Below are 144,179 nucleotides of genomic sequence, written 5' to 3'. Positions count from 1 at the left end.
TTCCAACTGATGAAAGCACCAGCTGGGGTGACAAATGACTTTTCTATGCTCTGTTATTTGAATCATTAATCTCAAATATGTTTTGATTGAATGAATCAAATGATTGAAACCATATCGTATCATATATATCAGAGCTAGCTATAGTGATGCATCTACTTTGTGTATTAACTGTGATCAAATATGAATTTGATCTTTCAGGCTACATAATTTGCTGATAAGTTTGTGTTTTAAGTTAAGACTGCAAATGGAATTTCTATAAATATAATCACAACAAAATACAGGTCACTGCTTGAACTACCAGAAGTGAATACACACACACACACAAAAAGATTCATTTACTTGCTTTAATCTTCCAGATGCAGCAGGTGTCCAAAACACAGAAAAAAATTAGCCCAAGGGAAATCCTTAGTACCATAGTCAGACTTCTTCCTATGTCCGAGCCAGCTGGTTTAAAACAAGCTCAGCTCTTTCTGCATTTTACTTTTAATCAACAGTGATGTCTAGAAGTAACCTGTCTCGAGGTACATAAAAATCAGCTACAAAGAAGAGAAGAGATGAAGAAAGGATGTTTTACTCTGTTCTAGTCTTCCTCCTTTCTGATGCTCTCCATTGCTGTTATTTCTAAATGATGGATTGGAGTATCCAGGAGATGACACTGGGGTTGTGAGCTGTTACCAGGAGCACTAGCAACCACCACACCTTTCAATTCAGCAGAGCAGCAGCAGAACAGGTTGTGTAAGAGGGGCATCAGGAAAAGGGAAGATAGGAGAAAATGATTGCTATTTCCAAAGTGAGTATGATGAAGCTAGGCAGCTCACAGGAGAAGAACCATAATCTGTGATCTGTAAGGTTGTCTGGGAAAAATGTTTCTGTTTGACTGTTTAAGAATTTATTGGATAAGATCCTCTGGGAAATTGTCCTTAGGAACATATGAATGAAACAGATCTGGCAGTTCTTAAAGGACATCTTCCTGAGAGCACAAGAGCCCCCCATCACCCAGAATAAAAAATCAAGCAGAGGAGAAAGGAAACCAAAATGGCTGAACAAGGACCTGTTGGTTAAACTGAGGGAAAGAAAGCCATGTATAAGCATTGGAAGTAGAAATGTGTGGCCCAGGAAGAATACAAGGATGCTGTCCAGACATGCAGAGATGGGATCAGGAAAGCCAAGGCTCAAATGGAACTGAACTTGACATGGGATTTGGAAAATAGCAAGAAAGGATTCTACGTGTATATCGGTCAGAAGAGACAGGCCAAAGAAAGTGTAGCCCCTCTAAAGGGAAAACTGGCTGCAACAGACATGGAGAAAGCTGACGTACTCAATGGATTCTTTGCCTCAGTCTTCACTGGCAGTCAGGCTTCCCATGCCACTAACACATCCCTGTACCTCTTGGCAAGGGTTGGAGGAGTGAAATCTCTCCCACTCAGAGGGAGAAAACAAGTCCAAGACCACTTCATGAGGCTGAATATGTACAAGCCTTCGGTTCCAATGACAGGCATGCCAGGGTCATGAATGAATGGAATAATGTGGTTGCCAAGACACGCTCCATCATATTTGAAAAGTTATGGCTGTCAGATAAAGTCCTCCCTGACTGAAAAATGGAAGCATCACTCCCATTTTTAAGAAAGGAAGAAAGGAAGATCCAGGGAACTGCAGACCAGTGAGCACCACCTTTGCCTGGGCAGATCATGGAGCAAATCCTCCTGGAAGAAGTGTTAAGGTATATGAGGGATGGTGTTAAGGTATATGAGGGATGGTGTTAAGGTATATGAGGGATGAGCAGGTGATCTGAGGCAGCCAACACTGCTTCAGCAAGTTAAGATAATGCCTGGCCAATCCAATAGCCTTCTGTGGCTGAATGATGGCATTACTGGCCAAAAAGGAGTCAATTAATACAGTCTCCTTGGACTTGTGCATGGTCCTACATTATATCTTTATTTCTAAATTGGAGAGATATGGACTTGAAGGGTATCCTATCTGGTGGATAATGAGTTGGATGGTTGCAGCTAATTGTTGCAGTCAACAGATCTGCATCCAAGTGGAGGCAGATGATGAGCTGTATCATCTTGAAGAAGTGCCTGAGAAACTGTGAGCCATTTCATGATGGACTTATTACCTAAAAAAAATGTGCATCTGTCATGATGGAAATGTTTATCTAGATATTTTGGAAGTTTGCTACTCTTTGTCTCATTGCTGGTGAATGGACACAAGCTCAAATCATGCTCATTGCAACTTCATTCTTGTTTTCAATTTACATACAATCTATTGCTCCTTGTAATCATACATGCATATATTGTAAAACACAGATTTATACAGAAACTAAGGTTATATGATAGTCAGCTGTTTTTTGCAGCCATCTTAACATCAAATTAGCATGTATTTTATAGGAAGAACACTTTAAGATGAAGTAAAGGAGAGAATCTGTTTCCTGTCAAGGTCAAATACTGACCTGTCAGAAGTAAAAAGATCTTTACGGGAGTCTCCTTAGATCCCAGAACTTAGCTTCCTTACATTCCTTTCCTTCACTGGGTGCACATCCCAGGTATTTCCAGTGTAGCACTGAGGCACTTCTAACCTTGTTGCCACAACTACTCATGCCATACCTTTCCAGTTTCCTTTTTTTAACTTACTGATCTCTGATCACGATTTGATTTGGGATCTCTGAGCAGCAAAGAGGATAAAACTGCAGTGTCTACGACTATAGATGGGAAGCTCAAAGGTAGTCCTCTGCTTTGAAACATGCCTTTTCCTGCCTCATGTGGCTGCCATGAAGCAATCAAATGTTTCAACAAGAGACCTCTCTTCCAAACCATCACAGTTATATTGGTTCTAAACCTGAGATTTCTCCTAGCAAATATCCTCCTGAGACAAAAGAAACACTTTGTCCTCTCTCCATCATATTTACAAGGTGATGTGATCACAAGTAACAAGAAGCGATAGCACTGTAAATTCATCACTAGTTATTCCCCAAAATGTCATATGTTTAACTGCTCTCTATATCTTTATGATAGACTCATAATAGAATTTATTGATATGGCAAGTTTCCAGACCCTGCCCCTCACAGGTATTCTCTTTAAGACTCTGCTTGATACCTGCCTTGCTGAAAGCCCTTCAAAATATAAGAGCTGTCTACCTGCAGGCAAATATCTTTATCTTTCAAATAATGGGTGTTTTATATTGAAAATTAATGTAGATTTCAGCAAAAACTTACCTCAACTTAAAAGTGGACCACTACTTTTCCCCACAGTAACACAGATCTGTCAGTCTACAACTTCCTACACAATCTCATTTTGATTTGCTAATATTGATCACTAAAATGAAACCATTTTATAAACACTTAAGCTTACAATTTATCACAATGCACTGCCAGGATCTTTTTGGTCCTCTGTCTGTCTTTTTCTAATAATCCATTCCTAAATGTTCTCTCTTGAGATGGAAGAAGGATTGCTAGTTTTCAGGTACTTACCATGTGGTTTCAATGGGTAACTAAAAATAGGTCATACTGGTAAGAGCCTTTGACAAATGTCAGGCTCTTCTAATACTTCCCTTTGTGAGAGAAAGGGCAAGCCAACATTTTCATGGCTGTCAAATAACACTGAGCTGAAACACAGAAGAGCAAAATCTGACAATGAGACATTTCTGCATCTAAGTCCTGTTACATAAGGTAGTATAGGAAAATGAATGTTTTTCAGATTAGCTTTAATGTCAAGACTTGTAGTATGAATGTAATTGTGGCTGATATTTTTATGCTGCTCTCTGACAGACAGTTAGGAATAGACACATCACTTTGTGCAGAAAATGAACAAACTTTCAATAAAGGGAAAAGGAGAGTGCCAAGTACTTGCACAACTTTCATGCAGTTGATTTATCTTAATTTTTATTATCCCCTTCAAAATGCTCCAGAGCACTATTCAGATTCTCAGCATCTTCATCTCTCCTTTCAGATCTGCTTTCCTTTACAGGGAGACTCTTTTGGCGTCTGTCTTTCAGCTGAGAAAGCAAGACGTAATCTTTAGGACAAAAAGCATTCACGAATCATGAAAAAGGAGGTGAGACTAAGTGATGTGTCTACTCCCCACACTGCTAAACAGCAAAGTCAGTTGGACTTCACTGAAGAATTGGCACAAATAATTAATCTCGTGAGGCAAACCACAGGATATGGATACCAGTTGTACAAACTGGAGGTTAGAGGCAGAACTGAATGGCAGTAACCCAGACCACAGGATGAGCATGGAGAATCACCCCTCTTTTGTTGTCTCTTATCAGTCGTGCTGATAGAGGGAAAATACACAAAATACAATTCTAACCAATTGCTGCCATTTTTGCAGCATTCTGTATAATTTCATACAATCTCTTCAAAAACTTTTTCCCCTATAATCATCCATCTTTGTCTTAAACAGAAAAGGCAGAATTTAAGTCTTACATTCTTTGAACTTCAGTGGCTTCTTCAATCAAGCTATTTCACATGAATGCAAAATATCTGTTGTTACAGGGAGATTGCTTCCATGTGGCGATTTAAAAATTTCTCCACTTGGTGACTGTGTAAACTTCATCCTCCATTCCTTTAGGAAATGAAATTTTAATACCATATTAAAGAATCTGTTTTCATTCTCTGTTTCAATAGCAATCTATCCTAGATTAATACTTATCAATAACATTGCCGGATGCTTGCAGACAGTAATTCCCAAAGAAATGATTGGTCATTCTTTTCTGGAGAAAATCATTCAGTTAAAAGAAATTATAGTCACTTTTCGAAGGACGTGGACAGTCAAAAAATATTAGTGTATATTGCAATTGTATAAAATTTATTTATTTATATGAGCTACTGCCTCTTAAATACTTGTAAGTGTTCAAGTTTCAACAAGAAATAACAACAATCATGTAACATGTTCACCAAGTTTCAGAACTGCTGACACTACATTTCAGGGTTGCATATTTAAAAAGCACAGGACAGTGGTTCTCACTTCTGCATGAACAGAGGCTTAGAAATGAGGAATAATAAAATATTATTGTGGTACTATATCACTAGTGATTACTATAAGGTAGGAGAAATAAAATATTTTAAGGATCTAGTCTGCAGTGCCATCTTCTGAGCTTTAATGCAACACAACCTTTGATTTCCATTTCCCTCCTTTAATGAATTATTACTATTTGGGATAAGTCACATTCTCTGAGTGTTAATACTAGTTTGGGGTCTTTGTTTCAGACTATATCTTTCAATCTCTCTGTTGCAAGTAGCAACAAGTATGTTGCAAGCACATTACAACTCTAAAATTCAATGTAGTACATAATGTATTCTAAGAAAGTCATACTGATACATATCTGCACTCTGATTTAAGAAACATTCAACAAGCTCCTCTTACAATTGACAAAAGTGTTTTACTGATTTCAGAGTAAATAGTACAGCATCCCACTCTGCATCTGCAGTTCATCCTATCAGAGGTCCTAAAGATCTAGTTGAAGTGCTCCTAATTTCCATTCTAAAATGCGAAACTTAAGTGTGCAATATTACATAGCAGTATTCATCAACAAGACAAGTCAGAGACTATACAGACTAGAACTATAACAATGCATTCCAAATCTCTCTGCATAGGCCTAATTTTATATCTTAGTCACTCCAATAAAAGTGAAAATGCACTGAAAATGCGCAAAAAAACTTGTTCTGAAATAGAATGAGTGAAGGACTCAGAGAAGAAACAAGGAAATACAGAGCATGTGAAATAGATCCTTGTTTTGAAGGTAAATTCTTAAGTTCTGAAGAAATAAAAGATACAGAAATTTATTTAAACTTAGTTCCAAATGCAATTTAAAATATAAGAGATGGGGAAACTCCTCCTTTCTTGTTCATGTTTTGGATGCTTTTGGCACTGAGACAAGCAGGATGGTCAAAATGAGGAACAGAGTATATGACAAAAATGCTTAATTTTCAGCACTGTGCAGCATGAAAATAAATATGTATAAGACTGCTCTGTTTGGAAGACATTAGGATAGGCTGTATTTAAGAAAAGGGTACATAAAAGGGGAAGACACAGCAAAGTGTGCAGGAATTGTAGAATAAAAATCATAGAATCACCAAGGTTGGAAAAAAACTTCAAGATCATCCAGGGAGAGAAGGAGTGGGAGGGAGGGAGGGAGGGAAAGGAAGGAAGGAAAGGAAGGGAGGGAAGGGAGGGAAGGGAGGGAAGAGAGGAAGGGAGGAAGGGAGGAAGGGAGGAAGGGAGGAAGGGAGGAAGGGAGGAAGGGAGGAAGGGAGGAAGGGAGGAAGGGAGGAAGGGAGGAAGGAAGGAAGGAAGGAAGGAAGGAAGGAAGGAAGGAAGGAAGGAAGGAAGGAAGGAAGGAAGGAAGGAAGGAAGGAAGGAAGGAAGGATGGAAGGAAGGGAGGAAGGGAGGAAGGGAGGAAGGGAGGAAGGGAGGAAGGGAGGAAGGGAGGAAGGGAGGAAGGGAGGAAGGGAGGAAGGGAGGAAGGGAGGAAGGGAGGAAGGGAGGAAGGGAGGAAGGGAGGAAGGGAGGAAGGGAGGAAGGGAGGAAGGGAGGAAGGAAGGAAGGAAGGAAGGAAGGAAGGAAGGAAGGAAGGAAGGAAGGAAGGAAGGAAGGAAGGAAGGAAGGAAGGAAGGAAGGAAGGAAGGAAGGAAGGAAGGAAGGAAGAAGACAGAATGAGTCATTGCTTGTAACATTCCTCTAAATTATGAGAATGATTTTATTCCTAAATATCTGTTGATTATGTGTAAGAAGAAAAATCATGCTTTTAAATGGACTTGAATTTGAGCAACGCATATTGGCAATCTTATGTACCTAGTAGTGGAACTTCTTCAGAATTCCTAGAATTATAGATTTTATAATGTAAAAGGAATTATAGCAAGTAAAGGTGACTCTGTTTTGGACATCATTGTGCCAGATAAAGCTTAATAACATAGCATTAGAAGTCAGTGGTTGCCTAGAAACTGGGGATCTTGACCTTATATTAAGAACAGACACGACCACAAACACTAATATAGAAAAGAACATGCTTAATGCTTCAAACCAATTTATAGTACTAATTTGAAAACATGTAGGAAGAAAAATCTTAGGAAAAATATTGACAAGTAAAAGACAAACAAAAAAAAAAACTCCAGATGAATTTAAGTGTCCAGCTAGTTCCGTTATGTATAGTTATGACTCGGACAACTCCTATCTGAAAATTTGTTTTGGTTCAGTGACAAAGGAATGAGTAAAAAGTTGTAAGGGAAGTGTAACTGGTAGGGAAAAGAGTGAAGTGCTAACTGTAAAGAAGAGTTATGTATTACCAAAATTTGCACGGGACTACAATGGAACATGCAGGATAGCAAAGCTAAAAATATTTTAAATACTTTTTGAAAGTGAATAAAGAACTAAATAAATTCTATAAAGGCCCTTTACCAAATGAAGATTGTAAAATTGTCAATGATGATGAGCAAAGAAGTTTTTAATAAATATTGTGTCTCTATATATGGGAAGAAACAGTATTGCATTCATACCATATGAGGGCTGGGAAGCAATCTGTAAGCTATTAATAAGCTTTAGGAAGAAATTAGACAACATCTACTTAGGATAAACATTTTTAAATCATGAGGCTTAAAAATAACAAATAAGAATTTATAATAAAGATTGCATGTACATATGAAATGTACTTGCATTCATAAAATGCTAGAAGATTGAAAAAAGACTGAAGAAAGTGTCCTTGGAGGAATAAAGTTATGAATGTTCTATCGGATTCTGCAGTGTGAGAGAAGAAGTCATAAAAGTACGGTGTTACAAAGTTGAAGCAAGGCAAATTTAAATTTGAAGCGCAGATGTTAGAACTGGAGATGGTTCACTTTAAGAACAAGCTGGCCATTGTAATGGACTTTCTAATATGTTCTAATAATATCCTCAAAATAATATCAGATGCCATTCTAAAAGAATGTTATTTGGGGAAAATCATCAATAGCAGCCCAATTGATTAGCCATCAGATATTTTCTCTATCTGATGGCTCAATCTGACCTTAAATATATGAAACCACGTAAAACTATTAACTGGTGCTCAGAACTTATATAACAGCAACCCCCAATGAAGTTTTCTTTCCAGATAGCTAAAAGACTGTTTCCTGGAAGGCAATTACCTGGCTTCAGTTATTCATGCATGTGTCATTTCTCATTTAGACTGCAGTGATTCATCATTCAATATAAATGGTCATAGTGTTTCAGCGCTTACAGAAATTCATTTACTAATGAATGTTATATCTCATTTCAACAGTGCAGGCCTTGGACATATATCAGATACATTCCGCAGACTTTTCCTTACCATTCCATGTACTACATAAAGAAGTTTAAGGTCTTGATTCCTTTCTTTAGAATACACCACAGCTGGAGGTCAGGAATAAAATGATCTGCATGTTTCATGATGAAAATTAAATTTTATAAGTTGTTAGCAGTTTGCTCTGATATAATTGACTCCATACTCCTTTCCCATAAGTATATCTCAGTGATATTTTATAGGCTGGATGAAGCTTGTTCTGCACATGCTCTGACCCTGCAAAGACTTCAGCCAAAACCCCTGTAATTACAATTGGGTACTGCTGTATTTAGAATCATAGAATGGTTTAAACTGAAGGGGACCTCAGGAAGTGATCTAGCCCAACAACAAGCCAAAGATGATCCAGTTCCAATGCCAGGTCTGTTGTTCAGCCCTTGTCTAGCTGAGTTTTCTACATCTCTAAAAGATTTTAAAATCTTTCTGAGAGACAGAAATAACTGACAACCTTCACAGAGTGTTTTGTTTTTCTTATGAAAGATATTTTCCTTGATCCATTTTGTTTTGTTTTGTTTAATTTTGAGTCTCTTTCTCTCTGTAACAGCATCTTTAACTGCTCATTTAATTTCTAAACACACCAATTGCCTTGCCATTTTTAGATGGGACAAACACAGGTTCCTCAGCCATTTGCTTCTTCAGTGTCTTTCTTGCAATAGGTGGCCCACAAAATTTCTCTGATTTAGTGTACCTTCACAAGAGATACATAAACAACCTAGAATAATAAGTTCCTGGACTGGCTTGCTATGCACTTTCTAATGCTTAGCGTTCAGCTCAAGGGCACACTGATGACTCATTTTCAGTTTCTTGTCCACAGGTTGCTTACAGCAAAGGTTTTTTGATCTAATATATTCCACCTGACTTAGTGATTCTTTCTCATACCTATTTACAATTTATTATACAGGCAATCATTTTGCAGAGTCAAATTTTCTTGGGAAGGGAGTAATAAAAGATGGTGGAATTTACACCTCAAAACTAGGCATTTATAAATATAATTATTCTCTTTAGCAAATGCAACGTAAGCCTTAGACTAAGCAAATGAATGCTAAAACAGAATAAAAAAAGACCTATCCGCTAAGAAATTTCCTCTTCTCCCCCTTTCCAATAAGAAAGAAAAAGAAAAAGAAAAGGAAAAGGAAAAGGAAAAGGAAAAGGAAAAGGAAAAGGAAAAGGAAAAGGAAAAGGAAAAGGAAAAGGAAAAGGAAAAGGAAAAGGAAAAGGAAAAAGGAAAAGGAAAAGGAAAAGGAAAAGGAAAAGGAAAAGGAAAAGGAAAAGAAAAATAAAAGGAAAAGGAAAAGGAAAAGGAAAAGGAAAAGGAAAAGGAAAAGGAAAAGGAAAAGGAAAAGGAAAAGGAAAAGGAAAGGAAAAGAAAGGAAGGGAAGGGAAGGGAAGGGAAGGGAAGGGAAGGGAAGGGAAGGGAAGGGAAGGGAAGGGAAGGGAAGGGAAGGGAAGGGAAGGGAAGGGAAGGGAAGGGAAGGGAAGGGAAGGGAAGGGAAGGGAAGGGAAGGGAAGGGAAGGGAAGGGAAGGGAAGGGAAGGGAAGGGAAGGGAAGGGAAGGGAAGGGAAGGGAAGGGAAGGGAAGGGAAGGGAAGGGAAGGGAAGGGAAGGGAAGGGAAGGGAAGGGAAGGAAAGGAAAGGAAAGGAAAGGAAAGGAAAGGAAAGGAAAGGAAAGGAAAGGAAAGGAAAGGAAAGGAAAGGAAAGGAAAGGAAAGGAAAGGAAAGGAAAGGAAAGGAAAGGAAAGGAAAGGAAAGTGCAACAACAATAACGACAAAAACGCAAGGCACTGAATATACTTATCCAACTGGGAAGAGAAAATAAAAATAAACTGCTCCAAACAGATGTTCAAAGGCTGAGAACCAAACTTTGCACTATACTGGAAAACATGGAAATGCATTGGTGGTGAGCCCAATGTAATGAATAACAAGAGAAAGGGAAAGAAAATTCTTGCTATTTACCATTTTGTTTAGCAAATGGAATTACATCATTATGAAACTATAGAAGTATGACAATCTTTATGTCAAGTAGTCTAAATATGACTGAAGCAAAAAGCACAACAGGATCTGTCATTCTGCATGTAACAACCCATAACAAATCCTTCAGTAATTCCCATGTCCAGTGCCAGTTATTTACAGCTGGAATTAACATGCATGTTTGGACATGTTCCATTTTACTTGACAACAAGAAAGAAGAAAAAAATCTACATGTCTATTGGCAATGTACTCTGATGGTTAAGCACATTTTTATTTAAAAATACGCACACAATTTTCATTCAAAATTGTTCTACCTCTAATCTGTTGAGAGCAAATTTTATGGACTCCACAAAGTCAGAGTCTTCTAATAAGAGTGATCATGTCTTTGTGCAAGCACTTACTATTTGTAATTAAGTTACCTTTTAAATACCTCTGAGCAAGCTAAACATATGGAGCTTTTTAAAGACTAGCAGTGTAAGATACAATTTCCTGGTACTCAAACCATTTTTGCAAGTCAGTATTTTTCTTTTCCAACTTATTTTCAGCAACAAAAGGAAAACAGAATATACTAGCAAGGTATTAGACTAATCAGTACTTCGCACAGCTCCTGACACTTAACCATGTCTTGATACTTACTTAAAATCTTCCACTTAATTTATCTAAGAACAATGGTATTCTTGTAGTGAAAAACAGACTAGCTGCTAGAAGTTGCCACCTTCTCCAAGCCCACAGAAAAGCATTAACAAACACCACTGCTTTGGGGACCTACAACGTACTTTCACTCATAAGCTGTAGCTGAAATTCATGATGATTTAGATGTGGCCAAGACTAATGTCCTGTCTGTAGACTTTTTAATTTTTGAATCAATTGAGAAATTGAGATATTCTTCTGATCTTGGTTACATTGTCTGTAGCACTTGGATTAAGATCCTTCCTGACAATGACAAACAATTTCAACATATTTTTCATTTTGCTTAAGCTTCGATACCCATGAATAAGGTAAGTAAGTCTAGGAATGGTGCCATGTCACATATCAGCTACTAAAAACATCATAAAGTTAAGCAGTAACCCAGCAGACATAAAAACAACTATGGAGCCACATTCAGCTGGATCCAATAGATACGGTATCTCTTGATATTACTGGGACCCTTTCCATTGGCTTCACTGAATGAAGAATTGCCAAAAAAGAATAGATTTTTGTGGTTGTTCTTGCATTTCAACAAGCTGGATTTAAATTCATTAACATTCCAAATGAGATCAATAATGAATAGTTCAGTAATAATTACCAGGACTCTACAGAAAACTCTATAAATTATGTTGTAAGCTACAGACTGTATGTGCCAATTTTCCATAAACAAGAGATTCATTCACTCTCTGTTTTCTAACAATGAGCACGTTTGCTAATAGTGACTAGAGCTATACATTCATTCTAATTTTAAACTGTTCTTATTTATTCCTTTGCTAAATTTGTCCTTTCTTTACAATACCAGGTCTGTAAGAAACAGATTCAACTTTCCTCCAAGGCAAAGAGGTCTCTTGAATCTTGTGACCTAAATCTGAATTTGAGCTGAAAATTCATCTGTTTTAATAAAATTACCAGTCAACCAATAGCTAATTCAGATGATTGCATGACAACTGTGCTGCCTGCCATAACAATTCTGTTGCATATCTCATAGCAGTAGCATTTATCCTAAGGTTCAAGTCCTTAGACCAATGAGAGTAAAACTATACTAATGTAAACATAAATAAATTACTGTACTTCCTTGTCATGGAAAGCATTTCAAAACCTGAGGGTAGAGAATATGATAGAAAAGATATCTAATTTCAAAATTACTTCTAATCCAAATTCATTGAATTCCTCTTGCAGAAGAAATTCCACCCACTGGCATTCATCAACACCTGTCAAATGTTTATGGAGACCAAACAGTGGATGTGAGCATGGTGAGGAGGTGGGTGGTGCATTTCAGCAGCACCAACAAAAGCTGTAGGTCAGCTCTGTTGGTGCAGGTTTTATTGAGTGAGGCATGAAGACTCATGTTCATCATTTGTAAAAATGCTTAAATGATGGTGGATATGTTGAAAAATATTGTAGAATGTTGAAAAGTTTGTAGATGAGAATTTGCTCTGTCAAGTAGTGTTATTGTGCTCTTTGCATATGTTGTAGTTTCCACAATAATAAATTGGAGGCAACACTTGCAGAGCAACCTACGTGTTTTTAGTCAAATTTTCTATGAATTTAGGCAAGTCAAAGTTTTCTAATCTCCTTTTGTAAACTAAATTCTCAAATTTCTTTGTCATCATAGTATCTATCTTTTTTTTCTGAGGGTTGCCTCAATGCGTATTTCCTGACTGTGGATGACTGGAAACATTTAATTAAAATTAAAGAATTAATTAATTAAGATGGCCACACCAGTATTGCTGAATACATTATATGCAAAGAAGGTCTGCTGACCTGGCAGATCAGACCTACACAAGGTGAAAGCACTTATTTCTCTGTTTTTTAGCACTTTTTTGATTATGATTCCCAGCCCACCTTAGCCCTTAAACTATACTCAGGCATTACCTGGGAAGGTGTTTATTGGCCAAAATCCAAACCCAGCAATTTATAGTAGAGATGATCACACGTCAGTAACTGGTCCATGTTTTGACTGTGTTTATTTCATTCATTTAATTCACAATAACTCACATAATTCACATTAATTTATTTGCACGTAGTCCATGATGAATCTTATGGTGCTACAAGTACTTCTCCAGTTTCCCCTGGAAATACATTTCACAATGTATTCATGTGAATTTGCCTTCCTTTTGAGTGCATCGTGTTCATAGCTTGTAGCGATCCTAGAGGTAGCTGCAGCACTTCCATAATCTCCCAGTTTTTAACTGAGACAAGCCATTTTGTGTTCTCTTACTGTGACATTTAGAATCTTGTTCAGTTCTATAAGAACTCTACAGAGTTTTCAAGATAAAAATAATTACATCTCTACAGTGTAAGCTAGTAAATCAGACTTGCAAAACGTAACAAATTCATGTTCTATATGGAGCACGTAAAGAAATGGGTAGTAACACAGTGGTCAAAGGGTTTTCTGTATACAGAAATGATCATGTAACTTGGCACATTTGCTTGCTACAGGACTTACCAGACTTCATATGAAAGTTGTTCTTTTTTTTTTTTTTTAGGTACTGGTTCACCTCTAGTCACAGACCAGTAACTTTGTACATTTCCTTCATTTCATTCCAAGGTTACATCTGTAAATAAAAAGCTCTGCAAAATCTCATGTGAATCTGTTAAAGTAATACTCAAAGAAATTTTGTGTGCACTAAAATCTCAGTCTCTGTGTGTTTGTCAAGCTTTCATTCAGATACCACATCTGAACCTTCATATTTTTAATCATCAGGAAGTATACAGCCAAATCAGCTTTAGTGCTCCATTCACTTCAGTCTTTGATTAAAAACCCCAAAGCATTCTGGACAAATTTGAATGCAAAATAAATAAAAGCATCTGTGATGTTGACTCTTTATTCCTTAAATGTCTTATCTCTTAGCCACCAGAGTAAGCTTACTGAGGCTGACTAGTTGAAATAAGTGATTGATAATGAAGAGGCAGAAAAAGTTAATTAAAGATTTCAAATGAGGATTTTGATACCCTATGTGTTCAAACAAAGTGCCTTTCTTAGATCGTACAAAGCCTTACACATATGCTAATTTCATGGAAATGAGGTTTATTATACTGTCTGTTTTTTTATTAAACAAACAAAGACATAACCATATAAACTCTTCTCTCCCTACCCTGAGCTCTCACACATCCTGTGAAAGGTGTGATAGCCACTTGCTTTTTATCCACTTTCGTTCCTTTTTAACTGATCTTTCTGGAATCAATATAAAAGAGTGTGCAGTACTAAGCTGATCACCAGTCCGAGTGAACTGAGCATTTTTTACCTATTCCAGCAATGTCTTTTCTGTTGGTGTCTAGAATGCAAACTCTCTAGATGCAAATGAATTAATGGTAATGGCCACTGGCTCACCTTAACTACCAAACCATGCCAGGGACTGGGCTAATATATCTACATTGTACTCAGAATTCAGTTACATTTCTTGGAAATATTCCCCACTACTTCAAAATTTGTTATTTTGCACACATCTTCAGCCTGTCAGCTCTTTGGACAATTTCTCTGGAACTATTACCTCCTCATCCCACCCTCAGAGGGCTACACCTGACTCAGAGTACAGTTGCTGGGACAGGAATATGCAGGCTCTTTGTGCTCCTGACTGACAACTCTTTTAATGGAATATATCATATGTTTTTATACATGTAATCCTTTTGCTAAGGAGAAAAGCAAGCCTGCTTAGTTTTTAGAGTTCAGCATCAAATGCTACCTTAAATCCATTGAGAGAACTAAGAAAATTAGACTAAATTCCACAGAAAATTATTTCAGATTTTATGATGAAACAACTGTTTAGAGAATACCTACATCCTATTTTCTGTAGCAGACTTCTGTTCATAGTTATTCATAATATCATCTCTCTGCACACACTTCACAACTAAGTGGAAGTAAAAGTCACTTGAATTCATTAGTCTTCTTAAGCCACTGCATTTACTCTCTCTGCTCTTTGCCCGAAAGATTCAGAGCTGAGTTGTTTTTTCTATATATTCTTGGTCATACAACATACAACAATCGCACCACAATGCAAGCTGAATGCTAAATATCAAGTATCAACCTTAACCTATGAGAAGGAGAAGGATGAGGATGAGGAAGGGGAAGGGGAAAGAGGAAAGGGGAAGGGGAAGGGGAAGGGGAAGGAGAAGGGGAAGGGGAAGGGGAAGGGGAAGGGGAAGGGGAAGGGGAACTTAATGGTAAGGAATATTGAATTAGTGAAAGAACAAGATGGTACAATTTCATTTTAATTTTATACAGAGAGAACTGTGGAAATCTAATTCTGATCTGGATATTGTGTGTGGCTTGAGGATGCTAGCAAATCAGATATGTTACTAGTTATTATTTCAACTGTGTTAGAGCTTGGTTCATTTCCTACTGAAATACAAGGAATTTATTCCACTTGTTCCAGCAAGAGGCCTATAAGGGTATACACACACACATATATATATATTCTTGTTTTAATTATTATACGAAGTACATAAGAACATAAAGGACTGAATTAAATCTCTCAGTTATATCTAGTATCATAGACATATAGTTCATATACATCCTAGGTATAGTTTAGTATCTATTAAGAGCTGTTTAAGTTGTCCCACATAACCTCTAACAGCCAGTTCAGAAAGGTTCGTGTTCATCTTCTAGCATATTTACAGCATCCATAGAAAATCCTGAGGTTTCTCAAGAAGCCTAGACATTTATTTTTAGGAATCTTCGTCGAGGCTGAAGTGTTGTAATGTGTGAATAAAACCCTTCTGGAAAAAGTTTGTCTAAAACTAATCACTAAACAACAGCATGCCTATTTTTTATGTTTTTTTTTTTTTCCATCAACTTCAGATTCTCCATAAAAATTGGACGAAAGATGTAAAATTCAGGAATTAAATAACTATCTCTCTTGATTTTAGAGATTTCCCTCCTATCTTTTGTCCTTTTTTTCTCAAATGTGTTACCGTTATTTTGGTCTTTCCATTCAGGTAATGAGTTAAAAGTTTTGTAGTCTCAACATCTCCTAGACATCCTGTTCAACTGCTTCCAGTTGATGTCTTGTAGATTTTTCTAACCAAGATATTTTGTATGCTACTATTCCTGCATGCTTGGTGAGGTATGTGGTTCTTTCCAGGGCTATTCTTGTCATAAAGATTTTGTTCTTTCACTAAAAAGTCTTCGCTAGCTTTTTTTCTTTTCATAAGAATCAAAGATTTAAAAACTAATGTTGTTCAGTTTTGATTGCTTTAAAGCTTAAAAGATTGTCTCTGCATTCATCGTGAGGTATGGAAGCCGTAAGCTGTACCACTGCAAGCAAAGATGAAATGTCAACAGTAAGAATTAAACCTGGGACCTCTGGATCCAAACACATATTTCTACTGACAGAGCAAAGGGGCCCTACTGCACAGTAAGGGGCTTTGGCAAGGTCATCAGCTTTGCTTTGCACAAAAGAGGGATACAATACTGCCTTCAAAGGGTGAAAAAAAGGTTCACTGTTTTCTGCTAAGTGCATTTATTTTGATCTCATTTCATATAAATGAACAAATTATGTGACTATTTTAAGAGTGTTACAGTGAATGCTTTATGTGACTGAGCAGTGAAGTTGTACTGAGTTCAGGAATTTTCTTTGTAAGTGTATTGATTTAAATTACAGTGGGATGCATAGAAAACTAATTAGGAAGCAATACTTGGCTTCCCAGAACAAATACGTAGGCAAACTCTTCAAAGATAATGGGCAAAATTATTAACCTCAAGGACATGGCATCCTGTCTGCTAGTAAGATGTATGTTTATTTTTCCAAGCCCATAGCTTGGAAATGTAAGGGCTAATGAGTAGATAAAAGTCTCCTGAGAAGAAAGGATAGGATGCTTGTCAGAAAATGGCTAGGGAAACAGATTGAATGGCTAAGAAGGAGAGGCAGAAACAGATTCTGCAGAAAGCCAGAGATACTGTTGCCTTTCCAGAACAAGCTGTAGGGAAAAGCTTCATATGAATATATGCTGCTTTTATTTAAAACACGCTCTCTTTGATTCCTTCCTTCTAAGTAATACATTTAAAAGTCTATCAATTATATATTACCTTCGCTTGGCTGCAGGGAAATGGAAACTGCTCAGTCTGACCCTATTTCAGACACAGCCTTCAAGTGAGAGAACTGAACGTCAGGGGGCAGCCAAAGACTCCAAAGGATCTGCATTCATTTGGACTACAGGGGCCAGAGAATACTAGGATCATATTTTGATAAATCATCACACTTTATCAAAATAGGAAAAAAGAACAAAGTGGTCAATTTCATCATAGTTAATACTTAACATTCTAAGATCTCACACCCTTACTTTTCCTCATCTCTCTCACTCAGACTGAGCTACCAAGAGAGGATATTTTTCATTTCATTGAGAAAACTCTTTCTTTTTGTAGTACCTCTCAGCTATTCCTCCTCTTGTGGACCACCTTAAGCCTACGTTTTGACCTATGTTTGTCTGAGGGGAAATTGCGTTACTGTTATAAGATGCAATGTGTGGTGAGTCAGGAAGTGACAGCTTTGTAACTTGGGTGATAGTACAGTGAACATGCACATTGCAAAAAAAGGCAATTACTGTAGGTTTTGTGATGTTATTTACAGTACTTACTTTGTTAACATGCACAGCACTGTAAAAATGCTAGTTGTTAATGCTAAAGCTAAAACATTATGCCAGAGTTTTCTACAGGACAAGTGGCTGGTGTGCTGATAAATAGCATTGCATGAAATGGTGGCCATGAAAAGCAAATTCACAGTGAATCACCCTCAACACCAGATTGGAATAAGAGCACCACAAATCTGATTTGTAGGCTGATATTGCCATTTAATGTGGTTTCCATCAAACTGTTCATAAAATTCATAGCTACAGCTAACCTCCATTACTGTGTCCTTGTACATTCTTCTAGAAAATAACTTGCTTATGAAGCTTCAGCAGCAAAGGATACTGTATGATCTAAAGGAAATGAAAGAGCTGCATGTAAACATCACCTCCAAGCAGTGATCAAAAGGCTCAATTCCTCTACAGGCTTTAATTTCTTGCATGTTGGGATTATGCACAACAGTCTTTGTGATCATCTCTGCCCTAAGTACAGAGACTTGCCTACAGGTAGATGCAGGTCCATAGTCCATAGATATAATTGCAGAGAATCAAAACGATTTTTTACATGGGTGGACAGGGGAAATGGTTTTAAAGTCATACAGGTTTAGGTTAGATGTTAGGAGGAAGTTTTTCACTCAGAGGGTGGTGACACACCGGAACAGGTTGCCCAAGGAGGTTGTGGATGCCCCATTCCTGGAGGCATTCAAGGCCAGGCTGGATGTGGCTCTGGGCAGCCTGGTCTGCTGGTTGGTGAATCTGCGCATAGCAGGGGGGTGAAACTGGATGATCATTGTGGTCCTTTTCAACCCAGGCCATTTTATAATTTGATGATTCTATGATCCAAATTAGGAATCTTAATCTGGATTGAACTCCCTGTGATTTCTTGGTTATTTCTCCAGTATCCTTGCAGACTGATGGCATGATCCTGAGAAAATAGAAACAATATTCCATGGAGGGGTCTGGCACATTATAGCCTTCAGTCTGCTTGGAGAATATCTTATTTTGACATCAGTACCAATTTACTCTGTAAAAGAGTGAACAGCAAAAACATTCTGATGAAGCACTATTTATTTTCAAAGTGATTATTTCATGTAACGTTTACCATTCTCATTGCCAACATCATGTAATTAAAATGTTCCACACCTCCAGTCCTTTTAAATGGCTTAAATTCACAATGAAAAAATATCAGTGTTGTATCTATAGAAAGTATGACAATAACACAGAAAAACACAATAAGTTCGGAGAGGAAATTTTTGTATTTTTTCTATACAGTAATCCCTTTCCTCTTTCCTAAAGTTCTTTTACTTCATCTTCTCTCTGTCTCTCTTTTATTTTTACTTTGGAACATACATAATTTATATAGAAATACTGCTTTTTCTTACACTGAGGAAAAAAAAAGGAAGATTCAGATTTATTTTTAAAATAACACTGTAGAAAAGTTAAGGCGTATGTTCTTGAATGCTAGAATCAAGAAAATGTTTGTAAAAGAATATATTGCTGAGGTGTGCATTTCACACGGTTTTTAACTCATGTTCCAAGCACACACATAAACCATAAATTCAGAACTGTGAAGGAAAAGTTTTAAACTGTCCAGTAGTAGCTTAACTCTTCCTCTAATTTTTCATAAAAAAAGGACTTCAAAACTTTTTCAGATAAGACTGCACAAGTTGTCTCAAAGAGAATCAGCTGAGAAGCTTAATTACCTCTAAGGTGAGTAGGATTTTAATGAAGCAAGAAGCCCTTGAAAAACAGTGTGTCCACTGTATCTTTGACCATACATTGTGGAGTCAATAGAGCATGAAGCAAATGTCACTTTTAGCTCCATAAAAGGTGAAATCTGATAATTTCAGTGCTTTTTTCCAGATTAGGTAAAAGCAAAAACTGAATACTATTATTTAGAAATATATTGTTCAATACCTAAAATAATACTGGAACTAACAGATATGTTTATATATATTCCAGACTCAATAGGAAATTAAAGTAATTGAAATGTTTTAATGAAATCCTAGCTTGCATTTCCCTGGATAAGCTGCTCAATCTACTAGCTCGAAAAGGGAAAATACAAAGGGCAAGATTTTCACAACTGATTATGGAACTGAGCGACTCACTTTGCATTTCCTTACAAGGGGTCTGATTTTCATGAAATAGAGGGAAGCCTTGAACTGTTGCATGCTGAGCACACCAAGCTAAAGCAGCTCAATTTACAAGCTTTTTTTTTCTTTTTTTTTTTTCTCCCCCCCTTTTCCACTCTCCCACCCCCCCCTCCCCCCCCCCCCCCCACACACACACTGTGGTATATTTAAATCCAGTTCCATGAAAAAGAAAATAAAAATCAAAGAGACAAATCCAATTTAATCATGAAAATCAGGTTCTACCACCTTTAATTATTGATAAAATAGATCAAACCCATGAAGGATGCAACTGCTGCTGCTGACATTTTTTTTTTCATTCCTTGTTTGGGCTACCAAGGAAACAGTCTAAACTAGCTTGCAGCATCATGTTGGTTGAAAACAAACAACAGCCTCTGCTCTGCAAAGTCCTCACCCACAGCCAGAATGACAATAGCTAATTGGATTAAGAAATGGATTATGACACCCAGCATAGTCTGAATCAGTTAATTGGATTAAAATAGATTGAACTGGCCATTTGGATTAAGGCATAATCAAGCTTCTCTGTAGACAAAAGATCTGAATAGAGTGTTAAGAAATTAAAAAAGAAAAAAGGGGGGGGGGGGGGGAGAGGGGGAAGAGTAAGAAAAAAAGATAAGAGAAAAGAGATGTCTGTTAAGGGTAGGGTAGGGGAAAGGCTATGTTACTCTCTTCTTCCTAGCTATTTTTAATGAAGGGCATATTACCTCTTTGCCTAGCAGCTGGAATAATACTGTGTAATGGAAATGAGCTCACCAAAAAGGCTGTAATTGTTACAAAAGATAAAAATCCCTAGAAATTTATTTAATGCTAATAAATAAATAAAGATAAAAGAAGAAACCAAACATTGCTGTACAGTGTTACCCACTACACAAAACTTCCCAGCCTGCATTCCCCCCCTCCACGTTATTGATTTTTAAATTACATTGTCTTTTTATTACTTTTCTCTAAATCTGTCACTGTAAGAACTGACACAAAATCTAATCAAACCATAAGGAAACAATCAATTTTATCTAGTTATTCAAATGGTTGGTGAATAACATCACAGCCCCTGGTCCTGTTCACAGTGATGAAATCAAGCCCTGGCCTGTGCTTTCTGATTTTAAAGGTTTTCCTTTGGAAGAGCTCCATATCTAAAGATAACTCCAGTTTTGAGATAGTGAGGAGGAGATAAGAATACAGACTGTCACAAACTGTTGACCAAAACCAATCTATATTTTTCATTGAAAGGTCTACAGAGAGAACTGCTTTTGAATACTCTTTTTTTTCCAGCAAACAACCTTGCAAATGTGTTACATTTCAGAGGTTTATAGACGAATAGATGTTGTTCCTATCAGTGTAATTTCACTGAGCATCATAGTAGCATGCATAAACTATTTATCCTTAGGCCCTTGTCATCACTACGGTCCTAAAACCAAGTGTTGCTATCGATTCCCACTCAGAGACTGCAGAAAGCCAACAGTGCAGGGACTTTCTGTGGAACTTCTGGGCTCTCTAGGAGGGCCAGGGACTCACAGCAGCTCCTGCAGTGGTTGAAGATCTGCTTTATCAACCAGCTTCCTATTTCAGAGCAGGTAGTAGATTGGGTTGGTGGGGTGAGGAGCTAGGGAAAGATGAAGAGGAGATGAACAAAGAAGGCCTGAATGTTGGCCATAATGGTAGCTGAGCTCCTCTGTGTGTGCTCTATCCTTGTAGTTCTGTGGCCCATGTTTAGTGACCCAGCTTGAGAGGACAGTTGTTTCTTTTCCCAGGTCTCAATCATTCTGTATTTGCCCAGGAGCATTGAGTACAACCCTCTATAAAAATGTAGTGACAGTCTTGAAAGCAGATGACAACTGAAGTCAGAGTTTTATTGTCATAGAAGCTCAGGACTAATTGAGCAATATTTTCAGAAGCAGAATTTGCCAAAAAAAAAATGTCTGTATTTTAATAACAATGTGTTGTGTTTTTATTTAGTGTTAAAATCCTACCTCCAACCACAACCTTCACAGAAGATCCATCATAGCCCAGGTGACTGCTGCATCATATCTGATCTAAATGAGCAGAATTAATGAAGACAGGAAATAATCATAGACCATAGCCAGAAGTCAGTGTCTTCTGTGCTTTCCAATTGTGATATCTAAATCAGCTTTGTTCTGACTAATTTTTTTTTTAAATAAATGAATAAATGGGGCTGTTCAACAGGAAATTATAAAATCCCAGTTAGTTATTAACATAAGAATAAATGTTGAGGAAGGGATGATATACACTCATATTCTCATTTCCTTCTGCAGTTCAGAAATTATGCTTGTTGTGTTTGGTTTCCTTTAGTTTGGTTTCAAGCAGAAACTATGCTACAGATATCTGCAAAATTATATCAAGAATTCCACTTTCATTTCAAATAGAAGACACCTGCTCTAATCTTTAAAGAATAATGGGATATATATTTTTCCTAGTGTTACAAAAGTATAAACAGAGCCATGCTACATTCTGCATACTGGAGGAGTTCAGAGGTTGCCTTTGGATGCTATTTTTGTATGCAACCATCTTCCTTGTATTTGTTTGACCATCCAGTCTGGCTCTTCCGTAGTAACACAAGCATCGTGTAGAGGAACACAGACTCTTTTCAGAGAGTGGTGAAAGATCTCTTTTCCAAAATAAACCAAAATCAAGAGGTTTCAGGGCTTTAGGATTATCCATTAGTCTCATATGCTGCTTAGCATCACCTACAGGATTCTTCATTTCCAGATAGAAATCCCAGTGATTCATCTACACTACATCTTGCAGTATGCTTGAGCGTTCAGCTGTTTTTCTGGCACTCTCTGGGGCTGACCATCAAACAATGGAATCTAAACCTCTCCCCTAACTGTGCTCTGCTGTGCTAGTGCAACTGAACACAAACAGCACAGCAGGTAAACTGGGAAACAGAGGATTCTGATTCAGGATTCTGAAACTAGGAAACAGAATCCATTCTGTGATTCATCTAGAATGGGGCTGATTACCAGGCCAGAACTATCAGAAGTAATTCACAAAGCAATATTGGCTTTGACCCACCCTCTCTTCCCTTCTCTCCCCCTGAGTGAACCCGCCTGTCAATCTGCAGCTTCAAGGTGTCAGAAATAAGCTTCTCCGTGCTGAAGTAACCAATTAAGTTTTATTGCTTTATTGATGCTGAAGATATAAAATGACTATGTAGAGCATCTGTCATAAAATGCTTGCTCAAGAATCCGTTGTTGGAGACATCAGTACTCCAGTAGAAAGATGAAAGGAAGATTTAAAACGCATGATGTGGATATGTGTTAGAAGCTAATTACATGCAGTGGGAACAGATACAAGGATGGCTTGCCATCAGCTGTGGATTGAATCTAAGATGTGGTTATCAGTGCTAAAACGTTTTCATAAAACAATCTTATGTGCTGTTGAGCTAGTCATTTTTCTATCATGAATTGTTCCTTCTAGTGATTTTTTATTTCTTTCTTTTTTTTAAAAAAAGAAAACTCTGTATTGGTTTGAGCTCTTCTATTGTATAGAGTGGAGTTACTTTATGGGGAATTCACCAGTACACACAAAACATTAAGTGCTGCTCCTGAACAGGGAAGCCTATTGTCAGGAGCCATCTCTGATAGGAACAGCATTAATTTATATAAATATAAAGAATAAATTCAGTGAGAAGTATCTATGACCATATAAATCTCTCAAGGATCAGTTCAAACACACAGTGTTGAAAGGAACTGGACTGACAGTATATTCATGTAACTGCCTGTGGCAGAGAAAGTTTACAAAGGAAAAAAGAAATGCTAGCAATAAAAATGGAAAGGTGCCTTTTTCGACCATATCCTTTCATCTTGATGTATGCCCTGCTTCTGCATTTTTCATACGAAAGCTTAAGAGAGTATTGAAATTCTTTTAAAAAAAGAGAGCCAAAGGAGAGGAAGTGTGCATTGCCTATCAGATACAGTCACAGAGGCAGTAGGTTCAGATATACAGATTAGGAAATCTTTTATGCTTGGCCTGTACTGGCCCTTGCATTGTTTTGCATAGCCTGGAGCAGTATTATCTTCTTAATTTGTTATTGTATAAACACTTTGAGTGCTGAAACCCCTAAAAAAGCCCCAAAATAAAATAAACTAAACAGCACCACCATTGTCAGTTTTAAAATAACAAACTCAGATTCCTAGCAGGTTCTTTAGAAAAAGAAATTGTGTATGAGGATCATGTGCATAGGGACATGTTATCAATTCTGAATGATTTTCAAGATGTAGTCTTGCTGGTTGTGAATACATTATACAGTACTGCAAATCGGATGTACCCTTAAGAAAGGTCAGAAGAAAGATATTTTAAATACCATGGGATTCTTCTTCTTTTCATACAAAAGGCCATGCTTTATTGAAGAGGTTAGAAAATCTAGTACTGTAAAATTCACAGAGCAGAAAAAATTTATAGCACTGAAATAGGAGGTAGGTTATTTACTACATGTGTAAATATTAAAGAACCGAAAACCTGTTCCAACATTAAAACAGATTTTTCAGAGACCCAGGCATGTATCTAATAAATTCATCCTTTTGTTCAGGAAAACAAGGAGCTGGAACTAAGTATTAAAACTCTCTACCAGACCTGCCCAGAGAAATATATATTGATGTTTTTCATTTTTTACTCCTTTCTCTTTCCTCATTTCCTTTCTGCCCCATCTCACTTTTTGTACCTATAAAATATGTTCAGGAAGGATGTTTAGTGACAAGAGGAAGAAAGACTCATCTCTTTTGTTTCATTATTTTACCATTTGTTTTGTTCATATACCGAGGCAGAAAGAATTAGTTTTAAAATACTCCCCAAGTATTGAAATTCCAAAGGATTAGAAAATTGCAATCTTTTTGCCCTTATTTATTATGATTTGATCAGACTTCTCTTCAGCCCTTCTAAAGCATTCAGAACTTCATTCTATCAGGATCATAGCTAGAAAATTGATGAGAAAATATTTGTTTTGCTGTCTTATTTTATTATTTTAATACAAAAATCTTCTATTTTATGTTATGTCTGATCCTAGAGCATTTCCAGAGATCAACAAAGCTGGTGAGGGATCTGGAGCACAAGTCTTATGAGGAGTGGATAAGAAAACTGGGATTGTTTAATCTGGAGAAGAGATCATAGAATCATAGAATCACAAGGTTGGAAACAACCTATAAGATCATCTAGTCCAACTGTCTTCTCATCACCATTGCCACCACTAGCACTAAACCATATCACGCAGAAGGCACAGGGGAGACCTTATCACTCTCTACAGTTACCTGAATGGAGATTCTGGCATGGTGGGGAGGGTCAGCCTCTTCTCCCACAGAACTAGTGATAAGACTAGAGGGGATGGCCTTAAGTTGCACCAGGAGAGGGCCAAGTTGGATATTAAGAAAAAATTCTTCTCCAAAAGAGTGATCAGCACTGGAATGGGCTGCCCAGGTAGGTGGTAGTGTCACCATCGCTGGAGGTGTTAAAGAAATGTTTGTATATTTTATGAAGGGACATTGTTTAGCCAGGAAATACTGCTGGTAGGTGGATGGTTGGAGTAGACGATCTTGGAGATCTTTTCCAACCTGAGTGATTCTGTGATTCTGATTCAGATAAGATCAGAAAGGATCTGGAGATCTTAATGTCCTGGGACTGGTCCTTGCAGTACCATTGAGAAAAAAATAACTGTTTTGAAAGTATACACAAAGAGTGCAATGAACATACTTCTATAGCCTTTCCCAACAAGATATCTCCAGTCACAGCTCACAGACTAGAATCTGTATTTACTCTCTCCCTGATTTAATTTATTTGGTGAGCAAAATCTAATTATATATGCTTCTGGTTGAAAACTCCTCTGTATTGAAATATCCAATTGTCTTGAAAGTTATTAAACAAACTGCAATTATGAACTCATGAATAGTTGCAGCTATAGCAGTGTGTTTGTAATCTGGATATTATTTGAATTAAAACAGAGTCTTCAAATACAGAGTCTTCTTTCAATAGAACTTTGCACTCTGTAAATCATAAAATTAGATTCACAGCAAAGCACTAGGTTGTGTAATATAAACACTACCACTATAAAATCTGAAGTCCTGCAATAACTTCTGTCTAGGCAGGACCAAATATGGACTTATTGTGCCATCAAAGCACTGTGGGCAGGTTACATGTAGATAGGCTGAATTCCAGACTCAGTCAAAGAAGTCACTAGAAAAATAAATTATTATGCCTTGTGCCATAGCACCTTATCTCAAAAACATGAAAAATGATTGCCTCTTCAAAAAAGGTATTGGAAATGTAAATATATTAATGGTTGTGTAAATTTTGATAGTACAGCAGTGAGGTCCATAGCAAGAGCTCTTTCTATCTTAATATTTTCTCAGTATCCTTCCATTATTTTTTAAAATAATTCTTAGTGCCAGCACACTCTTGGAATTTCTGCAAAACTGTTACACCTATCTTGCCACTTTGCTTGCATGAGTACACTGGTTCATTGTACCTTACTGGGCAGGAGTATAATTCAGCCACTGCATGTACTGGGGCCAGGATGTAAAACTGCAAAACTAGGAGCATGATCAAATAGCTTTAATGAGAATCAACCTCCCTAACACTTTCTGTAATGGCAATTTATCTTAAGATATGCATAAAGAGTATTAATATGTTTTGTGGAAACTCAGAATTCTCCACTGGGCAAACTGGAAGTCACAAGTGCAATAACCAAACTCCTTTGGTATCTCTCTTCAGTAGATTAGATCTATCCTTCTCTTTCTGTTCTTTCTCTCCTTAAATGACATGTCTTAGACTACACCTGAGTAGGAAATCCTGTGCAGAATATTTTAAGAATCGAAGCCAACTACTGCAGCATAATTAAGCACAAAGGCTCAGGCAAATTTTCATTTAATTATAGTTAAGCTACATAGCATCTTTCTCAAATCATTAAAGACTGGTTTTGCACTAGTTTGAAGGCTTTGCTTTCTGTTTGAAGGCTCTTTTTAACATTACGGTGTCTAGTGGGACTAAGACCTCGAGTAGGAAGAATCTTGAGATCATGCAGTTGCCATTAGCTCATATTACAAAATCAGCAATAAGTGTCTTGCACGGCTCTGCACAGGAAATGGACATAAATGGTCTGGACTAAATTTCCCCATTTCCCTCAGAAGGACTTGCGAGGTCACAGTTGAGGTCATTAACAGGACAGTGTGGGGAAACTCACACTGCAGCTATCTCTCGTGTTTGCAGCTCGTGGGTAAACAGTAGGCTTCACTCTAAAATGTTTCAGTCCATTAATCTTCATAAACACAAATATTTATAGTGCAGGAAGAATGCATTAGCCCTGCACACACTGCCTGCTTGATTTACTTCTCTTTGTGCAGTTCATTAACTGTTTTAATTCAAGCTCAAGTTGCAAGGTGCATCGTGTCCACTCTTCATCCATCTCTTCCTGTAAATCTACACACAGTACCTGAGAATATAGGGGTCATCTTCCTGTTTGTGGATTTTGCCATGGCATTCAGGAGAACTTAATTCTTCCAAGTATATCCTCTCCCTCTGAGGCTGACAAGGCCATGAAACAGAAGACACTTTCTCCAATTGCTTTGCAAACCCTGGGAACATCTCCACTGAGTACAAAAAAAGACAATTAAATTGTGCCAAGATCTCTTCAAAACCAGATGCTGGTTCAGGAGAACTGTATTTTCAGAATGGGCTTTCCTCTGGTTATTTTCATTTGAATAATAATTAAAAAAATATTTTATTATGCTCTACCAATACTAATGTATGTCAATATAACAATATACTCACCACTCCCTAACTGAGATACACATTTCATCCACTGTGCTTACCTTTCAGGTATATGTTAAGCACTCACAGCTGCAAGGAATGATTTTTCATAACACAGAGCAGTAATAACGATGCTGTTTTCCTTGTAGAGCTACTATAGCCAACATAATATCATACCTAATGGGCCGCTGTCAACAATGAACTGTCCATGAGAGAGCATATTCAGTGCTGTCACTTTCTAGGCAATTAGTTTCACCATTTAAATTAATACATTTCCAGTAACATTACGGCAGTGACGTACGCACATCAAGGAAAAACTCTATTCTAGCAATTCTTCACCCATGCTAATTGCTTGCAGACCTGTGGCAAAGGTGAAAGAAGGAAAAAGAAAAGAGATGGGGGGAAGGCAAAACAATCCTGTCAAGTTATGAGTCCCTGGTGGAAATGACTTAGCAACATTAGTAGTGCGTTATACATTTAGTAGTTTGCAGATACATTGATGTTGCTTTTTATTTCAAATATTTCCTTAGATTACTGGTTTCATATCATTAGCTAATGGATCAAAATAATTGATTATACCTTTTCTTCTTTTGAAAGACAGAAAAATCTTCCTACCTCCTTGTTCAACCTCTCCTCTATGCATAACTAAGCTTTTGCCTTTCACAGTGTGCAGTCAGCAGTGCAGATCAGCAGCACCACGCAGCTTATCCTTTAGTGCAGAATTTTCTAATAAAAGGCAAGGTTTTTGCTCCAACCACATGAGAAGTGGGCGAATCAGAAATGTACTCTGGCACCATCTAGTAAATGTACAGAGCAACGCTTCTTCCCCTCATATTAGGGGTACAAGAATAATACAGGGACACAGAATAACCAAGATGGAGGAGAATTCAAAATATTGGCATGCATTTGAACACATTGGACCTCTTTTTTTTTTTTTTTTTTTTTTTTTTTTTTACACAGGTGCAAAAGTGCTTCAAGATTTATTTGCATATCACTGCTCAGACACAGTTTTGTACTGTAATGGCAGAAAGTGACTGTTTCTATTTCAACACCAGTGGAAGAGAATATATATGTACAGCAGTGATTTATGCCTTTGCAGAAAGAGATTAAAAAGCAAAATCTAATTCCATAACTGTTGCTTTCTGCTTTCATCCTACCTGAAGCCACTAAGCAAGGCAAACACGGATTGTCTCCTGAGGACAGTGGTTTGTTTGCTGGCCATGGGCCACTCACCCAACTCAGGTTTGCAGTGTCTCCACTACATACAGTGGGAAAATAAGATTTATTTTACATGACTGCAGTGAAAACAAATTCTTGTACATTTGCTAGTTGTTCTGAAAGCATAAATGACATTACCAAATTTCAAGCAACTATTTTCCTTCCTATTAATGCTCTAATTGAACAGCTTTCACTCAGAAGCTTAAACTTTTAAAAGGGAAATGTGTAGCCAAAGCCTACAGATGAAAAATAAAAGCATGCTTCTGTACTGGAAAAAGCACCACTGCTGTTCTTGCTTTGCATCAGACACAGAGGGTGCGGTTCTCAGCTGGTATAAATTGCACTCCTCCAGCTGGCCTAAAATGATACCAGTTTACATCCACTGAAGGTCTGGCCTGTGTTTTCTAGCAACTCTGACCCTAGAAATCCCTTTGTTTGAAGACAATTTATAGAAAACTTGCTTTAAAAGCATTTCTTTTTGAAAGACAGAGACAGTCAGAGAAGGCTTTTTTTCATCAAATAACATCAAATCATTGCTAACTTTTCTAAATAGGGCTTTGTGAAAGTTAAACACAATTAGTTTGGCTTTATAAACCCTATTGTTTTGACTGACGTTTTAATTTCTTCTCATCAGATGCTTTGTTCCATAAATATTTCATTTTCTTTCATCTCTGCACTGCAATTTTCTTGCCATTTTGAATAGTTTTTTGGGACAGTTTATACAGAGCTGGAGTTCCTTAGCACTGACAACTAATCAAGACATGATCAAGTATGCGTAAAGTTTTGCAAAAACTGGGGAAAAGTTGCTTTGAGAGAGGTTTGAATTTGAAAGTGGGAAACAGTGTAAGTCATTTTGGACACAAATCAGTGAAATGCTCAGGTATTTATAAGCATGAAGTTTGTTTTACTTAGATTTATTCTCGTCTTTCTCCATTTACCTTAGAGACTATTTAAAACTTTAAGTCTCATCCCGTTCCATTTTTTTCCACCTATTGTTTGATTCCATCAAATCCTCTGTAAAAAAATCTGATATTCAGAAGCTCTACCCTGAAACTTGAATGCATTCAAATTCATGACAAAAAAATCATTCATTCACACGTTATTATTTAAAATATAAGAAAAATGGACAAGAAAGAGGACGTTTCTGATTTTCCTTCTTTTTGAAAGGGATGCAAGTAGTTTCCAGGTCTGAGAGATTTTCTCTTCCTGGCTTCTCTTAGTCCCTGTGGTGCACATTCAGGCTACAAAGAGCTAACTGCTTCCATATGCGGGGTGTAACCTCAAGTTATGTTATATACCTCTCAGCTGCTTTCTGGGCCAACGCAGAGCTTGATAGAGACATATGTGAGCATGCTGGGTTATCGGAGAGAAATACACTTTGGTACACTGGCTCCCACAGAACACATACCTGTATCGGCCTATGACGAACAGACTCTTAACAGGGCTTCTTTCAACATGAGACTGTTCTCATGGATGGGATGTCCCCATGGTCCCTGCCTCTCCCAGTGCTATGAGTATTAGTTTCTGGTCACATTGCAGCACTGGAAGTGCCATATGAAGACGATGGCTAATGAGCACACTAATAAATTGCAGTGGAAGGGGACTGGAACATTGCATAGGCCTGGCTGTGCTTCTGCCACCATTTCATGGACAGACGGAAGGATTCAGCCTAAGATCTGAAGAGAGGCCCAGTCCACAAAATCAGCTGATTATAGGTGTGAAACCTTTACCCAAAATCATTTTTCAGAACAGCATTTGGAAACATTTTTAAATCTGATCATGCATACTATTTAGCCACCTGCATTGGCTACTCTGTATGAAAAGGCAAATTTTTGTTGGCTTCTTGACATGAGTTTAAAATATGTTTGAGAATGTAGCTGTGTGGGAAATGATTTGAAGCTGGACCTTCCTCCTTTCTGCTGGAACGATCCCTATAGCTTCAGGATAAGCCAAATGAAAGGCATTTTATTTAAGTTTTGGCATGTCTCCACGCTCCAGTTTTTCACAAAGTCATGATATACACATGCTGAAAAAGTTGACATATCTGAAATCTTTAAGGAGCACAAATATCATACTTATAACAAAATAAATGTTCTGGCTTAGGCCTGGGGATTTTTACCATGCCAAATTCCCCTGTGGGATGAACATCTGAGAAATTATCTCTGGACAAACAGCCTGATTACACTTACTTGCATTAATAAGCTGTTGGTGTCTCCCTCTAAAACATCCACATATGCAAATAGTGGCCTTCATAGATTTAGATTTTTTTCTATCATCTCAGAACTGCCCTAGATCGCTGCAGCTGTGTCCTTCCAAGCTGTCAGACTTACATATTAACTGATATTTCATCAATTTGGCCTGAGCCACATTTGTAACTGAGCCCCAGGGGGGAAAACTAATGCATTAAACACAGAACATTAGCCTCCTGGAAGTCATATTTCCTTCAGAGTGAACGAAACCTTTCTCAGTCAAGCCATACAAACCAGAAGTACCAAGATGGCACAGAGAAACTCATATCATTCCTCGTTAATTTTTCATGAGTGTTTCTGCTTATGCATCTCTAACATCCAGCTATGCTTTACTGACCTTTAGTTATCCTTATCCCCACGGTAGGAATGGGAAAGATAAAAATGATCTGGTCCTCCACATTTTGGAGGGTATTTGATATACAAGGAAAACAAAGACACTTGTTTTGTCTTTTAAAGGAGCAGAGAATATCACAAAGAGGATTTAGAGCTGGGAGTGGAAATCGGAATGGATGGATGGATGTTAGTTTGCTAGTCCACAGCCTATGTCTACAGAATCATGCTGTCCCGGAGGTAGTTAGTTTGTAGTTGCACAGATGGTCATGGATGATAAGATTTGCCCCAGGCAGGAGAGCTGTTCTTGCTTATTCTACTGAAATGCAGCCTTAGATATCTGTAGCTAAATTGCTTTGATATTTTTTTTTAATTGTAAGCTCCTCAAGTTAAAAGGGTAAAGCTCAATTTATGAACAAGATGTCACAAGGCAAAGTATAAAATGCAAGCATCCCTTAACCTAGCTTAAATACAAATTTCAGAAACAATTTCATTTGAAATACATTTAACTTGCAAGCTTACCAATCGCATCATTTCCCATACAGTTCAAATCAAAACTCAGCAGAACTTTCTCATTAATGCATCAAATAATGCAGATGTCCTTTTTTTGCCCCCTTTGAAGTGACATATGCTTCAATTTATTTTTAATCTTCTAAGTGATGTTGTAAGTAAAGCCGCCCTGTGTGACATATGAAGTTACTATTTTCTTCATTGCTATGAATCTGGAGAACCCAGGCAGTAGTGGCTAAATCTAGATTGAATCAGGCTGTTTAACCTAAACGCTAAGGAATGAAAGCCAGCATTTAATTGTGAGTACATACACAAAGGCAAATGCAACGAATTTGCCCCTTGCACTAAGACACAGAATACACTAAACACTTAAAGCCTCACATCTGCACTTCTCTTTTACAAGGCACATTTTCACTATCAGATGAAGCCTTCCAGCTATAGCTGTATGGAACAACAGTGTCATCCAGTGGTTAGTTGGCTAACCACATTACTTTTATTCCCTCTAGATTTTCCAGTGTACATCCCAAGTTTGCTGCATTGCTTGAGAGATGACAGCCTGAAAATTAGCTGACATGAAGAACTTGCTCTCTTCATTACATCTTTAAGCAATATTTCACATAGGAGAATTGCATTCTGCAGATTCAGCATTGGGGGATTGAGAACAGATTCCACAGGGACCTTGGTTGTTTGCCTTCTGGGAATGATGTACACCAAGCAACAATTTTGCTTCTGTCTAACACAAACAAGAAGTTTCAGGTCTTAAAAATTGTTTCTGAAAGATGTTGAGGCAATTTCATAGATAGATTCAGGATTTGACTCTGGAAAACCTTTTAAAAAGATTGCACAGAGTGATCCAAAGGTATCCAACACAAACTTTGGTCCCTGCTGTCCTTAACTCAGCTGGGAGACCCTGTGTCTTCTGCTAGGGGAAGAAATAGGAAAGGAGAGCTGGGCTGGAGAAGCATCAAAAATGTAGGCTGCTCTGGTCTTTGCTGTGCATGTGGCAAGGGCAGCATAAGGCAGAGCTGATAACACCCACAGGCAGGTCCTACCTCTGACCTCTGGACAACTGATGTGCTGCTGAACCAGGAGCTATACAAGAAAAGCTTGTGTGAGGTAATGTAAATATATGCAGCAGCTGTGCTGAATCATAGCAGATGTCCAGATAGCAAAAAGGAGGACCAGGAAAGAAGGTTGTCATGGTGCTACCCATGGACACTTTGTTAATCTATCACCAACCTCCACTATTTGCAGTTCATGGACTTCCTTAACCATAGGCAACATGCTCAGCAGACTGACTGTTGATCTTCACCTTGAAGTTCATCCACTATTCAGAAAGTTAAGATTAAAGGAGCAATATTTTAAGCTGAAAGAGGATTGATTTAGATTGGATATAAGAAATAAATCTTTCATGGTGCAGATTGTGAGGTACTGGAACTGTTCCCCAAAGAACTTATGGATAACCTTCCATTGGAAGTGTTTAAGGCCAGGCTGATGAGGCTTTGGGCAGCTGGGTTTAGTAGATGTCCCTGCCCATGGCACTGTGAGTTTGTACTGCTTGATCTTTAAGTTCCTTTCCAACCCAAGTCATTCTGTGATTCTATGATAAAACTTTGATCCACATGCCTTTTGCTTCATGGCTTGTATGTGCCTGTGTAGAATACCAGCTCTTTCATTTGTTTTGACTCCATCACTGGTCCTTCCTTATCTTGCTGAAAAAGAAAATGAATAATCTGTCCCAGCGTGCTTTTTACAGCCTATCATGGTGCTAGATCTGCCCTCATCCACCTCTTCCCAGCCAACACATTTGCTTTTGATCCCAGCAGGCTCTCCACTCATTTGAGCTCCTTTGACCTTCTCTACCAGTTGTACAATACCCTTCTGGAGACAGACAGACATAAGTGCAGATGATATTCAAGATAAAAGATGGCATTTTTGGCAAAGCTAGAACTTTCACATTCAATAAAAGCAAGTCAAAATTAATAATAGAACTTTGTTTTCTTTAAACAACACAAAGATGTTTACTAGTATTAAAATAAATTGATTTGGCTTTATGGTTTTCATGCATTTTCCTCTGACCTAAAGATTAAATATTAATGTTACTCTCTATATAATACATCCAGTGTATTTAATATTTTATACTGTGATTTGCCATGGTGTAAAAGAAATCCTTCAATATTACTGAACATAAACCTTCTGGCATTCTCAAAATAAATGTTCTGACATTTCCAAATTTAGGGACATACTAAAAAAAAAATAAAATAACAATAATTAAAAAAAGGATCCAGTCTTTCATAAAATCCAAAATTTCCATTTTAACTTGCAATAAGATGGCTTAAGAAAAAAAAATCATGGGAAAACAGTTCTATCTTCTCAGGACTAGTTACAAGAGTTTTCCAGATGGGAAATGATGCAGCTTCTCCTGGGAATATAATGCTTTCCATATATTTTGTGAAAGGAGTGCATATGATTACTTTGGAAAAGATGTATTAATCTTAAGATTTATGCTTCATTTGCAAGAAAAGGATGCTGCCAGGGTAAAATAAAACCTAAAGGACAACCTATGAGAGGACATATATTTTCCCTGATCTCTACACCCTGCTCAGGACAATTCAATGACTAAAAAATTTTTCTTTTTTCTTTGTGAGAGATAGAATCATTTTTTCAAAGCTTGATTACTCTTTCCCTTGAATGGAGTCCTTAAAAGAAATTCAACAGTCTCAGGGTCCAGGACTCCACTCTCTCTTGCATTTTACTGCAGGAGAGCATTGGAGATAAGGAATTTTATAAAAGAACATAAGTGATTTAGGCACAATTAGATATGCACTCTTAAATCAGCTAGGTGCATTTAAAAGTCTCCCCAGACTGGTTATGACCATTTATGTCCTCATTTATATGGCCTGCCAGGACTGTTTCTTTAAATTAGCTTGAGGCAGCCCAGATAAAACTATAAGGAAGTCAGTTGTTTTTTTCTTTTGGCGTATAGATAGCCATTGCTTCTGCTTTCAAGGCTAACAACAAACAAGATGAGGGTAGAGATAAAGAGGACAAAGACTAAACTATCTCTTTCCTTAAGAGCTCACCATGCAAGCAGCAAAATGTCAAGATGAATTGGATGAAATAGTAGAGTAAACTCCAATAGGAACAATGCATCTTTTGAAAAGAAAGGCTACCAGATAGGCTGAAAATGTTCCCTGGCTAGATTACCTCTTCCCCAGCAAAACTCATAAAATCATCACACTAAGCAATCACAGATAAAATGATGGGGGTAATTATGAAGGTTTGAGCCATAATACTTGAACTTGGCAAAAAAGCAAGATAAAAGCTCTCTGTTCATTAGCGTTATTAGGTTTCAGTTTGTGCTGGAAATCCACAATATTTAAGTAGCCTGGAAGCATAACTCAGAGTAATTTCTGAAGGAGCATACAGTGACCTAAGAGGAGAGTGTGTGCGATAGCAACTCTGCCAGTCTAACTGGAACAGGGTGCTGGGAGTGGGAGGAGGCCAGAAGAGGTATTGAAATGCTCCTCAACATTGATAAGAAAATTTTGGGTAGTGTGTGCTGAGAATCTGGAGAAAGAAGGCAACTAGGCAACTTTCATATCACAACAGCCTTCAGAAATACATAAACAGAGTATTCTCTGTGACCTCTGCCTACAGCAGCAAGGGAGAGCCATGTTCCTGGGGGAAGAGAGTGGGGTCAGCTACAGGCCCAGGTGCTGCCCATATGTCTTTGTATTTTGGTTTTAGTGAAACTGTATAACACTGATGTCTTTTTTTAACCTGCTGCATTTTTTTATTTTTTTATTTTTTTCACCTTGTTAAAGTTTTTTTGTTGTGGTTTGGTTTGTTACATTTTTGCAGGAGCTTGCACAGGTGTGCACAGCTGCAGCTGTCACCCAGCAGAGCGTATGAACACACACATATGTTATGGCTTCATGTGAAATAAGTTTTCCAGCCTCCAAGGGAATAGAAGCAGGAGCAGGGTGATTTCGTGTAGTAAAATCTTTAGTCATCTGAACAGTAGTGTGCCAAAAGCTTAATGTTACAACAAGGGGAAAGGAAAAGGAGAGTCTGAAACAGGCAACAAGCAGCCTCAGCTATGACATACCTTTAAATACATTGGTAATACATGAGTAATATTAGTGCGGGCACATGTAGGGTTAAACCTAACACTCAGGACAATATAATAAGCATAACCTTTTGTTCCTAAAGCAAAGGGCCTCCAAGTAACCCTCCCTCTGTGGTTTTGGGAATCCAGCCCTTTACAGCAGAGCAACTTGCTGGTGGAGTGGGTTTACAAAACCCTTGAAGACATCTCCACTGATGCCCAGCGGTAACAGACACATCTTCCCACTAATCTCTCCACACTGCTCAGGACAATTCAATAAAACTATGCCTCAGAGAGACCGCAGGATGATAATATTCCAGCACCATACTGCAGCAAGTGAAATATTCCAGACCCTCCCAATTGAGGCTGTAATTCCATTGAGGGTTTCTGGTGACATTAGCCAACCCCTCAAGTCTTTCCCTTGATGGAATTAGAGACCTGCTATGGTCTGTGAGATAGACATCAATGCTGATGTCATTAGCATCAGCTCTGGTTCTGTCAGAAAAGGTTGAAGCATTGAAAAGCAGCCTTTAAAACTAAAAGCTAATTGAAATATTTAATGGCAAGCCAAAGAGCTTGCATAAGTGTATGTGAAAAGCAGTTTTCAAAGCAGCATTAGCAGAAAGATACAACAGCATACCAAGAAAACTGTTGTATCATTTATCTTGTATATTACAATATGCAGCCTTCTTGCTTTTCACCTTGAATTACAGAATCACAGAATGGCTAGGGTTGGAAGGGACCTAAAGGATCACAAATCTCCAACCCCCCTGCCACATGCAGTTCCACCAACATTCTTTGCTTGCACCAATAACTAAAATAACCTCACCGAAGGTTGTAGAGCCATGTTGTGTAAGACCATATGATCAATATTAAGCTTTACATACAAACGTACCATTAATTGCAGGGCAGCTATTGGACAGTGGTGGAACGAGTTCCTACATGGCAGTCCAGTGCTGGGAGTTACACTCACACAAACCTTGCCCTCCCCAGAAGGCTGCCTGCTTGGTTTCTGCATTTTGTCATCCAAACTGGCCTAAAAATATGCTGTCAATAAAAGCCTTTTTTTAATTGTATTTTATTTTATTTTGACGGTTGTGTAGAGGACTCTAGTATGGAGATAAGCAGCGAGTGGAGGCTGTCCCCCCCCCTGCTCCTTCACCCACTGAACGCTCCACCCTGGCCAGCACAGCCAAAAATGTGTCCACTGCAGAAGCTTTCCCTTATTTTTGAAAGTTAAGCTCTGCCAGAACTGCATTACCACTGGCTAATCCCTTTAACCACAAGCACATAGTGTTGGAAATGGATAACTTGCTTAGAAACCTACTCTGAGCACACACTCTGAAGACCTATCCATAACCTTTTGGCTGCTGAGCGTCATGCCTGTTGGAGCCAGTGTTGCCTGCTGCTGTTTGCTAGCTCCTGCCTCACTTAGCAGACCTCTCACACACTTCCTATGTGAATTACAGAGGCCTTTTAACTGAGCTGTTGTACCCTACCCTCCACATTATACCAGAGCTGTGCTATTCCACCTCCTGCCTCCTTGGAATATGCTTGATATTTTAGTTAGAGGGCTGTGGGAAAGGCTATAAATGTGTGGTTTCTGCTCATTACACAGGCCTGTGCCCTATTAAACAGATAGATGTCACATTTCTCATTGCACCGGGGTCTTCTGCAACGGTTTGTGTTCTGTGTCCCACACTACACTGCCTTTCATTTACATTTCAAAACACCTGTCTGGTGCTGCGTTTGCTGCACGGAAATTAGAATTACAGCCCAACACCTGAATATTTCTGCCTCATTGATGCTTCGTTGGAGTGGAGGTGAAGGAGAGAGGGAAGAAAAACCTTTATTATTTCATTTAGGGAGAATACAGAGAATCAGAGCTTTGTGATTAGCACTATGAAGCACAAAGGTGAGTAATGGGACAGCAGTAAGAGTGCATCTCAGCTGCTGAGTCGGCACCAAGCAGGGGGACACCTGCACTGTTTCTTATTCTGAGCATCACTGACAGTCAGACAGCAGCTGGGGTACAGATAAAGTATAGGCAGCAATACCAGTCATAACCTAATCATGGAGCTGGAAGACAGTGTCAGAACATATAATTGCTTACACAGAAAATCATCCATGGGGTCTAATGAATTATCATATAAGAAGGAGTATTATTAATATTCTGTAACAGCACAGAGGCCAGGGTGATGATGAAATAGTATATCCCCAGCCTCACATTAAATCCTAATCCCATGCTGTACTGCGATTCAGGGAAAGAAGTCAGAGGCAGTCAGATACATACCTACCCACCTCATAAGTGTGGAAACTGAAAACTGCTTGATGGAGGAAGCCCTTTAATCTTTCAGCATGTTAACCTCAAATTTACAGATTCTTCTTTTGGAACAGCTGTTGCACATGTCTGCACAGTACTAGTTTCTCTATGGATGTGTATTTTCAGTATGTATAATGCCTAGACAGTCATTCTGTATTTCCTACTATGACTGTAATGTTTGGAGCTTGTACGCAGAGCTTTACTGTCATAACAGGAGATCAGGCCCAGCTTAAAAATCACTACTAATGTAGAGCAAAGGCCTATTTCTTTTTGTCAGTTTAATATTGACCAGAGCTGGCTTAATCAATTAGGAAGAACTGTTATATTCACAGCTTTCTGCAACGATGGAAATACAGCAGTGACAGTATGCCAGTATGCCATATGTGCATCTCTTCTGTCTCGAAGGCATAACAGGGAAACAATTTATCACTGTAGTGCACCCAACATGTCCCCATCTATCAGCCAGCCTCTTTATCATATGTTTGTGCCTCCGTTTCAACAGCAGGTACCAAATGTCACACTTGTATTTATTACTATTATTTATTATTACTATTACAATGAGAGTGATGAGGCACTGGAACAGAGGTGGTAGAAGCTCTGTGCCGGGAGACACTTAAGATCAGGCTGGACAGAGCTTTGAGCACCCTGGTCGAGCTGTAAGCATCCCTGTTCATTGCAGGGGAGTTGGACTAGTTGGCCTTTAAGGATCCCTTCCAACTATAACAAGTCCATAATTCTATTGCTCCTCAAAAACCTTTGTATTACAAAACCCAATCTTTCACCAGAGAGGACTTAGAGAAAGCACAAAGGCTGCACCAAAGCTGCTGTTGGCAGAAAGCCAAGCTCTAGGTAAACTGTTTTGGAAGCTGTTCAGGTGCCTGAACAATGTCTAGCTTGCAAACAGCATGTGAGCTTCACCTGCTGCCACCAGCTTTCCTAGAAGACAGCTGGAGAGGGAGGGAGACCACAGCCCAAAGAGGCTTGGAGGTGTTAGCACTGTCCCCAGCACCCCCAGGCTGGTTCTCATCTCGGGCCAGCCACCTGCATGTAACATGCTTCAGTCCTGTCAAACAGAGAGCTATTCTCCATGCTGAAGATGTGCTATTTTATTTATGTTACTGCAATGGCTGACTGTCATGAAATTGGTTGCAGTCATACTGAAGCAGAGAGCAGAAGTTATATTCACCTACTAACATAAAGGCCTGAAGTATTGCTAATTTCTTTAATAGTTCTAACAGTAGGAAACTGCCTCTATTTGAGACATTTACTTCCAGTCTGTGGAACGGGGCTCACTCTCAGAGTTGTAATGAGTGAAAGGTAGTCTGACATCTCTGATGGAGGAGAGCACAAATGTGTTTCAGTTTATTCATGTAGGGAATTTTTTACAAGTTTCAGCTCTGCTCCCTTTTTATTTCCCATGTAATTCAAGTGTGCATTCATTAAGTGAAAGACTTGACATGAAGTGAGCTGTATAAATTAGACCATTAACCTAGGCAATTTACCTTACCTAGGATAACCTAAAGCGCATTCTGTGTCTGCTTGGCACAGATGGTGTGAACACCCACCCTTTGTGGCTTAAAATGCTGAATTCAGATCTGTTATGTGGACCTCTCAGGAAAACACCTTGGGACAGAGTGCAGCCAGAACGTGCTACAGATCTCAGCTATTCCTGCATGTTCAGCTGGGTGTGGTTATGAGTTTCCTGAATTACTAGCATATTCATGGCAGTGGTTAATTAACTAATACTGAAGTCTCCAAGTTCAGTTGTGTTCTTGGTTTCCACAAGATGACTCAATAAGCTGTAGATATGCCACCTTCCAGTTGTTGTTAGTCTCAGTGTACCAACTCAGAAACCAGTATATGACCTTTTCAACCAATCTCTCATAGGATATTCAAAGGTTCCTAAACAGTGTCTGTTTCCACATTTATTCTGAAACAACCAAAAAACAGAAGCAGACATCATTTAAACCACTGCAATACCTGGACATACTGCACACATCCTCATAATACAAGAAGAATGAAGCAAGTGATTCATCACAGTATTTTTTTTTTTTTAACACGAGGAGTTCATGATTTAAAATTCATGAATTGCAAATAAACACACCTGGAATAGCTGAAGAACAGGAAAGTAAGTGCCAAGGAGTTTTCATTTCCATTATGTTCTCACTGTAACAAATCAAAATGATTTAAAATTACTTCAGTGGCACAAAAAGGCACATGCCATTGAGCACTTAAATGAAGTCAACCAGACCAGTCTTATTTATTTATTTATCTTTAATGACGGATATGAAAGAATATACAAGTGCAAGAGCAGCAGGATGTGAATGTGTACTTTGTCTATCCCAAGGCTTCCAGAATACGCACACACCTGGGAGTATCAGGGTCTTTTTGACTGTGATCTCAAACTGCTTCAGTGGGTTTGTAATGACAGGATGTTTCAGCTTTCAGGCCACTTCAGTGATTCTTTTCCTCAAAATATTTGAATTTCCTTCAGTCCACATTGTGTATCTGTATCTACATAAGGGAACAAGGGCTCAGACACCACATAAAAATTATACCAGTAACAGCTAGAGCAGGGCGTTTGGTGACTCAGCATGCCTTGCAGTCAACAGCTGCAGAAACACAACATTACCATTTTGCACGGGTGTCATGACAAAACCAAAGTGTGTCCTTTAAAGAATAAATCTCCACCATCATATTACGCCTAAACTGTCAATGTCAACATGCTGATGGTTGGTTTTCAAAGCTACATGGTGTTGATGGCTAATATAATAGACAAGTATGAATAAAGTGCAATTTCAGAATACTGCAACAGGAACTTTACAACTTTAAACAGCCTTTCAAGGCTTCTGGGCCACGTGGGCAAAATTCAGTGTTGCTCCTGGTGGCTGAATGGTGGCAAATCTTGGGGTGTAGTTGAGGGGAGCAGAAGTAGAAAAAGGGGAACGAAGGATGAAGGGGAAAGTCTCAATGGAGTTTAGTTAAGAGAGTACTGAAGGAAAAGGGTGTAAAATAGGAAAGGGAATAGAGAGCTGGAGGTGGAAATGCTTTCTTTTCCTGCTACTGCTGGGATGGGAATAGGGGCAGCAAGTTCAAGAAGCTCTTGGACAACACTCTCAGTCATATGGTCTGATTTTTGGGTGGTCCTGTGTGTAGCCAGGAGTTGGACTCTATGATCCTTGTAGATCCCTTCCAACTCGGGTTATTTTATGATACTATGATTGTATTTGGCTGGAAGCAGCATGTGCCTTGAAGTAGTAACTTTCAACTTTCACACATCCATTGCAAGATCCATATCTCGCCTAATGGCCATGCTCACCTCTGCGCTGCATTTGCTCCATACGTGAACCTATGAAGCTGTGAAGCATTCCAGCAGGAGCAAGGAAGGGTTAACAGCCTGGCTGGGGGTGTACACAGCTGCAAGTTCAGATCAGCCCTTGCAGACATTGTATTCCTCTGTTTGCACAGGATTCATTTTCCCCTGCACTTATACCCCACTCACACATGCACAAGCACACATCTACACACACAAGGGCTCCTCTAAGAAGATTACAGTAACCAGCAGTTATAATTTTGCTTAAGCCTTTATGACGTTTTTAATTAAAAAGGCTTTAGTGCTTTTCTAGCATGACATTTGATTGCACTCCAGATAATGCACCCTTGCCGATTCTGGCAGGAGAAAGCATTTAGAAAATATATGAAATATTTTTATAAGGAGTTTTACCCAATCTGTCTTCAATGAAAGATATAATGATTTCAAACTACGTGTATTCTTTTGAATAAAACAACAACATATGCCAGAGCAAGATAGCTGAAGAAAATCATCCTGTACAAACCATTGTCCGTTTAAAACTGTGTTTTCATTTACACTGCCTGAGTTCAGGCTTAGGTTTCCTATGGGAATTTACTCAAATATATGGTACAATTTTAATGCACAGATGAAATGAAACCTGCTCCAAACTGCTTCTTGACTGTCTGGGTAAACCTGGGTCTGATGTCTTTGTCATCTGCACCATTTTAATTTCTTTGACTTAATCCTGATTTTCACCTCAAGCAGATGCTCACTCCAAAGAAGCTGTCAGAATCGTGCTTTAATATTACTTTTACCAATATTAATATGTATTTTCCTTTGATTTTTTTTTGCATGTAGTCCTTTATCCAGTTTGGTCAGCAGTAATCACACTTCTCTTAAATGTGGTACCTTGGTAATCTGCTACACTGAGCCCTCTTGCTACATTTCTTTCTGAACTTTTATGAATTTTAAAAGCAGAAATGCTGATTACTAAAGACCACACACACTTTGATATGGATGCATTTTAGCCCCACAGAATTTTAGTCCCACTAGCATTTGGAGGTAGCCACTGACAACAGCATCTCCCATATCTTCCTCAAAATAATAAATATCTTAGAGAATTATTTGATCTTTTTTCCCAGTTTGTCAGTTTCTGACGTTTCACAGTGTTTCCACTCCAATTGAATCTGATGTGTTATTTTTTCCTAAAAATTATGTCTAAGGGAAAATATATCAAGCCATAGTGCACCTTTTGAACAAATTAAAACCATTATTTTTCTGTCTGTAGCAAAACAAACAAACAAAAAAAAGACAAACAAACAACAAATGCATAAATATCTGTATATTTTGTGCTGAAATAAATTGAGAAAGCTTTACTTCTATTAATAATAATAACCCTGCAGAAACTTTCGGTGATGGGAAACATGTCAGCCATTTCCTGATGGATTTGTCTACGGCTCCACTGGGATAGTAGACAAATGCTTCCAATATGGATTTGTCCTGGTAGTATCCCTATGACATGAACAGTTCTCACTCTTCTCCTTCCATGGATGAGGACAAAAATATTCACATCAATACTTTCTCCTCATTTATTAAACCCTGACTTGAAATGACAGGCCCCAGCTTTTTATACAATGTTGTTTTATGGCACTTTACTTACCATAGGACACTTTCTTTATTCTGAGCATAATACTTATTGACTCCAGTTGCCACCCTGAAAGCCCAGTGCTGCTGCAGACATCAGAAGTCTTTTTGGTAGGCCCTACAGGGAGAGGCACACTCACTTAACTGACACCTGTGAATGAGAAGTTATTTAATGTAATATAAAATCATATAATATTAAATAATAATAATAATAAGTGATTGTCCAGAAATCAGGTCAAACGGAGTTTGACATGACCCTGCAAAAGCCCTGGGGCTCAGCTGGATCTGCCTCTGGCCTTGGCTCATCTGTCTGTGTAAAGCAAATGATGGAGAAAGTGACTAAAACACTGACCTTCAGTGGGTGCAAGAGGAAGTAAGGATGAAGAATGAAGAAAGTAGAGACAGAGGTGCCAGGGAAGAAGCTATGTGTCACAGATTAGAGGTAGCTCTCCAGGGAACACCACTGGGGTCCAAGCTTTGTCCAGAAATTTGATATCAACTTTGAAAAAAAAATTTAAAAAAGTGATCACGTTGCATCTTTGGAAGAGCTGGGGAGAAAATTTTTACCTTCATTTAGAATTCACAGTCAGAGGTCAGCATTAGCAGTTTCTCCCCTTTAGCAACCCAACCAACATTCCCATGACTGCAAGCCCTTCACTGCTTTAATGTTTATAGTGAGACAAGGGTTCTTATTAATGAGGTTTCACTAAAACCCCACCTCAATCCATTTTCTGAATGCCATTATTTTCTGTCACATGTGAGACAAAGATATGGAGAAATGTCCCCTTGGACTGAGCTTTGTGAGTCTTATCTCATTCACCTACAACTTGGGTCTCCAACTCTTCCGCTTGAGACACACACAGAGATCAGCAGAAGCAGAATGCAGTCCTCCACTGTGAGCCCTTGAGTATATAATCCTTTGCTTTTGGCTCATAACCAATTTTTGATCTTTACCCTGATGTCACAGAACCAATCAGACAGCGACACTGATGCTGAACTCTTCTCAGCCTCACCATCAGCCTGCAGTCATGATGGGGCCATTCGGTAACCTTAGCCAATGTCTTCTGAGCTGCAATGAATGGGAAGACCCCAGAGGCCTGTGACCTTGCCAGATGCTGATAGTTTTGTGGGGTAGAAGCTAAAGGCACATTTCTGACATTCAAGTCAGAAAATGCTGGCAAAAGTATATAAAACTAAAAAATGGTGTCTTAAAAGGACAGATTTGAGGCAAGTTTTGCCACAAGTACTGCTGCTTGCTCTGTTTAGAAGAGGTATGCACTTACAAAGTACTTGCAGTTGTTGAGGGCAAATTCTTCAACAGTAAATTTTTCCCCTACTTTAAGGACAAAATTCAGTATAACAGTGTGGAGATAACACGTTCCCTATACAATGCAATTTTGTAATTTCTTTAACACCATTAATTCCTATGGCTCCTTTCATTACTTCTGGCCTAAAAGATATCAAGGGAAGGAGGGGGAGGAATTCCTACTGACTTGAAAGAGATTTTTAGAAGCAGCATATTATGGAGTGCAGTCCCCCTATTCTTAATGGCCCAATTTTGTTCAAAGAACGCTTCAAGGCATTCAAAAACACTTTAAAAGCAGCAGGTTCTCTACTACATATGTCAAGTTGCAGCCAAGAGTGAATTTTATAGCCCATTGAAAAATAAGATTGTATTATGGAAAAATCTGGCACGCCCTTCATTATTGCGCCCTGAATGAACTTATTACAATAAAGCAAACTGACAAAACTCAAGAAGCACAAAAGGTACTTTGGTAAAAGAACAGTGGATCAATGTAGAGCATACATCGCCGCAGAGCTCTGGGAATCTTGAGTTTTTAATCAAAATCACTGGTTTGTAACCTTGTGGCACCCCTTCTGTACAGTTGAATGGGAAACCAGAGCAGGATGCACTTGTTCAAGGAACAGTATCATTAAAAAATCCAGTTACTTTATGTTAGTTATAACAATCAAAGACAGTAAAGCCTAGGTACCTGCAACATAGAAGCCTTTTACTCTCTTTAGTGGATTAACATCTTCAGTTTCTTAGGCAGGGGAAGAAGTTAGAATGCATTTACTTCAGATGTATAAAGCAAATGAGGCATAAGGGATATGGGATCACAGTATTATTTAGATACTTCACTTATGCATTTCTTGTCAGTTTTAGTTACATAATTATCTCAGAGAATCTGATTTGGGAGAGAACAATGATAGAAAAGGAAAACCTTGCTTCAGCAATGCTCTTGTAGGAATGAAGTACTGTGTTTGAACCCTGCGCAAATAAAGGGTCATGGGAATCATCTTATTTAATATTTCTTTTTCCCTTTTCTCTTAGAGGGGCAGCAGAAGGGCATATGTGAAAGCTACATCTTTGTGCCTTTTGGTAGCTTAGGCAGTTTAGGCAGTTCTCTCTACAGAAAGAAATCAAGAATTTGGAAAAACAAGGGGAAAAAAAGAAAAAAAAATGCTTACCACATGTATCAAAATGGCTTTAAGCTGTGTTTTTGCTTTCAATTAAGTAAGACCTCATACCTACTGAGCTAAACCATTCTGTTCTTCCTCTTTATTTTTATGTTTTCATATCACCTGAATGATGTTGTGTTCATCTGGAGCTATAATCACACCTTACATCCCAAATCGTTTTATTTGGTCCTCTTACTCCCTCTCGTGGCTGCATATCAACTGTACAGAATCTCTAAAGGATGGGCTGTGGGACGACAGAAAACATCAGAAGATACAGCATTCCTCTAATGCGCTGCAGACTTCCCTGCATACATGAGCATGTCTAATACACTGGATTCATAAAAACACTGCAAGAAAAGAAACTTCAAAGAAAAAGAGCTGGCATCTCAGCAGCTGCCAGCATGTGAGTGGAGCGAGTTAGGTGGGTCATAGCCAGCTGTCTGTTGTGCAGCACTTTGACAGAATTTGTGCAGCAATTTGACAGAACCTGCTGCTTTTAAAATGTTTTAAAGTGTTTATGGCACAGGGCATTCTGAAATCAGAGTGCTCACATCCCATGTGCCAGATCCGCTCCCTATGTGAAAAAATCTGGATGAGCATCAGAAAGCTCTGTGAGTTCCCTCCAGGAGGCCTCCAGCAGATTGTTTTGTCAGATGTTGGCCACCCTGCCCCAGGGCCTCCTCCAGACCTCCAAGAGAAGCTTCCAAAAGCTGGAATCACCTCCCCTGAGTGGTGGGCCTTTCTGCTCCTGAGCCACCTTGGGGGCACCTGGCTCCTGCATCTCCTTTTGGGCCTCAGATTTCATGGTACAGAAGGTAGAACACTTTTTGCAGAGATCAAAATAAGAGGAACATAATATCTGGAGGCAGCACTCCTTTCTGAACCAGACAGCGCAGAGCATCGGGGACATGAGTTGGTCATGTAGACCAGCAGAGAGACCTTGTTGCAAATAACAAAATAACATGCAATTGAAGATTTCTGCTTCTGTCTGGGATGAAAAGAAATTGTTTCACAAAAGAAATGAGAAACAGAGAAATTCTGCCCCTTTGATGCCCTTTTATGCTCTAAAACAGATCATGGGGACAGAGTGTTCTTCTGAGGTTTCTTCAAACAATTCACATACTTGCTTCAAATATTTGATTCTTGCTGAAGCACATAAAAATAATTACATCTGGAGGCTGTATACTTCTGCCTTTTACATCCTGAAGCAGGGTGAGATACTAACCACCTCTAACCAGTGAGCAGGACCTAATGATCTGCTCCTGTAAAAGACTAAGGTTCAGCACAGAGACTTTTCTTATTTGGACTTTAGATTCCAAATCCACCATGTGGAACCCATCAATCCCATGCTGAGGAAAAATATCAGAGCTCAGAGTGATAATCTGTAGTGGACCAAAACAAAAATCCAAACCAAAACTGCTCTTAAGGCAGCTAGATGCACTTCCAGTCTTCTGTGGCTTACACCACCTCTGAAGACCATGCATTCAGCACTGACAATGTCTGCATCCCAGGGGACAAAAGCAAACAGTAATGTTCCTAGAATCATAGAAATACAGAATCATAGAATTGTAGAATCATAGAATCATTGGGGTTGGAAAAGACCATTAGGATCATCTAGACCAACCATCGTCCCCAGCATACCAATTAACAACGTCCCTCAGTGCCATATCCACAAGTTTCTTGAACATCTTCTTGACTCCACCACCTCCCTGGACAGACTGTGCCACTGCCTCACCAGTCTTTCTGAGAAGTGTTTCCTAATATCCAACCTGAAACTTCCCTGGTACAATGTAAGGCCATTACTTCTCATCTTATTTGTTGATGCCCCAGACATTCTGGATGTTCTGAGGATGGATTCAGGGCATTCTCCATTACAGTGAGCCATAGCAATGGCATGCTTGGATGCAACAGGCATCTCTGGCTTTTCTCCAGCTGTGTTCAAGTATGTTTCTGCCCATTTTCTCCCCAGTACTGCAATTCAAAGCAAAGAAAGGTCTGATATTACTAGGAAGCTGTTTCTCTGTAATGCGTAAACTAAAACTAAGAGCTAGATGGCCAAAATCTTTTGATGCTTCCTTCCCACTGACCATCTCTTTACTCCCTTTTTGTATCAATTCCTCCAATTCCACTCGTTAACTTGGCAGTGAGAAATGCTAGAATCATTCGTCTCTTTATTTTTCCATACAGGATATGAACCAACACCATCTACAACATTTTCATTTCTTTCTCAGTAAGTGCAGATGCTGAGGAAAAGAACAAAACAAAAACAAACCCTCAAACAGAGAGGTGAAACAATGGTAAGAACAAGCATCCCATGAAGCCTTCAAGCCTGTTGTGGTTTTATTGATACTGACCAATCTGAGAGTGGGATTTCTCATCACTTTACCATCTGTAGTCCCAAGTGAAGGCAGAAAGAAGTATATAAATAGAAGTAGAATCATAGAATCATAGAATCACAATATTGGAAACGACCTATAATACCATCTAGTCCAACTGCCTACTCATCACCATTGCCACCACAAGCTACTAAACCGTATCACGCAGTATGTGAGTTTGAGTGTTTTAATCACGTATAAAACACTTCTCCTATCCCTACTGCTGATGTTTTCCAAAAATTGATAAACACAGTATATTTCCATATCTACCTGCCAAAGATGGAGTCAGAACTCTGAGTTGCTTACTCTGTGTAGGCTTTGATCAAGCAACTCAGTGCAGCAATTATGCACAGCTTAAAGGCCTCCAAAAGTATGAAAATTGAAAAATCTGAGCAGAAGGTCCATGTTAAATCATTTTTTCTACCAGTGCAAAGACTACCAAGGCTCACACACTAACCTTGAAAGTACAGGGATGGAAATGCTCTTCCTTTGTACAGGAGATTGACAAAATGCAATCTGGGAAGACATAACCATGGTTCAGAGCTTTACTCTACCTTAAAAAATTGAATCTCTTTCTCTTTTTGCAGGTAAGAGTCAGGCTAAAATTGCTTTGGGAATAATAGTGTTCCTGCTCTTGTAGCCCTGTGGGGAAAAGATTAAGAAATCAGCACATTTCTCTCTCCTGTGTGAGAGAAGTCATGCTCTACTACAGAATCACAGTACAGACATACACAGTGTTTTTAGAAGTGTGCTAAATGGCATTCAGATCTGGGGAAGGAACGCACATGTGGAGCATTACAATCAATCAAATTTCCCTTGCACAGATCAGGTTAGGTGTGTTCATCCATTTTTACTTACCAGGGAGCAACACAGGCAGCTTGAGGAGTTTCTGGGATCTGCTGACCCTCAGTTGCCATCCCTTATGGATGTGCATGATATTTCCATGTGGGAGGCATTTGCAAAACATTCCTGTCATTAAACTAACCTATGGATACGAGACAAATTTAAATCCCTACACCATCCCCCAGCAAGTGCACAAACATAAAGGCACAGACACACACAGCTATCTGTCAGGATGTTGTGCATCTAGTCCTTTTTCCTTGCAGTGCCACAGAATTGTAATCCTGCATCTGTGTGACTCCATAATAGGTGATCAATGTTTGGAACAGGAATATCTCTATTTTTTTTTTTTTTTTAAAGTGCAGTATTTAAATTGTTTTTTGTGCCCTTGATGGTATGACCTTCAGGAGGGAAATGTGTGTTCTCTGAGTCTGCCATTTGTATGACTATCCCGTTTTTTTCCCGTCTTATTCGCTGTTATAGCTCCTGCTGAGCACAGCCTTCCTCAAACCTCCCTGGCTCAAATCTCCCTGCTGGCCAGTGGGCTGCAAATCTGTAGCAGCTTTCAGGTTTGTTTGATTGAATTGAAAGACTTCTACTGGATTCCTCTCCCCTCCCTGAGGGTCTTTCTGCAGCTCCTTGTATCAAGTTTGTGAGGTATGTGCAGCCCTCCAGGGATTTTGTTGGGGTGAACCCCTAGGACTGCTGGTGAATCTGCAGATATGAGAAGCTGTGTTCTGCTCCCTTTCTCCAGGACAGTGCTTCAGCTGCTCTTTTGATCTTACCCCTCAGATCCAGTGTTTTTGCAGGGTCATGTGAACAACAGGTTTTGACCCAACAGGTTCAGATTTTCAGGAAAAACCTTGTAAAATGCCAAGCAATTTCTTACTAAGATCAAACACTTTGAGTAAGGGAGTCTATTTTAGGTGATCACTGGCAACGCAACATAGAGATTCTTCCTTTGTGTTGCAGCTGCAAATAAACGAGTATCAATTTCCTATACAGAGACCACACTCTGATCATTTCCTATCTGCCTGCTCAATGAAACTCCCACACATGTAAAGGAGAGGCTATTTACAGCACCTTGAGAGCAGTTTGTTGCCCAGATGATGCATCCTCTAGTGGAGGCAGCTGTGGTTGTAAAGCAGATGAACTCTGGAGGTGCGTTCCTCACTGCACTAAAAGCATCATATGGCAGTGCTGGTGGTAGCTGCAGAGCTGCACTACTGTGGGGAAGCTGAGTCACACCCAGCTATATGCTTCTGATCCCAACACCACAATTTATTCCAAAGCCATTTCCAATGCTGAGAACCACAAGTTAAAGCTAGCTGCAAGGGCTTTCCCTTCAATAAAGTGCCTGTAATTCATTTACCAAATAAATTTGTTGTAGATGACATGAAATTAGAGCAAAACCCCCTCTATTCGGGCAAAAAAATTAAAATCTACAAACTGCATTATTTAGGGATGTCTACATTGCTCTTAGGAGAACATCTCCAGTAAAATTCTGTGGAGTGAGAAAGCTCAGATGACAGTACTTTTCAGCAACTTTTAACAGAAGCATTGTACTCTATTTCTCTGCCATGAGGGTGGTGAAGTGCTCACACTGGCTGCTCAGAGAGCTGTGGGTGCCCCATCCCCAGAGGCACACAAGACTGGGTGGGTGGAGGGCAGCCAGCCCACAGTAGAGGTTGGGTGGGTGGGCTGTGAGGTCTCTTCCAACCCAACCAACAGGTGATTCTGATTGCATGGTTCTGTGCTTCTGTGATCCTATGATTCTAAGATTTTAGAGTGAAAATTAAAAATATCCTTAAGATAGCTGAGATTCATTAGCATGGTACATTATTCATTACTCATCACTCCAACATAATGCAAGCCTGACCAGTACCACTAAAACCAAGACTTTGGAACTGCTTCTCTAAGGGAGTATTCACATCAATGACAACAGTTTTAGAGTTGCTGGCCCAGAAGACTGACTGAGAAGACTCCAGCTGTGTGAGGTGGTCTAGATCCTCTGAGAACTCCTTCCTTTAGTCTTCTTGAGGTGTGCCTGCTTGCTCACATTATTTTTCATGAAAAAATCCACCTCCAAGATGAAGCAGCTGTGCAGACTGCACTATTCCTGCACTGTGCATCTGGCACTGATGGGGGTGGGCAGCAGGAGCACTAACTGACCCCGCTGGAACTCCTCCTGTGCCTGCTGCAGGCTTAAATAAGGGCTTTATCTGTCTGCCTCCTCTCATAAGCAATGAATTTGCAGACACAGGAACACTTTACTTCATATTTCTCCTGTTTGGGAGTACATGACATGCACTGTTTCTATGGCTGAATGAAAGGTCATGACTGACCAGCTGGTAACACAGAATGTGGGCTTACACTAATGACAGGGTATTCAAGTTTTGCTTCGTATTACAATGACTGCATATTTACATAAATCCTACATTTCTTTAACTAAATTAAGCCAGAGGGTGATGATTTTTCTCTTTACAAAGGAGATGATTTAATTTTATTGAACACAGTTTTCCATTTAGAAGATCAAAGTTGGTGCAGCTCCCTGCAGCAACAATTCCATCTTATGCACTTCTTCAAATATTCAAATTAAGAAAATGGGGGAACTGGGGCTGAAAAGCTAATGAATTCTGACAGACAGCTAGCAATGACTCACTGTCCTTCCTTCCTTCCTTCCTTCCTTCCTTCCTTCCTTCCTTCCTTCCTTCCTTCCTTCCTTCCTTCCTTCCTTCCTTCTTTTTTTAATAAAAAATAATTTTATATATAATTTTTAATATAATTTTTTAATTAAAAAAAAAAAAAGAATATTTGAGGCCTTTGTTCATCACGGCCTTGGAAAGACATTTTTCCTTCCAAAGTCCCCTGGAGTAGGTCCTGATTTTCCTTCCTCCACAACTGTCAGGAACTGATAGCAGAGGCAGCATGCACATTTTTGGGCAAATTTCTAGGAGCTGATAATGGTGTGGAAAGAGCACACAAAACACAGAATAAAGAAGAAAACCATAACACATTCTCCCCTGCTCCCATCTAGCGGGTACCACTACAAGAAAGAGAAGAGTATGGACCATGCTGTAGCATGTTCAAGGTTAGCCCTGAGTATGGAGGCTGAGGGTACAGGACCCAAGCTCTATTTTGCTTCCTAGAAAGCCTTTCTGCTCCACTTGCAACATGCAAAAGATGCACATTGCATCTACATAATGCACCTATCTTAGCATCTTAGCTTGGATCAGGAACATGCATTCAAAGTGTTTCCCTGACCACCCCTTCTTACCAGGCTTTGCTTTGCACTGTGTACAAACCCTGGTGAACAGAGCTCCATTCAACGCTGAAACAGCAGATCTGGTGCAGGAACATATAGCAGCTGCTAATGCAAGACCAGCCCATGTGACAAGATTGGATCTCATCTGAAATGAATCATCAAAATACTTGTAAGGTACACACTGGGAGCTGCACTCCTCATTCCATGCCACCTGCTAATACAGGCACAGACAAGCAGGCTATGTCACTGTTTTCTAACCTCTCACTGCTTTAAAGTGCGAGCAGTGCCATTTTAGGCACCATATGGTATCCCTGCAGGCCTCCAGCTGCCACTCTGCAGATGAACAGCTCACCCAAATGCCTTGTGTCATGACTGGCAGCTCTGCACAGACAACTCAGCAACCTCAGGGAGATGAACAGGCCCACAATGTCTGTGTTAAAGAAACTGAATACCACGTTACGTAAACTTTTGATCCACTCTTTGCCAACAAATAAATAAATAAACACACACAAAAAAGCAGTAAATTACATCAAAATAGAAAAAAAGTGCTTAAAATACTGTGGTGAATACTACACAATGCAATGCAATACAGTGTCAAGCAAAAGTCTCTCACATAAAACTCTCAGAGGTGTTTTCAATAACAAAAAAAAAAACCAACCAAAACAAAACAAAAACAAACAAACAAACAAACAAACAAAAAATTTTAACTCGAGCCAATAGAAGTATTATTTTATACCTAAGGAAACACTTGAACTTTACAAATATGTTTGCTTTTTAGTAAGGGCTGCATTCACTGACTTTAAAGCAGTAGTAAGAATTTCAAAGTTTTTTTAACTTTTTCAGTTTTTGTGCATGTACTTTCCTGGCAGCAGGATCTTTGCAATACCACGTCCTAAAGCCAGTTCTACATTAGTAAATAAGTAAATTAACAAATTGCTATGTGTACTGGGGTAGTAATAAAGCAAACATTCTTTGGCATATCTTTTACCCTTAGGCTGACAACCTTCGCCAGTGGTAAATAAATGAAGATGCTGAAGGATGAACACGCTTGGGATTGCCTGGCAAGGTCTCATGGTCACTGGCCAGCATTATGACACGGGCCCATCCACAGTCTTTCTTGAATCATGTTTCAAAGATACACAAAAAACCAATTTGATCTACCAAGATTTAGCCTAAATTCCTCAATCTGGGTAATACTGTTTGGAACTTCAGATCTTTAAGTACCTAAACAAAAACCCTGACCTCCTGTGGCCATTAAACTTTCCAGCAAAACAGTTCACAACTCAGTAAGCAGATAAAACTTTTGCTTGGCATGAAATGTTCAGTGTTCTTCAGGCCAGGTGCTTTCTCACTTGGAAAAGCCAGAGAATGCTTAGGTCAGGTGCATTATTTATTGGTAGCCTAGCGATCCATGCACAGTGATGCCCTCCACATGTGGAATTCAGTGATTATCTGAGAATAACTGAATACCTGGATGCTTCATAAGCGTATCACCCACAAGGATGTATTTCCAGCCTACATGCCTGGCAGATCCCAAGGCTACTGTTATTCAGAATAACACACCAAACACAGCAGCATACATTATCAGTATGTAAAAATGCATTACATTAACAGCATATACTCACAAAGATAAAAGAGTTCAATAAAACTTATTTACGTTAAAATCATTGGGTTTGGAAGTTATTTTATCACCTTTTATATAAAGATTGGATATAACCAAAGCAATACTACTCATTTTAATTTACAAGTTGGATTTGTTCATAATTATATTGTATAACACAGCAAAATAACCATAGTGTTTTAAATCAAATTGCATTTTATTAATTTTTTTTTCTTTTCTTTTCTTTTCTTTTCTTTTCTTTTCTTTTCTTTTCTTTTCTTTTCTTTTCTTTTCTTTTCTTTTCTTTTCTTTTCTTTTCTTTTCTTTTCTTTTCTTTTCTTTTCTGGAACTGCAGTTCACTTCTGACACCCCCAAAGGCTTAGCCATATGTTTTGTTTCATAGTTATGAGTAACAGTGAAACAAACATACATAAAAAAATAAGACTTTGCAGGGCTGAAGTCTTGCTGGTAGCCTGCTTCTGTATTCAACATGTGGGGAAAAAAAAACTTATGAGTAAAATTGGAGTGCCATCATCCTCATTGCTCCAATTCTCTGCATTTTGTCATTTCACATTCTCTCAAAAAGAACACAAACTTACACTGACAAACCTATAGGATAGAGAAAATACTTTGTAGAAATATATTTTAAGAATCATTTAACCAGTGCTTTTAATCTCATGTTCTTTTCTGGTCTCTGCTTCTAACATGTCTGTGTTCTCTTTTTTCCCTCTGAAATGAATTCACATTTCATTTGCATATGTTGACAGGCATGAACTGTATTCCTTAGAGTCCCAGGTACTTACTAGCCTGTATTTATGAGACACTTCTTACAGGAAGCTCATCACAGCAGCTCATCCTTTATTACAGTAAGCAACATCAGGCTGTTCCAGAAAGTTATGATCGTCTCATTGCTTTACTGCTGGATTACATTTTATCCTCTCCTTGTACGTCTCATGCTCCTGCTGCAATCAGTGAATTCTGATACACAGTGAAGGCAGGAACAAGTTCTCATGACGATGATGACACAATCTGACAGGATCTTGAAGTGTCGCAGTGTCAGAGAGGACTCTCACATACTTTGTGTAAGACCTTGGTAGGCTTGTGGCTTTACCAGGAATGCTGAACAATGTGTGAGTGCTATTTTGCTTCATACATAAAAGTGCAGTAGACATCAGTGAAACTGATAATCTGACCAGATTGCTGTTGGCAAGAGAAATAAAAGGTTCTTCCAGGGAACAAAGAACAACATAGGGCATTTTGAGCTAGCATAAATAAAGGGACAATAAAAAGTATATTTTAAGTGTTAATAAAAAGAAGTTGCTTTCACAAGGCACAGTGTTTTTTAATCAGTTGCAGCACTGTCTTGAAAACCTCTTCCTTGGAGGGACTGGCATCAACCTCTTGGCATGCAGGATTCACCATCCTTCTGTACGACTCTTCAATTCTATTTTAAAACAAAACAAAAGCAACAAAACAAATTGCAGGAATGTGAAATGGCATTAGTCATCGGTCTCAGAAGAAAGTGCTGGCACTGCAGAAGCAATGGAAAAAAATGTAATATTTTACATTAAAATGTAAAAAACTAGGTATGAAATCTACTGCAAAGAGCAATGAACTATTAGGAAAACCTGAGACTTGCATAGTTTCCTTGACAATGATTGCCAGACCCATATCAATATTCACATGGCATGTCACTGATATATTTCTTTCTTTATGGCTTAGCTCTAGAAACTGTCCAGAATAGGGCATTCTGCTTCTAACACCTGACCTTACTGCTCTCTTCAAATACCTGAAAGGTGACTGCAGTGAGAGTGGGGCTGGTCTCTTCACACTGGTGGCAGGTGACAGGACAAGGGGAGCCTTAAGTTGAGTCAGGAGACATTTAGATTGGATATCAGGAGATACTTCTTTACAGAAAAGGTTGTTAAGCACTGGAATAGGCTCCCCAGGGAGGTGGTTGAATCGCCATCCCTGGATGTGTTTGAAAACCATTTGGATGCGGTGCTCAGGGACATGATTTAGCGGAGGGTTGTTAGAGTAGTATGGTTAGGACGTGGTTGGACTTGGTGATCTTGAAGGTCTTTTCCAACCTGAGCAATTCTATGATCCCATGATATTTAAATGGCATCATTTTCTCTCAGTACACCTATCCTGTCACAGGCCCCACTGTATGTCTGCACAGTGCTTCTGTCAAAATCAGGTAATACATTTTTTAATATATGCCATCAATATAAATGCTAAAAGTCTAGAGGTAAGTTTCAGCTTTGAGATTTGTGTATATAGACACCTACATCCAGGTGTTGATGTGGAGGTACTTACAAGAGCACTAGTTATTCAAGCTCCCACTGCAGAAAATGATGATGTCACCAATACATTTGGAGGTGCCTAGACAGCAATTCAGCTCACTCTAAGTAGGATATCTAGGGTGCAATTCAGATGCCTAAACATGTGTTTCAAGTGCTGCTTGAGACGATGTAGTCTAATCTCATTTAGCTTCCAACTGCTGACCCAGAAAGGGTGCACAGGTTGTGTGTCATATCTGTCAGCCTCTTGAAGATGCCCTAGAACACATCAGATTACTCTAGATATTTATGCTCGGATCACTAGTTTCCTAGCATCTGCTCAGCTGAATCACACTGAAGGTGGCACTGACTGTGTTGACTACATAGGAGACTGAAATTATTCGCCTGTAACTTTCAAACATGTTTAATTAGAAATGATAAAATTTACCCTCCTCATCAGCCATGAATCTTTTCCAAAAAAACAAAAACAAAACCAAAAAAGCCTCCACAAAATGTAGAGATACAGGAATCCTCGTCCCAGTAACAAAAGCTAAACATTTTGTTACTGATTTCACAGGAACCAAGACTGCTTCCATCCTCTTACCCTTCATTAAAGTATACCTTTGTCGAAACAAGCTGTTAGCTTCCAGCTCAGCCTCTTCCTTTGTTCTCTCCAGGCCTCGACCTTCAAGCCTCCGGGCTCTTTCCTCAGGGCTGACAGTTAGAAGAAGAACAAGATTGGGTTTGAGCAGGTCTTCAGGCCACTTATACACAGCATCATGATCTGGTGGAAGATTTTGGATGTTACCATCTGTTTCAGTGGCTATTGTATAAGCAGCTGTGCTATGCCAATACCTGTTGGGAAAATGCAGAATGGACCGAAAGACATTTTAGAATGGACACACGATCTTCAACAACATAGGAGGCAAGTATCAATATAACAGGCTGCTGTGAGAGGTGGTAGATGCCTCATCCTTGGAGACATTCAAGGTCAGGATGGATGGGGTTCTGAGCAACCTGATCTAGCTGTAGATGTCCCTGTTCATTGCAGGGGAATTGGATGAGATGACCTTTCAAGGTCCTTGTTCAACTCAAATGATTCTATGCTGCTGATTCTATGATAACCACAAGTAAAAGAATGACTAGGTAGTTGATGCTGGGAGTTTGAAGGCAACTATAAAAAAAAAATTCTGTGCCATCCAGAATTGCCATAGTACTCCATAGTAGTCAGAATCATTGGGAATTACCAATTAAAAGGTATGGTAGAAGCCATGCATTAGGTAAAATGTTCCAGATACTCCTATCAAAATAAAGTCTTCTCATATGATGAGACCAAAAGGAGAGTATTATGTAATCTTTTCAAATCCAATAACCATGTTTTTTTGTGTGTGTGTGATTTCTATATCACTACATGCAGCAAATTTGGTAGCAAACATAGGTCTTCAACCACATGTTAGTGAAGATGATCTTTATTAATGGTTACCCATTTCACTTGTGATTAACATTCCCACCACCACGAGGTACTATGCTGTATACATTTCCGTGTTTTTAAGGCTGGTTAGAAATACCACTCATAGACACACAAACAAATTCTGGGCAATGGGAGGGGAGGAGGCCATAGTACATCTATTGAAACATGCCTGGGGTTTCAAAGTACATGTAGACATCCTTTATTACGAGTAAGAGAAGTGGTTGATGCTTCATGCCTGCCAGCATTCAACAAGCATTTGGACAAGGCTCTCAGTAACATGCTTTAACATTTAGTAGGCACTCACTTGGAAGTGATGGTTGGACTCAATGATTCCCTAAGGTCCCTTGCAACTTTTCACTTTTTTTTCTCTTTTCTTCTCTTTTTCCTTCCCTTCTCCTTCTCCTTCTCCTTCTCCTTCTCCTTCTCCTTCTCCTTCTCCTTCTCCTTCTCCTTCTCCTTCCCCTGTCCTTTCCCTCCCCCTTCCCCTTCCCCTTCCCCTTCCCCTTCCTCTTCCCCTTCCCCTTCCCCTCCCCCTTCCCTTTCCCTTTCCCTTTCCCTTTCCCTTTCCCTTCACCTTCACCTTCCCCTTCCCCTTCCCCTTCCCTTCCCATTTTTTCTTTCATTTCTATTCCTTTCTTTTCTTTCTTTCCACTGAGCAACTGGATGATGGTACTGATGTAAGAGGACTTCTTAAATATACAAACCTGTCTACAATCACAGGTGCTTGAGTGGATGCTTTTGCTATTTCTGAAGCAAGGATGTAGTTGCCCGCAGCATAAAAGGCCCTTCTAATGGGTGTTGGCTCTTCATCAAATATTGTCCTCCACTGGCTGATGCAAGCTGGCGGAGACCTTAACAGAACAGCACCCAGGGCATCTTTAACTGACTGTGTTACTGTTGTTTTGCCTGCATTTCATTTACAAAAGGAAACAGTAGTTATATATCACTTCAGATACAGCTGAATTTTAATAACTGGAAAGTGCTTTTATTTTTCTATTTGGAGTACATGTTCTGACACCAGTGCAGACTGAGTACCTTGTGATAAGGCTTTCGGTGGAAAGTGTTTGTGAGCTTGACTCAAAGGGTATTAATTACTCCACTTTCAGCTCTCTGGACCTCCTCTTTCCTTCCAGCAGTTCTCTAGATTCACTCCTTTAAATGCATTTTGAATGCCAATTTCTCTACATATCCATTTACAGTATTTTTCTATGCGACAATCTGTGTGGGTACTATCAACCACTACTTGCTTTTTAGAAGCAATTTTCAGTTCTATTTGACAAAAATACAGAAAACAAAGTTATTCAGAAGCAGCGCATACTTCTCCCTGCGACAAACTGTTGCCAGCTTCCCAGCCCACCACTACTTTAGATCCAGTAGTTGAGTTTACTTGTCAACAAAAATACGCTTCATAATCTGCACAAGAACTACAATTTCCAGCACACCACACTTTGTGTTTCTTCATTTACATAGACAAAGAATTCAACCATAGAGTGAAAAGCAGCAAATGAGAGAAGGTAGATATATAATATAATATATAATGGTTAATTATTCATGTCTTAAGTCTAATTTTCTGAATTTTTGAGTTTTCGAATTTTTGAATATAATCTGTTTTTTTATGACATTTTAAGCCTTAGGTGTGTCTTAAATCCATGGTCTTAAATCCATCCTCTTCCCAACAGCCCTTACTGCACCACGCTCTTACCTGTGGCATCCAGCCCCTCAAACACCACGACTGGAAACTCTCCCTTCCGCTGACGCTCGGGGCACTTCTCCAGGATGTCCAGCACCTCTCCGGCCTCCGGGATCCGCGCCGCGCACTGCGGGAGAGAGTTAAACCTTCGTACCTGCTTGCCAACCACACGGAACAGAGCGCCCCGCGGCCCCCTGTGCGCTCACCTCCCGCAGGCGGAGGCGGACGACGGAGGCGGCAGCAGGCAGGGCGCGGCGGAGGGGCCCGGGAGGCCCCGCGGTGCAGCCCCGCAGCATCGCCGCCTGCTGCCTCTGCCGCACCGGGGCCAGGCGAGGAAAGGGGCGGGCGGTGGTGGAGCCGGCGAGAAACGAAAGTGACTCGTGTCTGTGAGGAAAAGCGGGGGCTGTGTCTCTGGGGCAAAGGTTTTCTGCTCCGCCTCTCCTCGTTTGGTGGATCACAGGAGCGCTCCCCGCGGGAAATCGCTCCGTGCAGGCTGGGCGTGCCTGGGGTGGAAGTGAAAGTGAAAGGAAGATAGAGACAGATGTTTTTTTTTTTATTTATGTTTCTGATCTCCTCTTTCTGATGACCGGCGATAAACCCGAGGGAACAGCATGGAGTTGTGTTAGGAGACGGTCAGGGTAGGGGTTAGGAACAGGCTGTGCACCAGAGGGCGGTGGGCATAGAACAGGCTGTCCAGCTCAGTGAGCACGGCCCCTAGTGCCGGAGTTCAAGGAGCGTTTGGACACCGCCCTCCGGCGTAGAGTTGGATTTTGAGTGCTCTGGTGTGAAGCCAAGAGTTGGACTTAATGATCCTTGTGGGTCCCTTCCAACTCAGGACATTGTATGATCACACAGTTCTTGACAGCTGCTGTGACTGATGCTGTCCAAAATGTAGATTTTGTGTTTTTTGAAATATTTATCTTATAAAACAGGAGAACCTGCAGCAGTCCCATTTTGCCCTTTAAATAGCTGGAAAACTGCACGTTGGAGATACCCAAGTTGATTTCTGAATATCACAGAATCCTAGAATAGAATCATTATGGCTGGAAAAGATGTCTAAGATCATCTAATTCCACTGTCAACTCACCTCCGCCATGCCCACTAACCGTGTCTCTCGTGTGCCACATCTCCACATTTCTTGGATCTTCAGGGATGGTAACTCCACTGTTCCCTGGGCAGCCTGTGCCAATGCCTCATCATTCTTTCTGAGAAGAAATATTTCCTGATATCTAAACTGGACCTTCCCTGGCACAACTTGAGGCCATTCCCTCTCATCCTGTCACTTGTATGTGGGAAAAGAGGCTGACCCCCCACCTCACCACAGCCTCCTTTCAGGTAGTTGTGGAGAGTGTTAAGGTCTACCGAGTCTCCTCTTCTCCACACTGAACAATCCTCATTCCTTCAGCCACTCCCCATAAGACCTGTGCTCCAGACCCCTCACAGCTCTGTTGCCCTTCTCTGGATACATTCCAGGGCCTCGATGTCTTGAATACAAAAGAGAGTACACTCTGCTATACTTCTTTCAGTAAGTGCTCTCTACTTATAAAATAGCTGACTCTGGTAAATAACCGTTCAACACTCAGCTTGTTTACCACCTTCATGATTTTGTAAAGCTGGCTCAGATTTCCCCTCAAGGCCTGTCATGTGGAAGTGAGAGCCCTTTCTGCTGCTCAGTCTCCTTGCTCATTTGATTCCAAGGACAACTTTAACATCATGAGATCACAGAATCACAGAATTGTAGGGGTTGGAAGGGACCTCCAGAGATCATCGAATCCAACCCCCCTGCCAAAGCAGGTTCCCTACACCAGGTCACACAGGTAGGCATCCAGGCAGGTCTTGAACATCTCCAGAGAAGGAGACTCCACCACCTCCCTGGGCAGCCTGTTCCAGTGCTCCGTCACCTTACTGTAAAGAAGTTCTTGCGCACATTTGTGCAGAACTTCCTATGCTGCAGTTTCCGGCCGTTTCCCCTTGTCCTGTCTCCACTCACCACTGAAAAGAGTCCGGCCTCACCATTCTGCCCCCCACACCTTAGATATTTATAGACCTGGATCAGGACTCCTCTCAGTTTTCTTTTCTCAAGGCTGAACAGACCCAGTTCACTCAGCCTTTCTTCATAGGGGAGATGATCCAGGCCCTTCACCATCTTTGTGGCCCTCCGCTGGACTCTTTCCAAGAGAGGAAGAGATCCTTCCAAGAGATTCAAGAGATCATGCTAAGATGCGGGGACCAGAACTGTACCACTTCTCAAAGTATAGCTCTATGTTCCCAGTTTGCACAGAACAGCAAATTAACGCCACCTCTCTTATTCTCAGTGCTTGGTACTGTTTTTGTTGACTTTTTTTTTTTTTTTTTTTTTGGCTGATACAGGGCCAATGGTTTAAGGAAGGTAGCTGCACTCTGAGATGTCTTTCCTGAGATGGAAGTGCAACTACTGAACTCATCATTATGCAAATGTGGCTTTGATTATTTTTTCATATGTGTACTGTGTTACATTTCCCTACACTGAAGCTGCTACATTTTTGTTAATTAATCTCTTTGACTCACAGTCAAGTCTTGCTTGAAAACTGACCTGGTTACTCATTGACTTCTCTGGCTCCTTGCTTATCTGTTTTCCTTATTTCCTGATGGCACTGCTGCCTTTCCCTGATGACTGAATGTTTACTTTCATTTTCCATTTTCCATTTTCCCCTCCCACCACACTGATCTCACCCTGTTTACAAGCATTCCAGAGCCAAGCAGCCAGTGCTTCTTTTTCTTTTAATAGTATGTTTAAGAGATCACTTTTGTGTGTGGCTTTCTGTTCTCCTGGCTTACTACTTAAAACTATATTTGTGCAAGATTTCAGGTGCTTCACAACAAATTATACAGGAATAGCCGGGTAAAAACAGAGGAGAATGGAATTGCCTTTTTTTCCCCAAGGCAGATCTTTGTGTTTAGAATCAATGTAGAGAATATAAATCTTTTTTGAAATTAACATACATTGAATATTTTTTCACTTTCTTCAACTGTACTATTATCATTTTGTCTTTTGTACAACAGGAAAATGATGTTGAAGAGCAAATGTGCTAACTATGTGAAAAGCACTGTTCTCCTGGAACATTATTTTAAAGTTCTACTTTTCTAGCAAAAAGGGCACACAGCAGTAATAGCCACGTATATCCTGCTGGATTCTTTTATGCCAGTCATGAATAACAGAATCACAGCATGGCCCAGGTTGGAAGGGACCTCAAGGATCATGAATCTCCATCCCCCCTGCCACATGCAGGGCCACTAACCTCCCCATTTAATACCAGACAAGGCTGCCCAGGGCCCCATCCAACCTGGCTCTGAACACCTCCAGGCACGGGGCATCCACAACCTTTCTGGGCAGCCTGTTCCAGCACCTCACCACTCTCTCTGTAAAGAACTTTACCTGACATCCAACCTAAATCTTCCCTCCCTCAACTTAAAACCATTTCCCATCACTGTGTGCCATCCAGTTTGCCATTAACAGCAGCATTCAAACATTTCTGAAAACTTATCTGTACGTTGAAAATATTTTTGATGCGTATCTGATGAACTGAAATGCACTGAGTTCTGGGATGCCATTCTCTGACTGCAGGAGTCCTATCAGGAACAGAGGGAGAAAGTCAGATCTCCTGCCACTTATAGAGACTACTGCGCTTTTCCAAACCTCTTCTTGAAGGCTATAGGCCAGAAAATCAGTCACTGCTTGCAACATCTACTGTAGATTGCTAGTTCTTGTACATCCTCAGAGGGCACATCCAGGTCTGTGTTTATGTTGCAGTAACAATCAGGCATAGGTTCTGCATGTAATGCAGAGAACAATGTCTGAAAACTGAGGCAAAAATTAGAGAGAGATTTCGTAATTGCCATTTCCTAAGAAAGCTCAGAGAAAATTATGAAGATCAGAAAGTCTTGAGTAAACTTCAGTGTTAAGTTCTCTGTACATCTTTTTCCCCTGGAAATACAGATCCCCTCTTTCAAAAAGGAACACTGTTCAAAAATGCTCAAGTTTTATTTTATTGATAATATTCAGGCATACTCTCAGAGTCTTTTTGCATCAGATGTAAATCTTGTGTTGAGATAAATTGGTAATAATTAAAAATTTCAATTGATTTTGAAAATTACATATTTTGGAACATATCTGCCATATGAGACGCACTAGTGGAAGTCTAAGATCTTGTGCCTACCTACCACAAGCATTCTCAGTAAAAGATCACACAATCATAGAATGGCTTGGGTTGGAAAGGACCTCAAAGATCATTCAATTCCAATCCCCCTGCTGTGGACTGGTTACCTCCCACCAGAGAGTCCCACCCAATCCAGCCTTGAGTGTATCCAGGGATGAGACACTCACAGCTCTCTGGGCAGATGTGTCAGGGCCTCACTGTCCTCTGAGTGAAAACTTTCCCCTGAAATAGACACCAACATACAGATGTCTTTTGTTTGGTCCCTGATTTTTACCCACATGTGATGTTCAACTCAAGGAAGGGAAAAAACTGTGCTCCATGTGGTTGCATTGGCTGAACTTGATATAAATATGAGTTAGAAATTAGATAAGAAAGTAATATGAATTGGGGTAGAGAAGATACAATGTGAGAAAGTTTCTAACATGAAGCAGAGTGGATTATGTAAGACAGGGAAGAACTGAGGATGCCAGAAAAGCCTGCTTTCATCCTTAATCTTGTGTCTTACACAAACCTGAAGGAATTGGAAGGGCACATGGATCACATCTCACGCGGACAATTCATTGAAATGGCCTCTGTTGATAAACTCCAAGACAATTTTGGAAACCCTCAGGAGCTGAGATGTTTCCTGTCATACAGCAACAACCCATTTGTAATGGGTTGTGTTATGGTGGTGTTATGAAGGCCAGACCCAGCAGGGAGGCTCTCTTCCCACTCTGCTGACATGGATCCAGCAGGCTGATAGGGAACCTGTACACAGGGTTAAGGGGAAAGCTGAAGACTGGTCTGTTATGGTCCAGCCATTAGTGGACCAGGTCAGCTGAAGGAGAGTAGCAGTTTGGAAACTAAGTGGTATCCTGGGCTCCATCAGAAGAGGGGTGGACAGCAGGGAAAGGGAGGTGATTGTCCCTCTATACTCTGCCCTTGTGAGGTCCCATCTGGAATACTGTGTCCAGGTCTGGGCTCCCCAGTACAAGAAAGACAAGGAGCTGTTGGAGAGGGTCCAGAGGAGGGCCACAAAGATGATCAGAAGACTGGAGCACCTCTCCTGTGAAGACAGGATGAAGGAGCTGGGCTTGTTCAGCCTGGAGAAAAGAAGGCTGTGGGGTGACTTCACTACAGCCTTCCAGTAACTAAAGGGAGACTATAAGCAAGACAGGAGTCAACTCTTTACAAGGGTAGTAATGGCAGGACAAGGGGAAATGGTTTTTAGCTGAAGGAGGGAAGATTGAGGTTGGATGTCAGGGGGAAGTTCTTTACAGAGAGAGTGGTGAGGTGCTGGAACAGGCTGCCCGGAGAGGTTGTGGATGCCCTGTCCCTGGAGGTGTTCAGAGCCAGGTTGGATGGGGCCCTGATGGTCTAGTATTGAATGTGGAGGTTGATAGCCCTGCCTGTGGCAGGGGGGTTTGCCTGTGGCAGGAGGGTTGGAGATTCATGATTCTTGAGGTCCCCTCCAACCCGGGCCATGCTGTGATTCTTTGATTCTGTGAGTGAATTGTAGCATCATAGAACAGTTTGAGTCAGAAGGGACCTTAAGATCATCTAGTTCCTAACCCCTGCAGTGGACAGAGTTGCCTGCCACAAAATGGATGGCCCCATCCAACCTGGCCTTGAACATCTCCAGGGATGGGGCATCCACAGCTGCTCTGTGCCAGGGCTTCACCATGCTCAGTAGAACACAAGCTCAGCTGTCACCTTGCCTTGCCTTTTACTACTGCGAGAACTGAAGCCACGGAGCCCACAACCAGTAGGAATCTTCAGGTGCTGCAAGCGCCCGGCCCAACGGAGACGCCAACGGCCACACCGCGGGCTCGAGAGGAGCGGGTCTCGGAGCCAAATTTCTTCTCATCGAGAAAGGAAAGCGAAACTTGGCGCTTCCCCGTGCCGTGCCGTGCGGTGCCATGCCGCGGCGGGCGGGGCGGGCTGTGCCGCCGCTCTTAAAAGCGGAGCGCCGGGCTCCTCGCTGCAGTGTGAGATCCGAGCCGGACAGACCGAGCATCATAAAGCCGAACCGAACCTAGGCTAGATAAACTGATAAAGCTGAGTTGAGCCGTGCCGATTCGAACCCAGCAGGGACAAGACGAGCCAAATAGAGCCGATCCAGCTGAACCTCAGTGCACCTCTCCGGGTCTAACCGAGCCGAGCCATGCTGCTAGGCGTGCTGGGTCACCTGCCGCTGGCCCTGGCGCGGGCGGTTCTGGCAGCGCTGCGCGGTCGGCTGAGCGCGCTGTGCTGGGAGCTGACACCCCTCGTTCTGCCCCTGCTCTCCTGGAGGCAGCGGTCGGGCTCCAGCCCCGACACCCGCGCAGCACTCCGGGACGAGATGGTCCCGACGCCCACCAGCGTCAATTACCACTTCACCAGGCAGTGCAACTACAAGTGCGGCTTCTGCTTCCATACGGCCAAGACCTCCTTCGTGCTGCCCCTGGAGGAAGCCAAGCGGGGACTGGCAATGCTCAAGGAGGCAGGTGAGTCTGGGAGCCACTGGAAGAGGTAGGGTGAGGAATGCATGGGAACGACAAGCAGAACCAAATGGCATTGAAGAAGTCAGACATTTTAGCAGGGTCTGTTCTGATAGGATAAGGGGAAATGGTTTCAAAATAAAAGGGGGAGTTTAAAACTGGATATAAGAAAAAAGTTTTTTACTATAAGGATGGTGTGTCACTGGGATGAGTTGGCCAGAGACACAGTGAATGCCCATGCCTGAAGACATTCAAGGTCAGGCTGGATGGGGATCTGATCGAGCTGTAGGTGTCCCTGTTCATTGCAGGGCTGTTGGACTACATGGCCTTTGAAAGTCCTTTTCAATTCACATGACTCTGTGATTCTAAGTCATTCTGTAACTGCCATGATCAGGTTCCCTCATATAGCTGGGGTGGAGTGTTGGAAAGTAGTGGTCAATAGGCAGATGGGCTCATTACATCATTCTTTGGTCCTTTTCTAGGAATGGAGAAAATAAATTTCTCAGGAGGAGAACCATTTCTTCAGGACAGAGGTGAATTTGTAGGCCAGCTGGTCCGGTTCTGCAAGGAGGAGCTGAAGCTGCCAAGTGTCAGCATTGTGAGCAATGGCAGCCTGATCAGAGAACGGTGGTTCAAGAAGTATGGTAAGAAAAGCTCATCATGCAAAACAAGCACTTGTGGGGTTTGAGAAATGGATTGGGGCAGCCTTCTGGAAGGATGCTAGGAAATGTCTTCTTAGTAGTTCATTTTCAAGTTTGATAGTAGGAAAGATTTTTTCTCAGACAGAGTGATGAAGTATTGGAACAGACTGCCCAGGGAAGTGATGAATTCACTGTTCCTGGAGGTGCTCAAGAAGTGTGGAGATGTGGCACTGAGGGACATGGTTACTGGGCACGATGGGAACGTGTTGGTGATTGGACCAGATGATCTTAGTGGTAATTTCCAACCTTAATGATTCTGTGATTACAGTACCTGTGAACCATGAGTAACTCACAATGAAATACTGTTAATTACACATTCTGAACATATGCAGTCAGTTCTATTGCCTCTGTGGTCAATAGCATAATAAAAGAATAACTCAGCCTGTCTCCATAATGCAAGAAGGGTGATGTGCCTTCTGAAGATGACACTGCTGTGTTTTTTGTGTTGATGCAATGATTTCTCAGGACTGTAGTTGGATGATGCTTGGCGATAGACCATGAGGAAATGAGGCTAGGCAGACTACAACAATTTCCAAATGAAAAAAAAACATATTGCTTATTGATTTTTGAAACTTGTTCTCAGGTGAATATTTAGACATTCTGGCAATTTCATGTGATAGTTTTAACGAGGAAGTCAACGTTTTAATTGGCCGTGGTCAAGGAAAGAAGAACCACGTGGAAAATCTGCATAAACTAAGGCAGTGGTGCCGAGATTATGCTGTTGCTTTCAAAATAAACTCCGTGATCAACAGATTTAATGTTGAGGAAGATATGAATGATCAGATCAAGGCACTCAACCCTGTGCGCTGGAAGGTAAGAAAATAGTGTGCATTATAGGTCACTCTTCAGAGAAAACCAATGATGAAGTGAGGTTCTGTAATCCTCTGAAAGTCTAATGGCCTCGGTCAGAGCTCCAGCTCCAGCTTGGGGTGATAATAGGGGACATCTTGTCAGTGCTGCATGTTGTTGGGATGGGTTGTCTCTTGTTCTGCACTTAAGTGGAGCTCAGTATGTCAAGAATCTTCTCTGTTGTGATATTTACAGGAAATTACTGTTTTACCATATGTAGATCTATTTTTTTTATGATTTTAAAAATAAGACAGAAGGGCTTTATTAAAATGTGTCATGTACAGAAAATGAAGAGAAGATAGTGTAGAATGATATATAATTAGCAGCATAAAACTTTATACATTAATGTTCTGTTACAGAGTATTAGTGGACAGTGCTTATATGATATAACATAGTCTACTAGCACTGTATTAATTGATACATTATATTATCAGTTTAAATATGGGTAGAGACTTAGAAAAAGGAGACAACTTGTCTGATAATTTCTTACTGTTCTGTGATACTGTAATTCTATTTGCTTTTGTGGTCATCTGAAGCTAGCTAAACTTGCAGTTCCCAGTCAAGTTAAAATAATAAAGGATACAGGTTGACTTGATAGTCTGCATGCCACATAGCACTTACCAGCATTTATAATGTAACTATCATAATCAAGGTTCAATCAGAAGTTTGTTCTTGGCCTTGATTATCAAAGCCCTCATTAAGACTAGAGCAGTTAAGATTTATGTAGAAATCTGGTCAAGAACCATGATTGTGTAATTGCACATACAACTATGCAATGTTAATTATGCAATAAATCTTTTGTATAGTATTCACTTAATCATTAATTCCGGACTTGCAGACGTGGGATCAGGGAAGCCAAGGCGCAGGCAGAACTGAACTTGGCAAGGGACGTGAAAAACAATAAGAAAAAACCTTCTACAGGTACATTGGCCAGAAGAGACAGGCCAGTACGGGCGTACCTACTTTGGTAAATTTAAAAGGAGAACTGGCTTCAGCAGATGAAGAGAAAGCTGAGGTGCTGAATGAGTTCTTCACCTCTGTCTTCACTGGTGGCCAGGATTCTAGTCTTTTCATGTCCCTGAACCCTGCATCCCCAAACCTCTATGTGGGGACCAAGGAGGTAAATCCCTCCCCACTGTAAGGGCAAAGCAAGTCCGAGAGTGCCTCCTTAGACTGAATGAATACAAGTCTATGGGGCCAGATGGCGTGCATCCCAGGGTCCTGAAGGAGCTGGCTGAGGTGGTTGCTGAGCCGCTCTCCATCATATTTGAGAAGTCGTGGCTGTCAGGTGAGGTCCTGGATGACTGGAGGAAGGGTCACGTCACTCCCATATACAAGAAAGGGAGCAGGGAGGACCCGGGGAACTACAGGCCGGTAAGTCTCACCTCCGTGCCTGGGAAGATCATGGAACAGATCCTCCTGGACAACATGCTCGGTCACATAAAGAATGAGCAAGTGATCCGAGACAGCCAGCACGGCTTCACCAAAGGAAGGTCATGCCTGACTAATCTTGTGGCCTTCTATGATGGAGTGACGGCATTGGTGGACGAAGGGAAGGCAACTGATGTCATTTACCTGGACCTGAGCAAGGCCTTTGACATGGTCCCCCACCACATCCTCATCTCCAAATTGGAGGGAGGTGGATTTGATGGGTGGACGACCCGATGGATAAGCAATTGGTTGAAAGGCCGCAGACAGAGGGTGGTGGTCAATGGCTCTATGTCCAGGTGGAGGCTGGTAACAAGTGGTGTCTTCCAAGGGTCTGTCTTGGGACCGGTGCTCTTTAACATCTTTATTAATGACATCGATGAGGGAATTGAGTGCACCCTCAGCAAGTTTGCTGACGACACCAAGCTGAGTTGTGCGGTTGATACGGTGGAAGGAAGAGATGCCATTCAGAGGGACCTCGACAGGCTTGAGGGCTGGGCTCGGGTGAACCTAATGAGGTTCAACATGGCAAAGTGCAAGGTTTTGCATTTGGGCCGGAAGAACCCCAGGCACCCGTACAGGCTGGGAGGAGTGGTCCTTGAGAGCAGCTCGGCAGAGAAGGACCTGGGAGTCCTGATGGACGAGAGACTTAACATGAGCCAGCAGTGCGCTCTGGCAGCTCAAAAGGCAAATGGGATCCTGGGCTCCATCAGGAGAGGGGTGGTCAGCAGGGAGAGGGAGGTGATTGTCCCTCTCTACTCGGCTCTTGTGACGCCCCATCTGGAGTACTGTGTCCAGGTGTGGAGCCCTCAGTACAAGAAAGACATGGAGATTTTGGAAAGAGTCCAGAGGAGGGCGACTAAGATGATCAGGGGGCTGGAGCACCTCCCCTATGAGGACAGGCTGAGGGAGTTGGGCTTGTTCAGCCTGGAGAAGAGAAGGCTGCGGGGTGACCTCATTGCAGCCTATCAATACCTGAAGGGAACCTACACCCAGGAGGGGAGTAAACTCTTCAGAAGGGCTGACAACAGCAGGACTAGGGGAAATGGATCCAAGTTGAAGGAGGGAAGATTTAGGTTGGATGTTAGGGGGAAGTTCTTCACAAGGAGAGTGATTAGGCCCTGGAATGGGCTGCCCAGGGAGGTTGTGGATGCCCCGTCCTTGGACGTGTTCAAGGCCAGGTTGGACGGGGTCCTGGGCAACCTGATCTGAATGTGTATGTTTGGTGGCCCTGCTAGGCAGGGGGGTTGGAACTACATGATCCTTGAGGTCCCTTCCAACCCGGGTGATTCTGTGATTCTGTGATTCTGTAATCACAGTTTCTAGCAGTGTGGCTCCACTGACAGAAAAAAAGATATTTCTACCAAGACTACTGAAGGTTTTTTTGAAGTGTTCTGAGGCTCGTAAAGTCATAAAATCATACCATGGTGTGTTTTGTTTTCAGGTGTTCCAGTGCCTAATCATTGAAGGGGAGAACAGTGGGGAAGATGCTCTGAGGGAAGCAGATAAATTTGTTATCAGCGATGAAGACTTCGAGCAGTTCCTGGAACGCCACAAAGATGTCCCCTGTTTGGTACCTGAATCTAATCAAAAGGTAAAACTGAGACCGTCTTTCCATAAATTTATTTTGTGGCTAGCTGGAAAGGTATTTGATAACTAGTAGGCGTCATGGTAATTAGCACTTTCTCTATTAATATTGGGTTAGAAGAGCTATAGAGATAATTAGACAACACCTGGTTTCCTGGTTTTGTTACAGTGGAAACCAAAGTGTTTTATTTTCTTTAAGGCTTCTTAAAGAGGACAAAGTTATTAATTAAAGGGAGGGTAAAAACTCACTGATCTCAGTCCTGATGGGCTTCCTGTCACAGTGTTGCATGGCCGTCTGAATTATGTGGATATAAAAAGTATCATTACAAAAAGGGTAGAAACTGAAATTTCCACAGTTGAGTTGTGAACTCTAAATACCTGTGAAACTGGATATGCCTCCCTTAAAAGTCTGATAAGGTTCAGTATCAAAGTAAAGACAATTTGTACTCTTGGTTCTCCTTTCACTTATGAAGGTAATTTTTTTGGGGGGGAACAGTGGACAGACAAGTAGGAGATACTCAGGAAATGCCCATTTAGCTCATGAAGTGTGTCTTTATTTCTACTCTTGGCTTATTTCCTTGTGCAGACCTGAGAGCTTTTTGATCTGGGAGATTACCACTGGCATCTCTGTCTGCTGAGGTGATAATTAAACAGCCCTGCTTAAATAGTCATGTCATTTGTTCGGCAAATGACTTAATCATTCTAGAATGCAAAACTGTAATTTTTGCTGATGTTGAAGTTATCAGCAAACTTGAACGTTATTTAGAGCACCCGAATACAACTGAAAACCCACATTTGAATTTGACATTTTAAGATGTCAAATTCAAATGATTTCTGGTTTGTTCATGTGATAAGTCATAATAGTAATCCTGTGACTTATTCCTGTAAATTTGATCCAGATTCACTGAAATCCATGGGAGGACACTACTCTGGTTCAAAGACTTGGATCAGGCTTTAAAAGAATAATTTGTTTGTCTTGTCCTTGACTTTCATGAGAGTAGAATTTTCGTTTGTGTACTAATATTTTATTTTTAATCTATTATAGATGAGGGATTCATACCTCATTTTGGATGAATACGTAAGTCTTTGTTTTATTCTTAATATTTGCCTGCCAATGTATGCTCACATGTACAACAGTAATAGCCAACTTAATTTTGTCTATGCATTCCATAAAAAAATTTTTACTGTATAGTACAGATGTGATTTCTTCCTCTCAGACACATTGAGAAATGAATATAAGTGTGACATAAGGAGGAACTGCCATTGGCTTGCATGCATAATGTTGCAAATCTTAAAGCATATATATGTCATTGCTGCTTTCCTGTAATTTAAATATATAGAGCTTGTCCTGAAAACTAAGTTTCAAAGAATATGCTTGTTTTACACATAGTTGAAGAAAAGCATTAAATCTTCAGGATTTGGAGTAAGGCTCTGTTCCTGCTAATGTATGTCATTGTGTCTAACTGAGCCATCTGAGGACTGCAGTGATACTCCTCATATTCTTACACAGGCTGCTGTGGGATTGCAATGCAAGTTCATTCTGCTTAATCCTGTAGAAAAATTAAGCTTTTACAAACTAACTTTCTAACTTATTTCATAATGGTTTTCCAGATGCGTTTTCTAAACTGTAGAAATGGACGGAAAGAGCCTTCCAAGTCTATCCTGGACATTGGTGTAGAAGCAGCAATAAAATTCAGTGGATTTGATGAAAAGATGTTCCTAAAACGAGGAGGAAAGTACGTGTGGAGTAAAGCAGACATGATTCTGGATTGGTAACTCTGTGCACTGAGATGTGATGTGCATTTTCAAAAGAAGATTGTGTATACATGTGTACATTTATTTAGCTGTATATATATATATTGATTGCTGCTAACTACAATATGTTACACTATACAGGTTGATGTATAACTTGATACATGAGTGATTCTATGATTTTATGATTCTATGAATGTGTTAAATGTTTTTAGGATGCAGATTTTGTTCTTACTCATTCACTGGTTGAATGTTACTGAGCAGCTACAGAGCTTTCATAGAAGTATGAAGGACTTAATGGCAAACCATTAGGATCCTGTTACATGGTATCTTACACAGTATTAAGATAATAGATAAGTGTGGTTGTAGAAAAAAAAACAAACAAGCAAACCCATTATATAGAGTTGCAGTGGTTGATAAGTGCAAACTCATATGAGGAAATATTCTTATCTCCTCATACAGTTTTTGCAGTTCCTTGCCAGCTCACAAGAGGGCCCACAGGCAATCCTTTGGAACCAGCCCACATCTTTTTCAGACATAATAGAGGGTCAGAATGCTGTTATCATTATATATACTCAACAGGAAACTGGGATTTAAAAAAAAAAAAAAAAAAAAAAAAAACAGTTTTCCTTTTTAAAATGTTAAAGGCATCTGTTGTTTTTCTCCCTCCTCTCCATATACACATGTGGCATTTGCAAAAATACTGGCAGATGTAATTTTCTCTGAAAATATTGTTTTTAGTCATGTGAGAATATTGTTTTTCTCCTAAAACATGAAAATGAATTTTACCCAATAGCAAACAACTTCTTGATTCACATTGACAATGACCTCAGTTCTGACAAAAATTTACAGTGGAAACAATGTTTGCATTTTATTCATAACTTTGTCCATTCTCCTCTTTTCTGCAAAAGTTGATTTATTATTTTCAACAGCCACTTGCACACAGATTTGTTCAAGATCCTTTCTGAAATGAGTGAATAATATGTAAGGCACTTCACATGTGTCTTCTCTTGAATACAGGCAGGGCTTCTTCCCATGCTTTTTGTTTTGCTAAGGCATGGATGTGCAAACAACAAGGCTCATATATCATGTACACTTCTTTTGAAGGTTGCTGGCTCTTACCTGCTGGTTGCTAACCGGCAGATATTGAGTGAAACTCATGGGGTTTTCTGAAGGCTGTCTGTGATTTGAAAAGCTGGCAGCATTAATATGTAATAGAAAATAGACAAACAAAAACACCCTGTGATAATTAAATGTGCTGCCTGCTTGCTTGGTGTTCTGATAATTTTATAGTGTTCTAATTACAGTTTTTCAAAGCTAATGGTCCCATCCTCCCCAGAGCTCTATATGGGGACCTGGGGGTAACCTTTGCACAAACAGCAGTGAGCGAGCACTGCTTGTTCTCACTGCCTATTGCACTTTCTGCTCAGGCTGCCTCAAATGTCTAAATACTTTCAAACGCTGGAAGCCAGCATGCATTAAACATACTATGCACAGTACACCTTCTTTCCCTTTTCTGACTGTACCCATATTTTTAAAAACATTTTAAAGAGAAATGTCTTGCATTCACCCAATGCATCTTCAGAACTAAAGGGAAGGCTCTTAAACAGGAGCTGGTTCTTCTAAAGAGCAAAAAGATGCACCTCTGAAAACTGTGAATATGTTTCAGTTTACAGTTCTTTCCGTTTCTGTTTTTATTGCCCTAACTGCAAATGCACCATCTCAGTGGTGCTCCTTTGCCTTTTTGCATCTTGCCTTCACTTCCGATGCATTTCTGTATTTTTTTTTTTTTTCGTTATTTATACTCGGTGACATTTTAAATGTGGCCCACACGCATTAACCCCACAGTCTTTTGGCAGCTGTTCTGCTGACCTCTGCTGGAGTTTTGCCCGAGTGCCAACTACGGGCAGCGCAAATCCATGTGATTGCAGTGCTTTACTTCCTCTGTGCTCCCATTGCTCAGGCGTGAAGTCTGTCTTCTTCCTCAGCACCGACGCTGCATGATAGAAAAGGAGCATTTTCCTTTGCTGCTGGCTCAGCCCCAGCCCGAGGAAAGATTTAGTGCATCCCTGTGCCACTAAATCCACCCGCTTGCCGCTGCTGCAGAAAACGCCAGCTGTATCGCGGCGCGCAGATGTGCGGTGCACAAAACCCCATTCAGAGCCAGAAATCCTGCCATGCTTCCCTGAGTGTTCTGCTCTGTAAATGGCCATTGTTGTGCTCCAAGAGATCGCTGTGCTGCAGGAGGAAGCTGCAAGATAAACAAAAGGAGCTGAGAATGTGAAAGCGCTGTGAATAGTTTGAACACTAAAGCACGAAGGATGGTTTTAATCACAAGGTTCTAAGTTATTTCTTAAAATGCTCAGGACTCTGCATTGCTTCTTGCCACCGTACATAACTGAGAAAATGGTTCTGCTCTGTGTGACTCTCGCCTTCAAAAAAAAAAAAAAAAAGCAAAAAAAAAAAGCAAAAAAAAAAAAAGCCACATTGTTGTGTACATTGTAAATGAAGAATTTGCCTAACAGTTTGACAGACAAACTTGAAAGTTAATAAATAGCTATTGGGATGTTTATATGCAAAATTCATTTTTGGTATGAAATTACAAACCAAACCAAACAAAAAAAAAAAAAAAAAAAAAAAAAAAAAGTTGGCTGCTTCTTGATTAACCTAGATTATTACTATTATTTCATGTTGGATCAGAGATAGATTTGTGACTTTAATTCTGTGTTTGAGGCCAGAGAAGTAATATTGCATTCAACAGGGCCACTCCCAGGCTGCAGGATTACACATGCACATCAGAGAATCAGGGTGTGAATTTGTGTCCTGCAAACACAGATAAACCAATTGCATTTTCAGGTGTAATCCCATAGCAGTGCAGCCACTGGGTCAGGCAAGGTGAGCACCTTACACTGCAGTTTATCAGCGCTGTGCGGCTATTTTTAAAACTTGTTGAGATGAAAGTTGGGGAGAATTGGTTCAGTTTAAATTAGCAGGATTATAACTTGAGTTATAATTGAGTGGATAATACTGTTGTGTAAGATGCATTTTACGATGCACTCTTTTTCAATGTGAAAGAAGATCAGTGCATTTTAATGCTGAGAAAATTTTTGAATGATACTGCCACATAATTTGTGCTGAATATTCTACACCAGTATGTTACACATTGCAATAAAATTTTCTACTTTCCTAAGTCTGCCCGTCATTTTTTTAAAAATTATTATTATTTTTTTTCAATGTAGCCCAGACCCACAATAGCTGAATAATGACTGCCTTCATGAGAGCTGTTATTGTGGACAAGGCCTGTGTTTAGCACCAGGCTCTGCCTGCAGGATGTCAATGGCAGTATTGGATGGAGAACAACGGTGGGGACTCCCCTGCCCACCTCTGCAGCTCCATTGCTTTCTTTTGTGCTTCCCCATTGCTCCACACATAAGCCAACAACAGGAAAGCAGCTGTTGAGATTTGTCGGTGTGTTGTTTTTCGTGGTGACGATTTTGTCTTTTTTACTAAACGATGCTTACAAAAGAGCACCTGCAAAACAACCTCGTGGTTTCCTGATGTTTTCACTCTTCCTTTCCTGGCAACAAGGCTGGAATCCTTCTGCCTTCCTTTGTAAAACCCTCATTGTTTCTCTCCTACCGCCGAACGACCTGTTTAGCCGCCGGGCCCGCTGCCAAGGCAGGACAAAAGGAAGGAGAGCGGCGCGGCGCGACGCGGCACACCCGGCCGCTGCTTGGAGCAACGCGGCTGCCAAACGGGAAAGCCCGGCATCCCCGCACCGCTGGCAGCCACAAGGGGGCGCCACAACGCCTGGCGCGGCGCAGCGCGGCGCGGCCGCTTCAAAGCGAGCGGCGGCGGCACCGCGGCGGTTAATGGCGCTCGCGTAGCTGTGGGCGCGCCCGCCCCCGCGCGCCCTCACCCCACCCTCCGCTGCCGCCGCCACCGGCCCTGGGGAAAAGCCCGCGAGCGGTGCCGGCCGCGCGCACTTCGTTCGGTGGCTGCCGGCGGGGGGAGACCATGCGCAGGGAGGCGGCGCCCGGCCGCGGTTCCAGCGGGTAGCGCCGCGCACCTTCGCAACCTTCTCGGCACGGAGCGGTAAGGCGGCGGCAGGGGACTGCGGAGCGGCAGCGGCAGGAAGGGTGCTGCTGGGAGGAGAGATGCTGCTGGGCGGCTCTGCTGAGGATCTCGGGTTGGGAGGGGGAAAGGGTGTCCTCACAGCGGGTGGCCGCGGGGTTCCCGAAAGCCTTTACATAAGGGCCCGCTGGTCCTCGGTGCCGGCTCACCGCCGCCGGTCTCGGCCCCTGCGAGCGCGCGGTGCTGCGGTCCTGTTGCCGTCTGCCGCCCGGCAGAGAGGGGGGGTACAGAGCGCTGCCTCGCTGGGGCCGGAGTCGCCCGCGGGGCGGATGGGCGCGCACCGGTGGAGCTGCTGCCCGCGGTGCAGCCTCCAGCGGGCGTCGCGGGGCGGGGAAGAGAGCGGTTCCGGGGAGTTGTGCGCCGGCTGTCCTGTGATTTACATCGAGGAGCTCGCCCTCCGTCCAGCAGTCCGTTCTCAGCAACACATGGTGTGGTTTTCGGAGAGAAATGGTTTTGTTCGGGTCACAGGGTAAAGAACTAGAAATTGGAGATGTTGTCTCTCTTATTTTAGCTTAATTTGCTGCAATTAAGAGACGCTGCCATTGTGTTTGTGTTTTTTGTTTGTTTGTTTTGTTTTGTCTTTTTTTCCTTCCTTCCAATGTCAGAAGCCACGTGCGTGATAACAAGGTTACTCTCCCCTTGAATCCAAGGGTATCTTCTTGAAGTAGCAGCTCTGTGTCACTTTGTTTCTATGGCTTCTAAACAAGGAGCATTGTTGGGGTAGGCTGCAGGAGTGGATATAAGCTGCCCAAATTTCAGCCTGTTCTTGGAAATACTGTTATTTCTACTCTGGAACAAGTCATGCTGTGTTCTGCAATAAGTAGGAAGAATGGTTTATAAATAGATCCATATGTTTATATTGTTCATGGTGAGGCCAAACAACTGTTTATGTTGTGAAATGGGATTGCTTCATTTCACATCAGCTTATCAGTGCTGACCTAGAAGAGGCTACAGCTGAAGTGGCGACGCTCTTGGTCAGAGTGCTACTGGAAATGACATCAGTTCCAGTTCCTTGGCTTTACAGCTTGTACTCACTGGCCTTGTCCATTGCCTCTGAGTGATTTGCTTGTGGACCTGAGATCTAGCGAGGGAGTGTGGTGGAGGAAGGAGGCTGTGTTCAGGGGATGTTCAGGGCAGATTGGTGCTTTAAACAAAGTGCTCACACCTCAAGGGATCTTTGTGGCAGAGGAGGAGAACATGTATAGCTGTAGGAGAATTTGAATAACTGTCTTGTGTAAGGCAAAAAGGCCCAAACTGAAGTTTGTTACATACCTAGAATAAGATTAAATAAGAAGAATTAGGAGGGGGGTGGGGGCAATTCTTTACTTTTGCTTAGTAGTTACTTGTAAAAGATAGTATTTTTTTTTTTCCCCCTTGGGATGAAGTTTTATTCCTCCTCCCCTCCTTTCCCTAGACATGAAGTTTCATTATCCTCTTGTGCAATTGGAATATTGCTTGTGACAGGGAGAAGCCATCTGTGCTTGAAATAAGAGTGCAATGTTTCAATGTGATGCAACTCCTTTGATTGAGACATTCTTTGGGTAAAACCAAGGGTTAATTTTTGTTCTTTCCAAATGTTCTTTGTTCCTGTTCTAGGAACTGCTAGACCAAATCATGTGTTTATCATCTACAAGCTGTTATTTTAGAGTTTTGCCCTTGAAGTATAGTATTGTGAATTATCTTCAAACAGTTATCTTTGAATATCGTAAGTTATCTTCACTTACAATCTGGATTCTGCATAGCTTGGTATTTTAAGGCAACAGTTTGCAGAAAAAGGTATTATCATGAACTGTTTTTGTTTGTAGTGCTTTTTCCAGTGCTACATTCTGTGTTTTTGTCCCATTTTGTGTGTATTTTGTATTTTTTCCTCTCAAATAACTTGTGACAACTTTTCTTTCAGTTAAGCCAAAGGACAAGGCTGCTATCCTAACCATGAGTTTTGGCTGTGGTGCCATGGCGGGGGGGGGGGGGGGGGGGGAAGGGAGGGGGTGGGTATGAATGGCTTTAGTGTATCTGCTGTATTTACAAGAGTGCTCTCATAGGCTGGCAAAGAGCTGTTGTTTGCCCTCCTAGAGCTGATGTAGGGAAAAACAACAGCTTGGATCATCCTGCAGTTTGGTCTGTGTATGTAGCCCCCTTCTCTCCTAGAGAATGGATGTACAGGGAAATCAGTATGTGTTGCATTTCTTCTTGTTTCCTGTGGATATGGTACTGATAGGCAGCTGTGTCAATAGGCTATGGCTTGACTGGGAGATTTGCTTTTAACTGGATGTCTTTTCTTTTATCTGGAGTTGCAAAAAAAGGAAAGGGAAAGAAATTACATGCCAACACACTGCTCAGCTGGGTTTTGTGATTCTGCTATGCCCAGCTTAGGCTGTGGTCAGCTGTTCTTTTTACAAGGCATTTATTTTCCTCTGCAGAAAGGAGCTCGTAATGTTTGTATTTCACTGACCTTTTGAAGGAGATCAGGCCAGAAGATCATAATGATAATTTTTATTTTCTAGTTCTGATGGCTCAGGTAAGCTGTTGAAAACACACTTTCTTCTCCGGCTGCGTGTTGCAAAGCAGTGGGCATAACTTTCTATTTCATAATCTGTATGCTTCAAATTGAGTAGGATATACAGATTTGCTGCTTGTGAAGTCTGAATGCTGAAGCTGAGAGTGCTTGCACAAAACTGATTTTCAAATAACTTAACTGCATGGTGATATTTACAGTGATGGCATGTAGGAGACCTTCCTCAAATTGCTGTGGGAGGGAAAGAAAAGAGGAACAGAGAAAGTGAAATACTGTTTGGTACTTGTTACTTAATTGCTGTGAGAAATGAAACCTTCTTTAGTTGGTTCTAGTTTTGGCAAGACAATGGCATTTTCTTTCTATAAGATCACTTCCATCTTTTCATCCAGAGAATGACAAGGCAAAGACTTGTTATATGGGAAGCTCTGGCATGTTATTTTCCAGGTACCGCTGTGCCAGTTTAATAACCTGTTCACACAAAGTGGAAACAACTTAGGATGGAATAGGTGGGCTAACGCTTACATAATGTGGCCTTCGATGTGGTGGATGCCCTGTGTCTGGAGATGCTCAAGGTCAGGCTGGATGGGGCTCTGAGCACCTGACTGAGCTGTAAATGTCCCTGTTCATTGAAAGGGAGTTGCACTAGATGACCTCTAAAGGTCTCTTCCGACTCAAACAATTCTATGTTTTTTTTTTTCCCCCACCACATAACATCCAAAGGATCATCTGAAATACTTAGTAGTGAATATGGACCTTGAAGGTCATCTGGAAAATAAGACTCTGACTTTGTGTGCTCAGGCACAAATTCTTTTGCTGTGTACAAGTGCTCAGCTCCTCTTGCATTAATCAAAACTTTTCTTATAAGCAGCTAGTTTCCAAACCTTTGGAGTGTTTGGAGTGTTTGTATTTACTTTGGCATTTCATTTGGAATTTTTTCCTATCCAGTTTGCAGAGTACTGTAGTTATTCCCCATTGTTATAAAACGCTACCATGAGCTCGTGCAATCTGTGAATTGATCACATCTTCAGCTCAACCTGCCTTTGCCTTAGCTCCAGCCATGTAAATAGAATTAAATGCTACCTGACAGCTGTTGGACATGTCAGCCTTTGTGGAGGATTCCTGAGTTTTTAGCTAGTGTGGAATATAAATAGGAACTGGGGAAGCGATATTGAAACAACAGTCCATTATTGCCCTTTTGCAATCTGTTGCATGATCAACTTCTTTTGCTTCCTATTTCTGCTGTTGCTATTTACCAGATAGTCTGCTTTGTGTCTCATTTCTGGTGAAGATCAATACAAAAGTATGTAGTTTTCTTAATTTTTCAGATATTAATCTCTTTTTCTATAGATCATGTATATCTGTTGCTGTTATATTTTACTTTATAGTAAGTAAAAAAATATTTTTTACCCTGTAATTTTTCCAAGCAGTATAGAGGGCTGATCTGGCAGTACTGCTGACGGAGCTGAATATGTGTCTCAGCCACAGTGCTTTCCTGAAGCACTCTTTGCCCTGATTTCCGGTGCCTTTCTCTTTCTCAACATCTTGCCCTTGATGTGCATCCTCTCCTGATTTGGATATGCTGATCACCAAGCTATGCTTCTGCTGACTGGGAGCAGTCCCTGCCCATTGCAGGCTGTTGGGATGTGCCAATTATCAAGTCTCCCTCATAACTACTCTGCTGCAGGTAGAGGGCAGAAAACTGAACCCTACCTGAGCCAACCTACCTTTGAGCTTGTTTGTGTATATAGCTTCTAGGAAGCAATGAAACAAATGCAGTACTCTATGAGCTTGGTTACACTGCAGTGAAGTTTGTTCATATCCGTATTGCTTAAGGCAGTTGTGTTTTTATGGGCCTCCAACAATGTTTGTATTCCAAGAAAGAAAAATATAGGTTATTTAAATCTGCCTTGTTCTTCTATTGCTGCTTAACAAAGAAGTTTCCTTTATTTCTCTATGCCTGTGTTCAGAAAATCATGCATCCAGATGGAGTTACAACAGTGCCCTGCGATTTGGGTGGCCAGACTTACATCTCTAGTGTGATCTTGTAACAGCAAGTGAAAATTCAAGGCTGAGCTATTTGCAGTCAGTGTGTATATTAGCCTGGCTTTCTAAGAAAATAGAGATTACGTGCAACTCCCTCTGTGAATGTCTGTCTTTCACTCTAGCTCTTAATAACTTCTAAACCTCTTGACTAATTCCAATTGCATTTACAAGAGGGGTAGAAGCTTATCTCCAATAAACCCAGCAGTGGGCTGACAGCAGGCAGCCTGAGCAGATGGAGAGATCCTAGCAGAAGCAGTGGCTGCAGCCTGAACTCTTCCTACCACTTTGACACGCGCATTCCTAGGAAACTGGATTTTGCTGGCTCAGTTGCTTACGAAACAGCTTACGTTGTGTGTTGTTGTTTTTTGTTTGTTTGTTTTGACCTTATCTGAAATTAAACTATTACTTCCTTTACGAGTATTTTGAATATGGAGAAAGAGCAAATGTTTAATTTTATTCTTTAACCGCAGCTTCATAATACACTGAAAGTGCATGAGGAGAGAAAAATAAATGAAACCTCAAAACTTCTGTTTGTTGTATTGTTATAAAATACTTAATATATTGTGCTTTCATTATGTTAATTCTCTCTTGTTAAAATGGTTATTTCAACTTGTTTCCTCCATTTTTCTAGCTTTGTCTTGCAACACCAATTCTTCAGAGACCCAGAAGCTTTACGATTCTGGTAGCTTTTGTGAATAGTGGTCATTCCCTGAATGGAGCGTGCTGTATGACAGGATACGAACTGCAGCAGTTCCATTTTTATTTCTCCTCTGTGTTGGTTTTATGTACACAATCTGCTTCTGCTGGTCCCTTTTGCTTACTGGTATCTATTAAACATACCTTCTTGTCTTCTGTTTTCTTCTTTATGGTGGTTTGGTTAATGTTGTATCATCATTTTCCCTCATGTACAAAGTATTTCTCGTGTTTGGAACCTGGAGGAGAAAACACCTACACCCACTTTCTTCCATTAACTGTGGGACAGAAAAGTGCTGACAAGAAATATGTGTTGAGGAGATGTTTGATTTGTGAAGAGAGAATATTACATTTTTGGAAGAAAGTGTATGCACACATACAAAAAAAGAAAAAAAAACAAAACAAAACAAAAAAAAAAAAAACAACCCCACTCTTAGAAAAAGTTTTTCATTTTAGCATTTCTTATTCCCTTTCAATTTTTATAGTTAACACCTTAGATCTTGAAAAGTTTGCAGATTGTTTCTCTCTACAGTAAATTAGAAGGGTATGTTTGTGTCTGTCATCATGTGTGTAGCTTTCTAGCAAAGCTGTAGTGGGAAAATGCACTGATTTTATTCCTGTGCCTGGGAGCAGTGGGCCAGCTCGAGCATGTTGTTTGTACTCACAGCATCCCAGAGCCTGGCCTCAGCTGACCCTGAGGGCTTGACTTGCTGGCTGTGTAGGCCAAAGGGTTGCAGGGCTGTCCTGATGGATCCCAATGGATTGGGGTGATGCTGAGCAGCTTAGCCATGTGCCAGGTCATCAGCCTGCAGGGCTCCTGAGCCTGCTGCTGGGTCAGGGCTTCATGCCCCTGGTAAGCTGCAAGCTGAGCAGAGCAGGCAGCTCTTCAGGCTGGTTAGCAATAGGTGAAGCCCACAAAGGAAGGTCCTTAAGCACAATGTGACGGTGACCTTTGTGTTGACACCAGCCACTTAATGTGCTATCTCGTCTGCAGCTCTAATGGTAAACAGTCAGAGGCCCAGAAGATCATGGCACTTCCTGTGCTCATTCTCACCTGCAGGGTGTCAGTTTATCTCAGGGCTCTGAGATAGGTTGTTTATCTTCTGAGTGAAGTGGCAATCTCTGGTCTTGGGAACTGTTCCTCTGAGCATGTTTGTGCTGTGTCTTGCTCCAAGTAGTGCTGCTGAGTCTGGCAGCTGTCCATGCTGTTGTTGGCTCCAGTGCGGCTGATTGGTCCTGCCCTGTGCTTTGGAACTGTGTGACTCTGAGGGAGCCTGTCTGCACCATCCGATTTCATCCTTTGCTTTGCTGCAGTTTCTTATGCTGCAAAAGCCTCCAGAATTTGGCTGGTATCAAGTGGCTGCCATCTCTGGGCATCTGATCTGGTGGCATTCAGGATGTGTTGTGTTTCATATTTACCTCCTTTCTTCTGCGATGTGATATCCTGCTGGAGGAACAGTCTCAGACTTTGACTTTGTATGGATTTATGTCTGAAAATCCATTCTGTATACTTTACCAGTGACTATTAGGGTGAAGCAAACAAGCAATTCTTGCTTGTTTTCCTGTTCCTTTTGGATCTGCCAATAGTTACAACGTTAGTAGGCTGGTAACCTACTTTTCTTTTACCTTTTGTTTCAAATTTACACAGTTTGAAAAAAATCTAACTTCAAAGGGAGCAGCAATCCAGTTCTAGCTTCAGTTCACAATGGATATTTATCTTAAAATGAAGTGATGACATCTAAATCCAAAGAGTGTGATAGTCTTTTTAGCAAACTGTCAGTTAGCGCTAAATATTTTCACCAGTCATTTCACATTTCCATTAGCTCCTTAAACAGCTGAAAGTTCACAGATGTGAATGAAATCTCGTGTTTATGGCTGTGTTCCCTTCCTTTCAATTTAGGCTATTGCTTTGAAGCTTTATTGTTGTTAAAGGTATAAGTGCTTCCAGGAGGCTGGTTGCTTGTTGTTAGGAAGATCACAGATTTGTTTTCTGTTGTGTGAAAGGTCTTCAGGATGGATCACTGGAAGGGCAGCAGGGTCATACAGGATTTCTGCTTCTGCCTCTCACGTTGGGATCTTTCCTCATGTAGCTTCAATTATCACACTTTAAGACTGACTGTCCTGTTCTTTTCATTGAAATAACTGGGTATTTTACACTGTGATACCAACATTCTTATTGTGAAAGAAGGGTGAAGATTGTGCTTTTTTTCTTCTTTTTGAATTATAGATTTTGTGGTGTTGTAGGCAGAATGTTAACTAAAAATTTAACTTTGAAAGTGCCAGGATAAAACGAAAAGTGGACTATTATATCTGGATGTCCTACCTCAATCTAACATGGAAATCTATTTCTCTTCTAACTATAAAAGGAACTTTCACATGAGCCTTCATTAATATCTATGATACAGGAATTATCCAGTCCTATTTTTTTTTTTTTTTTTTTTTTAAGTTCTTAGGAATCTGGAGAAACCAAAGTGTGATATAAAAGAAAGGAAGTTCTTGTTCTATCTCAAAATTTCTTTGTAGTCAAAGTGACTTTGGGCAAGTAGGCCTGAAAGACTTGGCAGAAATCCTGCCAGGTTACACTAAGGTCTAGATCTCTCCTAGTTTAAAGATTTGTGATAAATGTGTTTTAGACTTTCTAAAATGTTTGTCAGTTGTGCTGAGAAGTTGGTAAAAGTCTGGGGGTATAGCCTTCTAAAGAAAAGCAATAAGGTAATTCTTTTTCCCCCCGCCTTACTGGAAAACCTACTGAACTTCTGGCAATTCAAAATGCCATTCGTTCACATAGTGAGCTGCTCACATCACTGTTGACAAGAGAGGGGGGAAAACCAGTATGTATGGAATGGCACTGTTGGGTTAGCATTTCTTTGATGATAAAGAGAACAGCTCAGGATATGCTGGTAACTTCATAAAAATAAAAGCAAGTGACTTGCCTTTAAACAGATATTTGGGGGTGGTGTTTGGGATGACAGGAGGTATCTTTGCACTTGAACGTTGTTCAGAGGGTTGCAGGAGTTTTGTGTCTTGGTGTTGGTAAGTAGGTCTTCTACAGTATGTGTGGGAAGTCCTCTTTATAGATGTTGTATGCATGAGCCCAAATGTTTTGTGTTAGCCACTCTGAGGTGCCAAAGTCTCTGCTGCCTAAATGTTTCAGTACTCGAGTGGGAGTGTATCAGAATTTCCCTGGAGAGTTCTTCCCCAGCGTTCATCATCATAGCCCTGACTGTTTCATTTCTATTTTGTGAGGATATAAAGAACTTGAGTGCTTGAAATGGTGAATGCTGTGACATGACAGTAAGAAATAATTAAAAACAAAACAAAACAAAACAACCACATTCTTGCTTTGCATCTTGACTGGGCTTTGTATTTTGATGCACTTGTAAATGCTCAGGAAGGCTTCATGATAGCTATTCTTTTCTGGTTGCTTTGTTAGGGATACTAAGCGACAAACCAACTTTGATTAGGAGGCTTTTGCCATTTACAGTTAACATAGACCTACAGAGCTGGGAGCTCTGCGGCAGCCAGAAAACGTTTCTGATTTGCCTGAAAACTTTAAGCCTAACACCTAACATTCTCTAAAAACAACAGTAGCTTTTAATAACAGCAGTAGCAATAACAAAGACTCTTCAATTTTATTTTCTTGCTACTCATTCGCTACATTAAAACAGTAAAACAAGGATAAATTTTTTAAAAATTGAGATGTTTTGCATAAATTATTTCCTAAAAGTACTTGCTGGTTTTTAATGTTGGCACTTCCTGTGGATATTAATGGCTAATTATAATGGAACTGTCAAAGAAAGCAAGATGTGAGCTTCTCAAAAAAGAATACAGTTAAATAGATTTTTCATCTGAAGGCAGTATGTTTTGGCAGATGTAATCTATTCTGGGTATGAACCCACATATGCAAATCGCACAAACACAAAGAGTGGCTTCAGGGCAGTCTGTCATAAAATGAACAAGAGTATTGGGCATCTGGTGGTACACATTAAAAGTTCATCTTCTCCAAGATGTGAAAGCTTGTGTGTAACATAACTGAGTGAGCAGTACTGCATGACTGGGAGGACTGGAGTTATTTCGGAGACTTCTTGGAGGATCGTCTGGTGTTAGCGGTAGAGGCAGTCAGACTGAATGGGGCCTTTATTGCTGTGGTGTTATGAATTACAGTGCTGCATACCATGTTCTACATGAGTAATGGCACGCACAGAGACGGGTTGTGTGCTCTTTTACAGAGCTGTATTTTCCTTACTGACAGTTCTTGTTCAGATCATTGCCATCTCCTTTAACATTCTCTTCTGTTCCCTGTGGTCTCCTGTGCTTGTATCTAGGTTAAGGGATTGGTGGTTTGGGTTTTTTTGGTTTTTTTTTTGTTTTTTTTTGATCTGTTGATTTTTTTTCAGATGGTAAGCATAAAGCAGAAAATTAATTCTATATTCCTTGTCTAACTCACTTTCCCATTGAAAACCGCAATCCGCTCAGCTGATATAGTGACTGTGGTGAGTATGCTGGTATAACACAAGATGCATGGGAAGAGCAATGATATTGTACATCCTACAGCTGTAGGGAGAGTACCTGCCACAAAATACTGAGACCTTAGGGAGTGCATGTTTCAAGGTAACATTGTGCTACCAGTGTCTCCCTGCCTTCTGTTTAGCCCTTGCGTTGGCTGTGGAGCATGCTGACAGCCAGCAGCAACCAAAGCACTCCAGTTCCATCCCTCTGGCTGTAGGCTGAATGGTGTGCTATTGTACCTGTAAACATCTCATGAATTATGGACAGTTTGCAGTCCAAAAGGAATTTGGACTTACCCCATGTATTTCTGCTCACCCAGTCAATCCTGTGCACCTGAGTTTCAAGAGGCAATTCAAATGATTCTTGGTTGCAAAAATACAAATCTATGGCACTTAAAAATAAACATGCTCTTGGGAACGAAATACTAATCTTTTCCAGAAGAATACTTTCTGCATTTCAGAGTGTCAGAGATGAGCAGTGACTTCTCTGCTCCCTCTGCGACTGAATGTCAAAATGAGATTTGGTTAAGTCTGTGCAGAATTGCAGGTCAGCTTGAAGCTGCCCTTAAATAGCAGCTTAATTTTTGTTTAGTGTTTTCAGTGAATAATAGCTTCAAGGAGTTTTGCAAATGGAGCAAGAAAAAAACTGCCTAATATTCTCATATGTGACTGAAGGATAGTTAGAAATTTTCTAAAACTCAGCCTTTTATTACTCCACTTGGCACTTCTATGCAAATGATAGTCACAATATTTTAATATTTCTCCTTAGGAAACTAGACTAGCAAGCCATGTGGAAAAAGCAATTTTTTCCGCATTGTACAGAAATTGTTCAAAGTGGTGTGATATGCCTGCATCTGCCTTTTCAGATGAATCTATACCTTATTTCTTCAGCTTCCCTCCAAATGCTCTTCAAATGCAGTCATTACAAAACCTCCTGCAGTAAAATAAATATGCAATGCTGATTTCATTATGTTAACAGTAGCTTTTGAATGTTTGTTCTTCACTGAAGGGAAAAATAAATAAAGGGAAGACGTTTTCCACTCCAGCTTCTTAATGAGCAGGTGTGCAGGGGAGTCATCTTCTCATAAAGGCTTAATTGTGTATGGATTTCTGTTGCACTATTATAGTAAACCTGATAGTTAAATCCAAGAGACCACCTCTTGTTACAAATCTGAAATGATGACGATTCTTTTGCAAGTGCATCCTGGAGTTAGTTGAGAAGTAATAGCTGTCAGCTTCAAAGTAAACCTTGTAATTAAATTGTCTTGCTTGCCATGTTAGAAATACATTTCCCAATTTTCAACACTCTGTATCTGATATGTTGATGTGAGTGGATTTTATTAAAGCATCTTCTCTCACTGTATTTTGAGCCCTTCTGCTTTCATGAAATCACATGGCTTCCTTAGAGCTTCCCATGTGGGATCTGATAAGAAAGCATTTTATGGTCACAAATCATCTAGGTGAATTACTGTTCAACTGTGCTAGTCTGAATTATGTTTGCCAAGAGAGAGAATGACGTGGGTTATATATCTGTTAAAACCAAAAGGAAGGACTAGAGCAGCTGGGTGGCTGGTCCTAGAGGTCCATGGGGATTTCACTTCTTGACTGAAAGAACAGCAGAGTTAGCTGACACCAAACAGCCCAGAGCTTTACCCAAAGCCCTCTGCATTTTTCTTTTCACTGAATAGTATGGTTACATTCTGTTTAAATATTTCAAGATGTAACCTCTTTAGCCCAGGGATCACAGGACTTGGGGTTGGTGTGGCATGTGAACATCATGCACAGCAGAATTTCCCTTTGCCCAAAGTACTGTGTCTCTGGCTCCTCCACTTCTCCAGGGAGTGATTGTAGCTGAGGGAATCTTACCATCACCCTTTTGATTCTTGCCTTTCTCTGTATTGGTGACAGCGTAGGATTGCAAAAATGCCATCTCCTGACAGTGTTGAAAGATGCCAGTGAGGGTTTTACATTTTTGCATAATCACATGTTGTCCCTACAGTAAGCAAAAGTGAGAATCTGAAACTGAAATTGTGCACATAAACTGTCAAATTTCATCCTTTTTTCCTCCCTGCCCTGAAGCATTTGTCCTTGGACCCTGTGGCTGCTGGGCCATGAGATGCATCATCAGCTCTGACAGGATGGAGCTGACGGAGATGAGTTTCACGGCCATTTGTGCCTCCTAGCTACTCCTGGCTGACACAAAAGCAGATGAACTGTGGGCTGTCACATAAATACAGAGCAGATCCCATAGCCTTTCTTTCCTCATCTGTCACTGGTTCTGTGCTGAGCCTGATGCAGGTTTCCTAATTCTGCCTGTCAGTTTGTGGCTTTGTACAATGGAGCTTACTTGTTAGGAGAGGCATTACAGCATGTCAGCAAAAACATGCCGGGTGAATGGAGCAGCAGAAATATTAACAAGTGGATGTCTGTGGGAAATAAACTAGAAATGAAAATGCTCCAGAAGGACTGGGCATAGAGCAGACACCATCTCAATTTTTTTATTTTTATTTTTTATTTATTTATTTTGGAAAAGCCAATTACACTGATTACCACTCTGTCTTTCTCAGATTTTATAGATAACTAAGCAGTCACAACAATAACTTATTTTTAATGAGGGAAACCAAATATAAGTATGCAGGAATTTTCTGGGCATCTGTAGCAAGGGAGACAGCAGCCTGGAAAGCAGGAGCTCTGCAAGCATACTGCATATAGAACTTCATTTAGCTTACCAGTGCATAGCTGGAAGGATTGAAGAAGGACAAGGATTAAATTATCCTTGGCTGGGATTTGTAAAAGAAAGATTCTCCTTGCAAAGCATTAATGACAGTTTAATATGTAAATTCGCATCTGGTTTTAGTTATCCCATCTTTAAAAGGTCTTTTGAAAACTTGTAGGAGGTATTAAAAAAAAAAACAACACAAAACACAAGAATTATCGGTGCTGAAACAATTTCTGGTAGTGATTTAATGTAGAAAGGATGAGTTATGAGCAGCTTTTATTTTTTACCTGCCAGAGCATTTGTTTTATTGTGTCCTTGTTCAGGTAATTTTAAGGTAGGCCTACAGTCATCCAAAGGCAAACATCTAAAACACGTCAGATAGGTGGCTCTGTCATGTCCACCTGTGTGATGTATTGTCCTCCATCAGCAGCAGAGCAATGTCATGGGCAGGTCAGAAGTGGGATGCTGACTCTTGAAACACTGGAGAAAAATAATCAAGAGAAAACAGAGTGAGAAGATAATTGAAATTACAAGGGATTTGTTGTTTTTGATGTGACATATTTTTGTCATTTAATTCACAAGGGCAAGGTGTCATGCAGAGAAGGTGATAATTCCTTAGGTCCTCTCAGAATGCTTTTCAAAATTCTTGTTTGAAACTTGTTAGGAGGTGGAAGATCTTGAGTACCCGAGTAAGCAATTTGGTTATCTGATGAGGAAAAACTGCATTTTATGTGGATTATGCATGTTCTTTCTGTATGATTTAGATGGGCAAGTTCACTTTGCCTCTAATGATCAGCCTGCAGGCTGGGTGACAGGCAGGGTGCCCGCTAATGAAGTGAGAGCCTTCTGGGAAAGCCTTGTGTGGGAGGGGATATAAGAATTTTGTCTCTCTGTAGAGCTTAAGCTAGTAGCTGAGTGTGTTCAAGAAAATGCTGGAGCGGAGGACTGAAATTTCCACTTTAGCTAAGGAAGGAAAGGCCTGAAATAGGAGGTAAATCCCTGAGGTTCTCCTGAATTTTGGGGGCTGGAAGAGACAGTGCAAGAGCAAACATTGACGAAAAGGGAATTGTTTCCTTAGGTTTCTCCAGGCTTTGAAAGGCAGAAAAGGGAGGAAGCTGCAGGAAGGTGATTTCCTTTGTTTTTTTTCCTATTTGCCTCCCCTCCTTCCCCCCCACCCTAGTCTCCATTCCCATTTAGGCAGACATACAACTACAGTCACTGACTAAAACTAAGTACCTCCACATGCAAAGCTTACTGGATGTAGTTCTTCAAGTCAGTAAATTTCTTTCTCCAGAAAGAAAAGAAATTTATTTCTCCAGAAAGCAGTGAATCTCTTGAGGTGTCCAGATAAAGGCAGACCATGTGCTTGGGCAGTGTTTGTAGCCTGTCTAGCTTTCAGACTAGCTGGGACTCAGGTAATCTCTACAATTCAGACCAACCAGCTAGTACATGTAATGTTCCCTCTGACCTTCAGCTCAAGGAAGCCACTTTTCTTTTTTATTAGCAGATGTACCATAATTAAAATAGATTTTGATTGTCATTTCTTCTTTAAAGCATCAAGAGAATGTGGGAAGAGGGCAATAATGATAGTTGGTCTTATTTCCTAATTTTCAAGCAGAATTTGAGGCAAAGAAGCAAGTAGGAGGAAAAGGTTAAAAAGTGAGGAGAATGTGCAAGAAGGGAGGAGGGAACCTCCTTTTGGTGACAACAGTTGGATGAACAGCATGTTGGATAGCTCTAAGATGTTATAGTGCATGTGCATATATGCCTGTGGATAAAAGCTTGTGCAAACAAAGGTTTCCTGAGCTGTTGGTCAATCTTTTAGCTACTGATGCTTGTTGTTCTTTCTTTTATTCATTTCTTTTCTTTTTCTTTTTTTTTTTTTTTTTTTTTTTTTTTTTTTTTTTTTTTAAGTGTGAAAGAGCTTTTTTAATATTTTTTTTCTGTATCACATCTCTCTAAGTGGAAATCAGTGTGAAAGCTGAGAACATTGCAGGAATTAAATGTTCATTTTCAAAACTTCCAAAGGTTAAACTATGTCTTGAAACATACAGCTGTTTTAAAATATTACTTTAATAAAGCTCATGATTAAGAAATTAAGGAAAACCAGAATCTTGTGTGTGTGGCAGCTAATTCCAAAACTGCTTTAAAGAAAAATGAACGAAGTAATAAAAGATTGCTTTCATGTTTAAAATCTACTTACTCCAGTTGAGGATGTAGGTTTTCTGAGTATTCACTGAAAAGGAGCTGAGGCAATGGTTTCTTTCTCAGAAGTAACACTTGGATAAATCAGAAAATGGGAAATGGCTTAGAGTGAAGGCAGCACTCCTGCCAACTGCTGTATTCTGAATTCCTCTTCTTCCTTGGCATCATATTAAAATGCTCTGCCCACGGACAAGCTTTGCTCAAAGTGGTGGGTTTTGCATGTGATTTTGTATGTATGTTGTCCTGGTACAGTTTAAGGGAATGCTTTGTTAAGAGTGTGGACTGCCTTAATGCAGTGTAGTTCTTGCACACAAGAAGTCCCTGAATCTATTGCTGTATGCAGTCTGTGATCCTTCAGAGTATACTTTTGTGAAGCTCTGACCATGAGGACTTGCATCTGTGTGAGACATTATAAGATATATTTTTCCTCTTCAGGTGCAAAAATACATTGCATTAAAAAATCTCCATCATGTCACTTTAGGAAGACTTATCCCATCCCACATGCTTATTGAGCCAAAAAGAGTCGAGAGGTGAATTTTTGTCTTTGTTAAGACCTCCTGTGCCACTTTTCAAAGGTCATTGATGGAACAGAGCGGTGAGTTCCGGTTTTATACAGTCAATCTAAATAAAGTCTGACCCTTATTTTTGTTTTTTAGGATTGTCTACCTCTGCATCGAGCCAAATTCCTAGACTGGTTGGTGCTGTCTCATGGGATCCCTGTGACTGACAAAGGAGAGCTTGTTGTGGTAGGCGCTTGCATTGATTATCTTGGCAGCATTTATCCTGGGCACACGCAGATGGAGTTTGCAATGCAGCCACTCTTTCTTAGGACTCTTATGCCAACAGGAGCTGGAAAGAAAGCCCATGAGAGAAGGGCTTTATGGAAGCTCTGGAATTGTTGCTGTGTTCTCCCATAAAAATCAAAACCACATAACTTGAACTGCTACAGAGGAGGGAATTTGTTAAAGTTTGTTTTTAATTATGGAGCTCTATGATGAAAAAAGCTGGCTTATTTACCAATTAAATGAAGGAAAAAAGCAAAAATCTGCATTCCGGTTAACTTCCTAGAAAAGTGCAGGGCACAGAGACTTGTTTTTGTGCAGTAACTGTCTTCAAAGCACAGTCTTATTGTCCTGCCTTAAGTAGGCTGATTAGGTTATTGTTTTCATCAAACTCTACATGACAGCCTGCTTTGCTTTCATATACATTCCTTGATTTAGTAGCTTGGTGTTCCACAATACTATGCTTTCAATTTTAACCAGCAGTAATAATCCAAATAAGGAAATATGGTAAGAAAAGAAGTGATTTCTTTCTTGAGTTGGCTATAGATCTATCTGTACTCATGCCATAGCAAACTGTTCATGTATTTGATAAATGCATTTCCAACAAGGAAAAAAAAATGTAGCACACATGCTAATCTCCTTGCCTTCTAGAAGGCAATAAAAATTCTCTGTAAATAATGAAAGTGTCTCCATTTTTATTCTGCTTGAGGTTTAGAAAAGATCATGTAAATATCACTAGCATTGGAACTGCTGCATTATGTTTACCCTCATATGTTGCCATATGTGGAAATTAATGTAAATTTCAGATTTTTCATTTGCCTGAGCTTGTAATTAGATATTCAAGGTTTTCCATTTTCCTGAGAAGTGCCACTTTTACTTGCATGCATCTTTTGGAAATAGTATTGTAAACTCATATACGTGCAGACTAGCAGATTTTTTTTCTCCTTTTCTTTCAAACTGATGGCCTTGTCTTAGCACTCAAACTGTAACAGTGTTCTTGCGTGACTTTTTCTGAGCACAAAAAGAATCTAGTGTGAACAAAGCATAGCCATTTCCTCATTGGCTTGAGCTTATGTATTGACTTTTTATACAAAAAGCTGCATGTTTAACTTGAGTAACATGTCTTAGTGTGAAGAAGTACTGCTTAACTGTAAAGTTTATTGAAATACTTTTCACATAGCATTTTCTTTCCTGCTCACTCTTTTTGTACCAACTGAAAAAAAATATTTTGTCACACTCTTTTTTTACCAGCAGAAAAACAGAAAGGCAAAGAAATAGATAGAATTTATTTTGAACCAGAATGTCTCAGCATCTTCAGTATCCCTTCCTTAAAAAAATAAAATTGAACAAGTCTTCATTGCTTATTGTTATTATTATTTTAAGCAATTGATTTAAAACTTTGACATGAAGAACTGGAAATTATTTCTTGTGTCCCTTACAGTTTGGACTGTAGATTGTGTAACTTCTCCTTTCATAAACTTTCGTCTCACAAGTAATCATTATTTCTGCCCCCCCTACTTATTTTGGGAAGATGTAGTAGAAACTTTTGGTGCATGTATATTACTCTAGTATATTTCTTCAAGTTTCTATAATAAATATATAATGACAAGTTCATACCTGTTTGTCCTGGCAGTCAACGACATCAGACATCTCTCTTGCTTAGATAACTCATTTTGTACTTTGTGACATGTGTTATCCTGTGTAATCTGTATGAAGGGAGTGATTATATCTCCTCCTGATCCATGTGTCAAACAAATAAGCCAGGTTTCCCCAGGTTTCTTCACCAAAATCAACTCTCCATCCTTCTCCGAGGAGAGTCCTATCTGTTCAAGCATGGTGGTCGCCAAACGTGAAGCAACTCTGGACTCTATCAGTCTCTTCTGTGGCAAGTCTGAACAGCTCAGTCTCACTGTGCTCTTCCATAGCTGAAATTTGAGTTGGTTTTGAATATTTCTGCTTCCTGCACACCCTGGAATGGCTCTAAAGGATTACTGGAATGGTGCATATTCTGGCAGAAGTCTGTACTGGAAAATATTTGTGGCATACAGATGATCATGAGGTATTTGTGTGACGAACAAGGACATACCATACATAATTCAGGCTGTTAGTACAAAGCAGAAGAGTGCTGCACTGTGATTATCCTTGTCTAGCAGGCAAAAGCCTGCTGTTTCCTTAGTATGGCAGTGAATATAATGACAGAACTTGCTGAGCTGCAGTAAGGATTGATTTTTCTTCTCTAAGTATCTTGAGAAAAGCTTGTGCATCTCTTCTTTAGAGAAGCTTTCATAGGTGTAGCTCTGTAGCTGACTCCTGCTCATTAGCTGAGAGAGAAGGAACTAATGGTGAAAGCCAGAGTTTGCCAAAAAAAGGCAAACTTCTCTAATAATCTAGCGCTGGTTTGAGATTGTGGAGATTTCTCTTGGAGTTGTTAGTCATCTTGTTAATAATCTTTAAATAGTTCTAATGTTCCATTTTGTTGTGAAGGGAAGCAATCGCAGTGTTTTGGCTTTGCATCAGATGTCATAGCAAAGTTAATGTATTCTAATTTGCTGTCTGTAAGCCCGGTGGCAGCTGAGATCCCTGTAACTGAGTTGGTGTGCCGTGGTTCAGGGATGAGTGTGCAGTGTGGATGATCCAGCTCCAATGACACTTACATCATTTGCATTATTGTTATTATTCTGTTACATTTTGTAGCCAAACTGTGCCTTTGGCTGCTGCAGAGCTCAGCTTGGAAATGTTGAGAGGTGAAATGAAAGTTAGTGAAGATGTGAATATAAACTGCTTACAGGAGTTGGGTTTGTTTTTTTCAGCCTGTGAAAGGAAGAAACAACTGTGCTGCAGAGTGTGACAAACACACTTTGAACAGCCACTAGGTAGGTTTTGTTTAATTATAGTTCCTGAAATAAGAAGTGAAAGTAAACCTATTGACCTTACTCACAGGAAATCTCCTCTCTGATAGCAAAGAAAGGTTTGGAAGGTTTGGAAGCGGACAAAGATTTTTTTCTTTTTTCTTCATTTTGGAAAGTAAAATTTTAGAAAGTATCTTATATTAGCTCACGTGTTCCTTGTTTGCTCTGTAGTTTATATGGCACTGCTGTGGTTTGTGCAAAGTGACAAAGAATGGTCCTAACTAGGCCAGGAATTCTCAGTCTCAAATTAAAAAATAAAATTAATTCTTAGTTCTTAGTATATTGCAATTATTCCAGATAAGCTTAGCATTTGATTGAAATCATCAGTGGTAGGTTACATCTCTGGGCTTTTGTTTCAAACACTGGAAGTCTTTTCCCCTTTCTGTTGCTGTTGTGCTCTTTGGAGAACTTAGTCTTGATTTATAGAAGGTGCAATTGAATAAGCTGTTTTGGAGGTAGTACCATATGCTGAGAAATAAATGGGAAGGTTTTTTTCTCCCCTTTTGTGTATTGTAGAACTGAAATCTGGCTGCAAACGTTTGCTTTTTGAACAGATGTTGTGTATATGCGAAATGAGCTCTCTGAATAGATTATTCCAAGCTATGTGAAACTGGCTGCTTTTCTGTCAAGAGTGGATTTGAAGAGTTGGTGCACTTGGGCATAGCCCAGTTTTTTCCCCTGTGCAGTGAGAAGGGAGTAGAGGTTGCAGACCACTGCAGACACAAAATAGGGAATGCAGGAGGATTCCAATATTTAAATGTGCTGGAATGTACTGGCAGTGTGCAAAGTGAACAAATAGACATAAGTTAAGGCATTTGTCTGCTGTTGTGTATTTTGACCTTCAAAGAGAAGTATTAAGCAATCACTGCAGATCAGTCCTTGTAGAAGTTGACTGTTTCATGCAGAAGGGTCTTGTTGCTGCACGTGAAACTCAGTTGCTGAGCTTTCCACTTTTTTTTTTCTCTTCTTGAATGAGATTCACTGCAGGTGCGCTTGAGAAACTTTCTTGTACCTTCCTAGGCTCAGGGATTGTTCTGGATCTCTAGTTCTATGTTACCTGTTTTTCATTCTCCTGTATTTTTCCAGTGTCCCTCCAAGTGAAATCAGTACAAAAGCTCTCTCCGTGTCGATTCTTAGTGTTACTGAATCTTCATCCCATCCTGAATATCAAGATTTTGAGCTCTTCCTTCTTCTGTCTTCAGCTCTAGTTTGCTTTTTGCATGTCTCCATCCAGTTTTACTTCCCTCTAAAATTATTGAGTTGAAATAGTTGTACAGGATAAGAACTGCCAGTGGGAACAAAGCTGCTGAAGAGCTCTGCATCTCAAAGAAAGGATGTAAGTTTCATACTGTCTTTTCCTTTGCTACTAAGGTAGAAGGCTGATTTATAGCTTGTCTAATAACTTTCCTGTTATTCAGTAGCTCTTCTCATGTCTGTCATAATTTTGAAGTGCTGCTCCATAAAGACTGGAGCTCAGAGATGAGGAAGAGGCAGGTTGATGGCTGAGTCTGTTGCAGAAGCAAACTGAGTGGTGCAAGAGCAGGAGCTGTCTCATGGGCTGTGGAACGAACTTCTCCAGGAACTTGGAGCCCTCTCAAACCTCACCACTTGCTGTTCCAAGCACAACACCCACTTTTCAACCACGCTTTCTTGAACCAAAACACAAAGTCAGTCTCTCCAGAATAAAAACATTTAATTTTGAGAGTTAGTGGAGGATACAGGAGAGAGTACAAACTGTCTGTGACGCAGGATAATTATATTCCTTTATGCACTACATACCACTTTGCCTGCTTTTTCCATCTGCCAACCACTGCTGGTGTCCCAGTATCCCAAGCCTCCTGGTTACTTCAGGTTACAAGCAGGTATTAGAGCAGTCTTCATCAACCAAGCTCAAGTAACTTCTATTGATAGATCTGAATCATGTCCAGCTGGCCACTCAGTGTCAAAGTGCTGTGACCAGTGTGTGGGGGAAGAACTCTCTTCTCTATAGGTTGCGTTCTAACTCTAATGCCATTGCTTTGTGTCCATAATCTTTTTTATGTATTGTGATTATTATTATTATTTTTTAAAGACTTACTCTCCTGTTTTTATCATACACTTTATAAACGGCTAGTTATTTTCATTCATTTGGTAACTGCCATTCAGAAGCCACATGCGGTCAGCTTATGATTTAAATGTCTTAATATCTTGTATTTGAATGGCTCTTCCTGGTCTGTGTGTCCTCTAATCAATACTGTCTTCTGTAGGCCTTTGCTAGCAGTGCTTGGGTTGTTATTTTAAAGTACAGATTAGACTACAGATATGCCTGGGATTAATCAGTTACTGACCTAATTGCTTTGTCATGTTCTCAAACACGCTGTTAATGTGAGTACATGACTTCTCTTATCAGACTTCAGATGATTAAAGCTCATGTAGCATTGCCTTGGCTTATGCCTGTTGTAGTAACAGCTACCTACTCTTCTTTCATAGTAGTGTTTGGTACGGATGAAAGAATCACTGAATATCCCAACTTTTCTTGCATTGTGGTGTCTTCCTACAACAGTCTGCCCCTACCTAAAAGAATTGCGAAGGCCTCCAAGCACCTTTCTTTGAGTTGTGATTCTCTTGCTCTCGTTTGTGCTCACTGCTGTAAGATGTGCTGTCCTTACATTCCCCCTCTACTTAGAGAAAGGCTTGTTCTGCTTCTTTTGGAGAAGCAGCAGCCCTCTGGTCTGTTTCTCTCTCCTGTGTACTTTTAAAGCAGCACTACTCTGCTATTGAATCTGTTTAATTGGTTTCCTGCTAGAAAGAAACAGAAGGGCAGTGTACTCCAATTGATTGAGGCAAACTTCTCTATTAGTTGTCAGTCAAGGTTAACCAGGGATTTCAGAAAATAAAGATGGTACAGATCTGGTGTGATGGTTATTCATTAGTGGGGGTTCTTTTCATTAGTCTTAAAATAGAAATTCAAAGACATTTCAGTGTTCCGTTCCCTCCCTGTAGCAGGTTTTTTTCCTTCCTGTCTAGTTTTAATATTGACCAACTATTTAATCCTAAAAGCACGTAGAGCTTTTAACTCCTAGCCAAGAACTTATTGTCCTCTACAGGGGCGACAGTGATGTGTGTGGGGGAGGGGAAATCTAGAGCCTGTGACAAAGCTTACTCATACAATAGTCTATCTTTAGAAACATTAATAGCCATATTTAAATGAAATTTCTATTACTGGTCTCCTAGATTGCTAGGTACAATAAAGTCAACCAAGAGAGAGCAATCAGATTGAATTTGCTACTAGGAATATCTAAAAACAAACCACAAAAGCTAATTTTAAACAGTGGGTTGCCACTCATGTTGTTTGGTTTAGAACCTCTGGAGCAATTCCTCTCCGTTTCTATTTTAAAATTGGTATGTCAGACCAATGTAGCTGCTGTTTTGCCATCTCCTTAACATAAAACACCATTAAAGTAAAATAGGAAAAAGCAACTATTACAGAACTTACAGAAAAGATTTGTTTTTTAGTACAGTGGTTTTTCTTTAAATAGGACATTATGTCTTGAGCTGGGTGGGTGGCGTATGTCTGTGCAAGTACCATGTAACTTGGCTTGGACTGTGGTAAACGACCTCATCTGTGATCTTCCCAGAAGCTGAAAACAAAAAAGAAAAAGCAGGCTTCTGTGGGTTTTTTCTTGTTTAGTTTGGGAAAGCATGAGTTGAGCATTTTTGATAGTAGGATTATTTCCAATTTCAACACGTGGCATCTGGAAAGTGTAGAATATCTTTAACTACCGTTTTTTAATTTGGCCTTCTTCATAATTTTTTTTTCCAGAAATTTTATTTTACTAAGATTTTTTTCTCTATTTTTAGCATTTAAGTATTAAATGGTTGAGATGATCATTTTTTTAGTGCTGCATGCAAAAGGAAAGATGCTAGAGCAGTCAAATTCTGCTTCAGACATGTTTTCTGACACCCAAATGGTTGAACACAAAATTCAGATATTCTGATGGATGTCCTGATAGGATATACTTTCCATTTTCTGATGGAAAATCCTGATATTCATCCATTTGTTTTCTGAAGCAGTAAATTGAAGATATTTATTAGTCTAGTTTTATAACTTTATTACTATGATTTTAGCTTCTGAAACCTGTGATTCACTACAGCACTCTCCATACAGAGCAACTGACTATCCGCAGAGTTTCTAAACCAGATTTTTTCAGACAGAATGTATGTTCAAGGTATGAGACTTGAGGTGAGTGTTTTATGAAGGGAGGGGAAAGCTCTTTCATGGATATGGTTTCCATGTAACAAACTCACGTGACCTTTCTGTTCATTAGTTGATTGCTTGGATGTATAAGAGGAGCTCATTTCATAAAATAGCTTAGGGAATATATTTTCATGGACATCAATGCTTAAAATATAAATGTTGTTTCTTCATTTTGTTTCTTTCTTTAGGAAGTAAAATGAAAATGCTGTTAATATTAAGTTTCTTTAAAAATCATCAAAACTCATATAAGAAAGCTATTCATCGAACTGGTTGTTCTTAAAGCTTTTCTTTATAAGCCCTTAGGATGATGAGCACAAATGTAAGCTGCCCTAGAAATGTTTTTTCCTCCTTGCCAGAATAAATCTTGTCAAATTTCCCCTGTTCTACGCTGCACGCCAGATCTCTCTGCTGAGAATAAATAAATTTTCTGTCTCTGTGCCCTGCATGCACTCAACAACTAAGCAAACAAGCACTGTAGCCTATGAGAAAGTGTTAGTGTGGTAGCATTTAGTACTCTTCCTGAATGATCACAGACTCATAGGGATTGCAAGGCATCTCTGGAGATAGAGTCCAGCTCCTTGCTAAAGCAGGTTTCCTACAGCAGGTGGATCACACAGGAAAGCGTTCAGGTGAGGAGAGTCTACAACCTCCTGAGCAGCCTGTACCAATGCTCTGTCACACTCAAAGAAGTTCTTTCTTACGTTCAGATGGAACTTCCTGAGATCCAGTCTGTGCCCATTGCCCCTTGTCCTGATGGGCACCACGAAAAGTAGCCTGGCCCCATCCACTTGACTCCTGCCCATTAGATATTAATAAGCATTGATAAGATTTCCGCCTCAGTCTTTTCATCTCCAGGCTGAACAGCCCCAGGTCTCTCAGCCTTTCCTCATACCAGAGATACTACAAGTCCCAGTCATCTTTGAGGCCCTCTGCTGGACTTTATCCAGTTCACTGTCTTTCCAGGACTGAGGAGCCCAGAGGAATCAAAGATGAAGCAAAATGTGTGTGCCATGCTCAGAGCCACAGCCCAGTGCTACTTTTATGAGTATACAGCATGTGATAACGTTCAATGTCTGAAGTGGGCATGACAGAATGATTTAGGTTGGAAGTACGTTCTACAATTATTTGGGGGAGAGGTCTAATATATTCAGGTGTCTTGTACAACATTAAAGGTTAAGAAAGCAAAGTCCTATTGCTTTCCTATCATCCTTACTAAATTAATTAGCTGGCAGTGAGTGCCATTCACAAATGCAGAGACCCCTGTAGCTTTTGTTGTTAAAGTTTTATTATAATTGAGGAAGCAAAAGCTATACTTCAAGCTCCAAAAGCATCTTAACTTACTATGATTAACCACTGAGTAAGAAGAGAAAGCAACATGGGAACTAGAAATGATTAAATCAAAGACCAACACCTATTGATTTTTAAGAGCTGTGCTCAGATTTAGAGAGCTGTGTGGAGAAAAGTCTGCTAGTATTCCTCTGTTCGCATTCTCTAAATCAAAGATTTTTAACTTGTCAGTGCTTCTTATTTAGAAAACTTTAGCTTGGGGAGCCTCAAGTGCAGCATTTCTGCTGTGGTAAACCTGCGTTTTTTCTTTTCTTTTTTTTTTTTCATCCCTTATCTTTTTAATTGTCCCAGTGTGCTGCTACGTCAGCCAACAGGTCTCTGTCTTTCTGCCAGTGCTGTTGCAGTTGTGTTATGCATAGTTTTTCTTTCAACCCACTGGCTTATGTGATGTGGTAGGTACCACCAGATCTCATGCCTGCTGGAGGCATGAGTAAACTGAACTGTTGAGTTACACTGTAAGCTTGTGGCAGAAGAGGTTAGCAGTAGTTTCTTGCTCTCAGTAAACTCAAGTAATGTTCTAATCACTAGACTGTCCTCTTGTGTATGTAGTCACAGTGGCTCAAGCGATTATGGGAGCTTTACCTTGATTGCATTCCTTGAAGGTCTTTCACAACCTGTGCTATGCGACTTGACCATCATTTAGAAGGTAGGAGCATAGACCAATTTAGAGATCTGCCCTGAGTTATAGACAGATCCTTATTATGTTATAAATTCCCTAGCTGTGCTGTTCAATGTGGGTGAGAGATCTGTGTCCAGCCATGTTGTGATTGAATGTCATGTTGGGATCTGATTTGGAGAAAAGTAGGTGAAAGATGTCATTCTGTAATATGCAAAATGAAAGTTGGGGACACACAGTTTATTCACACAATAATTTGTTTGCCAATCTGGAGTGGCTGAGATTCTACCTTAGACAAAAATACTATTAAATTTTGTAGCACTCTACTCAAAGGCAGACCATTTTTCTCCTAGAGAAAAGAGAAAATATTTAATGATCTCAGGAATTTTTAGTTTATTTTTAGTTTTGACTAATCTAATCTATAAGTAATAAGCAATAAACTACGTTAATCTTCCTATAATGAGTTTGTTTTGCCCATGATGGTAATTGGAGACTGATCTCCCTGTCCTTATCTCAACCTTTGAGCCCTTTTTTTTATCATATTTTCTCCCACTGTTCCTTTAGGGGATAAGGGTGATGTGAGAGAGTGGCTTGCTAAAGCTTAGCTGTAAAATCACCACACTCAGTGGGTAGGCGTAAGAAGAAATATTTTTACAAGATGGATTATTCTTATCACATGAGGCATCTGATACTCTTTAACGATGAATTGTTTGGTGAGAGATACGGGAGTTCTCCATTGTGTTTCACTGTTATCCATTTTTCAGTTTGGTGCAATGAAGAGAAAAGGTGAGTAGGTAATACTGTTGATCAGGATAGATCCCGTTTACACAATGTGCTGAGAATTTCTCAGCGTTTCCTCAGATTTTGAGGGGAAAAATAAAGGAAAGAAACAACCCGTCATAATGATCTATAATTCAGCTTAATTGCACTGCTCATACCACTAAGTGTCAGGAGGTGGAATTCCTCCAGAAAATTTGGTGTTTTTTCCCTTGTTGTTTATTATTGGCTGAGGTGCCTTATTATTGAGGTGCCTGATATTAAACAAACATAATCTTTCTTTAAAGATCTCTAAAATTTCCTATTTAGAAAGGCAAATTATGTAGACAATCTATTCTAGAAGTCCTACTTCCTCCAGAACCAACAATTGAGTGAGAGTCTTAGACTGAATTTTCCTAATAGTCCCATTGACTCTACATGCTCCATTGGGTCTTCTGAATTCTTCAGAACACAGGAAGACTTCATGCTAGTCTCTGAGGGTCAGAGCTGAATGACAAGACTGGGAACTTACTGTCAGCACCGGAAGCTGTGAAAATGCTGTCTCATAAATATATGTTTGAAATCTGATTATGAAGTCAGAAGAACAAAGATAGTCGTAGTAAGCTAACCCATCCTCATCCCTCTCTGAAGGCAATTTTCAGCTACAGGCTTACCTGCTTTATGGGACAGTTGCAGCATATATGGGGATATCTCTTACAGCTGGGGTATAAGCTGTTGATAAAACCTAAGTTTCACTTTTAAAATAGAAGTAACAGACAATAAGAGCTTTTGCAGTGTGTATCTTCATTCCTGAGTAATTTGTTCCTTCATCTGAGACATGTAAAGCACAATGGAAGTGCAGTGCTGGGCAATGCACAAAGCAAGCATTTTTTTTTTCCTAATTGCAAGAAAAAAAAAGACAAATTTTGATTTCCTTTTGGTGGAAACAAGGGAATTGCTCAACCAGTCTCTGAGTGTCTCAGTCAGAACTAGCGCTCCACTCCCCTTGCTCATATTCACATACTCTCAGTAATTTCACACAGCTTTAAATGTGGTTTCTAGCTTTAAGCTTCCAAGACTTTTCCCCTCCTTTTTCTTCTATCTGCTGCCAACAGATGATAAAGCCACAGAGCTCAAGCTTGGTGTTATTTGGGCTTTGTGTAAACATAGCTGTTACTTTTCTAGGGGAATCAACTGTGGAAAAGAAAATCCTTGTGGTATGTTAAAGTTCCAAACTGCTCCTTGCTGATTTATTGTTATTGTGGAGACAGCTCAAAGGGAGCACTAATTCATCAGTTCCTTGTAAGCAGAGAGGGGGAAAGAATAGGAGGAAGTGAGGAAAAGGGTGGAGAGGAAAAGAGTTGAGGGAAAGATCGAAATGGGAAAATACTAGGGGTGGGAGGGAAGACAAAGAGAAGCAGTTGTTTTTGACTGGGTGGCTTATGAGTTTCTGGAAAATAATAAAATGATATGTTACCCTAGAGAGCAGTGGAATTGTCTGAAACTTGTTATAACTTCACAAGCTAGGAAATAATTCAGGCATGAGTGACTTCTCCCTGCCAGTTAGTGATAACTGATATAAGATTTAAGGTATTTGAAATGCAGGCACCTATAGGCTACTGACAGCTAGTAGTGGAGCTGTAGTCAGCATAGCCAGCAGCACTGCCAAACTCAGACAACATGGCCAGAAGTAGGCACCTTCATCCTGTAACTGTAATGGGAGCTTAGATAGCCAGAAAACATCAAATATCTTCACTTTACTATGTTAACACTAAACAGCTCTTAACTGCATACTTTTCTGCCTTCCTTGGCTGGTGAGTGCTAGCTGTGTAGCCCTTGGTGTATTTATGGTTTTGAGCTTGAATTATTTTAACAAAGGTGGTAGCTACAAGATGCATAATACTCTGGAAATCTAAACACTAAGTAGCTATCTACTTTCTTTCAGTAGAAGCAAAATCTGAAGATGTTCAGTCAGGAAACTAGTCTAATTGTTTCTGATTTCATCTTCTGATAAACAGAGCCAAGTCAACAGGATGTAACTTTTTCACTCCGAATGTCTCCGGGCTCTTGCCAGCATCTGCTGAAATGCTTATTCATATCACAATTCCTTTTAAGAACAATTATAGTGCTTTTGTTTTAGTCAATTGTCAGTGGAGAAGCAAGCTGGTTTTTGTTGTTGTTGGCTTGTTTGTTTTTTTCCTCTGGACTATTGTTCTTTTGGTCAGGATGCTGATGAATTGTTTCAGTCTGTTTGATCTCAGACAGACTACTGTCACAATTGTGTAATCTTCGTTCTGGTTTGTTTGAATTTGGGAAGAACAGCAACGTGAAGCATCATTCTTCATATGGAGAGAACCTTTATTTCTAAGATTCTGTGGGCAGCTGATTTTCCTATCTCTCAAATACTCAAAGAGCTTAAACGTTTCAACTGTTAATGATTTAACCCCAGGTCTTCCACACTTTGACATGAACTTACTTGTTGCCGTAACAATCATAGATTTTTAACTTGTTCTTGGCTCTGTTATTCAAAGGCAATGGCTCAATGCAGTAGAGAAGCAATAGGAGACAGCTGGGAATTCATGGGCTTTCTTAACGAAGACTCTTAAGGTGAACAGATGAGATGCGCAGGCCCATCTTCTCCAAAGCAGAATGTTTGTGCTGCATTTCTGCCCACCTCAGGTCCAGGTGATGTACCTGTGCTTTACAGGCTTTTCCTATAGTAGGAGAGACTGATTTTCCTGCTCAAGATGGAGCAACGTATCTTTCCCCATACCTTCTTATCTTCCCGCTCCTTCTTTTCTTTCACCACAAGTTTTATTTTTCCTTCAAATTGTTTTATTCAGGCCTACAGGGCCTGAATAACAGCCACTCCCAGTTTATTTCAGGTTGCTGCTGTTGGCAGTGTTTCCAGAAGCCACAGTGGCACTGTAGCTGGTGACAAACACAGGAAGATGCAAGGTCAGAAAACTCTTTGGCTCTGTCACATTGCACACAGTCTACATTTTTCAGTACAGTTGATAGGATCTTGCACTCTGAGGCACTTCTGCGTCTCAGCTTACAGATTATCTTTTGGACAAAAGAGGAGTTTCTGATGTGTCGTCTTTATCAGTTAAAGCTTTTTAAAATTTCTTTTCTTTATTCCTGTTACATCTCTTCCTCTACACCTATCCATTCATTTGATAGGCAACACTTTATATGCGTGAATAGATCTAAAAATTGTCCTTTCTAATACTTTAAAACTTTTCATGGTTTGTGTGGTAACCAAGCCAAGTTGTTAAAATTTTCATTTTATGCCTTCTAACATGATATCTAATTAGTAAGAAAAGGCTGTGTGAGGGAAGAAATCACAGAATCACAGCCAGCCTGTTTAGCAGACTTTTTGAGCTTCCCCTAACTCAATCATGTGTCTTCGAAGCAGTCCAGTACATTTTTGCACTCTTGATGCTATTGTTCAGTGGTACTATTCAGTTTTTCTTGGTCATTGACTTGTATTTTATATTTCATGTATACATTATAGTACGCTTATACGAAAAATGTAGTTACGTACATACCTATTTGTCTGTTTGCCAAGAAGATTAAGCAAACAAACACTGGCTATTCGTGGGGTAGACCTGGATCATTAAAAAGTTCAATTCCATCTCCAATCAGGAGGGAGCCCATTTGTCATATGCTTTACTAGCCAGAAGGTTGAAGCTGCTGACAGAGCTCCAAACTTTTATGTGGTCTATCTCAGGCCCAGGCCATAACATCACTTGAAGATCAGAACAGAGATAGTAAGCTTGATGTTGAAGGTCAACCAATGCAATAGAAGAGTAGAGGTCAGCTCAAGATTTCACAGTACATTGTGCATTGACAAGATTTCCTGTACCCTTATGTGATGAAAAGTTATGTCATGCTATATCATTTGAAGGACAGCTGGTATTCACTGGACTTGCTTAGTTGACTATGGATCAGATTTAAGAGTGTACATTAAGAATTAAGTAAATATTGGGCAGGATTTAAGAGCTTAGGGAAGGTAGGCTACTAACCTGTGGAAGGCAGTCATCTCCAAACACCTATGTAAGTTCAGCCTTTTGTGTGTTAGTTTGCCTGACAGCTAACTGACAGAATGACTCTTCTGTACCTCCCAAATAGTTTATGAAGATGAAGGTCCAGAAGCAATTAGTTAATGCAGTTGTAGTTGCCTGTAACTAACTGGGATTGATAAGCAAGAGCCATTAAGTCTGTTTGACAGTTCTTACAGTCAAAAAATCTTAGTGGGTAAATTTATTCATTAGTTTGTTTCATGTAGGGGCTTTTAAATGACCTAATCAGAAAGCCGTGGTGCATTTACATAACCAAAACTGATAGCATTAACAAAAATATTTACTAATTAGTGAATTCTGTCATGTATGCTTTCTTCATATTTCTCAAGCTGTATAATCTTCCTGATGATCCATAAAGAGCCTAGGAACAGAGAAAATGATATCCAGTTCAAACTCTGTCAGAGGAAAAACAATGCAAGTTGTGAGGCTTTACAGAATACCCTCAGTCACCAACCTCAATCATGTCAAAAAGTCACTGTCCCCTTGGAGAGAACATGAAGACGTTCATGTGCAGTGAGCTACAACTCTGGCTGCTTAGAGAGTCCCAGAGTAGTTTAGTTCTCACAGCCAAAATATTCACCTAAAAAGTATAGCAACCAGCTCTGGTTCCAATGTGCCATGTAATAGCCTTTCTGTACATGACTGCACTTCAGAAATATGCATTATTTTTTTTCTCCAAAGAAGTAAAATATTTGGAGAAACTGTACTATAGCAGGTGTGTTTGATTCCTTCTGGGAGAAAATACAGCCTGGATTATATTAACTGAAATTACTTTGACAAAGAAGGGCAACAGAAATGAGAACCAATTTTAAATCCTTTCCTTTGACTTTTAAAAGAGCTGCTTTTCATCCTACCAATAAATGTAGTTAGGCATTAAGATGAAACTTTAAGGCATGTGACTTTAAGAGTACATGACTAACTGTTTTAGTTTAGAAATTAAACATATCCCTAGTCTAGAGCTGAAATTAAGATTCTGTTGGAAGATCTATTTTGAGTCTTACCTGGTGCAAAAGAACCACTAATTAAAGCACACAGCATATGACCACTTTTTCAGCTCTATTTTCTTTGCACTTTTTTCACACCTAGCTGGTTATGTACTCATGAAGCATTAACTTGATGCAATTGCAGCTTAACTCTACAGTGCCATGAAAAACTGACTTAAAAGTGCAATAAAAATTTGTATAGCTTTATAAGTTCTCAAATGACTTGCATTGAAGAAAAAGTTATATGATCTTTGCTTCCACAGAAGTTTTTACATTTTGATCTTACTGTTCAAAAGCTTGGAAATAAGGCATTGTTCTGCTCTAGGCTTATCAGAGATCAAATGTTCCATTTGTTCTTCCTTAACAAAGTAGTCTGTTAGGTAAGCCAAAATCTAAAGTCAGGAATCCCATTTATCTTCACTTAAGTCATTAGTTGTTGTGCAGAAATAATGAACTGCTCCTTTCCCCTCCACGCTTATCTCACAGAATGCATGGCAATCACATTTGAAATGTATTAACCATATTGTTACAGCAGCAAGATTTCTGTCATTTCCGTGTCTTTCTGCAGTGGTTTGTCTTCTCTGTGGACATGCACATGGCTGCAGAATTAAATAGTCGATTAATCAGGTTGCTGATTCTTTAGGAAAAGAAAGCTCTAAACAAAAAATTACATCAGCTGCTTCTTGTGATTTCTATTTCCGGCTTTTTAGGATTCTGTCCCAGAAAATGTGCTGCATTACCATATTGTTACAGATTCAGTTTTACTGTATATGGATGTATTTATTATGCAGGAATATGCAGATGAGAGCGTCTATGATCATGCTGGATTTGAAGTCTGAGCTGAAAGTTATCTTCTGTTCTGTTTTTCTAAGTCTAATAAGTCTGACTCGATTCATCTGTTACCAGGGTCTGTGAACTGCATGTGTTGAATTTGGTAATCCAGTCTCAATTTGTAGTGACCTGAGCATTAACTGGGGTAAAATTTGCTTAGGAGTTGGATTGAACTGTGGCTGTACCTTTACTATCTATACTTCCAACGGCTTAGTAACAGATACTCAAAAAACTTCTACTGTCTGGAGTTATAACTGATGTTCTTCACTACAGAAATACTCCAGTATTTATTTATCACTGGTTTGGTCCTCTACATTTTCTTTTAGTTGCTTTTTCTTTCTTCTTGCTGTTGCTTTATGTTCTTCCTGAAGCACTGCACATCACTAAAAAGCATGTGAGAACACAATCTGAAGCAATAAAAGTCCTGGCTATGGAACATTATCACATTTTGACTGAAAGTTATTTGTCTTCTGTGAATTTGTAGGGTTGTTGGGAGAACACAATGTGTGTAAACACAAAAACGTATTATTTAGTTACAACTGCGTGCCAGATGATTGTGAAGCAAATCTCGGACTCTTGCTTTGGAAAACTTCATTTCTTGTGTGTTTCTTTACAGGATAACCAGCAGAACTACTCCACTTGAACATAGTAGCTTTCCATGCATGGTTTCCAATGCCAAGTGGCAGAGGCCATGTTCCTTGCTTTGGTGCCACCAGTGGCAATAATTCTTGTTTGTATTTTTTTCCTGTTGCAAATGATTGTAAGACATCATAATTAAAAGACTACTTTAACATGGATTTAGCAAATAATTGAGGTTGTAATGAATGTACACGTGTATTAGACTGCAGTAGGCTTCAGTCAAAGGTGAAAATTATTATGATGCTATCTTTTGCCTTTTGCATGCTGCTATGAAAGTGACATACAAAAAAACTAATGAGACTAATTTGGTAGCTTGAAGCTGTTGGCTTTTTTTTTAATGATAGCATGGAGCTGTTGTTCTTGTAAGTGGCTTGAGAATCAAATAAATGCTTTTTTTTTTTTTTTTAAAAAAAAAAAAAAAAAAAAAAAAAAAAAACCCAAAAAAAAAAAAACATGCCCCTATGATCAAAGGGAGATAATTGGTCTCTGCTGCATGTATTCCTGTCTCAGCAGCAGCTGCTTGGCAAGAAGGGTAAGCAAGAAGCAGGCTAGTCTTCTGCTATTTGACACTATGGTCAGATTTGGCTTTCTGTTATAATTGTGGTTGAGTTCAAGTCACGGATTAGATGTCAAGTCTTATCAGATAACCCATTTCTCTTGGCCTGCAGGATGCTAGCTTGGAGGAAGTTTTGCTTTGCTTCACTCTTTGCCAAAGAGGACAAAAGAAGATAATTATTTCTCATTGAGTTATTGCAGTTGTTTTGCAAAAATTGAATTATCACAGTGATACCAGTAAACCTCTATTAAAAGTCCTGGGGAACATGGGTAAGACTTGGAGCTGAAAGGTTAATATTTTCCCCTATAGTTATTGATAGGCACTGAATATAACTAAAACTTCTTTTTGTCTGGATTTCATCATATTGGTATATTTGGCGATCTTTTAGTCTGAATTGGGTCAAATTTTACATCTTTGCTTTAAAGAAAGCTTGCTAGAACTTTTGTATGCCTGACATATGCAAGTGCACCCATAACTTATTTCTCTCTTCACTGTTCATCTGCTGGTTTCATCTCCTTGTTGCCATAAGCAGCAGGTGCCCAATAAATTGGGTAGGATGAGCAAAGGACACTAAGCTGATACAAAGCAGATTGGATGGTATTTGATCATTGCTTCTCAAATATTTCATAATTCTAGCTGTAAATGTCAGATACACCAGAGTTGGGAAGAAAATTTTTACTGGTACCTTGTGTTAAATGGAAAAGTAGTGAGAACTGTCAGTAGTCTAATAGCCTCCAAAATCTTAGGCTCTGATTTGTATGACAGTGTTGCACTTTCATGGGGGGGAGGGGCGGGGGGCAAAATACCATCTTTTGCTTGAATATTTGCCTAAATCTCAGCAAAAGACAGAAAGGTCATAGTTATCATGGTTCTGTTGGTTTTAGGAAGTTTGTAGATGTTAGGTTTTAGATACTGAAATTCATGCATGTGCAAATAGGGGAAAAAGAAAAAAAGCTGTGAGTATAGTTGGAGTATTGTATTGTCCTATGTGAGCAAAAGTAAGGAAACAGCTAATCTGGGGAAATGAGGTGGTGAGATAAAGCAACTTCTCAGCAATCCTGAGATATGAATTTTCTGCTTCGGGAAGGTCAGTGTCACCATGACAAAATAATAGTAGTAAATATGACAATAAGATTAAATATACTACATAAATTTCCCTAACTGATTTGAAAGAGCGTGGTTTTTGTTTGCTTTTTCTTCCCCATATGTGCAACTTTTAAATTATCTTTCCTCTTTGTGATAATGCATTTGTTATGTGTGAGATTGTTTCTTTCTCCTTAGTCATTTGACAACTCTCCATCTGGGCTCTGAAACCTAGGATAAAGATGCTCTGCATAGTCCTATCCTTTTGCTGTCTTGAGGATGATAAATAAGTATTATAGAATCTTTTTATAGCACATTTTTTGTCGTCTTATTTGTCCCAGTTGTTTACCGCTGCAGCAAAGCTGTGCTTTCAGCATAGTGCAAGGGTTGAGAGAAAAAAGCAAGCTTAGAAATGCTGAGGATGCTCAGAATATAGTTTTTTCTAAAATTAGCTTAGCAAACTGATCAATCTGTCATGCTCTTAGGAACAAAAATATCTGGCGCTGTGAGCTGTAATACCATCAGGTTGGAAAAGGGACATAATGGATGTTTGGCTCTTGGAAGAAATGCTGCATATATCGCTTGGGTAGCTGGAGCAGGGAGACGTTAGGGAATGTATTTTTAATAATGGATAATCAATGTAGGTCAAAGTGAGCTAATAACTCCTGCTGAAAATGACAAGAATTAGGCATGAGATTATGTCAGATGTAAATCCATGTCCTAAGGATGTATCCTGCTTGCTCACATGACATTTTGTCAGTGCATCCCATGGCTTTTTCCTTTTGCTTGAGTGCCTTGTCAGTCAGGGGGTGTATATTTACTCCAAGTGCTGACACTGCCCAACTAACCATTGCTATTTATATTGCTTCCAAATATGTAACAGGCAGAGACTGACAATGGGGTTTGCAATAGTAAAAGAGTGCAGAGTATCGATATAAGGAAGTGATGGAGTATCTGGACTTCTGCTCTGTTTTTCAGACTGCTCTGCAATGACTACAGCAAGATATAGGCCTACCTGGGACTTGGTACTTGACCCATTAGTGTCCTGCAAGCTCTGCCTTGGTGAATATCCTGTGGAGCAGATGACAACAATAGCACAATGCCAATGCATCTTCTGTACTCTGGTGAGTTTGCCTTGTTTTTAATTAGGCATAAAAAACAATCCGCAATTCTTAACTGAAGAAATTATATGCATTTTTACTGAGTGAGCTTCACGTTGAAGTGTTGATGTTACACTAGAAGTAGAATCAAAGAACCACCAAGGTTGGAAAAGACTTCCAAGGTCATGTGGTCCACCTACCACCAGTATTTCTCCACTAAACCATGTCCCTTAGTACAGCATCTAAACATTTCTTCAACACCTCCAGGGATGGTGACTCTACTACGTCCCTGGACAGTCCATTCCAGCACCTGACCACTCTTTCAGTGAAGAAATTTTTCCTAACATTCAACATGTATCTACCCTGGCACAGCGTGAGGCCATTTGGTCTAGTTCTTTGAGTAGATAGGCAGCAGAAGAGGCCAACTTCCACCTCACCGCAGCGTCCTTTCAGATAGCTGCAGAGAGCAATAAGGTCTTGCCTGAGCCTCTTCTTCCCCAGCCTAAAGAATCCCAGTTCTCTCTGCTGTTCCTCATAAGACTTGTGCTCCAGACCCCTCACAGCTTTCTTGCCCTTCCTGAAGTATGTCCAGAGGCCTCAATGTCTTTCTTGTAGTGAGGGTCCCAATATTGAACACAGTACTCAAGGTGCAGCCTTACCTGTGCTGAGTGCAGAGAGATGATCACTTCCCTGCCCTGCTGGGAACGTTATTTCTGATAAAAGACAGAATGCTGTTTGCCTTGGCTGCCTGGACACACTACTGGCTCGTGTTCAGCTGGCTGTCAACCAACACCCCCAGGTTCATTTCTTCCACACATACTTCCAGGCACTTTGCCCCACACCTGTAGTGTTCTCTGGGGTTCTTGTGGCCAAAGTGCAGGGCCTCACACTTGGTCTTGTTGGACTTCATCCCATTAATGGCTGCTGGTGCTGCACACTTGACACAGAGGCTAGCAAATAAATATCTCAGTTTTCCTATTAAAAAGTAAATAAAATTAACTTAGTGCTTTAGTATATTGTTGTACACAGCTACATCCTTAGCCAGATTATTCACTTTGCTCTCTCTTCTAAGTGTGACTTGGATTTTTTTGCTGTTGTTGTTTGTTTCGGTTTGCTGTGAATTTGCCAGAAGAAGTAGAAAAGTGTCTCATATATTATTGATCTTAATTTTTATTCTATAGCACTAGAATCATTTGAAAGTTTGTTGACTTATTTTAATTGCTGTATTGCGCAAATACATTCCTGGAATGGCTTTAAAGTGGAAAGCACTGATGAACACAAATGTAATGTTTAGTAAGGATCATCCTCACAATACGTGAATATTGCTAATTTATAAACAGAGAAATAATAGTAATAGTAGCTTCCCACCCCTAATGGTGATTTGGAATAAAAATATTAGATCCTTTAATTTTGTGATGACTGCAAGTACACTGAAAATCTTCTAATTGTTCAGCAGTGGAAAAATTGCAGTAACACCAATAAGAACAAGACGTTGAGCATCATAAACTCTTGAGAAACTATAGGTTCAGATATGGGATCACCTGATTTTTATCTTGAAAGCTCTTTTTGGTGGAATTTTTCTGGTGTTGGCATCAGAATTTTTAAGTGGTCTTTACTGCTTCTTTTCTTATCTAGAAGTATTACTTATTTTTTCATAATTTGTTTTTTTTTTTTTTTTTTTCTGATGGTGATTATCATGAATTGCCAACAAAACAGACAGTTCCTTTTTGTTACTGTTCAAAAAAGAAGCAATGTGAACAGCTCAGATTCTAATACATGTCATACTCCAAAAAATCCAAATTGTCACAAAGAGCTTTCCCTTTGATGTTCCATGGGAAAAGAGATGAATACACAGGCAGGTAAACAGATGAAGTCTGTTGTAAACAATATTTCTGTACAATTAAAAAATGAGCATTGCTTCATTATGCACTTCTGAAAGAAATGTTTACTCAAGCATGCAAAAGCATATAAAATAACAGGCTTCACAAAAAAACAGACTGTTGGACTTCATGAAAACTGTTCTTTATTGTACAATGGGTAGTTCTGGTATTTACAGCTGAGTTTTCTGTGTCTCTGTTTCCTGTGTAGAGAATATTTTATTTTCAATATTTTTCAGTAACTCTTACGAGGTAGCTGAAAGGCTTCATTGTCAAATGCCTCTTCCACACCATCTTGTTCTTTCTGAGGTTTGCTGCCATCCCTTATCTTCTATTTCGTCTGCTTACTTGCTCTTAGTGTCATTTTGGAAGGTATAACCTGTTACAGATACTATGATGATAAAGAATCACAGAATCACAAGGTTGGAAACAACCTGCAAGATGATGTAGTCCAACCACCCTCCCATTCCTATCAGTGCCACAAGCTACTAAACCATATAGTGAAGTATACACCATATAGTGAAGTAACCTTCACTAATAGACCAGGTTCTAAGAGCAGGCTAAGTAAACTTACCATGTTAAAATTAGATTCCTGTATTCACCTCTACTCAGCTGGAATGATCATTTTTAACATGATTATTTGATTGTTTTGAATAGTTAATTCTGTTTTGACCTTTTCAGGAGAACAAACCTATCTTGTCTACCTCAGGATTTGTAAGAGCTGATGTTTGAGTGCCCTGAAAAATTTATTTGCCCCAAGTTGTCTTGCAAAGTAAAAGTAAAACAAAGTTACCCTTACTTTCATTGGCTGAGGGTAGGAAATCAATTTCAGCTATTTGAAGGGGTAGACCACTGATTTGTGCAGAACAGGAATTCAGAATGATGGGAACACAAGGCCTTCATCTCTACTTTCTGGACAACCTAAAGGTTAATAAATTTCCTATGAAAATATTTCCGTAATTAGTCAGGCCAAAGTCTGTATAACTCATGGTGAAGGAAGAAATTGACAGCTGTGGTATTCTTTCATGTTTCTGGAAACCTGATATTTCTGGAAATCAGGGTAGTCCTCAATATAAATGGTGAAAACAGCCAGATTATTCTTTCACATTCTTTCACATTTTGTTGCAATGTGACAAATGGTAGCAGAGGAAGATTCTAACAAAGTGGCATCCAACATGGAAGTGTGTATGAAATAAAAGTGTGCAATTAAATTCCTCCATGCAAGAAAAAGAAATTACTCTCACTAACATTAATTGGTGCTTGCTGAACAGTTCTGGAGAACGAATAGTAGATATGAGCACAGCGAGGCAGTAGGTGGTGTGTTTTAGCAATGACACTGTCATAGCTGTTGTGAAACAGTGAGTCACCCTTGCTGGTGCAGAGTTTGGTTTATCAGATGATGTTATTGTGCTCTTTGTAGCTGTTGCACTTACCATGGAAATATGTAGGAGGCATTACTTTCAGAGCAAACCACACAATACAAAATAAATCTAACAAAAATGAAGTGATTCTGTTTGCTTTACTCTCAATTTCCATCTAAAAGGAGATGAATGTTATCAGGAAAGCTTTCTGAGCAAAACATGCAAAATTAATTACTTCTCCTGGGAAAAGCAACTGCTACGAGACATGTTATCTTGAAATTTAAGGCTACCTCCTGTGTGCTAATTTATAGTATGAAAAAGTGACTTTAAAATGCTTTAATGTCTTACTTTTTTGATTCAGTTTAAAAAGCACACAAGATTTCCCCTGTTGACCTGATTCCAAGAGGACAAAGATGTTGACAGTACTCAGAAAATGAAGAAACAAAAAGCTAACAGCAGGCAGCTTATTTTCCTTTCTGCTCTCTAGACTTTTGTCTCTCTGATATATCAAACAGTCAAACAACAGGTATATTCCTAATGGATGCAAATGTACAAAAACCTGAGAGCTCAATAGCATTGTGTGTGCATTAACAATCATAACAATAAAAAACCATGATGACTTATTGTACTAGTAGCCACAACGAGCAAAATAATACAGTGGGAAATTGTAGCTTCTCTGAATCATCAGCTCAGGAGTGGCAATCTGCTCTATTCAACTCAGCTCCACCAGAGAGGGAGACCCCCATTCTGTCTTTTTGAATAGCAATTTTGTGTTATTGTATAAGTGTTGGCAAGAGACAATCTTTACCACAGAGCTTCTTATAAGGGAGTGAAGGCTTGCAGACAGAAATATTACAGGATTGAGGAATTTGCATGGTGATCTGAATTCTGCCTACAGGCCAGTAATGCTGCACTTAAAATGTCTCTGTGTAATATCCTGTCTCAGCTTGCTGAGGTTTAGACTGAAGGCTCAGAGTCAGGAGCAAGAGTTGTGGCAAAAACAGTTTTCATACTTCTATTTGATACTTCTTGTTCTTTCTCTCCTCCTTCATATCACTGCAGAGGTCACCGTTTACCTCCAGTCTTTGACATAAAAGCAAGAAGCCAGAACAAAATTGTATGTGTACATATATATATATATATATATATACACACACACACACACACACAAATGTATGTATGTAGTATGTACACACATATAAAATCTCTCTGTACATATATATCTATATAGAGATAAAACTTGGTCTATCAAGATCAAAACCCTGCAGGCCAAATACTTCGCCAGGTGTATTTCTACTTGTCTTAGTACAGTCTACTGAATCTATTATATGTAGAGTATGTCCAAAGTATGTAGATACTGCTCCAAAATCCTTTAGTTATTATTTAGCCTTTGTCTACTTTCTTAGAGGTGGTAGAAGGAGAGCATATTTAGTCCATTTGCTGCTTTCAGTTCTCACCACTTTATGATCTATGTTGAAATTCTTGTGTGTTTTATGGGACAGGATGTTCCCTTGATACCTTATCAATTGTACATGTACTTAAGTTACAGCTGGTTTTGTTCCAGTTAATAAGTTAGCTGCTGAGATCTGTTTCTAGGTTGCATTTTTTAAATACTGTATAAGGTATACAGATGATTTTAAATAGTGTTGCAAGTACAGTGATGCCAGCACTTTTTCTCAAGCCAAGCTAAGATCCTCTTGACTTGATATGAGACAGTTCAGTTCTATTCAAGATTTTATGTAGTACTGATCATACTGATAATAATGGATTCATTGCTTTTCTTTCTCAATTTAAGAAAAAAAAAATAAATAAATCAAGTGGGGAGTTCATGGAAACAAGCATCTTGAAGAAATGCAAAGCCTGGAAGAGAGTTTGTCTTTGTTGATGGAGAAATCTGTTTTAATCACTCATCTGCTAACTTACTACCAGTGGAAAGGAGGAGGGCTACTCATATGCAAGATACAAGCTTTGCAATTAGAAAATAAAACAACATCTATTTAAGCCTTACTTTCTGCTTCCATAACTGCCTGCAACTGTATTATAAAACAGGTATAGCAGTATTAATTTCTCCGTTAGTGGATACTCATACCTTGATTCTTATCCACAGTCTCACTTTAAGCCATGGAGACAGCTGGTTCATCTTTTCTGGTGCTTTAGGTGTCCCTCTGAGTTTGGCTTAAATGATTTGAATATTTATTTAAGCATATTCTGTCTCAGGTAGCATGACAGTAGGTATAGTGATAGACTATCCTGCTATCAGTACCCCTCTTTAACCAGGATTACTCTATCAGCCTAATCATGGCTGTCTGTACACACCAGTTTAATTCTAGACATTTCCCAAACTGAGCTCCTTGGTAGGATGAAGACCTGAATGGAAGACCTATGAGCAACAAGACAAACATTATTAAGCTGCCTGTAAGTGGCAGCAAGCAGCATTTTTTTAATTCCATTGGACTGAAAGTACATAGAGCATTACTGAATTGCAGTAAAATGCAAAGGTTACTCAGTATTCTCCCTCACTCCAAATGAGGCAGTTTCCGCTTTCCCCAGGCAGTGAGGATACCAGGAGAAGAGTGCATGAGAGCCTGGCTGCCTTCCCTATACAGCTAAGGGAGCTGCCCTACTTGCTTTGAAACAGGAGGAAGGGGAAAACCAAATGGTTTGTGCCATTTTTATAGAGCTCTGGGTACTTTTTAGCAGCAGTAACGTTTTCCCCCGTTTCCCACCAGCTTCTGGCAATGCTTAGAGCTTGCTGCTTGTTCTCACTTCCCTGAAACCTTAACAGAGAACTGATACCAATCTTGACACGTGGTGCCTCAGTAGAGGCTTTGTGATCACAGGTCATTGCGTTTACATAGCAGTTCACATTGCAGTTCAGGTTCTGGCTCACAGGTGCTATGAGGACAAAGCTCCCTGCTTCAATAATGAACTGGCCTGTTTGCACAGTAAGGTGCAGCTGGGAACTGCAGAGCCCTAAGTGAAAGCTGGGCTTGATTAAGAGCCTTCATCTCTCCCCTCTCTAGGGTGATTTTACTGGGCAAGATAAACATTAGTTGTCTTTATCAAGATGTTGTGAAAACTAGTTTCTTATTGTTTGGTTACTGTTTTGCATGTGAAAGGGAAAGTTTCTCTGCTGCAGGGGTATTGGCCTCCAACTCAAAAGTACTCATTCTGTTCTGAAATTTTAAAAAGGAAAAATAAAATGTAACTTCTCTCATGCAACTGTATAAGGGAAGACTGTTTTCTGATACATATGTATGGCCATACAAAAAAAAAGTTAAGAATGTAGGCAGCTGTAAGTCTTCCTTGCCTTCCCTTTTTCACTGAGATATTCAGCTGGAAACACACAGTTGTTTTTCAGTTTTATGTAGTTTCTGCTACTTTGTCCTGCTAATGATCTTCCCTAGACATCACTTGCTGTGCCTCAAAGAATATTAGCCTTATTCTAATGACATTTGTCCCGCGGAAGAAGTCAACAGGATTTCTCTTTAAGAGATATTTCTCCTTGAAAATAGCTGCATCTTGATGATGCTATGTTCCTTATTGCTTCACTTAGTCATTTGTTGACTGATGGCAGTATAAGTGAAACTTCCCTGTCTTCAAATTGACACAGCCAAACATTGGTGCAGACAAATGCACCCCTTGACTAACATACATAATCTTTGCAAGTTGCTTGCATCAGCTAAGCAGTGTATGCCAGTGAGTGTTTTGCTATTTGGGGGTACAGTCAGAAAGTATTTGGAAAGAGGCAGAGCTAATGCAGCCAAGTCTTCCCTGATGTCCGCAGTATGAATCAAGAGCTGTTCCTTTGCACTAAGCACACACTTGCACCAGTTGAATCTCTTTCTGGGCTGGCAGCTGGCTTATTTCCTAGCCTGAGGTCCTCTCAGCTCATGAGAGCATGAAGACCTTTGGACAACAAATTTTATATCTGAGGGAAGGATGCCCAGGGAGTTTGTCCTGAGGCATGGTAGAACAGGTTGCAGGTATCTTCTCCAGACAAGCTATCATTTGGTTATTATCCATGGGCAAGAAGATGTGACTGAATTTAAGCTGAAAATATGGGCTATAGCAGGATGATATACTTTGGTACTAAGCAGTTATCACCTGCCATGTTTTCCACTTCTTGTGCTGGCCAAGGTTCATTTCTCAGCGCATGTCTTTTGACTGAAAAAGCAACCAAATTTGGCACTAGATATTTCTCCACTGCAGACCCATGTAGATTCTTGTATTAGAGTGAATTTTTGTGCGCTTGTGTATCATGATTTTTGCCTCAGCCAAAGTAAGGATATAAAAAAGGGTAACTGGGCAAGAATGTTCCGTTATTGCTTTCAGATATTTGATTTGAAGTACTACGTATCAAGTGACTGTTTTCTCATGTGATTTATTAAGGATGATGATTCAGATAAAAGTTTAATAACAGATGCAATTTTGGTAGTCTGGATTTTTTTTTTTTTTTTTTAAAGTAAATTCTTATCTCTGACACAATATCTAGGTAAGTGGAAATGATTTGTTAATGTTTCTGATTCTACTTTAAACTTTAAACATCTGTCTAATGTACATCTTCTCAGATCTAGGAAGTTTGTGATGTTGCATATAGATTGTGTTCTTGGATTTGGTCTGTAACAGGTGACAGTATATCTAATAAAGAGAAAAAAATCACCTCTGTGCTTGTGTGTATGCCTTAGGGATATTTATGATTCAGCATACATAAATATTTCCCTCTAAATCACTTGTCATTTGAATAGGATTAAGGTGATACTAAAAAGCCAGATTGTAGATCTGCAATAGAGAATTGTGCACAAGGGAGCAGCAGTGCAAGAGCATTTTAAAGCTGAGCCTGTGATTAAGTAAGAATAAGTTTGAGCAGGATTATAACTACTGCTTAACACACACACACACACACACACACACAAGAAAAAAATACCCACAAAAAAACCAGTAAATTTGGAAGAAGCTTAAAAGCTCTCCAAGAAAACTACAATGTTTTTCTTCTCACATGTTTATGTTTCTAAATATACCGCTGCAATCTGACAAAGTATTTTTTTCTTTCCACAAAATGCTAACATTAAAAGCACTTTTTTTTTTTCAGCACCAGATTGCCAGTCTTGTTGCTTTTAGGAGATCTACGGAAACATTGAGAAATGTAACATATAGCTGTAATATATGGCTACTGGAATTCCTACTCCTCAAAAATTAAGGAAGCCTCAGGCTCAAACCTAGTGCAGTCATGATTCAGTCCTCTCCAGACAATATCCAGCTGTAGGCTGTTGTTTATTTTAGAGGAGTTCTTCCTTTTGGAACTGTTCAGCTTTGCTTTCCTTTAGACAATAATTTCTTCAAGGAAAATTTCTCCAGTTCAGAGTGAATCTTCTGTATTGACTAAAGGGAAGGAAAGCATTATTCCAAAGATAATAGCCACTATCTGAGACATGGGCACCCAAATTCATCTTTCTGCTTTTTACTTGTACTCATTCTCTCATACCCTAGCTATCTCTCCCAGTTCCCTTCTGAGATTATTGCACTCTACTTCCTATTTGCTATTCTAATCCAAAGCTAAAAACTAGCATTACATCACCTTACCCTGAAGACTTACACAGTGTCTACCAGCATAAATACCTATGTACCAGACAGATTGTGGAATTATGGAATTAGCACAGAGCAGTGGAATAACCTTGGTATCATGTTCTCTTCTGAGAAGAAAAGGTACCACCTTCCCAATATTCAATTCTGAGCAACATAAAGAAAAAATCTTGGGACGCAGAGTATAAAAATGTTACAAAACTGTTTTAAGTAATTGTTGAAGTGTATTTTTAATATTTCCTACTTATCAGTGTACCTTTATCACATGGATTTTAAATTTTGGTTCAGTATATTTTTAGCACAAAAAGATGTGTAGCTACAAAACAGTGATGAATACTCCTCACTTCTTGTCCTTTCATATTTATTTTCTTCACTGATTATTAGGCCAAAAGAAATGATTATATTCACCTAGACTGGTGTCATTTGTAATGTAAAGCTTAAAATACCAACCAGCATTTCCTATCTCTTCCTGTTGTTGTTAAATATAAGTTTCAATAAATATATGAGTGAGTGCATACATTTATTTTATGTATGCATATTTATGGAGGTTAATCTAATCCTATTTTACAGATGATAGAGATATTGCTGGACTCTTATTAATTTGGTCTAACTAATAATTGTCTTGGAAATGTCTTACTGTTCAGTATGAACTTTATTTTCAATGTTTTTTTCCATTTCCCTCTTTGCATTGGAAGTCAGGAGTACTAATTTTAGAATCAGAATTTCTGTTAAAAAAATAAAGCAGCAATCTCCCACATTCAAGAAAGCACATCAAACCTTGTGTCCCTGAAGTAGAATGCAGAACATAGAGATTGTCTGCTCAAAGTGAAGGATTGTTCTCCTGGCTGTTTTACCAATGCCATCATGCGATGATTTTTGTGAGTGCACATTTTGTTTTGGGATGGACTGTGGCTTAATGCCAGCACTAAAATAAATTTAAAGCTTTAAGAAATAAATCAAATGTTATGGTGACGATATACTTGGCTCTGCAATCCTGTCACTCTTTTCGGCCTTTCTAAATCCACTGACTTATTTATGAAATTTCCCGGATGACTTGATACTTATATGTGCAGCATTAGTATAGTTAGAAGTCTGCATTATGAGAAAATCCATGTAGCAACAGTTAAGGAATTAATACAGGATAATCTTCTTGCCTGCCCAACTCTCGAATGAAAAATGTAATCTTAAAAAGTCATTTCTTATCTCCTGTGATACTAGCAATAGAGCGTTCTTAATGGCAATCTTGCTATAATTTTTTGAAAAGCTGTGGTCTTCTGTTTCAAACAGTGAAGTTGTTCACCATAAGTACTTCCAAATATTTTTAATTCAGTGCATCTGTATTGCAAACTTACCTTAAAGACCAAGTGAACACTTTTTTTCCCCTCAAAGTAGATGGTAGATTTTGTTCCATATGGGAAAAACAGAAGTTTTCTTCGTATGTATTTTGGTAGTTTTATCTTGGCTTTGAATGTCAGAAGAAACAAGTCAAAGCATCTTCATTAGATATAGGCATAATTGTTGCAGGAATTCTAAAAGCAAAAAAAAAAAAATAAAATATCCAGACATTTTAATTCTTTAAATTGAGATTTTGCTGTGTCCTGTGCAGTTTAGTTTGAGTTAAATGTAGCAGAGTGAGATTATATGTTAAAGTCTGGAAGTTAGGGAAAGTTTAGATCCTTATAGGGCGCCTTGATCTTTACAGTGTTGGACAAAGATGTTCAGCTCTAAAGCAACAGCACCTCAGAGGTCATTGTGATTCTACCTTTCTGAGCATCGCGGTCCTTGATGTACAAAGGTTAGAAGTGCAATTCTTTGGGCAGAATCTTAAATATCTGGCTGTGCTTGGCAGCTTCAGATGGGAAATTGTTCCTTTATTTAGCCCTCTATCGCTGAAGCAAAGACAAAAATAAAATAAAATGAAGAAGTATACCTTGCTTATTTTGGAAGCTCACAGTAAACCTGAGTTGGGCTCTCAGTTGGTCTTTGTGGGAGAATGGGTTTAGACCTAAATTCCTCCAATGGATGCTATCCAGCCCTTTGTCAGGGGAACAGCAATGACAAGAGAATTCTTAGATTACCAGGTGGAAGACAGTCACTGAGACACCAACTGGTAAGAAAGGACAACAGTGATGTACAGAAAAGGGACAGAGTAGGAACACACACAGAGTATGCAATCACAGGGAAAAGCACAAGTGTATTGCTCAGGGGAACTAACCAGTCTGCTCTTACTGATCTTATGCTGTTTGACAGCAACTGAGGCATGCAATGAGTCTTGACTTGCAGTCTGAAACATGCTGTGCAGTGAGATGCAGAGCTCTTGGAACAGCTCCAGAGGAGGGCCACTAAGATGACCAGAGGGCTGGAGCACCTCTCCTATGGAGAAAGGTTAAGGGAACTGGGCTTGTTTAGCTTGGAGAAGACAAGACTCTGGGGAGACCTCCTTGTGGCCTTTCAGTAATTGAAGGGAGCGTATAAATAGGAGGGGGAATGGCTGTTTATGAGGATGGATAGGATAGGGTAAGGGGGAATGGTTTTAAACTGAGATAGGGGAGATTTATGTTACATATTAGGAGGAATTTTTTCTCTCAGAGGGTGCTGATGCACTGGAACAAGTTGCCCAAGGAGGTTGTGGATGCCCCATCCCTGGAGGCATTCAAGACCAGGCTGGATGTGGCTCTGGGCAGCCTGGTCTGCTGGTTGGTGACCCTGCACATAGCAGAGGGGTTGAAACTGGATGGTCTTTGAGGTCCTTTTCAACCTAGGCAATTCTATGATTCCATGGAAAATGCAAAGATTTGTAAAATGGTATAGATCTGTATACTTCAATTTAGTAATCTCTTGGATTGCTGTCATAGCATAATGACTTCATTTCTCCCCTGAATCATTCAGTATGCTTACAATACGTACACTGGACAGAAACGTATGCCACAAACACCTGTTTTTGCAGCTGTCTTGTAAAATACAGTAGTTTGACTAAAGAATATCATAAAAGGACATGTTTTACTTCAGTATTCAAAAAGGAGTAGGAGTACATATGGTTTTTGTGATTACTGAAGCTACAGGAACAAACTACAACACACTTGATCTTTCTTCATGCTGTCTAAGCATGAAGACTGTCGGAGTACAGAAATTGAGTACAAAACTGAATGCAAAGGAAACATTAATTTTTATTACCTATTAATTCAGAGTAAAGATTCAATTTTTCTAAAATGACTTATTCCGGCTTTCTTATATCAAGCTGTGTATGTAAATAGTGAAGAATAGCCACTGCCATTTTTTAGCAGGTTTAGAGTATCCCTGAGTACGACTCAATTAAATATTTAGATACTTAATTACTGAAATACAAAGTATTTTAAAGAATGAAACAATTAAATTCAGTAAAAGTATTGCTTCAAGTATGAGTAACTCTCCCTTGACGTGTGTCAATTAAAAGAAAAATAAAGACACATATTAGTTTTGTAAGAGCCAGTCTACAAAAGGAAGGATATCTTGTTCATTTTTCCCTATTCTGTCATTATGTTCCTAATTTCAGCTCCCACTTCTCTGAGGAATTTTATGTAATACAGTCCATTTTGAATGTTATTTTGGGTGATTTATACATTTTTTTAATCATCATATACAGTACCTTATTGCCTTAGTGGGAAGACTGTTAGGATATTTTCTCTCAATATGAGACTCCTAAAACCATTACAGAATATGAGCAGCAATTTGTTGCCTTTTTATAAAAGTTATTTGTATTTCAATGAATTTTACTTTAGAATTAGATGCCCAGTTGCACACTGTATTGTTTTACTTTCATAGAGGTGCATTTCCAGTACTGCACCAGTTAATCTTTTCTTGCTGCAAGTGGCACGTTTTGTATCTGCTTTCATGCCACAGGTAGCCTTTGCTTCAAACTGCCTGGCAACCTCTCTGGATTGCCCCTTTTCTACCTGAAAAATCTCTAAACTGGAGAAGTCTTGAGCGAACAAAATGTTTAATCCTCTGCATAATTGACTACTGATACTTCATGGCCTCAAGACAGCATCTCTATTCCCAGAAAGCACAGCATCATAAGTGCACCTTAGTTGGGTTCGTTTTGAATATATAGTGCCAGTGCCACATCAGTGGAAAGGGAAAGCCTGTGGCAGGGATGAGCTATATCCTTCCTTGGAAGATGTGAAGAAAGAGAAACAAATCAAATGTGCTTTGGCGATGCTCCCAAACAGGCTGAGGGAATTAACCACATTAATGATTAATGATAGCAAAACTCATTCAGCTCGAAAAGTACTTTCTGTAAGTGCTAAGTGCTGGCATTAAAATTGTATGCGTTTTTGCTTTAATCCACACTTGGCATCTGCAAATGGAGGGGAAAGGGAAGAGCCAATAGTGTCATTATGGCATGCTAATACCTCATTCCAGCTGAAATCATAGCCTGCCAAGGCACGCAACCTAGGGCCTGGTTCTTGCAGAGCTCATTCTGCTGTCATTGCTGCTAGCAGTCCTCTCAAACCACTACACCACTCTGCAGATATAAAAGTGATATGTTGGAAACCTTTTGCAAGTCAAACATCTGCTAAATGAACTGTTATCTCCAGTAAATCCTTGCTTATAAAGATGTAGGCTCTGATTCATCACAAAGGGTTTTCTAATGCATATAAAACTTCTAAAGATATCAATTATCTAGTCTGTTTTTCTTTTCCCCAAAAAATAGACCTGCTGTCTCTGTTGAGTAAGAGAGGCAGGAAAGGGGAATCAGAAATGATTTGCAAGCTATCAAGGCAATGGCAGGTTGTCACCAGCAGAGCCATGTACCATAGCAGCTGAAATTATGTGGGTAGAAAGTGAAGTTTTTGCTGTAATCAGGATATGAGAGGTAAAATCCAAAACAAACCACTAAGCTATATGATAGGTTCACTGAAAGAAGCAGCAAAGACATGTTGTGAGAGAGAACTGAAGATGGATTGGCTGAGTGAGTAGACTCAAAGCCTGGACCACAGCAGCCACAAGCCACATGCGCAGGGCTGGGCCAAACACATGCCTTGTGACCTGGCTGCAGGGCAGAGACTGCTTTGTGCGGTGAATTCCAGTGGGGAAAGCTGGGCTCAGCAGGGCTGACTCAGCCTTTGGCCTTTCCAGGCTGGTGCTGGGCTTGTGCTGTATACTGGTACTAGTTGAACTCATGAGGTGTCCACCATGGTGTGCCCTGCCCACTGGCAAACAGACCCTCATTTGTTCTTCCTGTGTAGCACCAGGCTGGCTAAAGCTGAGGAATCTGCAGAGAAAAAGGTTTCTCTCCCTTTGCCTTTGCCCTCACCTCCCTAGCAGGCATCTGTGTGCTTACCTTGATGGGAGAAGTATGGAGGTAGAGGGATAGATTTTCTTCAAAACTTAATGAGGGTTGGGCTTGGCTTGCCCTTTTTCTAAAGTAATCCCCTGCCCTCCCTCTTGTTGACAGTCATGCTATGTGCCAATACGTCAGATGCAATGTTTTCAGTTATGACTTAGGTAAGGTGCTACGGTTGCTAGGAGAGAAAAAGTATTAGTACAACTAATATTTATTATTCGGTACCCATGGAAACTGTACTTCTTCTGGGAGTCCTAATTCTCACATTCTTGCTTCTTATGGAGCATGGAGACATGAAGTTTACATAATTATTCTCTAGAAACAGAAGGCAAGATACATTCCTTGCTCTCTGGTGTGCTTAACAGACATCTATCTCTGGGTAGTTGCTGCCTACTAAGCTGTGTTGTGATTTCCCATCACACAAAGATTTTTGGAGCCAGGTTTTTACTTTTTTTCTCCTTAGCTCCCTGTTTGATTTGTCTCTTCCCTACTATTGTTGCATTTTATTTTATTTTATTTTATATTATTTTATTTTATTTTATTTTATTTTATTTATTTTTAATTTGCTGCATATTTTAATTTGAGGAAAAATTATTTGATGAGGAAGTGAACTTGCTATTTTTTACCTGAGAGTATAACCACAATACATGCTGTGAGTACAGGCTGTGGTAGTAAAATGGACACATCAATATTTTTGTCAAAGAAGTTTATGTTCTTCAGAGTTCCAGAGGAAGAGTGTTAAAATACTGAGTGGCTTATTCTTGGTGGAATACTTAACTCAGTCTTTGGCTCTCTCACAGTGCCTAAAACAGTATGTGGAACTTTTGATCAAAGAAGGTCTAGAAACAGCAATCAGCTGCCCTGATGCTGCCTGCCCAAAGCGAGGTCATTTGCAAGAAAATGAGGTATGTTTTTATTGCAGATTGTTGTTTTTTTTCTTTCCATAATGTCTATATGTATCTTGCTCTTATGTTACAGCTGTCATTGTTGCCAGCATACATTTTTAACAATTCTCAAAAGGTCAAACATTTTCTCTCCATTTGTTGAAAATATCCCTTCTGTTCTTAATTGGAAATTTATCTTTTTCTTCCTTCAACAGATTGAGTGCATGGTTGCATCAGAAATCATGCAGAGGTATAAGAAACTACAGTTTGAAAGAGGTAATGTATGTAACGCTATTCAGTGCAAAGTTTTGGGAATGGTATCACTCCTCAGCAACCCCAAAAATCAGAATCTGGTTCTGCACAAGATCGTGTGCGTTAATTGCGTGATTGTCAGAAGGAAAAAATGTATACATAGTTTCTGCTTTTGTTGGCGTGATGCCCATTGCAATGTTCTAGGAATAAACCAAGGAAAGAAAATTACTATGTATTGTGTTGCTGTGTAACTGAGGGAGGGAGTGACTTCTATTTTGAGTGTTGCTTGAGAGGTAGCCTGTTTCTTTTTAAGAAGCCACCAATATTCCTTATGCTACATAAATATTAGGCAGTTATGTATATAATCATAATATGACTCTTGTTAATTTTTTATGAGAAATAAGCTGACTGGCTCCCTTCAGTGATGTGGAACTGGGTGAAATCTTGTAAATAGTATGTGACCACAGAGAACTTAGAGTAAGGCTTTTGCTGAGGGAAGAACCCAGCCTAGAGACCACTAAAGTCAGTGGTGAGTTTTTATTGACTCTAGTGGGCTTTGAAATATGAAATAACTTACCATTAATCAGCCTCTGAGAGAGGGATAAAAGTGGATAACACTTGTTATTCTTGTGGTTGTTAGTGCAGAAACCAACTGAAAGTATAATCCTACTGAGCAAGGCACTGTAAAAGCACTTTCTGAGACATTATACCTGTATAGCTGTATAGTTATACAGGTATATAACTATATATAACTGTTTGTTAAGTACAACTGAAGAAAAATACCACATATCATTCTCGGAACAAGTTTAGTTCAGTGAATGAAAATGAATAATTAATTCTGATGCTGGAAACCCACTTTACTTTGGTGCCTATTTGATAAGCAGGCCAGGTTTATGTCTAAGTGAGTAGAATAAATTAAAAAGCTTCCTTTGAAAATGTGTGGTTTTGAATGCCCTGCCAGTCAACCTCAGCTGGAATATATTGTTGTGGAAGGCTGGTCCTTTGAAATTTTTTCTTTTATGTCCCCGTCCAGAAGTGCTTTTGGATCCATGTCGGACTTGGTGTCCATCCTCTACTTGCCAAGCAGTTTGCCAGCTCCAGGAATCAAGCCCACAGAGTCCCCAGCTGGTCCAGTGCAAAGCCTGTGACATTGAGTTCTGCTCTGTTTGCAAATCTAATTGGCATCCAGGTCAAGGCTGTCAAGAGAACATGCCAATCTCTTTTCTTCCAGGAGAAACAAGGTAAAGTTTTGCAAAGAATCAAGTGTTTGGAAACAAAACACTGAATCTTTTAACAAATATAAATATGAATAGTAAAGAAGCAATTTCCAGACATTTAGTTTAAAGATGTTTTCCTTCATCTAGTCATTTGGATTTTTATAAACGTGTATTCAAACATGGAATAGACCTCTCAGCTGCCTCACCCCTTGTCACCATTCCCAGCAAAGCACAAAGGAGCTCCTTCAACCTCTATCAACAGCTCTTTTACCCCAGTGGGAGAAATTTGACTAGGATGTTGTCCTGATGAGTTCCTATTCATGTGCTTTTGTGTATGCTTGATTAGAATAGAATCTCTGTTAACTTCATGGAAAGCTAGAATGCTTGATCTATTTTCCTTACTTTTTTCATTGCTTTTACTTTTTACTTCATTCTTTACCTTAGGTAAAAATTAAAGTGAGTTTTCCTTAGTATTTTGGAGCTTAATGTGCCAGTAGCAGTTTGTGGTACCTGCATTTGGAGTTTCATACACACTTCATGTATTGAAAGCATTTTTCTGTGACATGGTTGCCTATAGTATGACTAAAGATTTTATGTCCTTTTATCCAGCCACTGATTAAAAGGCAATCAGTTGATTCCCCCTCAGTTAATCTTGTATCTCCCACTGGCAGTGGCTACAGGAAGTTACATTTCTCAAGGCATATTTCAGTGTTTGGCATGCATAAAAGCTCTGCAGGGTATAAAGCTACTTCGTGGAATTAGATGTTCTTCCACTGTTTCCTCTTTGTTGTGCCCACTGCACGATGGAGTGTCCTACAGTTTTACATAGTGGTACAAGACAAGAAGAAGAGGTGCTGGTTGTAACTTATGAACTATGCTTCATTAGGACACTGTTAGAGATGAAGAGATCAACTGTGAAATAACAGCATTCCTCAAAAATTGTTTTTGTTCTGGAGGGAAATTTCTAGAGAAGATTCTCAAGGAAAGCAGAAACATGCAATCTCAAGATTTTTTTGAAAAAGTAGGCATAACTTCTCAGCACAATTCTTAAAAACTCTTCTCTAAGTTCTCATGGCCCCATATCTTATAAGTTCCTTACTGTCTCCGACAGTTCCGTTTTTAAGATGGAAGAAGATGATGCTCCAATCAAGCGCTGTCCAAAGTGTAAAGTTTACATTGAACGAGACGAGGGTTGTGCCCAAATGATGTGTAAGAACTGCAAACACGCCTTTTGCTGGTACTGTCTGGAATCTCTCGATGTGAGTAGATGCACTACACTTTCATTCTCAGGATGTTAGAAGTTCGTTGTTTTGCTATCCAGCTGTCTCATTTATCAGTTAATACTATATCATTATCTTCTGCATAACTTGATGCACTGGGACCCACCAGAGCTGATGCTGGTAATTTAGTAGAATTTGTATATTCCATTTTACTTGTCTGACCTGTGTGATCTTAGTATTTTGTCCATGTGAGTTAGTAAATAATCATTATGAAGTAAAATTTTGTGAAAATATTCTGTTTTCAATCTTTATGAGGCATTTATCGTGGGAGTTTTGGGCCTCTTTTTTTAATACTGCTTTATTTAGCACTGACTTCAATGTTTTTTGTGAAGAAGTTACGGGATAAGTATAGCAGTGTTCTCAGTTCTGTGGAAGTTTAACAGACAAACACTAGATTTGGTGTGTCACCATGCAGGGGGCTAGAACTTGGATTTGTTTACTGCTTATTGTTTCCATGGGAGAAGAAATAGATCTCATATATCAAAAAGAATGCAATGTTACTCTCATATCAGGAATTTGTCGATATATAAGCTGCTGCTGTGTTTACATTTTTTAAATCATCCTGTTATTGTGCCCGAAGATCAGAATACATACAATATACAACATCTGTTTCCATGTCATCCGTTCTATTTTATAGCATTGTTAACAATAGCAAAGGAAAAGTTTTAGACTCCCAAAAGCTACTCAAAGTGTTCAAATCCTATGGTTGTCCCGTTTTAATGTTTTACCAACAGACCTACAATTGCAAGCTTGTTAAATGAGCAGTTAAAAAGGAGTATTACCCTGGTACTTGGCCTGTTTGTAAAAGGATGGTAGGACAGATGGCAGAATCATTTCTCAAAAATCGGTATTGGCCTTACTTTTATTTTTCAGTTAATAAAATAAACCAAGCTTGGGAAGCCTGTGGTACAAGTATTTATTCTCCTTTGTTCCTTATGTGTGCATATATAATATGTATCTTAGACAGCTTTTCTTCTTGGATCCTCTTTCTAAAATTGATATCAGCATTAAATATTTGAGTTAAGAGCCTTTGAGAGAATAGATTCCTTATATACACTTAAGACTTCCTATACAAACCCATTTGTGAAGAGACTTAACTGTAAACAAAGGCACTTTGGAAAGGTTGAACCTGGTCATGTTCACTTTATCAAACTTTTACCTTCTTGTACAATTCCTGGTTTTAAGTTCTCAGGAAGTAGTATTCTATGATGTGAAGAACAGTTTGTACTTCTGTATATTGCCTACTTTTCTATTCAATATTTTGTAGGATGACTTTCTCCTCATACATTATGACAAAGGACCATGTCGAAATAAGCTGGGACACTCCAGGGCATCTGTTATTTGGCACAGAACACAGGTAAAACTCAGATCTTTAAAAGCACTGTATGGATCTACAGAGAAACAATACTGAAACTGTGCCTTCCTTTGCCTTATTCATTTTAACATCTCACAGTAAAATTGTTCTGAATGGTAGCTAATGTCCATAGCAAGCTTAAAGAGGACAGCAGCTTGGAGAAAAACAGTTTGCTCTCCCACAAAGGACACCCTGTGGCAGAAAGCCATGGAAAACTATAAAGGATTATGTTTGCTGAAATAAGTAAAGTCCCAGTCCGAATCTGTTCTCAGTAAATGCGGTGGAAACCTGTTTTGCCAACACCCTACAGTCAGATGAGAAACTTATCCTCCAAGAGGTTTTTTGCTTCCAGTACAGAACTGGAAAGGAATAAGCTGTGTATGCTGGATGTGGCTCTGGGCAGCCTGGTCTGGTGGTTGGCGACCCTGCAGATAGCAGGGGGTTTGAAACTAGATGATCACTGTGGTCCTTTTCAACCAGGCTGTTCTATGCTCAGTATCTTGCTATGGCTTCAAGTTGACTCACTCATGGAGGTTAGATAGAGCTTGGTAGTCTAGCGTGTAACCCAGTGATCTTATTAGTAGTTCCAAATGTGGATTCAAACTGACAAGTACAAAGAGTCTGAGGATACCTCTTGAGGTCTAGAATCAGTTTGACAGGACCCAGTGTGAATACTTGTAATAAAAGCACTGTCTGCACTACTTTCATTCATGTAATATAAATGCCAATGTCTAATCTACTGCTGTAAATTAGGCAGTCATTTCAGAGATAACAGAACATCTAGGTATCTAATTAATCTCTTCCTAAATTAACTGTCTGCCAGTAAATATTTATCTTAGCTTGGAAGGAAGTAAGTTTCTTGAAGTACAGGTTTCTTTCTGTTTGAGAATAAACTGAATTCTGGACAAACAAATGATATGAGAAGGATCACAGCCTTCTCCCTCCGCAGCACTGAAGTTAATGTACGTAAGCTTTCTTTATATATCTGTAATAGAGGGGATTCACTCTATATTTGGAATCTGTTCTTTGCAACAGCAGTTAATACAAGTGTGATTGATTGACAATATGTTTGATGTTCCAGTCATTGTTGAGAAAAAAGAGAGAATTTTCTTCCAATGAGAATATAGTTATGCTGAACCTACTAATGGCAATTCAGTGTTGAATTCATTTCCTTATGTTTAGTTTCTTTGAGTATTTATCCAAGGAAAATTGTAGTGAGACTTTGTTTTATTGTTTGTGGATTTTAAAAAAATGATATATTTCTTTTGGCCAGAATGAATGGTTTGGTGCTGCATAGGGCAGTGACTTCTTCAGAAGCAACGGAACCAAGTGGAATATAAGTAACCCTCAGTCAGCAACCTACTGTTAAAAAGAAATAAAAAGCAAACAAACAAACAACAACAACAACAAAAAACACCACAAAACAAACAGAAAATTCAAGTGAAACCTAGCCATGTCTTTAATAATGCCATGATGAGGCTGAAAGGAAGCTGTAAATAGGCATCTCATAAATATTGGCAGGTGTTGGTCCAGTCCAGTGACTCGGCATCTACCAGCGTGGCTCTATCTCACCTCTAGTGCACTTTATTGCATGAGCTGCAAATAGATAGGCAAAGCCATACAGCTCATGGTTTGTGAAGATGAGAAGCTTTAGCTCTATTTTATGTCAGTAGCAAATGAATGCAGAGAGTAGTAAATGGAAGTTGCATCAGATTGTCAGCAATTCCAAAAAAGTAATGAAATGTACACAGCACTAGAGCTGCAAAAGAAATTTCTCTTGGCAAGAGATTGTACTATTAGAATAAGGAGGCTTGATCTCCTTATGCCTAGACAGCCAAAGGCCGAAGGAAGAGCCTGGTGCAAGGTGAGGAGACTGACTTGGAGCTGCTTATCACTGCGCTGTTTATCCCACAGCGCCATCTCCTGCCACTGCCGCTCCAAAATGCCTCATTCATAGAACTGCAAGAGAGAAGTACCTAGCAATCAGCAAGAGAAATGGTGCATGGCGGGCAAAAGCACTCGTAAATCATCCCTTCTCTTCCAAGGCAAATTAAATATTTGCCAGCTAGTTGAAGTGGCTTATATAGCCCTGGCTAGGAGAATTCTTAATGAGGACTGTGCTGTAATTTCATTTTGCCTTCTGTTTCAAGGAGTTGCTGGCAGATTAGCATTCCCCTCCTGCCTCCATTATTCAAACTTATTCACAGACACTCTCGTGTGAATAAATCTAAGTGATTTTCTTCAATAATTTGCAGGCATACAGTTGCAGCTGTCTATGAAAAATGACAAACTTCCTCAAGCAGTGACCCTCTGCTTAAATGAAAAAAAAAAAAATAAAAAATACGAAATTAAAAATCCAAATTAAACTCTGTAGAGACTAATAGCTTGACATACTGAGAAGATGGATGATTTGATGCCTTCTGCCCCTTCTGTGAAGGGGATGATCAATAATGTAAATGTAAAAAACAAGTGCTTTTGTGTAGAGTTAGGTCACGTCTCCTGAAACAGCAGGATTAGCTCTGGTTTGACTGCAAAGAAAAAAAAAAGCATTAGGCATATGCATAGCTGGCCTTCAGCCCATAGTGTTTGTAGTTGGTGACTGGCATTTCCACGCTTTTGTTTCTGCTGGTGAGAAGATTCTCCAGAACGACATCAGAACCTTAACTGCTTATTTTCAGAACTTTCTCCAGGAAAAGAGAGGAGCATCTCAAGTAGGAGCCTGTCTTGTAGCCTCGATCATGACATTTAATAGGCTTGATTCAAGAAAAAAATGCCTAGTTAGTTGCTTTATTAGCTATTCCAAATGCAACAAAAATAAAATAGGCAAATAGCTGTTTGCTTCACATTGTGTGATGGAGCTGAATTCTGCAGCATGGTTCTGACTGTAGCAACGACACGTGAACATTTACTCTCTTGTGCTTGCTGACTTGGGGAGTTGACTATAGTATGCACACAGGAAAAAGCTGCAGCTCTGGTGAGGCCAGTGGCAGTAGCTGAGATCCTTCCAAAGGACACTGATTTTGTACTGATGTCATCAGAATCTAGACAGGTATCATCCCTAACAGTGCTATTCCTTTGTCTTGCAGGTGGTTGGAATCTTTGCAGGATTTGGTCTTCTACTTTTGGTGGCCTCCCCTTTCCTTTTACTTGCTACACCATTTGTTCTGTGCTGCAAGTGCAAATGTAATAAAGGAGATGATGACCCTCTACCTACCTAGACCAAGGGAAGATTGGACTAATCACAACATGTATTTTGATTTTATTATTGCTGTTGATGTTTCTCTCTTGCACTTACATTGCTGTAGCCTTACTTGCCCTGTTCTGCTTTTCATTGACTCACAGTCTTGGTTCCAGGAACTGTTGCATAGATCAAGTGGTAATAGACAAAGACAGTAATGAAAGGCAAGTTTGGTGCTTAAGGGAGACCATGGACCCGGGTAGCTATCTGAAAGGAAGAGGTGATATTGCTAAAACATAATGCAAAAGGTTTCTCTGGCCCTGCTGGAGGACTGGGAACTGTGCTGAATGACTTCAACAGCACAAGCTAACAATGCATATAAATCAAAACTCTCTGTATATTTGTTTGCTTCAAAATTTGATGTCTTATTCCTGTGTGTATGTAAGTTGTCTATCATTTTAATTGGATAGTCAACTTTTTTGTGACTTTACCATGTTTGTTATGTGTTTTTGTTAATGCTATCACAACATCCTTTTTAATGCATATTTTTGCAAGTATAACAAAGTCAATAAGGTGCATATAGGCCATCCAATGCCTTTCTAGAAGTATGGGGAGGGACTAATGGACAAAGTTAGTCCTGTTGCCTTCCTGGAATATTTTGAAGTCTTATTAGGAATTTGTTTGACTGAAAGCTACATTTTAAAAATAAACTGATGAAGCTGTATGATTGAGTGGTGACACAAACCTGCAATCTAATCAAGGTTCTTTTAAAAATGATGGTATTGTTGCCACTGGACCACTAGTGTTTTTCTGAATTGTTATTTTTTGCTGTTTGGAGTTCTGCTACACTTACAGGGCTATGTAACTTCTAATCCAGGTATCTCAATCTTTTTTATATAGATAGGTAATCTTATTTAAACCAAATGTGTAAATAGCTGTGCTATTGAAATATTTTGGGAGTTCAGAATAGTTTGTTTCTGTCTTTAGGGCAGGTATTAAAAATACAGGACTAGTTTTACTATTTAGCAGACTCTTGGATTATCAGTGAATCTTTCCTTCTACGTATAAAAATACATCAAGATCGTCAAGTTAATAATAAAAAAATGCCTGGGATATTTGTGGAAGTTAACATTTAAACTACTTAGCCCTTTATCAGAGTTAATATCTATGGGGTGTGCTATTTAATAACAATACTGTGATGAAACAAGCTTTCATTTTACAAATAATCACTAACTCGATGTAATAATTTTGCAGAATTCAGTGCTGTGTGTTTCCAGGGTAATAAAGTGTGCTAGTCAGCCTACTGTTAATCACTGTAGTTTCTCTTTAGTAATATTTTATTTGGAAACCATTTTGCTTTGATTTGAAAGCCAGCAGAAATTTGATTAATAACTTGTCTCCATGAAATATGAAGCACCTGAATTGATGTGCATGTCTGCGTGTAATACCAGAGGAAAATCTTCTGAATGATGTGTAGACTGAAGTTTGACTACATTTTTTTCATCATTTATTTCTGTGCTTTGTCAGTGTGCTGAGATTGATGAATACATTGAAGCCAGGATAACTTTGCACTGAAAATGCATTAAGCCTCTTAAATGCAGCAGCTTCTGGCTGTTCTCACAGGCTGGGAATTTGATTTCATAGCTCAAGCATAGGAAAATAACTCCTACTTTTCATTACCTTTTATTTTGTTATATTCACCCATTAGACATAAAGACTGCAGGGTACAGTTTTGATACAGGGTGCTGTTTTTCGGTAAAACATCTCTTGGATTTCTTCCCCTCCCTCTCTTTCCCAGTTTAATGGTATCCAAATTCAAAATGTGTCTAAACACAGGTGTTAGTTCAGGGAAATGGAAGTCATCTGCAATTCACTTATTCTACTTGATATTAAGGACTACAGCCATGATTATATGAAGGAAAAGGACAGCGGGTTTCCAACAGTCTGAACTCTTTTTGATGTGTTCAGCTTGCTTATTGCAAGGTACAGCTCAGATCTTTAACTGTAATATCTGATTTTTGTTATCATAGTTCTTTCATATGTCTTTGTTATTAAAAATTATTTAGCTGTTCCAAAATATCTGTAGGGAAGCCTGAATAGTGTATATCCTATCCCTGGTGGAAGAGCACTGTCTAAGCCCGTGTGCCCCAAGCCACAGCTTCCAGGTGCAGAAGCAATGGCAACCCTTCTGCAAAGGACAGCTTCCTGCAGGTAAGCTCATAAGGCAGGGTGGTAAAGCTCAACTACGGACTTTCATCCTTGGCCCTGTAGTTCTGTTTAACTGCAGAAAAAGAAATGGATGAAAGGACATAAAGATTTCCTGGGTCATTAATTTCCTCTAATTAGAAGCACTAAGTATGTAGTATGTGCCCTGTATGTGGCAGTGACCTCTGATAGGAAATAGCAGAGGTGTGATCACCTCCTAACAGCACCTGGAGTGTCCTTGTCTGAGATTTGATTTCTATTGTGCCTTACTTAGAGACAGCCTTTCTGTGGCAATATAGTAAGGCTGAAGATTCCCACAGTATTGTGACCAGTTAATAATCAATGTCAAAATTAATGCATTTCCAAATTTTAAAAGGGAAAGATAAAGAATTCCTTCAAAAATATGGACATTTAAAAAATGTATATAATTGATACTTGCAGATAACATTATGTGTAATCAGAAAACTTTGTACTTCTGCCAGCATATCTGATCTCAACGTACTTGAATTGCTACGGGAGATTTTCATTACATATCTCTTGATTCATATCATGTTAGGGTCGACTATATGTCTGCACATATTTCCCAAATACCTAATCCTTTCAGGTATGCTAAGTATCATTCCATGTATGTTCTCGGGGATTTGGTTTTGTTCTGTTTCTTGTTGTTGTTGTTGTTTCTTTGAATTTTTTTAAATGTTGGGTCTTTTTCCAACATAGTGTATGTCTGTCTATATTCATCCATATTCAATGGTACATTGAATTTGGGACATTCTTATGTTATAGTTTCTGTTGATAGTGTGAGTTTTGATACCCTTACGTGGAATTGTAAATGCATTATTATAAACGCTGCCATTTAAGCCCCGTGACATGGAGAGGTGAATGTCTGCTGCTTTTCTGCTGAAAGCCTATTACAACAGCTTTTTAGATTTTCATCAGAAAAATAAGATTTGCTGCATGATTTCTGTTGCATTTTTATAGCTATGCTATTATTTAGTTTGTTAGCATTATCTTATATGCTGTTTTTAATGTTGTTTGTAACAGCACATTATTTGCATGTTCTGTTGGGGTGAAATAGTGTCTTGTCCTGTGAGCATCGGACTGAGCGTGGAGTCCAGGCTCCAGAGACTTTGAATCTCCCTAGACTTACCATTGGGCTCAAGTCAGCCCTGAGAGAGATCAGCAGCACTGTGGCGGTAGCACTGGGTCTTCCCTAGGTGACATTGGACAAGTCACTTATCTCCTTTTCTCTCAATTTAACCATCTTTTACATGGATGGACCAATGTTCACCTACCTCACAGGAGAGTTGTGAGTTCAAATTCTTTGGCTTCAAGGTCTTTCAAGATTCTCTGATGCAAGGTTATATATAAATGCTTGCAGTAGATTTACATTAATACTTCAATTTAATTCATATTGTCTTTCAACCTAAAACCTCCTACTATTGACTTTAGCATGTCAAGAATTTGGGATACTTTCTCCCATGTACCAAGCAGCATGATCTTCCCTCAAATATCCAGGCAAAATACCAAATAAGAGCTGAATGGTGAAACTCTGAGCTTACAGTTGATACCCTGACATGCAGGAAACACAATCAAAATTAGAGAAAAGCTCTCTTGCTTATAGAGCTGCCAATGAAAGATTCATAGATCAGAAAAAGATGAAGTGCTTTTCATTTAAAATTGGAATGGGCGGGAAAATAAAAATGAAGTTTCATGCATTTCATCTGTAGTTCTTTTACTGCATAGGAATAAATATGCTTAATATAGACAGTTTTCATCCCAGTATGGTGCAGCATGCATAAAGCTTTGTGCAGGTTAGCTCTTTAAAACCAAAGCTTATACGTTTCACACATATTATCTACAATCCAGAGGAAAACAGGTAGAATGGTGGTTGTTGATGACAGTGATATTAAGGACATCAAAAAAACCTGCATCAGTGCTTAATTGCTAGTGCACTTATACTAAGTAAGGCATGCTGTTTGTGTTTAGAGCCCTACGGTCTTTGTTGCTTTGATTTGTGTATCTCTCATCAGAATTCCAGAAATATTAGGTACAGGTACGTGGTACATAACAGAACCTTTCTTGATTATTTTACCATGGATGTATTTTAAACTTGCATAGGGATAAGCATGAAGAAGTCATGCATATGTATAAAAAATGTATTTGACCAAGTGTAAAAACAGTTCTGTTGATGTTTTTGAAATGTAAGTACATTTTGTGCCACTAACACTGTGATGTATAAAAGAGCTGTTGAATGCCTTTTAATGTTGTGTTTTGTACTTTGAATCATATTGAAGAGTTTAATTTGTAATTTCAATAGATATTTTAAACGAATATGTCTCTTGTGATTCTTCCAAGTCATTTTTCAAGGTTATATGTCCGCTAAAGAAAAATACTTCTATTTTGGTAGGACTGCTTCTGCTTACCTGCCTCTCCTTACTTCAGAGCACACACAACTTTGACGGCTTCCTACCTCATTTCTGGGCATAGCTGAGGTTTCTGCCTCCTGGTCTCCCACCTGAGCCAATAGAGTGAATCTGGGCATCTCTGGAGATGGACCCAACCCACAACCAAGTCTCTGGTACAGCCCCTTTTGCAGGCACTTCTTGTAGGCGATTCCTGGGTGAATTTTGCTCCGCTGTGTATCACTCTGAGCCATGAGTATGTGCTTGCACCACAGTTTGGTTCTGATGGAGAGGATTGAAGCAGATCTCTCCAGAGTGAGTAGTTTGTATTCACCTCAGCTGCTGGTACTGAGGTTGAGATTTTTAAGGCAAAGCTCAACCTCTCGAACAACGGAACATCCTTAGCTGTGTAACAGTGGGAATTTGCTCTCATATTCTTGATTCCATTAACAAGCAGTTTACATTCTGCCTGAACTGCAGTTTTGGATGCAATCTTTTCTTTGGTCCCCACAGTTTCTTTCTTATTTGTTATGAAATATTTTGTCCTATTTAAAAAGAAAAAAAAAAAAAAAAGGCCCAATCTATTCAAAAAGAATAAGGTGTGCATAGCTCATATAAAAGTGTGTGCTCCACCCTTTATAATTTAAGAAAAGGCAGTTATTCACTGCTACTCATTCACACCTTTAATTGAACATAATGATTTTTCTCCTCAAGGAGAAGAGCAGTTGAGGTATTTTCTTCGATTACTTTGTCAGAAAGCAGTGCATGAATGTCGGGGGGATTTGAACAATTCTAGGAGCAGGTATCATTAACAAAGCAATCTTTCTACTTTTTTCCTCTGCTACCAAGGTCTTTAGCTTCCAATTAGGCTTTGTTTTGCCATGCAGTTTTCTTTCAGAGAGGAGAGTTAGTTTTCAGTCACTTGCAATTAATTTTCCTGCAGTTTGGTAACATTCAACCTCTTGGGCATTTCCTTAGTCTTTATTCGAGGTTCAGCTTACCTTGCCACACAGGGGCTTTCTTACTAATGCCTTCAACTATGAGACTGGGTTTCTGTACAAAAGGTCTATAATAAGAGAACCAAGAAACTGTAGAAAGAGGATGTGAAGTCACAGATTTCAGGGTCTCACCTGTCTAAAATTAGAGCATTTAAGCAAACTAGGAGTAGTCCTAATGCCACAGTAACTCCAAATTGTACCTGGGCATTGGGTGGGAGAATGACTCAGAATCAGTCCTGTAACTGTCCTCCAGGATCTGAATGATTTAGACAGTCAAATACAGCACAAAAATGTAGCATTGTTAAATAGACATATAACTGCTGGGGTTGAATTACTTACACTATGAGGTAATGCTAAATGTTGCCACTGCCAACACAGAAGAAAGTGTTTCCACAGTACGTTATTTTGGCTTTCAGTTTTAGTTTTATTCTGAGACCATAGAGGATGTTTCTTACAGGAGATTTTGTGCTTACCCGACTGCAGCACATCTAGACTTAAAGTCTGATTTTGTGCAGTATAGGAAGCCTTTTCTACCCACACTCAGCTTTTTGGGAATGAAGACTGAGCCTTGAATCTGACACCACCTAAGTATGAGGTTTGTCTTAACTTTCAGCTTTCCCTGAACTGCTGTCAGTCAGTGCAAAAGCTCAGTCATTTCCTGGAAGGTGATATTCCCTTGCCCTCCTATGCTGCTTGTTAAGGTAGCTGTCTGGACAGCCTTATCAGCTTTTTTTCAGCCACTTAAAAGATGCTTATTTTTTTCCCACCCACTTTGACCACAGAAGTCTAGGCCACAGGCTTTGTCCAGGCATATTATAATTCTATAGCTAAAACTGAGCAAAGCATCTTTTTACTCTTATAGTCCTTAGAACAAATGCTGCTTTCAGATACCAGGTGCAAATTAGAACCAGGTCACTCTGCTCCCATATGGAATTTCCAGATGAATGTCTGTGATAATGACTGTGATTCACATAGACAAATGTTTCAGTGATGTAGATGATGCAAACCAACTCATACATACAAACAACAGAAATTCAGCTTTTCTTTTTTTTTTTTTTTTTTATTTTTCCTACCTGAAAATGAATTGAATGCTGTAATAAATAATAGTACAAAATGCTAAATTTAAACCTCAGTCCCAAAGAAGAGAGACCATGAGAGTAAGTTGTACGTATCCTAACTCAATATTGTTTTCTAAGATCCAGTTGTAAATGTGTGTGTCTAGCCTATGTGTGGTACTTTATTTTTATGCACGGCATGTTCCTAAATGTCAAATATGTCTTCTAGTTAGTGTAGCATATCTATATCTTCAGGAAGTAGAAATTCTACTGCATAAATTTGTAGAACAAGAAATCTGATCCTGGAGCAAAGTAAGTTGTCCATACTGAATAGACTGATAAAGACTCTGGGATATTTTTGGCAGCTTGAAAAAAGTGTGTTGGGAATAAAATTTAATTATTTCTTCTTTCAGAACACTGCCTTCCTCCCCCCCCAAGCACCTGGAAAACTAAAAATAGAAGCCTGTAGGTGTAAGTAGTACTTCATGTATGCTACAAATTGGGTTCTCAGAGCCCATTAAAACAGGTTAATATTCATGTTACTTTTAGTGAGTTTGTGTTTCAATTTTAAGATGTGCAACAGGCTCCTCTTATTAGTCCTGCTCACTTTGCTGTGAGAGTGAGCATGTACAAAAGGGAGCTGTGCTTGTGAAACAGATTTTCTCTGCCAATGACTTGTTTCAATTGTCACAATTTGTTTGCAGTTTTGGGCGTTCCTGAGATCTGCACTGTTGTGTTCTTTGAGAATGATTAAAAACAAGCTCACACATTGTTTTTCCTCTTTTGTCACTTGAAATGGTGTTTTAATGGGTGGCAGAAATGCTGCCTCAAAAGCCTGAGGTCTCATGTTTTGACGACAACACTGACATTTTGTGGGATTACCTGCAGAAGAAACGCATACAGATTGTGCAAAATTTTATCTGAAAATTGCCTTGTCAAAAGAGAATGATGCAGCATTTATTTCTTTATTTTTAGACGCACTCATTTTGATTGTGTATGTGAGGCTTCTACGATGTGTACAGCTCAAATGAATGACACTTGAGCTGGAATATGGATAGGTGTTTCTTTAGTGCATTTTAAAAAGCACTCAAAAGCATATTTTAAGCCCTTTTGCTGCCATGAGCCACCAGGGTGCAGTCTCTGAACACCATTACAAGCAAAAAGAAATAGCTGTCTTTGAGAGTACTGAACAGAAATCCATATGAACGACATCTCTATCTCAAGTTTTTATAGTATATGTTTCAAAACTTGCACAGAATTAATTGTAATGATATCTTGTCTAAAAATAACAATACTGTGATGAGCCTGCACACTATGCTGATGCTCTGGATATTAACATATGTTATTGCTCCTCTTCTCTCAGTATATAAACCTTTTCTGAAAGTCAAAAAGCCTCTGTGTTTGAACTTTCAGGAAACTGATTTAAGCACAGAGATGTTTCAGTCCATAATTCTAAAATGAGAGAAAGGTCTGTTTCAAAATGCCAGTTAGTCAGAGAGCACTGATTAGTCACACTAAGAAAAGGAGGGGGAACACTAAAAATCAGTTAGATCCAAACAGATAATGCATTGGCTAATTATATTGCACCTTCCCTATATTTTATAATTGACGGATGTTGTTGCTGAGCCAAATTATTCTCTTCTCCCTTCCTACCCACGCCTGCTGTCGTATCTGTGTTCGTCAATACAGATGTTCAGCAGAAACAATGCAACTGTCCAAACAATAACTCCAGCCATCCGTTTAGCAGTCAACATGTTTGGCTGAGGAGGCACTCTACAATGAGTGTTTGCTGTAAGCCTTTCTGGTTCTCTATTGCTCTATTTATATGCAGCCAAATGTTTGTGTCTCCTCCCCCCACCCCACATCTGTGTAATTCACAGTGAAAAGTTAGTTTCTAGTATTTGTTGTAGCATGGTGTTTCAGGATCCTGCTGGCACTAACACAAACCATGACTGCTGATGATTATATAAATGTGGTGTCCCTGCTGCTGCCATCTTCCTGCCAAATTTCCAGGGACTCCTATGAACCTTCCGGGTCATGCCAGTTCCAGCCTGTTTGGGATGTGTTTGGAGCATGGTTTTCAGCTGGCTCCATCTGTCCTTTGCAAGACCCCACAAATATCTAATCACAGAATCATAGAATGGCCTGAGTTGAAAAGGACCACAATGTTCATCCAGTTTCAACCCCCTTCTATGTGCAGGGTCACCAACCAGCAGACCAGGCTGCTCAGAGCCACATCCAGCCTGGCCTTGAATGCCTCCAGGGATGGGGCATCCACAACCTCCTTGGGCAACCTGTTCCAGCGCATCACCACCCTCTGTCTGAAAAACTTCCTCCTAACATCTAACCTAAACCTCCCCTGTCTTAGTTTAAAACCATTCCCCCTTGTCATATCAATGTCCACCCTCGTAAAAGTACAATTGGTATAGCTTAGTGTGTCTTACCAGACTGATAGCACATTGTTCTTGATATCACCACGTGTTCAACAGTTTTCCACAGCTTTCAGCAATGATCAGTTGGGTACAGAATGAGAAACTTCTCAAATGCAGGTCACTTCTGGCCTTTTGGTGCTGCTTGTGACTGTCACAGCTTCTTGGCAGTGGTAAATGGTTTCTAGGTGCAGAGCAGTATTGTACTTGTATGTCAAGGACAACCATTGGGAGACGTGTCTGCAGGACCCACTTCACTGCTTCCCAAGGTAGGGAACAGAAAACAAGGAGATCCCTAGCTGAAAAGCAGAGAGGCATTGGAAAAGGGCACCTCTCTATCTGTTACTTCTATAACATGAGATTGAATATATAATGAGGTGACAGAGAAATGAAATATGGTGCTTAGTGCCATTCTGCTTAGTGCACAGTATATGTCCATTCCCTTATTATCTGAGAGCAGTCAGTAGAAATGCCTGTGGTCATCTCTTCTAGAGGTGATAGTCTCCAGGTATGTGACAGGCCCCTAGAGATGACTTTGGTGTTCTTGGTGTCTTACTTCAAGCAGCAGTTATCGGTCTCAGTTGGGAGCTTGTGTTACGTGGAGTGTTACAATAAAAAAACACTAATGATGCTTCAACAGAAGGATTTTACAGAGCTTTATTGTGTTGAGAGTTCATCAACCACATGCATGATACATGGGAACTATAAAAGCTTCTGGATACGAGGGGTGTTCAGCTTCTTGGTAGGGGAAAGAAAACCTTTTCTATTTAAAAGAAAATCTCATAGTCTCTTAAAAGTCCATTAAAATGGTCAGAACATGAAATTCCAAAAAATTTCCACGGCTCTCTGGAGTGTCTTTTATGTCCTTCATTGAAAATAGACATTTGCACCCTGAGGAACTCAACCTCTCCTATCATCTCTGAGGAGCTAACATGCAGGCCGTGTGAGGTTTGTATGCTGTTTGTGTGGGCTGCATGCTGCACTCTGGCTGAGCGCTGCTCCTGGTGGCAGGGAGTGGGTGGGTGCAAAGGAGTAGTAAGTAAAGGTAGCTTGCATGAATTAGAGAAGGTGCTAATCACTTGATTTGCCAGGAGGAGAATCAGGTGCACTAACAAAACATTTCTGAATCATTATGATTACTCTCTTAAATAAGCAAGATTTCAAAAGATATCTGTCCTACAACCTTCCACTTCACAAAGAGGAAAATCCCTTCTGCTGTTACTGCTTACTTTTATTTCACTAATATGAGATTTTCTTACAATGTTTAACATAAGAAAAAACAAATCTCCAACCAGCTCTTGAGTTCTTTTCAATGCCTGGCTTGTTCTTTTTCATGCCTGGTATCATGGCAACAGAAAGAATTTAAAATTAAGTATAATCCAGGCAAGATGGCCTCTATGTTTATATGATGTTGATTTTAGCCTGGCCTTGTGATTTATTTTTTCCCAAATAAGATCAGCGACACTCATTGCTATGGAAGACTTCTCTTTCTCCGGTGAATAAATTGTGTGGCCACTAATTTGAATTGAACATGTAGCAAGCTGCCAATGATCATTATGATCGAATTAATATTAAGATGTGATACGAAACAAGATTCAGAGAAACAAACAAAAAAAACCACAAAACAGTAAATGATCAAGAGAAATAGATCTTATCAGTCTTTAGTAAGTTTTACCTGTGGATAAAACAAAACCTGATCTTTTTTAATAAGAACAGTTCAATGAGTGTTGCTGTTAACAATTTATCTAAAATTATTTGATTTACAGGCTTAGATATGGGAATGTATTTCATTTGAGAAATGTTCAGTGCCTGCCTTGATATGGTGATGCTTTAGCCTGAAAGGTATTTTGATGGTACACAGAAGGAACTCAATGAAAAACTGATGAGGACTAGCAGGCTTCTCACTTGCTCATTCATATACAAAGTTCCAACTTCTTCATTTTTGTCTTATGCTCTGCATTGCTAAAGTCATA

At 39.6% G+C, this 144,179-nt stretch overlaps 3 protein-coding genes across 7 annotated transcripts; 2 read left to right on the top strand and 1 right to left on the bottom strand.

Annotated features, from left to right (window-relative positions):
• Window positions 1–53,859: 53,859 nt before the first annotated feature.
• CMPK2 (cytidine/uridine monophosphate kinase 2) lies at window positions 53,860–60,188 on the bottom strand. The gene is made up of 6 exons (XM_052701037.1): window positions 60,180–60,188; window positions 59,299–59,595; window positions 59,105–59,219; window positions 58,107–58,308; window positions 56,553–56,786; window positions 53,860–55,093 (listed from the first exon to the last, which is right to left on the bottom strand). Exons 1-6 carry the CDS (start codon window positions 60,186–60,188, stop codon window positions 54,973–54,975), a joined length of 978 nt encoding a protein of 325 aa, XP_052556997.1. The 3' UTR covers window positions 53,860–54,972.
• A 5,005-nt stretch (window positions 60,189–65,193) lies between these two features.
• On the top strand, window positions 65,194–72,449 carry RSAD2 (radical S-adenosyl methionine domain containing 2). The gene is made up of 6 exons (XM_052702137.1): window positions 65,194–65,753; window positions 66,230–66,391; window positions 67,032–67,261; window positions 70,170–70,319; window positions 71,358–71,390; window positions 71,924–72,449. The coding sequence occupies exons 1-6, from the start codon at window positions 65,432–65,434 to the stop codon at window positions 72,086–72,088; spliced, it is 1,062 nt and encodes a 353-aa protein (XP_052558097.1). The 5' UTR covers window positions 65,194–65,431; the 3' UTR covers window positions 72,089–72,449.
• A 3,494-nt stretch (window positions 72,450–75,943) lies between these two features.
• Window positions 75,944–137,653, top strand: RNF144A (ring finger protein 144A). 5 transcript variants are annotated; one of them, XR_008210811.1, is made up of 10 exons: window positions 75,944–76,159; window positions 91,538–91,627; window positions 110,684–110,829; window positions 125,753–125,857; window positions 126,052–126,112; window positions 127,122–127,329; window positions 128,417–128,564; window positions 129,853–129,942; window positions 133,026–135,328; window positions 136,364–137,653. XR_008210811.1 is itself a non-coding variant. In XM_052702152.1 (9 exons), the coding sequence occupies exons 3-9, from the start codon at window positions 110,695–110,697 to the stop codon at window positions 133,155–133,157; spliced, it is 879 nt and encodes a 292-aa protein (XP_052558112.1). In that variant the 5' UTR covers window positions 75,944–76,159; window positions 91,538–91,627; window positions 110,684–110,694; the 3' UTR covers window positions 133,158–137,653. The 5 variants fall into 5 exon arrangements, 4 of the variants coding, with proteins under 4 accessions (XP_052558112.1, XP_052558143.1, XP_052558121.1 ...); XM_052702152.1 differs by having other exon boundaries at window positions 133,026–137,653; XM_052702161.1 differs by lacking the exon at window positions 75,944–76,159 and adding an exon at window positions 76,584–76,667 and having other exon boundaries at window positions 133,026–137,653.
• The last annotated feature ends 6,526 nt before the right edge of the window (window positions 137,654–144,179 follow it).

Source organism: Tympanuchus pallidicinctus, unplaced genomic scaffold (assembly GCF_026119805.1).
Source record: "Tympanuchus pallidicinctus isolate F22 unplaced genomic scaffold, pur_lepc_1.0 scaffold1, whole genome shotgun sequence".
Taxonomy (NCBI): domain Eukaryota; kingdom Metazoa; phylum Chordata; class Aves; order Galliformes; family Phasianidae; genus Tympanuchus; species Tympanuchus pallidicinctus.
Note: the sequence above shows the minus strand (reverse complement) of the source record. Positions and strands in the feature narration are given on the sequence as shown.

Excerpts from the sequence above, each read along its gene's own strand:
- RSAD2 (XM_052702137.1), top strand. The coding sequence starts at position 65,432 with ATGCTGCTAGGCGTGCTGGGTCACCTGCCGCTGGCCCTGGCGCGGGCG. Across the intron at positions 65,754-66,229 it reads GGCAATGCTCAAGGAGGCAG|GAATGGAGAAAATAAATTTC; the intron begins GTGAGTCTGGGA and ends GTCCTTTTCTAG. Across the intron at positions 67,262-70,169 it reads TCAACCCTGTGCGCTGGAAG|GTGTTCCAGTGCCTAATCAT; the intron begins GTAAGAAAATAG and ends TTTTGTTTTCAG.
- CMPK2 (XM_052701037.1), bottom strand. Across the intron at positions 58,309-59,104 it reads TGAGGGGCTGGATGCCACAG|GCAAAACAACAGTAACACAG; the intron begins GTAAGAGCGTGG and ends AATGAAATGCAG. Across the intron at positions 55,094-56,552 it reads AACAGCTTGTTTCGACAAAG|AATTGAAGAGTCGTACAGAA; the intron begins GTATACTTTAAT and ends GTTTTAAAATAG.
- RNF144A (XM_052702152.1), top strand. The coding sequence starts at position 110,695 with ATGACTACAGCAAGATATAGGCCTACCTGGGACTTGGTACTTGACCCA. Across the intron at positions 110,830-125,752 it reads AATGCATCTTCTGTACTCTG|TGCCTAAAACAGTATGTGGA; the intron begins GTGAGTTTGCCT and ends GCTCTCTCACAG. Across the intron at positions 128,565-129,852 it reads ACTGTCTGGAATCTCTCGAT|GATGACTTTCTCCTCATACA; the intron begins GTGAGTAGATGC and ends AATATTTTGTAG.